Genomic DNA, 108,189 nt, shown 5'->3' with positions numbered 1-108,189 from the left:
TGGGCAAGGACGGAGCAGCTGGAGGCGCTGAGGACTGCTGGGGGTTTAGCTGACTTTGACAAAATATGTGAGATCTAGGAGAAGAATTAGGCAGTGTTTGTACGCAGCCCGGTCTGGGTGCTGCGGTGCTCCCCAGGAAGGGGATAGCCGCACGGGATGCATGTGAAATACGTGTGTTGGTGAGAGCTGCGGGGTGAAGCTGCAAGACGTTCTCCGTGGCTGTTTTTATAGCCGTCGTTCTTGGTGGAGAGCTGCTGTTAGCTGTTCTTCGTGTGAAAAGTCCAGGTGTTTTGCAAAGAAACATCTCTGTCCAAATAGTTTTACTCACATAAAATTTTGTACTTAAAATAATCTGTGAAGGTTTGGTTGGTTTCCTTTTTCTCCCCATGCCAGGGCATGTGTTCTTCATTTCAGGATGTTTTTTCACGTCACAGACACAATTATACTCGATTAATGAGCTCTGAAAAGGTTGACATAAGGGTTGCACTACTACATGGGACCCTGGGGAATCTTAGCAGAGGAGGACGTATACAGGCTTGTGGGACTTTGTGGTTGCATAAACAGGCAGGTAGAGGGGTCCTGGGCTTTTGGTAGCTTATGAAATTACGCTTATGAAGGAAGGCCTGCTGACTGGCAGACACAGGAGATGCTAGATTGTCACCAAGTAGTCCAGGACTTCTTCTGAGCACATAGCTGCTTTGCTTTGATGCTACAGGCTTGCTTGTGTGTGTGTGTTGTGCCCCAGCTACATGCCGCAGAGCACTTGAATGTGTTTGTCCATTTCTGTTTCCTGTCTGGGAGAGGTTCCTTTGTGTGTTCCTCTCCCCTTACTCCTGTCTGCCTTGCTCTCTGCTTGAAGGTGTGTTGTTATGTGTAACCTGGGACCTGCTGAAATACAGTTCACCTTGGCATTAAAGTGAAAGCTGGATAACACGCTGACTCACGCAAGATGTTGATTCCCTTTGGCACCTGGAGTAAACAAATTCCATCTCAGCATCTGATTGTGTGAGATGGGGATGGAAACAGAATGTTTGGAGAGGTGGAAAGAACTTTAATTAAATGCTTGCACTGGTTGTTTTGACAGCAGGTGAGGATAGTTATTGGCAGGTTCATGTTAGCACTGAAGATTCTCCTGAGATTTCCAGTATATCAGACTGTACATTATTTGGAGTTGATGTACCAGTCCTCAGTTTGTTGCCGTTAGTGTTTGTAAAAAGTTGAGGCCAAAATAATTGTCTTGTGGACAGAAAGACTCTCTGTGAAGGTCTACAAACTCAAATTACCCCTCAGTGTCAAGAAAAACACTTTTCTTATGGTGGGAGTGTTGACAAATTGTGAAAATATTTTTAGCTTAATTTTTGTGGTTGTTGTTTGGTTCTTCAGCTTCTCACCTTTGTGGTGGGGAAGAAAATAGTCCATACAAGCTGATGTGGACTTGTTGAATGCCCTACTTGCGTGTGGTTTTTATCAAGCAGAGTCAAGGAGATAGGACAAGGCTGGCCCTCCTCATTCATGTTGTTGAGGGCAGTGGGCATAGTAGTGAGATTAGCAAGTTTGGAAAAGCTGTTGGTAGACAAAAAATACTCCTAAGTATTTTCCAGAAACCCAATGATAGTAGTGGAGGAGTGGAATTGGCACATGCACGCATGGTTGCATGGACCTGGAGTGAGCAGAACCTAGAGAGGTCATCTGGTTCAACCCTGCTGTCTCCGGACAGGATGGTACATTGTGCAGCAGCGATAGTAAGCTTAGGAAGCAGGTTTTCTTCCACTGCTCAGCAACCAAGAATTAGGAAATATTCACAAGGGGCTTTAACACTTACAGTAAAAGAATACTCTGAGCCTGTGCTTCAGGGTTTTTGGTTGATTTTTAACTAGTGGAGCTCACAGTGAAACCTTGTGTATGTGAGGGGCTGTTGCTGTGACTGGGTGTGTAGGATTCTTCCATGTGCTTGGAAATGCTGGGCTTGGAAGTGGGACAGAACAAGTCTGGTACAGTGTTTCTAGTGGCTTCCTCTGCTTTGTATCACCTGGTCTGTACCTTGCAAGTAGGGACTGGATGCTTGCAAGAATCCTTCCAGTTCAGAAGCCATCTGGGTTTTATCATACTAATTTGCTTGGGTAGCACAGTTCTGCCCAATACTGCTGGTCTGATCTGTTGGTCCCTTTCTTCTCACTCCCATCCCATGCTTTGAAGTACAGAATAACCATAGCATCTCGGCACTTCTTGTTTCTTCTTCCCAGTGTAAAAGGTTTCAGTTCCACATGGTCTCAGGGAGAGATGAGACTGGCAGTCTTCTCCACATCAAAAGGACTGAGGTAGAAGTTTGTTTTTCAGGTGGGAACTAAGAGTTATTGTGAACTGCCCCTGAAGCTATTAAAAAACAACAGTTTTTTTCTGCTGAAAGCAAATAAGAGAAGAGAAGGTCCCTTGCTTGATTTGAAGTGTGTATATTGTATGAAATGTTCTTTTAATCCTGTTCAGGCTGGAGGGTGTCCTAGGAGAGCACTGTTCTCTCTGAGTCTGGACAGTACCTGGCAGTGTGAGAACGGTCCTGAAGTGAGGTTTGTGAAGCTAGGCTTTGCTCAAAATCCTTAAAAACATTGTGTTGTTTACAAGCATGCATGCTTTTGAATGGCTTGTTCATCTGTGTAGATAAAGTGTCGTCTTAGCTTTTGATGTCTTTATGCTGAAGTCCAGGATAACCACTGGTTATCTGCCTAGAAACCATCTGACAGACAGCCTGCTGATCTGATAATGTTAAAAATTAAGAGGTGGGTATAGCTGTTAAAAGTTGAAGGGAAGCTGTTCTTAGAAGGTAGTCTGAAGCCTTTCTGAGCCCCTCAGCCTTCAAACCTGCCACTGATACTGTCACTATTGGTCAGTTGTCTGTCAGGTGTGATAGTACACTAATGTCTGGTGTCCACTGAGTATACATCCTGACAATAACTGGTGTTGTGTGTACTGAGCAGGGCCAGAAAACCTGATACATCCATGGCTTTTTTGCGGAAGTAACTTCTTTAAAGCTCAAGTATGTCTGGTGGGGAAGCCTCTCTTTGCCAGCCTTGTCCAGCCGAGAGCTGCGTTGGCATGTCATTGCAAGGCTAACGGCAGCATCTGACTGGTATTGGCTGGAGCTGTGTGGAGTAGTGCTTGCTTTGACAAAGCCTACCAGGATCTCTGCTGTAAGTTTCTCTCTGCTAATACAAAGTCTGATAGGGGTGTGTTGCAGAACTGATAAGCATTTCGTCTGCAATCTGCACGTTGGCCAGCTCTGTCATATGTGACACCCTGCCCCTCACATTGGATGAAGTGATGTAGAGTTAAGAAGGTGGGCAGTCATTCCCTCCTCTTTCCAGCCTGTTTGGATAACCATTGCGGAGTCAAGCAAGCTGTCTTGACTCTGCCTGACCTCTACAAACATGTGTTATGCGAACTGCTGTGTACTAATGTAGACCTAAGGAAAGGCTTAGCACAGGACTTGACGAGAGGGAGTTGCTGTGGACAGATGGACAGGATGGCATACAAGCCCTGATTAAACATTGGCAGGTTGTAGGATGAGATGAGGCCTAGTGTTGCAAGACACATTACTCTGCATGTTTTGATACTGTGGCACAATTCTGTACATATTCATCATGGAAGGGAAGAAAGGCTGGTAACCGACACCTGGTCACATTCACATGACACCTTTCCATGAGAATGGGATGGTCTGTTCTGATCCCCATTTCCTATCTTGGATACTGTTGGCTCTTGGCTTCCATCCCAAAAATGCCTGCTTCTTCAAATTAGTATAAACTAATTTACAAGGGGCTTTGTTTACTCCTGATGCTTAGTATCATGTCTTCCCTATCAACATGATGCAAGCTCAGCTGTGGAAACTCTGTTCTGCTTAGTTTCTATCTGTTATCCAGCTTGCCTTGTCACAATCTTTCTGCACTCACAGAAAGGGCTCTCTTTGTTAGCTGCTTGGTGGCATGTTGGTTTCAGATAAAATCAATTCCCAGCATTGTAGCAATGCATGGTGGGATGAGGCCTGAAATTCATTATTTTTGGGAGACTTATATTTGGCAAGTAGCTATCTTGGCTGATAGGGTTGGTATTTGATGTATTAACTTCCAACTAGACAATTTTTCCCAGTCTGTTGTTGTGCATTGTTGTGATCATGGAATCATAGAATGGTTTGGGTTGGAAGGGACCTTAAAGATCATCTAGTTCCAACCCCCCTGCCATGAACAGGGACACCTTCCACTAGACCAGGTTGCTCAAAGCCTCATCCAGCCTGGCCTTGAACATTCACAGCTTCTGTGGGCGACCTGTTCCAGTGCCTCACCATCCTCACAGTAAAAAACTTGCTCCTAGTAGCCAATCTAAATCTGCCCTCTTTCAGCTTAAAGCTGTTACCCCTCATCCTGTCGCTACACTCCCTCATAAAGAGTGCCTCCCCATTTTCCCTGTAGGCCCCCTTTAAGGTGATGATTGGTGTTGGTTTGTTTTCTCAAAGTTTTTTTTGTCAGGAAGGTTTCCTAACATATAATTCTCATTACACAGGTAGATATTAAAGGGAGAAAGAGATGAAGGGACCCTTGCACAGTGAGGATGCTGCAGAGAAGAATTAAAATGCTCTTTGAAATAGGAAAGGGGGAGTCAGCACTGGAGCCTCACTACATGCTCTCCCTATGATTTATAAGGCAGTGTTTTGTGTTGTTAGTTGAACTCTTGCAATCCTTAGTATTTTTCATAAAATTACATGTGCTTAGCATGATGCAGTGGGGTTTTATCTTAAATTCTGCTGGTACATGAAACCCTCCTGAGTCTGTGTCTCTAGCATACACCAAGCACTGACTGGCATATGATGGCAAACTGATAGATGACAGTGTTGGATCACACGTTGTTCCCATACACTGATGCAGGCAGTTTCTGTTCCTAGCACAAAAATGGAAGTAGAATAAAAGTGCTCTTGCAAACATGGCACCAGTACGACTTTTCCTAAGAAAAAGCACCTGTCAAAGTGCAGCAGCTTGAGAGGAGCTTTGCTACAGGCTCTTGAGACTTTGGCTCACTTTCTGAAAGCAGCATCTGGAGTGTAGTATTTCAGTTTCCCAGTTGTCAGCCCACATGAAAAATGGGAAATCTTTCCAGAGAAAATGGGCTAATGGTTCTTAGAGCTCATTCTGAAGCATTGTGGCCAGGCTGGTTCCTCGCAGATGTTTGCAAGGCTGTGGGACCTCAGGCTGGTAGCTCTAGATGTCACGACTACAGCCAATCTAAGGATTTTGCTTAGCCACATCCTGCAGTGATGCTGTTAGTTTTCTATCTGAAATGTGAAATCTACACTTTCCCTGGAGGTGTAAACTTTACAGAAGATTTGAAGATATAGAAAATTCGTTTCTATACAGCTTTTTTTGTAACGTTAGAAAAGAAAAACAGAAAAGAAAAAATTAGACAATCTACTGGATACTTAATTTTCAAAACTGAACTGTAATTTTTAGTCAGTGGACAGTATGAGTGCTCAGGATGCTTATAAAATCCTCATTTTTATTTTTGGAAAATACTGGCTATGTCATCCTAGGAAAGTTTTGCTATGTGTTAAAATCTTTGTTTTCTCTTATGCATCCCTAAAATGTGTAAAAACATAAAAATAGAAGCAAGAGTAACTAAGAAGCAAAAAGAAAGGTTATACCTGTAGGGCTTAGAAATAATATGTTAATTTAACATTAGGTCTCTAGTGCAGATACACAAGAAACTCATCTTTCTAGAAGGAAAAAGCTTCTGAACTGAAAATGGCATCCCTATGTTTATTCATTGTAATGTAGCCCAGGGGTTACACAGATGTGTGTTTTGTAAATGCCTACAGTACATGAGATTTGTAATATTGCAATACTATGGGTTCTGAAATAGAACTATTTCAGATAGTACTGCTTTTAGTTATACAGCCGGTTTTGATGTACTGTGGTGTCATCTATGGTGGTAGTCTAAAGATTACCTCCCTGAATACTTCAGTTCATTGGGGTTGTGTCCTGTGCCCTCCTTGTCCCATGTCAGACTTTTGGTGCTGAGGTACAGGACCATTTTTATTACCACTCCAGGCCAGGGAGAAACTCCACCAGTGATTCAGCACAGGCTCTTGAATGGCTGTGGCGAGGGATACAGCCACTGTAGCTAGAGGATGTCCTGTCAGGACATGGCAGCATGTTCTGGCTGGCACTGTCTCTGCAGGCATGCTATTCCTTTTTCTCCTATTCTTTGTACAAGCTCTGGTATGTAGCTGTTCTGTCAGTCATATTAGGAAATCTCTTCTTGAGTGAAGAAAGCTGTTTAAAAAGGGTCACTGAATTCTATGAAGAATTAAACCTGCACAGTTGCCTCTTGGGATTCTTCCATAACTCCCAGGAGCTTGTCATCTGTAGCTTGATATTACTGTCTATTCAGGCATCAATTTCTGCTACTGATACAGACATATACTCTCTTTGCCAGCAGGTAGTGGCGGGTCCATTAGGAGTTGGACAACATGAGCAAAATTCCAGGGTGAGAGACGAGAACAACACATGCCTTTAGTTCTGCAAGCCTTAATTCAAGGAAATTCTGGAGTCTTCTTCTCTGGAGATATTCAAAGCCCGCCTGGATGCGTTCCTGTGTGATCTGATCTAGGTGTTCCTGCTCTGGCAGGGGGATTGGACTAGATGATCTTTTGAGGTCCCTTCCAATCTCTAGCATTCTGTGATTCTGTGAAAACTCTTAAGTGTACCAACAGGGCTGTAGGGCATATGTGGCCTGTCAGAGTTATATCTTCCTTGCTGTGAAATTGAAGACTGAACTTGATAAGAACAGAGGAGGAGACCCCATCACTGGTTTGATCTGTGGGGTAGGAAGGATTAAGAGTGGAGCTGGCTGATGGCAGGGTTGGGAGTCAGTCAGTCATGATGGTGTGCATGTTTTTTTCCAGACATTTTAAGACCTTGTCTAGAGTAGTTGTCTTTTGTCTTCTACACAGAACAATTATCTGTTACTTTCCACCAGCAGTCTGTAGAAATGCGTCTATGCTTTCCCCTCACTCTTGCCATGCATCTTTGGTGAAGTCTTGTGCCATTTTAAAAAATAAGGTCCCTCTGTGGTTATTCTGTGTCTGTCGCTATAAAATTGACGTCATAGTCGTGCAGCCACTTGCAACTAGTAAATCCATCAGTTCCAGCTTGAACCCTGTGTAGTCTCCCTTACTGATATTCTTTCAGAGGTTTGAAGTGTAATCTTGTGCAATGGATGTGTCCATTTTGTAGTATGCAATAGAAAGCAAGCATTTGCTTCACTAGCTTGAGGATAGTAAGTTGGAGTGAATGAAATTGTTGGTGGAAATTTTCTTTATTTTGAAGAGTACCTGCTAGGGAATCTGCTTGGCTTTTGGACGCATCCATCACCAAGTCATAGGATAGCAAGGTTTGTCACTTTGGGAAACTTCTTTGGGAATAAATGCTCTCTTAAATACACGCAGAGTTTACTGGCTGTATCCCATCTGCTTTGACTGAGTTGCAGACTCATCTTAGTTGTGGACTGAGAAAAGTTTGTTATTTTCAGTAGTAAATCTGAAGGTACCACACGCTGCTTTTGTTGAGAAGAGCATTGGCTCTCTAAAGATGGGTAAGACCTTGTTTCCTACATAGAAGAGAAAAGGGAGTCTATCACTTGTAACTTAGTAAAAAGCTATTCCAGCTGTACTGGCAGGCTGTCTAGTGGAGATGCGGCTTCTGCCTGTGAACAAGTTATTTTGCTACAGTGTATTTAAATTGCTCCTCAGTTTAGTAAGTTCTACTGCACAGCTGCAGCTTTATTACAGGTATTGGCAAGTTGTCTGTCTGGAGTTAGTGGAGAAAACATGTCAACAAAGTTGTAGATTCAGGTCAGGCTATCATATAACTAGCCACCAGGTAACTCCTGTAACCCAGTGCCATCTGCTTGCCAGAGTACATTGTTTAGACTCCATGTGCAGTGCTGAAGCAGGTAGCACTAACCTCATCAGGGGTCTGCAATCTCTTTCCCCACACGCTTCTCAAAGCTTGCTTCCAGAACAGACTGTTAGAGCTCTTCTGGCAAGCTTCCCTTTCTTTCAGTGTCCAAGACCCTCAGACATGAGTCCTTCCTCCTTGGGCTTGGTACAGTGTCTTGCCCTCATGTTTGTTTGACACTGTTTTTCTCAGTTTCTTTTCAGTGTCCTCCCTGAACTAAGATCCATTAGTATGAGCAGCTGACCTTTTGGGCTTTGCAGCATTCAGTCTAATAAATTCTGTAGACAGTCCCTTTTCCTAAGCCAAGCATAACAGCGGTATTCTAATGATAATCGTTTCTCTCCATCTTGTGTGTTTTACTGATTGCATGGGAAGGTAAGTTAGTGATTTAGTACACCCATATTCAAATTAACTCATTATTCAGGTTATGTCGTGTTTTAGGTTTTTGTTTGTACCTGGCCCCAGGTGAAAACAAATCTTGGTTCCTGTCTGTGTCAGAGAAGCTTATGCTGACCTTATTATTGTTTTTCCCCCTAACCCCCAGTGAATTTGGGGTGTGGTGGTGTCTGTCTGTTCCCTAAGTTTGCCACAGGCATTGATAGAGCTTTTGAGCTGGGATGAGATAGCCTGCTTTGGTGGTGGCCTCTCCTGCTACTTGTGTTCAAACAGATCTCTTATGGTTGTCCAGTAGAGGATATTTTTTCCTGGTGCACCAAGTATATTTAGCTTCCCTAAATGTGATTATTTTAGTGTCTTCATTAGTTCTTCGTTTCACTCCTCTACACAGCTGTGTAAGGTAACCTGAGATTTTTTTTTTATGCTTCTGTGTGCACCTCCGTGATTGAATTCTCAGACTTAATGTAGCATGGTTTCCTTTTTTTTCCCCTCAAGGTGAGAAAGTGCTGCAGTCCTTGCAGAAAAGCACAGTGCATTGCAGTATTTAAAAGGACTTATTGGTTAGACCCATGTTTCTAAGATCAGAAGGGATTAATTTATGGTTGCCTAAGCTTGTTTGTTAGTATTTCTTAAATTATGTCCCCAGACAGTGAACTGTGTTGGTTTGACTCTTTGGCTGATGTACCAGCCTTACAGCAGGCTAGTGATAGGACAAGGGAAGCAGATGAGACTTCCCATGTTTTGAGCCAAGCTAGTTGTAGGAAAGCAATTTCTTAGAGCATGTGAGAGCATGCAGGTCTGATATCTGTTAGAGATGAGGAGGTAGGGGGTTTCAAAACCACTCTTGCTTGGGTTCCCAGTTGTGCTGAATTGCTGGTCGAGTTCCTGACTGAAATGATTATTGCTGTCTTGCTCTGCCGTGGTGTGAGATGTTCTTTAAGGTGGCTATATCTTAAAAATAAATAAATATATATATATGTCACTGAGAGAGGTACCAGAGTCCAGTAAATGTCTGATCCTTGAAGTGTTCTTTATATTGAGAGACTGTCAAACAAACAAATACATAGGAACCATAGTGGTGATGCTCATTTATTCAGAAAACATTTGTTTTCTGTATGAGTAGAGCAGTTCCATAAATCAAATCCTAATGTTTGTGGCTATGGTTAGAAATCTCTGATTTCACTGCAGGTGAAAAAGGCTTTCACCTGCAGTGGCTAATGCAGTAGAGGAATATACTTACTACTTAAGTACTCGTGGGGTTTCTCTTCATTGGTAGTGACTTGATTGTGGAGCTTAATTTTTAATCTGAAACTTGTTTTGTGGTCAATTGTTGCAAGTAGCTTGAAGCGTGGTAAAAGACAAATTTCAAAATTTCTGAAGTCTGCAGAAACTGAACATTTAAGGAGCTGTTTGAGCAGACTGACCTTCTGAGAAATAGGAGAGGTAGGGAGAGAGATCTGCATTGCATGGGGTGCATGTTGTTAATTGAAAAGAAGAAACAAATCAGAATGTTCCTGGCCAGAGGTGAAACTTGTAAAGTTTTATCTGGCAGGATTTTGTGACTGGTGCTTCTGAAAACAATACACTTCTTTGTATGAAAGCATGATCTTCTTCCCAACCACAAGCATGTGATGCAAGTGGAAAATACATTGTCTCTGATGGCCAGAGCAGATCTTCCAGTTGAATGCCACATAGACATTCTGCAGGCACTGCTTTGTCAGTTGAGGCGTGGAAAGGGGCGACCACACTGATGGAACAAAACTAGTGAAGGTTCACCCTTCCAGACTTGGCTTGTGTAGTTTGGAATAGGGAGTCTCAGCTGTACAGAGAGCAGTGCAGTGCTGCAGTGTCCATACAGTGACCAGTTCTGTTGGCATAGCCTCCCCTATGCAGCAACACTTCCAGTCCCATGCTTCTGTGGGACACCTTTGTTCCAGGGGTAGAATAGATTTAGGGTAAGTACAGCCTCCGTCATCAAAATGCTGTAGTGTCTTTTTAGTTGTAATATTGAACCCTAATGGTTGCAAATGTGCATTTATTTTGAAAGCACAAAAGAAGGCACAAGCACCTTGGTTCTCATAGCATCTGGCTGTGGAATACATGTGGAGTAAGAGAAAGCTGAGCACAATATCCCTTGAGACAAGCGATGGGGTGTGTGAACAGGATGGAGATGTATAGCAGGGCTTTCACAGGATCCATGTGATATGAAAGTAGCAGGAAAAGCTTTTTTTATGAACTTAAGATTCCTAAACTTCAAAGAATCTTGCAGCAAAATTGTGATGTTGTCCAGGGAAAGACTTAACTGTTCCTCTTTCCCCCTAGCAACCGCTTTCGGGTCTGTGGGCCTATCTGGATCTCTGTAATCTTACTTTCCCTTTAGATAAGAAAAAAACTTTGTGACTAGCAGTGCTGAGAATAGTTGTAGGAACAGCATGTTCACAGGCCTTGAAGGTGGAGGTCACCTAGCCAACTGGAGCGTGTAAAAGCTGCACTTCACATTGGGTCGTTGGCAGTTGATAAGCCTAGGAGAAGCTGCTAGCGACTCAATTTCTGTAAAACTTTGTGTCAAAAGTTGGATTTAGGTTCTGGTTTTGATCAGTGTGCTAGGATTAAAAGGAATGGGTATGGTAAAGGAGTTAGAGAAAATCTATCTCTTCTTGAAAATGTGTTGTGACACGTCTGTACTGAGGTTTAACTGACAGGAATTGCCACTTCAGGATGTTAATGCAAAGCCTAAAGATATAGGCAGGAATTCTGCAAAGCACTAGTGATTCCTCTGCTGCTCCAATGGAGTAAAAAGTCATACTCTCCTTGTCTTCCTCTGTTCTAGCAGTGCCAAACCCTTTGGTGGGTGTACTTGTGGTAGCATCTCACAAAAGCACTTCTCTGTGAAAATAATTTATTGTACCTCTTGCAAAAGTTAGGGCAAAATGATTGTGAAAATAACTGAGATGATCCATGCTGTGCATGTAAGAAAAGAGATTATCTGGTTATGGGAGAATGCTTCATTTCGATTATGTAGGTGCATAGATTACAAATTCTATGCTTTCTGCAAGAGAAAGTTTCCTTGTGCTGCAGAGAAATGTCAAATATGAGCTTTTATTAACTCTGAGGTTCTGTATTTGCAACATTGAATTCTTCAAGATTAATCTCTGAATTTGGGGGTTGAAATTTCTTCAAGTAGAGAACAACCTGGCAAAAGAAGTTTGTCCTGTGAGGTTAACTGGTAGCATACGTTAAATCTAGAGGAGCTTCTGTGCTGATTTTCAGAGGTGTGAAGTTTGCAGTGTGTGTTGTTTGTTTGTGGCCATAGGCTGAGCTCAGTTTGACAAATGGAGGTGCATGAATTAGGCACCCTAACCTCTTTTCAGTGACTGGGACTCTGGTTGTTGTTCAGTCTGGGAGATGATGTATGGAAAAAGTGTGTGTGTGTGCTGCCAAGACAATAGCTCTCTTTTTGACTCCTATCTGGAAACTAGTAGTCCATGTTATAGATTCTGATAGTCCCAAAGTTTTTCCTTGCTTGTCCAAATGATTAACCACTGAAACAATATTTAGTACTGTGTGCCTATATAGCAGTGCTGATTTGAGGACCTGGTGGCTAATATCCTAGCACCTGGCTGGAGAGGCATGAGGTGCTTCTGCTGTCATTAAGAGGTGTGTGTGTGATGCTGTTCTACTTGATTTCCTCATCTTGCTCATAACACAGAATCAAACTAGAAGTTCTACTTTTTCTTAGTAAGCCATGACAGTTTGGCAGTGGCTCTGATGCTGAATGACGGTTGATAATTCTGTAAAATATTGAAAAATTAAATGTTAAATTGCCAGACTTCTCAACTTCCAAGTCCCCATTTCTCTGTGAGGTTATTCTAGTGTTGTAGATTCACTTGATTGCACAAGGTCCTGACAGCTCTTGGAAATTCTAGTTGATTTGAGGATCAAACCCTTCATTTTGGTTTCTGACTTGTCTTTTATAGAAGATTAGTCAGAATTATAGGAACATGTTGTGAGCGTTTTTAATAGATATGTATGGACTCATATCTATTTTGTTGTTTCCTTCTTTTCAGGCCTGCTGAGTTTTGGTTTTCAAGAGATTTTCAAACAGCCACTGAAGTTTGGCTTGCTGTGTTAATTAATAAGTGGGAGAAAGCTAGATGCTTTTACCACAGGTATCCTCCATTGGTGTGGTGGTTGGTAGATACTGTGGAAGAACCTGCCAGGAGACTTTGCATAAATTCAAAACTCATTAACATCACAGGGAATTGTCAGCAGTCGGTTGCAATGGTGATAACGTTTTCATGCTGAGACACAGAGAGCCAGGAGGCATGGTTGAGACAGGCCTATTAAATACCACTCCAAGCTTGACCTTCTGAAGTGTATTAGACCCTTGCTGAGATTTTATTCCCTTGATATTGCAACCTTGTTCTTTTGGTTTAGCGGGCCTGGAGAACTTGCTCTTAATAGTCTGAAGCTGTACTTCAGGCTGTGATCTTAATTGATAAACTTGACAAATCCTTTACTTTTTCAAGATTGAAGTCAGTTCATCCTTTTTATTATGCAAAGATTTAACTGTTCTTCCTTGGTCATTACTAGGGCAGGGGATTTAATTCTGTTTATTGCCACTGATGATTAAAAAAACTTTCAGCTTAACTGGTGAATCGTACCAAATCTAAAGAGGATCACTTCCAAATGAGTATTTTGGTAATTGCAGTAGTACTCATTCTGCCTTTTCTTTTGGAATAACTACCACAATATGCCTAAATAGTGGTTTTTAGATGGATGTATACCTGCTCTTCAAAGACAAGGCTGATTCCCTGGCAGGTTGTTGTGCTACACATCCTGTATTGCAGTGAATAGCGAATGACATTGTGAATCTGCCACTGCCACCAGAATCCTCTCAAACTTCAAAATAGCATTCCACATGTGGAAATACCATCCTTTCCACAAACAGTATGCCGATAGCTGTGTCAATTGCCATTTTGTATTGCTGGGTCAGGTTTTTCAAAAGCTGGCTGTTGTCTTTCCTTTAATTTCCAGAGAGGTTTTGCTGTGTTTGCCAGCATGTCCTTCAGTTAATACCTCAAGTGCCTGACCACAAGACAAAGTCTATTGTAATCAAACACTGTCTGAACTGAAGTTTCACTCTACATCAACTACTGCAAGCAGTGCTTGGGTGGTGAGCATGTATAGTGCTCTAAACCAGAGCTACGGGGTTAGTTTCGGTAAGGTCCTCCACATATGTGCTCCGGCCAAGTCCTCTGTACATCTGTTACTGTTTGGAAGAGGGGATTGTGCTGTGGTCGCTTTTGAGTGCTGATGGGGTGTACAGTCCCCTTCACAGGGCAAAAGGCACCTAACAGACATGGCTAAGATAGGGTAAAAATTATTTATGGTTAGGATTCAGATTAACCCTCTCCTAAGTCATGTCAACAGTTCAAGTTACAGGCTTCTTAAAGGCTGGTGTGACCAGTTGGATGTCTTCTGAACTTATTTTAAAACTACTTACTTTTGTCTTGCAGAAACTATTTTTAAACTTGGAAATATAAAATCTTAAGAAGAGAAATTGTTCCTGTATTTTACCAGTTTATTTAGCAGTTCAGTCTGAATTTGCCCTGTTTCTACCTGCTAGTATTTACAGGTGTCATGGTAATTCCTCTACAGCAGGATGGAGAAAGGGCTAATAAACCACTGGGGTGTATTAAAAATTATTTTACTGCTTGCTAAAATGTAGTAAGTGGTTCTGTAAATCTGTCCTTCTTTCAACTTGTCAGAGCACCTGGAAAACTACCAACCATGTCCAGTAAATGTTTCAGCCTAGTTACTGTTTCCTGACTTGGGTTGCTTCTCTGAAGCTCACCTGGGTTTGTACTAGGAACGAGCAAAAACTTTACTTAGGGCAGTGCGGTTTGCTGACAAATGAGTGTGTGTCAAAAAGCTCTAAATTGAAAGCAAACATACCTTCTGGGATGGAAGAATTGATCCCTGCAATCTCAGCACTAAGGATGGGGGAAGAGAGCAAGTAACATCTTAAGGATTCTTAAGGAGCTGTTACTCCATGGTGTGCCTCCAGGTCAATGGATGCCTCGGTATTGCTCTGCTGTGGGTGTTGGGCCATCTTCAGACCCAGCTGAAAGGCAGCATGGTTTTCAATTGCACAAAGCTAGTGGACTCTTGATAGAGCCTGTGTTTCCCCCAGCATATAGAAGATCTATATCAGTCTCCTTATACACCTTAAAAAACCCAAATCAAACAAAACAAAAAAACCCAATCCATTTAAAAGGGCTGCATGCTTGAGGACATCATACTTCTGAGTCAGTAGGTGGGAAGCATTTTACTTGTTACTGAGATTTGTCTCTGTCCTGTCTTGCATCAGTAAGTTGTGCTCTGTGTAGCTGGTAGAAATCTCCCTTCAAATCACATAGGAGGACCCTACAAATATATGTGGCAAATTTTTTCAGGGTCCTAAGTAGGATGGCATAAGCATAATGAGACTGGGGCAAGGGAATGCTCCAGGCAAGTTAAGAAACTGAAAGGAGGTGTAAGGGGAGAGTGAATTGGAATAAGAATGCAGGTGCATTCCACCTGGAAGAAGACTGCTGCAGCATCCCATCCTAAGTCCTGTTTGCAGCCTTTAACAAGAGCCGTTAAAAAGTCATGCACCTTCAGTGTTGTACTGATGCCACCTTTTCCTTTAGGAACAGACTAGTGGAAGTAAATCAAGTACTCTAGCTGTCATTTCAGCCATACTTTCTTAAAGGAAGCAAATTAGTATCACCATGCATAGTTACCTTCAATAATGGCAACTAGACACTTTTTGATAATGGACAAACTTGTATCTTTGAGATTTGAGTGGGGAGTGGGGAGTGCTGGTTAAATGCAACAACTCTCTATACCACCTGTAAGAGAATCTTACTGAAATACAGCAAAGGAAATGGCAGCTTAGGTCTGTTTGCCAGGAGCTCTGTAGGAATGGTGGGTCAAAATCAGATTTTATTTTTAAAATGAGTGTGGTGATTCTCATCAAATTGCTATGATAGTGTAAATGCTGCTGCACAATTAAAATTAATATGTATCCATATTAGTCTTATTGTCTTACTTTCTCATAGGTATAGCTTCAGAGATAATTGTGTTTCGTTAGTAGGCAGAGTCTATATAAATAAAACATGGTACAGTTGGATGCTGCAACACCTCCAAGGGCTCTAATGAAATTTGGTGAACTCTGTGGCAAAGTTACTGGGTGCGTGCAAGGTAATATATTGAGCCAATCTTAGATACTTGCCATTGCAGGGAACTTCTTACGACCTATACAGTGTTGTGATTGTGAACTGTTGAGGATAGTTTGCTGTTGCAAGACATGATGTGTCAGTACTTTCACCGACTATCCTAGCTTTGGTATTGTTTTGTGCTATTCTGAAGCACCCTTTTGCTTTTATCCCTTCTTTTCCTAGAGGTCTCTCCTCTTTGGTGTTGATACAATTCTACGACTAGCTCTCATGAATTGCTGTTGAATGGAAGTTTTTCTTTCAGCTTCTCTCTCTGGCTCCCTCCCCTCCTGCCCCTGAAGTCAAACTGAAAAATAAGAAATAAAGGAGAAGCCTTTACCTTTTGGTTTTGTTCCAGACCTCAGTTGGTAGGTTTATGGGATGAGCAGAATCTTTCCTTGAAATCTACATTCTTACCAGATTGATATGAAGGAATGACTGAGATTTTTACAGCTGCCAGTGGAGAGAAAATTGATCTTACATGTTGTTTTGGGTTGTTGAAGCCCAGTAACTTATGGTAAGAAGGGTGTGATTAGTGCCATTAGTTCTACTTGAGATGCTGAGCATCATTGCAGTTTTTACTCAGTCTCAGATACCAAAGGCTGGCTTTGGTACTGCACCAAGCTTTCATTGGCTACTAGGTGTTTCCCTTCCAGCAGTAACTTTAGTGGGTGAAATATTAAAACTGTGTCAATACAAGTATCTTAAAAAAAATATTGCACAACATTGCTCTGATAAAGCAGAAGGGGTTTCATAGTACGTTGGCTAGCAGTATCAGTGCGCACACTTCACTTTAAGGAAAACCAGGTTCTGTACTTAGAGCAGCGCAGTGGCCAGTCTTCAGTAGCATCCTCATCATGTGGTTAAGCTCTGTTTACACAGATGTGTACACTTAGCTGCCTTGCATCTGATGTGGCATTGCTGCATGCTTCTGTCACTTGTTCCACAGCAAGTGGTATGGTCACAGTCTTGAATGTTGTAGCCCGAGATGAGTTTGTGGCCATCACAAGACACTGACCAGCCCTAGTGCCAGGCTGTGGCTCATGCAGCATATTGAGTGACTCTTCTGTTAAAGCTTTTGAAAACAAATCCAGAATGCTTAGGTAAGTAAAGCAACTAGAAGGGATTCTTTCGTCTCCAGATGGGCTGCTCTTTGAAGGCCGTATCTCTTTCTCGTAGCTCAGAGAAGGGTTTCTACAGATTTAGCAACATTTGTGGTCCTGGTTTATGGTCAGGACTTTCCTCACTGGAATTCAACCACAGGGTAGCCTTCTCTGTGCTAAATGCCACTTGAATTCAAAGGCCAGTTAGTAGCAACAAAAAAAGCTGGTGTTATTTAGAGTACTTTCTTAAAAAGCTTTTCACCAGTTTTTATAGAACATGCCGATGGCTTAATGTGATGCATTCTGTTTTTAATGCAGACAGGTCCCTTCTGGAATCCTAATGTTATCTAGAAAATGGGCAAGATAAATAGCAGCTTTCAGGGCTTGGTATTTAGATAGGAGAAATTAAGCTGCATTACAAGGTCCGGTGAACAGGAATATGGACTGTTTCATGGTGCATGCTTTGTTGCAGGCTTGCCATCTGGCTAATTATCCAGCGGATGTGGGGAGGTATATGTGGTGGGTTCTTTTGGTACCTGCAGGCTGTGACAAGTTTGGGTAAGCTGGAGTACTTCAGGGCTTGCAAGGTGAAGCCTTCCTGTAAACTATTGTTTTGCTGTAGCAGGTACACACTTAGCTGTACACAGAAATCAAAAGATTGTGGGCAACTTCAAAAGCACATGTATAGGCCTTGGAGTGTAGGCAGTGTGTGTCTGATCTATGGCCACCAGCTGAAATTATCATACTTGTGTCATCTGCTATAACCCCTCTGCCTGCATTGCTGTTTACAGATGGCAAGTTGTTTCTACCTACCTGGGCTAGCCCTGAGGAAAGGTTGTTCTTAAAGGTAAGAATTGCACTCAAACTCCATCCACTGTTGTCTGCTGAAGAGAGAAGTTTTAAAAACAAAATGAAATCTTTCTTCTCTTCTCCAAATTGTTTCAATCTATCCTATATGTGAAATTGTCTCTGCCAAAGAACTACGGAAAAAGAACAAGCCTGGACAACTGATGGTGGAGGGTTTTAGTTCTGTCCCAAAATATGTGGAAGGTGGGTTAGAGAGACAGAAACCTCCTGAAGAGCCAAAATCAGTAAAATTTTCTGGTCAGTGGAAGAGGCTTTTTGCCCAAACTCCCAGGAAAGCGTCTCATGGTCCACTTGGGTTCATGGGCCCTGTTATTGTGAAAACTGTCATTTTGTTGATATATTGGTAGCCTTCTTTGATGGCACACTGGACTTCCGTGGGCCTTTTTGTCTCTCAAAAGAGCTAAAAGTAAGAAACCAGGTAGTGACTTGTGCTTTCCAGAAGAAGAGGTGGGAGACAGTAAAACCTCGAGTTGAAAGTCTTTTCTCTAGAATAAATGATTATTCTTTGTGAGGTTTAAATTTTCTATATACAGTGTTGATTAAGAACATGATAATTTTGTGTTACTGTGCCACTGTATCTTTAAGTATTCTCGTGTAAATAACCAGGTCTGGGTGTTAGAAAAATAGCTCCTGAACCAGATAGTTGTGCTTACATGTCAGCTCTTTGTCAAGACAAAACCTTTGATTGGATATGCACTTAGTTAATATTGATTAAAATTGCCACCTCAGTTAAGTAGAGTCTGGTGATAGTACCCTTGTGTTGCTATAGGCAACCAACACGTTGTAAACTTACTGAATATTGGATTTATATTTAATGTTTCCATGGTCTTTATGTTAGAAACAAGGTTTCTTCCCGTAGATGAAGAGAAACACATTGGAATCACACAATGCTCACCCCTATTTCTAAGGTTAAAAAAATGAATTTTGAGTTTACACTTCAGCAATGCCTCTGAGATTCTGGCAGGTCTCCCTGTGGAGGTACCAGCCACCTTCCTGAGAAATTAACAAGGCAGGTGAGAGTGAAACAAGACTAAATGAATTGACTGTTTGCATTAACTTTCCTTTCAAGCTCAGCGGCTCATGGCTCTCCTGCAAGTGGTGGGAGTTCTCCAATGAAAACAACCCAAAGAAAAATTAATCTTATCCTAGCAGTGAAACAGTGTAGGGACCCTTACAGCTCCTGAGTGCTAGACACTTGAGTTCCACAGACTATCTCTGAGCTGTGATCTTGCAGCACAGATTTTTGTCTTCATACCCTCTGGTTGTTATCCCTGAAGTCAGATGGTAGTCAGCAGCGATTGTAGGCTAAAAACATCCTTTTGGGATATGAGTGACATCCACATCCCCTGTTCTCCCTGAATAGCCACCACTCCTCTTGTTCCTAAAGACAGGATGTTACAAGCTGGCTTAGTACAGGACCTGCAATTCTGAAACGGTTTCACTTTTATGTAGACAAGTATACGAATGTGCCTTTAACAGAAATCAAAAATATTTCTATAAAAATTTTTGTCTCTTACAATTTAATTATTTGGCTGTGTCTTTCAGCTAACAGGCATGGGCTATAATGATCTCTTTCAGTATGAACTAGGTATCTTTTTCTTCTAATAGGTTTCTTGAGTCTGTTTCATGGAAGCAGTCTCTTGTCCGGTATGGGATAAGATGTTATATAGGTCATCCTTGGCTTTGTGGTGGTGATGGCTGTTACAACCACATGGGAAAATGAATTGGCATGCGGTACTGTTCTCCATTTCCAGGAACATCTGAGGGTACATCTGTGCTGTTACAGCATTAACAACTCCAGCATAGCGTAGAGATAACTGAATTCACCAAGTGTCTCTGTCCAGCAGGACTGCAAGATCTGTCCCAAAAGGCAGGTAATTTAGCCTTCAGTGAACTTTGTGTTTTTCTGATGAAAGTATACCTCAGGTAACTTGTTTAAAGCTAAGTTGAGTTGTCTTTCAGCTGCAGTGCAGTAACGTGGATAGTAGCACGTCCCTCAGAGCACTGAAATTTTTTTAGCGACACAGAAAAGGTTTTCCTCTAAGCTATGCAAGAGTCTGTGCTGGTCGCGCAGAGGTTGTATTGCCTGTTGGTTACATGTCTTCAGTTACTAACATACTGGAGCTGCTTCCAGTGAGGTTATTTGTGGAGAGAGGGCCTGGAGGGAGGTTGATTTTTTTTTTTTTTTTTTTTTGTTCAGTTATTTGACTTTGATTTTTAATGGTCCTAAAGGATGTGTTTTCTAGGTAACTCTGCAGGGAAGGCAGTGTGAAAAGCTGAGCACAAGTGTCTTTGCTTGAAAGATAGGGAAGAGAACTTGATTTATTTTAATAGTCACTTGCTGAACTAAACTGTAATTAAATTTTCAAGCAACCTCTGTGTGCTACAGAATATTGCATAGAGTTGCATAACTTTCTGGTTTGTGCAAGGCAGTGATTACCAGCGGCAGTCTCTAGAGCTTTTGCAGAGTAACAGGAGATTGCCAGCAATGCTGCCGTGTTCCATCCTAAAAAACTGTCTGGAAGGTGTTCTAGGTGGAGGATTTTTTTGCATCTGTTGGGCAATTGTTTTAGAACAGGCAAGCTGTGTGGATTGGCCTCTGGTGTCTGTTCCGTTCTTGCTTGAAATAATTTTACTCAGTAAACCTTTTTCAAATAGTTTTGGTGTTTTCTGTAGGTGACTCCTATTCTGCTGTAGTGCATTAGGCTCTGGAGGCAACTGGAAACCAATGGAAGACCTCTACAATGCTCCTGTGAAAGCCATCAGATAAGAATTTTAAATTACCTGTATGCCTTGGCTGTGCCTGTAAAACAAGTAAATGAATGGGTGGACAAACGGAGACTTACGTGAGGAATCCTCCAGATTCTTTTGGAGGACTATGTTTAAAGGAGCAACTACACAGAACTTTTTTTCTAGTAAGTATTTGTTTCAGGACGGTCACATCAAATATAGTATATGTGTGAGCTAATATAGGAGCTTCTGCTAGACCACTGCTGGGTCAGTGTGTTGTGTGGAAAAAAAATATGTAAAGAGTTGGTGCCAATTGGTTGTAATATTGCTGTGCCTTGGTTCTGGCTTGGAGCTGCTACGCAGGGTTTTGTCTCTCAAGGGAAAGTAGCTCCAAAGTACTGAATGCGCAATCTTATTTCCTGGCCAGTCTGTAAGGTGCTCAGCTCTGTGACACAGCCCTTTTATTCACAAACATCCATGCAGTTGTGCTTAGCAGAGATTTGAGGCTTTCCTGCACATGGAATTGTTTTGATTGAGGCTTTTTCTTGACTAAGATGTCAGTATTTTGCATGACACAGTTCTGGAAATAATTAGTTTGCTTTCAAAGATATCACTAAACATGAGTTTCTGAAGCAGTCTTCCTTGCTGCCAGCCCTCCTGTTGCCATCCCCCCCATGTTACTTCAAATTGCTGTGGGGTCGGATCCTATAAATACTGGGGCAGAGCCAAGTGTGTTTGTGTGCAGTTGCAGTTTTGTGTTCTTGGTGTGAAAGCCATGAAGCTTTGTGTGTGCCTGCAAGAGACTACAGATGAGGCAGCTGAGGAAAGATGGCTTGCAATTTCCCAGCAGACGTTTGTACGGTTTTTTTTTGTGTTGGCAAGGGAGTGACAGCAGGCACTAGCATACAGGTCATGGGACCTCCTGAGACATGTCACAGGCTGTTGCATCTGTGATAAGTTGTAGCACAGCAGAGGAAAAGAGCCCCTGGACAACTTTAAAGCAACAACCCATCCATCAGCCCCATACACAGAAGAGGGAGCAGTGGGCTTGTCTGATACTCAGTGGGATTGCCTTTCTGGTGCAAAAGCAGCAATTAAGCTGTAATTAGGCAGCAACAGGGCTGGTGAAGTAATGCCAGAGGCCAGTGACCTCTAACAAGGCTTTTGATGGGAAGGCATGGCCCTTGAAAGTCAAATATTTTCGAAGGTCAGAATTTCTGAAACCTTGGTAGACACAAACCTGCCACCAAAACCTGATGGGATGGAGGGAGCTTTTCCAGCAAATATTAAATATAGGACTTTGGTATATGCATGGGGGGTGCACTTTTAGCTGTGGTTGTTGACTACAGTGGTCCTCTCAGCACCAGTCTCTCTTTCTAAACAAATCAGCATGAATTTACCTCCCTTTTCAGAATTTACAGGGGGAGAGGCCTCTGCCTTCTGCTAGACTCCACTTCTTTTCCTACTCCTGTAAAGTCAGTTGCATCGCCAAGGCCAGCCCCTTCCCAGCACAGAGACAGGAATCAACACATCAGAGAGTAAAAGGAATTGCAGCATAAAAAGTACTTCTGAGCTTGAGCAACATCCAGCTTTTTTGGCCACTTTATTTTAAATGGCACTTTGAGAAGTTCTTGTCAATACATTCATGGGGAAATAAGTCACTCAGTTAATCACTTAAAGCATTAATGACTCTGGTTTTGGGATACCTGCTTATTTTGCAGTGCAGTTCTAATTCCTGCTTGTCAGCAGAACAGAATTCGGAAGTGGAGAGGGTTGCTTTTCCTTCAAGTAATCAAGGCTGCACATTGTTTTTGTCACCTCTGTGAATAAGCAGTGCTGCTTCCTGCTACTGCATGACAGCAGCATCTGGTTAGGTGTGTCCTGTAGCAATCTGACCAAGCCATGGTTCTGCACCCTAGAGAAAAGTAGCAGGGCTTCAGAGATGTCTGGTTAGTCCGTCAGCCTATTCTCTGGTACTCTTCAACTTTTCTCCTTTCAAACAAGTACTTATAGAGGTCCTGGGTGAAAGAGACAGTAAGAAGAGAAACACTCATATCCAAGTTTAAAGAGTTTCTTGGAATATTACTGCAAAATAGGGAATGCAGTGGTTACTACATGCGCTTTTAAAGTTTTAGCTGCTTTCCTGGAAGTCACAGACTACAAGACCTATAAAGCTCTGAGCAGCTGCGGAATATCTATGGCAGGTATCAGGTAGGAGGAGATAAAATGTTTGGTGACTTCACAATACACAGTGAAAAGACAAAGCGATAGAGGGAGATGCTTGGGGGTGTAGTAGAAGGGGAATTGTGCAGCAACATGCAGAGACGTGCAGAAACTGTGCCTTGCTGGAGAAATTTGGGTTATGATCCTGGCCAGAGACATTTGGATGCCCCATCCCTGGAGGTGTTCAAGGCCAGGCTGGATGAGGCTTTGAGAAACCTGGTCTAGTGGAAATTAGCCCTGCCCAGGGGAGGGGGCTTAGAACTAGATGATCTTTAAGGTCCCTTCCAACCCAAACCATTCTCTGATTCTATGATATTATTGCGCATTGTTACAGTCTCAACCCTGTGATGTCTTTATCAGGTGGTAGTGGTAATCATATGGAACTTGACTGGCATTTCATTGGCTAACATAACTGATTACATATTTAAAATAAAATTCAGTTATTTTAAATATCCAAACAAATATTTATTTCAGAACCAACCTGTGTGAAAGAAACTTGCTGCTCCGTAAATAAAACATTCAGAAGAACACATCATATCAACACTTCATAGTCAAACTAGCTATCTGAACACTTGGTGCCTGGGTTTTGACGTGCAAAACCCCAGCTTCTTTGGTAATTGTCTCTTCAGGGGCGTGAGAAAGATTTTTCAGGTTATTAAGCTGAACTAGCTGAATACTAATTTCACAGTGGAGAAGTTGGAAAAAGGGAAGAAAGCTTTTCCTCAACCTGTGAAAGAGGTTTGAGGCAGAGACCTGTTTGTTCTGAAACCTTGCTGAACCTGTGGTCAGAAATTTGATCAATTTTGCAACACATTGATTCAAAGTGTGCATTTATAATCTTAGATGTGGAGTGCTTTAAAGACTTTTCATTGCTTTTTAAAAGTTGGATATGTGCACTTGACCTCCAATTTCTATTCAAATGTAGTTTCAGGAGAAGAGATAAATTTGGGAGGAGGGAAAACAGACTAATTTCTCATGACACCAGAGACTGGATAAATGTTATTACAGTGGTTACTTTTGTATGCAGACTGTTACCAGTAGCAAAAATAGTAACTATGATGTAAGATTAGATTTAGTGACAAATTGAAAGTTAACCTTTTCTGAAAAATTAAGGGAGACCAGTTCTTGGAGTAAAAACTAATGCATAAATGGAAAGTTAGTCAATGACTTAAATTTATGTTCCATGCTTACTGATTTTATTTTTAAGTCACTGATGTTAATAAGGGTATAAATCATTTTAACACATCCTGCTATCTTTACTTTGCAATTCAAGGCAATGAAGACAACCAGTGCTGCAAAGGATATACTGCCAGGAACAAAGATGTGTTTTCCCATGCTGGTTCTACGTACCAGGTCATTCTAACTTGTTGAAGCCATGTGCCTTAATCGTCTTGTGATCGGTACAGCACAGCTGGGTCTCCACTCTAATGTTCTGTAAAAGTTTGTGGAGCTTGTGTTTCACCATGTTCTCATTTTTTCTTTTGTTCTCATTAATAAATGCTTATTTGTGTTCTTTTGTTCTCATTAATAAATCTTTATTTGCATTACTTGCTGTTTGGTAAAGCTTATTGCTAAAGACTCACCTGTTCAAATATAGTTGTATTTTCTCTCGATGTAGAAGAATGTCTGCTCATGAAATTACTGCATAAAGGAAAATAACCTTTCCTCCTAGAAACAGCTGCCCATGGACTAACAATCATTGTATTATACAGTGTCTTCATTCAGTAGTGTTGGTCCCAATCTTGAGGCATAAAGTTCATCAGTCTTGGCTTACTGCAGTGCTGGGAGGATAGGCTGGATTGTCTGGGGAATGTGAGGCCTGAAATTCCTTCTGTTAGCATCACCATGGGCACAATACAGCGAGCTATGTAGAACTGGGAGGAAAGGGCCGCAGTTGTGCATGTGGTGGGCACGTTCTTCCACGAAGCCTCCCACTTCTACCTCGCCCTTCATGAGTCAATAAATTTTTACCAGCAACAGTTCTATGATTCAACGGCTGTTTTACTTGAGGAGGGAGGTCTTGCTGGGTTTTGTTCTCTGTAAGACTGAAAAACTTTAAAGCGGGTAGCGTACAGAGCAAATAAGGAAAATACTTGAGCATAAGGAGGAGGAATGCTAAACTAGAAAGGGTGACTTTAGCTTCCCAAAGCATCAACCAAAGGGCGGTCCTGACTTGCGGTGGTGTTATTCTTCAATGTTTGCTGGCTGGGCTAACTCTCACCTGCCTTGGTAGGAAGATGGTCTTTTTATAAGAACAGCTCAGTCCAGAATTGCATGGTCACATAGGACCATCATGCTGCTTTATGCAGCATCACTTGCGGTGGAAATGGTGCAGACCAAATCATGCAGTCTCTGACACTACCAATTTTCTATTTGTCAGAATATGGTTGTAAGTCCTCAAAAGCATTCAACACTTCAGTTCTAGGTGATGGAAGGGATCCTGCCACATGGTTACATTGCACACTGCTCACCAGGAAAATGTTCCTAGAAAATTTAAGTGACGCTAGTCTGCTCTGGGCCATTGAGACTTGCTAACTTTGAATTCTGCAATTATATTTTTAGAATTGGTTTCCAAATGTGGAGCCATGCTTTAATTGCTATGCAGGACTGGAATACCATGTTGTCTGACTGTTACAAATGCTTGAATGGATTTGGAAAAAGCACATCTGTGCCTAATGAGTCTAATTAGAAATTAACCTGCATTTTTATAGCTTTGGGTGAGTAGAAGAGGATTTTAATACAGAGGCTGTGTCTTGATGTATGCATGATGGGAGGTGTGAAAAAAGCTGACCCTGGGAAACCTCTCACTGATTTATTCCAGTTTTTGAGGCATGTGGACAAAAGCCCGCTATGTTTCAGTCTTTATATATTGTTCAGAGTGGTAGACATAAATGCAATTATGCATTTCATGGTCTATGTTAAAATGAAAGTAGATGCCCAGAATGCCATTGGTTTGCCACACTTCTTAGCTGTGGAAAGTGCTGCTTTGAAGCATCTCTGTGGCACACAGGAAAATTACAGCATATTTTCAGCAGCATGTGGAAAGATGATGGTGTGTCATGAGATATTTACTGAAGTATAGAACCTTCCTCCATAACATAGTTGTGTTGCAGAAGGGCAGGAAGCTTATGTGACAGTGAGTATGTCCATTTTCCCCGACATATGTTTCAAGTTCTTTTCCAAAGATAATTAGGATGCTATTTCAGGTTCACTGAAAAGCAGCAATTAGGGTAGAAGAGACCCAAATGAATGCCTCACTGTGGGAAGGAGAGACAGAATTCAGGCAAGCTGGGGTCTGTGTGGCAGCTCTCTGCAAGCTAGGCCATGCACTCCTGGCTCTCACATGGTCCAAGTGATGCTTTCTGCTTCCTGACAGCAGTAGTCTAGGAGGATGTTGCAGTGAGCCGGGGAGAGGATGGTTAAATGGCAAAATAAACACATCTGTGTGTAACCAGGATTCAGTATTTTGCCTGATCGGGGAACAGCCTGTTACTTTATCAGAAGGATTAATTTTCAGAGAAAAAAATATGGCTATGGATCAATGTAATCTAACAACCAGCAAAGCAGCAACTTGTACAAAGCATGTGAACAGAGGGTGAACTTTGACTGCGTGGTAGTATGGCACTTGGGGTCAGCTCTGTTCTGGGGCAAAGCGCAATAACTGTGCCATGGCATGAAGTCATCTGTCACATGGCTTTGCTAGAATGTGCATGTCCCGTGGGAGCATGGTGCCTTGGCAGCCTGGCTTTGGGAGCAGTGCCTCCTCAAGCCCCTCACCTGGCACAGGCAAGGATGGGTATGACTAGCAACCTATCAGCCAGATTTGGTGCAAACCATCTGCTTCTCACAGCAGTGCTGGGTAATTATCTCAGTGTGTTTCACGCCCTGGGAACTTTGTGCAAACACATTCTCATCTGGCGGATAACAAGGAAGTCCTAAATATTTCCAGCCTGCTGAATGTCTGTGAAAGCAGTAGCCGAAGCTGGGGTGGGTGGTCAGCAGAGATGGTGATACTGTGGATTAAAAAGAGTCACTCCACCACATATGACGCTGATAGACTGAGCCCTGGCCTACTGAGCTTGGCTTGCTCCTGCAGGGAAGACCGTTCATTGCTCTGTGCTTTTCCCTGTGGAGGCAAGCTGTTCTCTCTGTACAGCCCAGGGCGCCTCTACCAGCCCTCTCTTGTCTCTGCCGCCAGGCTGCAGCTCTAGGGATTGTTTTCCTAACCACTAATTGCTTGTTTCATTCACACAGGGAAGGATGGGTCTTGGTGGATGTGGCTTTTTACACATTATCTTAGATTTCAGAGATGCTTTCTGTAATGCTAAAGTGCAGGGGAAGCTCATCTTATTCTGTTCAGATAGAGCTATGAAATTTAAGTTGTTGTGATCTGTAAACCTTCATTTTTCTGGGGTCCTTCTTGCTGGATGTGTGTAGCTAGAGAGAGGCAGCATCATCCTGACTCACTGAGGCTGGTGGGAAAGGGGCAGGAGAGAGGACACAGTGCTTGAGACAACAGAGCAGGTTCATTCTTGCAGAAACCTATTTCCGCCTTCTCCAAGATTGTCTGACCTTCGAAAAAGGGCACATGTTTTGGGAAACCTGGACACAAGTTTTCCATGTGTCAGACTGCTGAGTAGGTGGCATAGCACAGCAGTTTTGGAGCTTATATAGGGCTCAAGAAACATACTTATGCACCTGGATATCTGAGAGCTGGGACAAAAGACTCGGGGAAGAGACATTGCATTGTCTACCATGGCTGCTAGAGTTAAAAGATGTCAGGATTCCTGCTAAAATGTTCCTGCTCTTTGGTATGGTGGATCCCCATTTAGTCAGTACCTGCAGAAAATAAAGTTTCTGAGTTGGATCTTCCAGTTGGTTTCATTGCTGGAAAGGGGGAGCATTATGTGTTTGAAGCCATCTTGTTTGGGTTGTGAACAAGAGAGATTTTCCATTGTCTTTTCCTCCCATCTTTTTTTTTTTTTTTTTTTTATCTGTCTTTTTCAATAACTGATAGCTGCTAATCAGACTGTTCCAAAATCTAGCTAGTTTTGTTGAGTTTTACTACTCACAATCCCTTTCTCCACTCTAACAGAAGTACCCGGAATATCTGTTCTCACTGTGCTGCTGGTCGTCAGAGCACAAGCAGCTGCAGAAGTCCTATCCACCTGCAGATGGAGGACAGTGTTGCATTGCCTGACATGTGGACACAAAAGAGTCAGGGCTTCACTACTTTCACATGGGAAGTTTGTTTTCCCAGCAGGTGTGCTCATCAGTCTGTTGGGACTGAGTCCTGGGCTAGTGTTTCTTTTTGTATTGGCCTACATAAGTGACTGCCAATAAAATCTACAATTTAAACTAGGGCATCGAGGTGAAAAAGTTCTGTCATCCTTCATCAGTGCCTTACAACATTGAGGTACCAGGGTTACTCTTATGAAAGGAATTGGCAAATTGACAAGTCATGTTTTTTTTTTTAATCTAATTGCCCTTGCATTTTGATGATCAGTTGGAGCCACTGGCCCTTAAGTGATTCGAAACCTTCAAATCGTTGTCTTGGAAAGTAAACACCTTGACATAGTTTCCAAAACGAATTATAAACTACAGCTTTAAAAGCTGTTTTAATTATTAAAAAAACCTCTGAGATAAATACACCTTCAGCAGGTTAGATGCTTCCTTCTGAAACTTGCTATGTATGAGCTGAGATGAATATGAAAGGAAAAGGAGTCAAATGTAAAAGAGGTAAATCTGCTGGGCACCTTCTAGTCTGGCAACTCCTGTGTGCTATTTCAGGCTATTTTCTGCATGGCAAGCTGAGTATACTGGTCCTAAAAATGTTAATAAGCCTTTTGTAAATGAGTTTTAACTTGTTAATTAAGAACTTCTAACTATAGTTATGACCTGCAGGGAAATGTTTAATTGGCTGTTTTCCCTAAGAAGAAGAGGGTATGCTTATGGGATTTTGATGCCTCAGACCTAGCATAAGCCAGGATTTCTGTGTTTAACACTGCTGTAGAAATATTCACAGGTGACTTCTGCAAGGCAACTCTCCACTTCAGCGCAACAGAGCAAGCACTCACTGGCCTGCCTCTGTTTGCTCTTCTCTCAGAAGTGAGTGCAGGCAGTGGGAGGCAGCAGAAACATATTCTTCTCTGATGGAGCATGGGCACAGGTTCTAGAGAGGTGGAGTCTCCATCCTTGGGAATAATCTCGTCATGGTCCTGGGTGACTGGCTTTACGTGGCCTTGCTTGAGCAGGGAGGGTTGGACCAGCTGACCTCCAGAGGTCCTGCAAACCTCAGCCAGCCTCTGATTCTTCTCAGCCAGAAAAAGAGGGTACTGCCTACTGTAGGCTGGACTGGCTTTCCAGCATCCAAACAATGTCTCCCACTGTCTGCTAGAAAGCCCATTGAATTACTGGATACTGTGCTAAATTCCACTTGTTTGTATTTAAGTACCCATAAAACTTTGGTTAGATAGTCTGGGGAAACTGTAAACTCATTCAGTGCTGCTTACAGTGACACCCACTGTCCCATCTGCAGAAATGTATCTATTACTGGAGACAGCAGTATGCCTTGGGTTTGTGTGGCAAAGCAGGGAGAAGGCCCTGTGTGGGCAGGATCATTGCCATTGCTTTCAGTTAGTTGGGACAAGGCTTTCCTACACAAGTAGAGAACATTTCAGTACCTTGCACAGACACGCTTCCTGTAGTATGGAAGAAGACCAGAAGAATATTTCTGTAAAAGTAATTTAGAACATTTGTCCAATTACATTTTGAAGACAGTGATTTGTTGCTGCACTGTAGCTTCCTTTTTAAATGCTTGGTTGTGGCTGAAAACAATCTGAAGCTTGAATTCATATTTCAGCATGTTGCAGCCAAAATCTGGAAATCCAGTCACGTCTATGTACAACCATTATGGAGTTTAATGAGAACTGTACGGCTGCAACAAATGGCACCCCATTTGTCTTCGTCTAATCGTCCATGAAATCCTCCACTGCTAAAATAATCTTGGAAAATTTGGGGTGAATCCCTGTTTGAAAGTAACTGTGTTGTAGCAGTGGCTGTCTGGAAATGCCTGTTGCAGCATAGCTGTGAAGAAGCCCTTTTTCTCCACTACTGTATAAAACTCTTCAGAGTGTTTCATTTGAGAGAGCTGTCTTGTTACCACGGTTGCAAACCACTGTTCTGATTCAGATGCATTGAGATGAGCAGACAGTGTGAAAAAGCGGGTAGAAAATGACTGATGACTGCGTGTGCAAGCAAACCTTTAAAACAAGCACTGTTGGAAGAGTGAACAATATTCTGCTTATTAGTGTAGACTGGAATTTCCTGCTAGCTGAGAATAATGCAAAGGTCACTCACCAGCTGCAAGCAAACAGCATGTGATTGATTCTAAAATTAGTTAATCTCTAGCATTTCCATTTCTCTTCCCTGCATTTCTTGTTTTCTGCGTTAGGCCTGGTAATCCTGTTAAAGATACCTCAGGCCTCAAAGAAAATTAATTGGTTTTTTTTTTTCTTCTCTGTAAACTTCTGTAGACTGCTGCAGTTGAGATCACTAGGTGTCTGTTGCCTATCATTTTGGCCAGGGTGTTATTATGGCCCTAAAGCACTTTCCATAGGCTCAGTGACATGATTTTAACTCTCAAATGGCTTTAGAGTTATCCTTTCCTCCTCATCAGCTGGAGTCTGCTAGTGCAACCATTTTATACGGAAATTTTTTAAAGTCTTCTCTTTTATCTCTTGGGCTCAGAGATAAGCTCAGGGAGAACTTGAATAGCGGCCTCAGAAACCCTCAATTTCTTTCTGCTGATGACCCAGCAGCCACTGGTATGGTGATGCAGCACCATGGCCAGTCTGGAGGCAGGAAAATTGTTGGGGTTTGATGGAAAAGAGGACAGCAGTGCTGCAGGCATAAAGCTGCCCCTGGGTTAGCTGACATGCAAGGCAATACTAACTACTGAAGAAAATTACTCCAGAGGGCACCTGCTCCTGCTTTAGGGCATCTTGCAGAAAGGTTTTAACCTGACAGCTGTAGAAAACTACTTCAGAGCAGAAACACCTATCTTGGGACACGTGGCTGATCCTTTGCCTGAAGAGGTTATTTATGTGACAGAGACGTGGTGATCATTAGAAAGACTGTGGTTGGCCAGTAACACAGGAGGAACTTTTCACTGGAGTGAGCCAGTTGTGCTGTCTGGATATAATAAACCAAGTCCTTCTCTCTGAAGAATATTACTGGGGAGATGGTAGTTAGTCTGAAAACACATCACAAGTAATGAATGGATGGCTGCTCAGTTGCTGTTCTGAGTGTGTGAGTATTGTGTATCTAAGTCTAAGGTGAGAACTAGGCACCTCAGTTCTGTGGATGGATCTTACCGTTCTGCGCACACTACCAGTACCTGCTGGAGTTAGAGCTGTGTTAAAGCAGATATGAACGCAGCAACGTATATGGGACATAATTTCATCATACAGGTAGTCATATTATACCAAGAGAGTATTTTATAATCGATAGAAAGTCTCGATTTTTAAAGCCCTTGTAGTTGGGACAATGTAATCTGGAATGCCCTACATCCAGGGAGTCCTGCAGGTGTGAATGCTGCAGGAGGAAGAGCTAACAACACCCCTCTGTGCAAAAGCCCCAGGCATCTTTTCTTTTTCTCCAGCTTGTCCATCTACTGTGGCCTGTTTAGTTGGACAGGCAGTAGTATGTTTGATAGCTTCTCATCCGTTTGTTTATGTTGAAAGTTGTAAGGATTTTAATTTTAATCTCTTAAATATTCCTAATCAACAGCATTACAGAATTTATCAAATCATCTTATTCCTAGTATGCTTTCTTAGGGTAGACCAAATGTTTCCTCAGGTTGCAAAGTCAGAATTTTCCTTTCTTCCCTGTCATAAATGTAAATACAGTTTTAGAATTCAGAATTTCTCACTTTTAGGCATAAGAGCCAAGATAACCGGCTCCTGTTATCTTTTTAATATTTTGCACATTTAAACACATCACCTGGCTAGGTAGCCTAATGGGAATTTCATACAAAAAAATATTAAATGCAAACATACCTTTTAAATGTTGATTGTATAGAGACATTCATGTTCTTATATACTGAAAGAAGAGAACTTCATCTTAGATGTTTCATTCTCTTCTCTCTTGTAATTTTGTTTTGATGATGATAAGAGTGCTTAACAAGACAGTGGGGGCTGTGGAAGCGTGCTGTTACACTAATGTAAAACTCAAGCAATGCCACTAAAAGAAAAAGTTTTTCTTCAAGTTTCCTTGGTGGACTTGGAGCAGAGTGTGGTCTGTAGTCTTGTGTTGCATCTTAAGTATGGAAATCTCTCTACTGATAAAAGCTATGAAACACAAAAAATAGCAATCAGCAATGTGTCCACTTATACAGAACACAAGAAAAATAGCAAAAGGACATAAAACCCTCCAAGCCATGTCCTTATGCTCACTGAACTTTTGTGCAGCCTGAGCGGCGTGACTCGTGTACTGCTGGCATCCAGGGCTGTGCTCCCAGCACTGTCTGTGTGCACGGGGTGGATAGGAGGATGCTGTTTGTTCGTATGGCTTGGATAGGATTCAACAGCCACATAGAACTTCTCAGAAAAAGTGGTATCTGATCTCGTATTTATGTCCAGCTCTGCTTTCTTTTTTCAGCAGATACCTGACCTCCTTTCTGTGACTATTTACAAGATATTTATGACACATGACCTTCAGGAGGATTTGTCTGTATCAGCCATGTAATTCAGGGTGCTTGTAGCAACATCCAAACCATGCTAAGAAGGGAAGAGGGAGAGAGAGCCTTCAGAAGAGTTGATATATGGTGCTTGCTTGAATAGTCTGGAATGGCAGTCATAGCCTTGTACATTTTAAAGAAAAAAATGAATTGCATTGATACAGGGCAGAAGATACAGAAATCTGAAATACTTGCTGCTTAGCATTGCTCCTTAACATCCAGTGTAGGGACAACAGTAGAAAAGGTTTAAGTCTTAAATTCCATAAGGTTAGAGAAAAGTCATGTTTTCATTCAACCACGTATTTATGACCCTTCCACTAATCTTGGAACAACTAACTCTGGGCCTTTTAAATTTAAGCTTCTATTTTCTGTATCTTCCCTAGCATGGTTTTCATAGTCCTCCTCAAGAAGGCAAATTATGGAGTTGGAGAACTGATGAGATAGTAGAAAATGTTTCACATTTGAACTGCCAGTTCCAGTCCAGCAATAACCAAGAGTCATTACAATGCAATTGCTGTTTGGACAGAAGAACACAGATTTTTGCAAAGACAAAATTCTGCTGTACCAGATCCCATATATAAACTTATTTATGAAACACACTTTGTACTAATCCCACTCTTGATCTCACCAAACTAGCTGCAAGAGAAAGCAGTGTTGGCTGTCCCCCAGGATGGTGAACTTGCTGTTCCTTACTAGCAAGAGGTCTGTTTTCATATGTTAATGTTTAACTTGGAGGGACTGCATGCCTCTTGAGGATGGCCTGCCTTGTCCCCATCACTACAGGCTGCTGTCAGTCACTTCTGTAGGAGAGTCTGTGTTGCTGCCAGCAGCACTGAAGGATCTGGAGTGTTAGGATTAACTGGGGCCATGGAGTGGTTGGAGAAGCATCTCTAGCTGTTCCGGCAGGTAGTAGCTGCCAGGTTACACTGAGATGGTCGCTACCAATGCACAGAATTTGCATGTGCCTCTGAAATCTACTGATAAACCTATTCACATCTCATACCTGGGGAAATGGGGACCAATTTCCATTGTCACCTAGTGTTTAATGGGCCTCCTGGGAATCAAACGCAGACACTCCTCATCTATCCTCACTCCTGTGGGAAAACACTTTGCTTGTGAACACCCAGATACTCTCCCATCTCAGTTTTATCCAGACTTCTCTGTAGTTCCTCTCTTCCCTGTTTTTTGTTGTATCTGTGGATCACTCTGCAGTTTTCCATGATTTATTTTTACAACATGCTGAAAGGTGTAATAGGGAACTTATAAACATGCTAGGGAGAAGCCACCTAAAATAGCAAATGTTTCTAATTATAAACTTAAAGCTGCCTTTCTAAGCTATTTGGTTCTTTATTATACCTTGAACAACCTGAAATGTACTTGGCTACAGTTAAACTTCCAGATACAATAAATGAATTGTAAATGAAAACCATCTAGTGGAAAATTACACTATTAGCCTGGAGCAGTTGCCCTGATCTTTACAGTTTATGGTGCTGCACAGCCTACACATCCAGTAATGTTCTGTGAGTCCATGAAGTTGAGAGGACAGTCCCTTAAAAACAGAACATCTTAGTTTTTTTAAGAAATTAAAGTAATGGAAAAGTAATTTGCCTTACCAAGATATATTAGGCAATGTTTCCGAAAGGGCTACCTTTAGTTAGTTTCAGTCATAGTTTTGGTACCTGCAGGGTAAAAAAAAAAAAAACACCAAAAAACACCAAAAAAACCACAAAAAACCAAACAAACAAACAAACCAAAAAAACCAAAAAAACACACATATATATATATATAGAGAGAGAGAGAGGTAGATAGGTAGATTTCTGTCCAGGGAAGAATAATAGTAGTTGTAATCTAGAGTTTGTATGTTCCACAGTTGTGCTTGGATTTTAATCCTTTTCTGTATGCAGAGTTGCATCCTGATGGTCCAGGTTTGCTGCTTTATGAAAATGCTTTGCTGACTGTACTAATTAAAGGCTGTGGTGCGCACCTTCAGCTATCACTCATTCATCACAGGTTCGCAGAGAAACCAGAGTGGCAATGTCACAGCTGGCACAGAAAGAAGTGAGCTAAAGCTACACAGGAGTGGGTAGAGATTGGGACAAGATGGTTCTTATGTTCAAGAGAGCAGTAAACAATTCATGGTACTCACTGTCTCAAGCTGTCATGTCCTGGCTCCTGAAAAGAAGTCATCATACTGTCTGAGATTGACATGTGGAGCCAGCAGTCTGAATGCAGCCCTTCTTCATCTGTTCAATGAACCTAGGAGCCGAAGGCATTTCAGATGCTGTCAGCGATGGTTTGAGCAGGGTCTTCAGTAATTACCTTTGTTGGCTGGACACAGGACATTAAAACTGACATCTTATACTCCTACAGGATTTGAATAGGTGTCAGTTTTCATGAGACTTGCCCTAGCTGTTAAAAAAAGCAAAAACGGGAGAAGAGCTTTCACTTGACTAAAAAGAGGAGCTCTAGATAAGCAGTTCTTTTGCTAGGGAAGAAGCTGGAGATCCTTATGCTTTTTTCACTTACATCCACCTCTGTTTGCAGGTAACACATAATATTCAGGGTCTTCAGTTCTGAATGTGTCTGTAGTTTATTTGGGAGGTATACTTAGCAGACAGGGATCAATACCTTAATACAGTTCTCAAATAATCTGTTGCAGGATATAATATGTGTTTAATGAAATTCATTGGCTTATAAGACGTAGAAGACCATTAGGGGGTTTGAGATTACATTGATGTGCTTTCCTGTTTTCTCCTGAGAACTAGGAGTTTGCCAGTGGCATCTCCCTTCTCGTATTTTTTTGAAATGCAGCAAAAAGAAATAGAGCCTCTTTAACCATCTTGTGAAACACACACAATTCTTATAGATTTGTACTTTCTTTTTAACTCATGGACAACAGCTGTGGAATTGTTACTCCAACAACATAAGCGAATCTCTTAACAGATGGCTCTTGCACTGGTTGGGATGAAAGCAGCCTCTTCCATCCCGGTGTGGTTTGTTTGTTGTTCTTAAATCCTGATATCTTGGCAGGGCACATGTAAGACTTTGCTGTTTTCATTGAAGGGTAAGTGTAGTGTCTCTCCAGTGATTCTGCATTGAAGTCTTGCCCCTCTCCCCTTTAAAATTTTTCTTTTAAAACAAGCGAACAAAAGTATTAACTTTTTTCCTTAAATCTCAGCACTGGTGCAACACTTGCAGCTAAAGAGATCTGAATAGAAGTGTAGGGTTCCTCCAGCTGGAAATGGTTTTACAAGGGAGGTACTGAGTGCAGTTATGTTGAGGACATTTGTTTTGGACCTTGAAACTTTCTTCCCTCCATTGCCTCAACTGAGGAGAGTTTATTAAAAAGAAGAGAAGGTGTTTGGACCATGCAATAGTTTGCGTATAAAATACCATGCTTGCTCAGGTAACATTTAATCTCCTGTTTCTGAAGCAGGGATGAGTCTTCACATTGAAGAGACAAATGGACACTTACCCACCTCACAGACTTAAACAGATGTAGGAGTCTCATGCTAAGAGAGTCTACTTTTTTCACCTGCAGTGTTTTTGTGGCAGTCGTCTTGAATATGACACGAGAGGTAGCAACCTCCTCCCTTTGCTGCACCAGCAGAATCCATGAATCAGTGCAGCCCAGCTGCAGTGGCTTCATGGAGCTGGATCCTGCTTTTGAGGGACAGTTGATGTGGTCGTGGCTCCAGCAGTAAGCACTGGGCTGCATGCATATGCAAGGAGTGGTGTGATCCCAGCCTCACTCTGTCCTTCCAGGGATTGCAGCAGCTACTCAGGCTCTCTGGGCTGGTGAGCACCACAGCTTTAAGGAGACAATCAGATGATAAGGCAGCCTGTGCTGCCAGAAGAGCCATACCACTGTTCTTTCAAGGAAAAAAGCAGCATGCAAGCCTAGGCTGCCAGCTGAACTGCGGCATTGTAAGTGGTGGAAGATATACAAAAAAACACTGCAAGTAAATGTCACAATTTGTGTGTGAATGACTTCTCATCCTGGAATTTGATTGTGGTTGAAGGGAGAATGCATTACATTTGTAGTAAAAGGCTCATCTGAACAGCTGAGGTCTTGATTCAAGTAATTATTGTAGACTGTTTTGTGTTCACCTGCTTCTGTTAGGTCATGCTCTCTATGGGGATGTGACTGAAAAGTGGTTTTCCAAACTCTTCTTTGTATTGATCATCTGTAGGTAGAAGTCTCAAGAAGTCACGCTGACAGAAGGAGCAGGAGTTCTGCCTTCCAGGGTCTCAGTAAGAAGCCCTGTTTTCTGGTTGTTAGTGGGCTGGATTCTTCTCCCATAAAAGAACACCTTCACTGTGATAATTAGCTCCTGTAAACTATGTTGATGGCACGAGGTCTAGGCTACTTCTGAAGGCCTTTGTGAAGTGGTGTCCTTCAGGAGAAGCCATATAGTACAGTTGTTGCTGGATGCAGCAGAAGCGGAGATAGTGAGGAGTTAAACTGAAGTGGGGGGAGAGTGCAGCTTCATCATCTGTGTTCTCTACACGGCCATGCTTTGGTGAGATATGTCTTGGCTCTGTATGAACCACAGTACTAGCTCCTGCTCTACTTGGTGCACTTTTAATTTCTGGATTCAAAACAGGGCACATTAATGCTATTGGATACCCTTTGGTGCAATGGAAACATAATTACCAAAGTGTTTATGCAGGCTGAGCAGGAGTGTCTGATGTCAAGGTGCTGGGCATGGGTGTAAATGAAAATCTGTTTGGCATAGCTCCTGTATAATTAAGATGCCACATGTTTTCTCTGTGCATGGGTCACTGTGAGCACCTCAAGATTATTGTGGACATGATGACAGGAGGCAGATACCTCCATCATTTGCGTGATGTCAGAGCTGGACCTGAGGACTAGCAGCTCAAACTGGAATTCATCCATACAGGTGGCTTTGGAATTCACAAATTCCCTGAGCCCTGGTCTATTATAGCTGAGGGAGTAGTTATATCTGAAAAATCCTTGGAGCAGTTGGAATAAATGGCCCTAAACTGTAGTGTTTGTGCAATTTAATATATTTTTCTGCTCAAAGCAATTCTGCAGGGATTTTGCATAGTGTAAGAGTAGAATAATTTAATTTTACTATGTTAAAGTCTATTAGATCTCCTGCAAACAGTAAATAGTTCACAGCTTCATGATAACTCTGAAATGGCTGAGGTGGGAAATTCAAGTGAATTACGTTTCCCTGTGTAAGCACAGGTGTGTGCTCAGTGGTGACTATCGCTCTGCATCAAATGTTTGCAAATACTGCAGAAGTGAAAGCATAAAAACTGGATAGAGACAGGGTAGATGTACACCAGCTATCCCGTGATTAAACATAACACAGTCTTGATGTAATTCTTCACATATGGTATTTATACTACTGGCTGTGCAAACTGGGTGAAACACAGATTACAGTTAAGTTGTTGATCTCTCTGGAATCGATGGATCACTTGAGTTGTTTTGTGTGTTTTTGAGCTGTGACCCTATTTCTGATTCTGTGACCCTGTTCTGTTGGGCTCAGACCACCTCTTTGTGCTGTCTCAGGGTCACTCCACACCCCTCAATTAAAAGCAATAGTTCTGCACTTTACACAGGCTCTTGTGGTGGTGACAGATTTCCAGATATGATAGATGGTCCAGTAACTTAGATTGAAAATATTGCTTTGGAGGTAAAGTAGGTACAAGATGGATTTTTACTTCAACAATTGTAGAGACAGAGAAGAGTTTAAATGGAAATGCAATCAGTTTAAAGTAAGTTGAAAGCCTCCAGGTTTTGTCAGGTTAGAGCACAGGTTACAGGTAGGGTAGAGGGTAGCAGGGTGGCTACTTCATGGGAAGTGAGATGTCTCACCTAGGAATTACTATCTCAACAGGAGACCCTCTTCAAGACTAATGGGTTCCCATTAGTGAGTGAAAATTAAAAGGTCTGGGCATAAGGAGAGGAAGACAGTAAGAGCAAAAGGATGTATACGAAAAACCAGTAAAGAGTAAGTGAACCTAAAATCATGTCCTGAGGTAGCTGCTCTTAGCTTATAGGCTAGTTGTTATGATTTGTGTCAGTGGTACATTATGTGATTATACGTCGTAATGGGCCAGGACTCTGCTGCCTCTTTTGAAGGTCATTACAATGCACTTAGGTGTCTTGTGTTTGTACAACATGAGTGTCAGTTTAGATAGATCTGTATGCCGTGAATTATGCTAAAGATATTCTCAGGGGTTAGGCTGTGTGTAGGTGAGCTTTTTAAAACACTAATTTCATCTAAAGCATCAGAAGCTCTCTCTGAGCTGTGATGCTGGGAGCAAGGACCTAATGAGACTGCTTTAATACAGCTCTAATATACGTATTAGGTAGCAGTTGGAAAGATGGTCTATCTTTCAAGGTTTAAGCAGCACTTTCTGAAAGTGCCTTCAATTAACAGCTAATGACAAGCTTTGTTTGGTGATTCTCTCATTATCTTGCATAGCCAAATAATGAGAATGATCACCCAGAGAGACTTCAATTTGTTTACCGTTTTTTATTTCATTGGGAGGCTTCTGGATATTTGAGCCAGTAGCGTTCCTGATTTGTGCCTCCGTAAGTCAAGTGTCTGAGTTCAGCTTCAATCTGTCATTGCTCTGAAGATTTACATTTCAGATAGCTCTTTTTTCCAGCAGTGCAGATGTTGCAAACCTTAAGTTAGCTCACAAAGCTGCTTTTACCCTGCAGAAGATGGAACTAACAGGAAAGGAAAACTGTGTCTCTTTCCCATGCCTGTCTTCTTAGTGATAATGGAATTTAATTTAAAAGTTCTACAAAGGGCTGTTTCAGCTAAATATCTCATGTCCACCAGTATTTGAAAAGAGAATAATGAGCTGATAGTGTTTCTGTGCCCACCCGCAGTGTTAATTGAAAGCTATGAAGACAAAGGCAGAACCAGGCTCAAGAGACCTTTCATACAGAAACTTTATGTGAACCATCTCTCCTGTATCTGAAGGTATTGTCTAAGCAATCCTCATTAAGCTAAAAGGCTTCAGTGGTAATGAGAGGTCTTCTTAACGCCTTCGTTTGTATTAATTCCATAGGCAACCTACAAACCAAATTGAAACCCTTGCAGAAAATCCTGTTCTTATGTTTGGTTGCTTCTCTAGTCTCTGCTTTTCCATACACACTGCGCACAGCAAAAGAAACAGACACAAATGTGGAGTGAGCCAAATTTACAGCTGAGAAGGTACCTTAGAAGGAAAGTTGTGCATTTTTAATTTGCTTTTTAAGATCATATGTTGCTCTTCCTTTCCTAATTGCAAGCTTGCTATAAAAATGAGACAGGGAGAAGAAGTTGTCAGATGTGACAGATTGGTAGAGAGGTGACTCTTTACATTGATCAGGGATGTGTGACATAATTGAAACATTGGGGAGCTCTGTCTGAATTGCAGTAGTTTGGATGATAATGAGAAAGGAGTAAGTTCCTGAGAAAATTAACTGAGCAAAGAGTGTGGAGCTGTTCACAAGGCAATTCTGGCAAAATATTTTGCTGGAAAAGGAAGATGATAGGATGAAGATACAAGCCTGTATACTGAAACCAACCTTTAAAATGTCTGGGGGACTGTCTGGCCTGTGAGACTTGTGATTTGTTTATGTAATTTTCTGCTTAATGTCAGATGCTTGTAGGAAGGGACCACTTTTCAGGACTGTGATATAGTCCTGGGACTCCAGCTCCTGACCACTTTTTTTCCCCTGCAGTGTAGTTTGAAGTGTAATATTGGTACTTACTGCTTTCTAGTGTATGCTATGAAATGTGATCAGTAGAAATGCGTTTATGAAAATGCTCTTATTGCAGGGCATAGAACCCTGGAGGAGGACTCAGCTCTTCTGCACTTGTGTTGAGCAGCTTCACTTCTCTGGATCTCAGTTTTCCCAAGTATAAAATGGGGGATAATGATTCAGACCTCACCTGAAAAGCACTTTGAAAAATGAAAAAGAGGGTAGACAAGCTGAGATACAGGTAGAAGAGCTTGGCATCACCGCAGGGAACATGAATTAAGCAATCTGTGCAGTGTGGCAACAGAGCAAAAAGGCAACCAAAAATTCAAGGAGATTCAAATGCAGACAGAAAACTGTGAAGCCATTCTAGATCAGTAGTGTGTTGCCGGGGACATGGTGTGTGTTTCTGACCACTTGTGCTGAAATGGATGCTGTGGAATCAGGAAGAGTTTGGGGGTCTGTAACAAGAAAGAAAGAGACAGTGAAAATGCTGAAAGTTTTTCTTCTTGAAGAAGCGAATAGTAGGAGGCACACTAGGAGGAGGAAAATAATCAAGGAGGTAGGAAAAGAAGAGTTAAGGGGTTAGTAGATACCCAAACTCCTACTCCAAAACACAGGATATTAAGAACTTAATAGGACTGAAAGACACTGATCCCAAAGCTGAGTCACTAGGGGGAGGGGGAGAAGTGGGGATGCGAATCCATTCCTACAGCTTATGGACCTGTTGGCACAAGATACCAGTTAATGGATAAGGATGATGCAGGGATCTACACCGAAGTAAAAACAAACAGTCTGACAAGGAACAGATGTTCTTTTTTTTCAGCACCTCTGGCAGCCCTCTGATTACTGGGGCTTGAAAGGGAAGGTTCCCAAGCTCCAGGTCATCCTGAAAGAGATTTCTTATCTTGTTTAGGGTGAATGAGCACGGGCCTTTGATAAGATTGAGCTAAAGATCAGGGGTGCTGCTCTGATTATTATAATAGTTCCCTTGCTCTTACTTCATAGAGTGCTCCCACTCTCTCAGCTCTCAGTAGAGAATGGCTGTATAGGCAGCAGGGTGATGCTGGCAAGGAAACTGGCAGGGTTGCAAATAGGGTCGCAAGACACATCAGTGTGTCAAGGGGAAGGATTGGTCTACCAGGTACAGAAAGATGTGGGAGAGCCACGCATGCACTAAATGAAGAAAGGAGTAAAACCCAAATTCCCCTAATAGCCAAGTAAGTAATTTTGTGGGATGTTCTTTGTCATTTGTCGTGACAGGTAGTGTCTGAGCACTTCACAAAGTGGTTTGTCTCTGCAGCCCTCCTGCTAGGTGAGGGAATGGATTAGAAAGCCCTACCAGATCCCCCTAGTCCTTTCAGAATCCCCTCCCTCTGTCTCATGATCTTGTGGGTGGATGGATAAGGGCTTGAGACAGAGATCGATAAAGGCCAGAAGATCATTTGAGGGTTTTGGTGTAACATGCCTATCGCCTGATGATTTTTCCCCCTCTTGATTCGTGTCTTTTCAGCTACTCAAAGTGCAACTCCCGCTCACTTGAGTAGCATTTGTAAGCATTCAGCATACCACACTCCAGGGCTGTGATCCAGGAGCCCAGCAGAGGAGCGAGACCTTATTAGTGACCCTTTGTGGGAAATCTGTTTTTAGAGACTTGGCATATTTCGTGTAAGAGCATAAATGTAAAACCACTAACATGGACTTCCGAAGGGCAGACTTTAGGCTGTTTAGGATGCTGGTTGGGAGAGTCCCTTGGGAGACTGTCCTGAAGGGCAAGGGGGCCCAGGAAGGCTGGACATTCCTCCAGAGGGTGGTTTTAAAAGCACAGGAACAGGCTGTCCCCATCTGTAGAAAGACAAAGTGTCAGAGAAGATGGCCAGGCTGGCTAAACAAAGAGCTTTTCCTGGGACTCAGGGGAAAAAGGAGAGTCTACCACCTCTGGAAGAAGGGTTAGGCAACCCAAAAAGAGTACAGGTTGGACTTGATGATCCTTGAGGTCTTTTCCAACCTTAATGATTCTATGATTCTATAAAGGTCCAGATCTCTAGGACAGCCCTACATTGTGTAACCACGAGATCATCTTTCCTGCTGTGTGCTCTGCTCCTCTGTTCCCTACATGACTTGCAACTTCTACAAGAAATCACGTACTCGGCCTCTGTTCCTTCCTTGTGTAACCCTGATTCATCTCCAGTGTAGGTCCCTGCTGGCGCCCCTTTTTTTTTGAGTATGTCATTAAAGACTGTTTTGTAGCAAATATGTTGCTGGGACTCCAGTTAGGCTGCAGTAGCTCTATTTGGGAGCCTGGCAAACCAGCCCTGCTGCCTTTTTCTAATGTCAGTTCCCTGCAGCTTTTACAGAGGAAAATGGACTATAAGGAAACCCCAGTGTGGCCTGCCGCAGCAGCACCAGCACGGCTCTGGGCCATCTGAGCACATTGCTCTGATCCACCAGCCTTAGCTGAGTTCAGGCGACAGAGCCAGTTAGGTTCCTAAATCCCTTCATTGCAAGAATGCTTCTAGAGCTTCACTCAAAGGTAGTCTGGAAGCAGCTGGGGAAGTAACAGCAATGGTCGGTTGTTGTCCTTCATGTGCATGCACCCTGTCAGAGCACATATTGCAGATGTCCGACAGCGATGTCCTCTAGTGCTTTTAATCCTGACTGCCTTTCACTGTCTGTCTCCTGTCTCTTCCTTGTCTTTTCGGACCTGTTATTCAGCCACTCCTATTCTCCCTCCTGGTGACCCCTCCGGTCTGTTTACCCCATCCCATCTCCAGTCAGCTGTAGTCCTGGCGGACCATGCCTTCCCTCCGTGTTTGTCCCGTGACCTCATCAGCCTCAGCCTTAGACTGCGATTGCTGAGAGGGATATCACTTAGAGGTCAGGCGCAAAGTGACAAAATGTGTTCCCAGCACCCCACCTCAAAAAAAAATATTTTATATGTATATATATATGTATATACGCCTATATAAATGTGTATAAATATGTGTGTGTTTTTAAAATCAGGCTGAGAGAAATGCCTGGAGTACAAAATTTCACCCCAAAGAGTAGACATTTGGCGAATGAAAAAAACTGTCAAAATGCAAATCTTTGGACAGTCACGCTCAGCAAGCAACGCACACAAAACCCTCCATGACTCACAGCAGTCTGCCTTCCAGCAAGGCCTTTGGGAGCCTGGTCTTTGGGCTGGTCTGTGGCTCTGCAGCAGAAGGAACAGCAGCCCAGAGGGAGCTGAATAAAAAGCAGGAGCCAGCATGCACGAGCCTGAGCCTGACTCACAGAGCACTGATGTTGTGGTCACCCTTTCATCTCCCTTCCCAGCACAACCAGGGATCTGGTTTAGTCTTTTATGTGTGCAATGAGCTCCCTCAGCCTCCTGTCCCCTCCTTGTGCCATGCTTCCTCCCGTGCTCCGCAGTCTGCTGTGGCTCCTCAAAGGGGGCCAGGAACAGATGGCTTGATTTCATCTGATAAAGGGACTGCCTTCAAAGGAGAAGTGAGGTGGAAGCTGTCTGGCCCGAATACCTCTTTCTGGTGCTGTCAATGGGAGACCGAGGACACCAGCTGGAGCCGGATGGAGACCAGCTCCGTTACAAAGAGCATGGAAACAAATTCTCCTTTAAAATTATTCTCCTTGTGCTGCTGAATGGTGTCTGCTTGCTTTTATTTCAGACAGCTCCTGCCAAGCCCAGTTTACATCAGTATTTAAGGTATCCTCTGGTCTGTGCTCAGACCACTGTCCTATGTGAAAGATAACAGTGCTAAGTATCTTCAAACTCTCTTAAGGGATAACTGGGAATGTGGCTGGCATTTTATGTGCCACCAACTTTTAAGCTCAACGTGGTAAAATGCTAACCACGCTTGTCACTTCCTATCCACAGCGTCTGGCAGTGCTGGGGCGGTTGGACACCTTGCTGAGCCCAACCCCAGCAGCGGGCTCTCCAGGCCTTTGCAGTACATGAACTGCAACCCTGCGATAACTGAGGGGATTGAGAGTGAGTTTAAGAAATAGGGAAGACAGTGGGAGACCTTCTGCTTCTGGGGATGAAAATATTTTTTTTTCAGAGACCTCAGTTTTGCACTTTCTTTTCAGGATCAGGAGAGGAAGAAGCAGAGAGAGAATAATTTATAAGCCAAGTTTATAAAAATATGTGATTTCACTTTAAGTCAGCTCCTGTGCCTTCATCTCAGCTTCCCTGATAAGTCACATAATGAGGATATTTCTAATACAAACGTCAGGGGAGAAGGAAGCCAAACTGCTTTGTCAGAGGAGAATCTGTATCCCCCCAGATGCTAATTAGTCACGGAGACACAGGCGTGGAGGATGGGGGTGAGGCAAGCTCTTATTTTAGAAGCCGAAATGGTTTGTACCCTCACAATTTCTCGTACAGGGCTGGAAAGCCATGCCAAGGTAGAGAGTGACTTGGGATCTCTCTTGGCTTTCGCATCCCTACACCTCAGACATGTTTTCCATGCTGCTTCTCCTGCTGCTATTTGCAGGGTTATTTCTGTCACAAGCGTGGCTAAACAGAAACTCTCTCCTTATAAATATGGATATCTGGTGATTGAGCTCTCCATCCCTTGGGACAGGTTGAAAGCGTTGTGCTAAAGGGAAAGGAGCTGCTGAGCACTCAGCTTGGTGGCTTTGTTTTGTCCACTAGTGGACAGAAACTAGTAGGGGTTTATTGCTGGGATCCACCTTTGCAGGATGGGCAGGTGGCCTCTCAGGCTGTGCTCACACCAATGTGCTGAAGACTTTGAACTGGTAGCCATGCTGGCATGGCGAGGTGAGGACCAGAGCAGTTCTGCCTGCCCACTGCTGCCCTCTCAAAGCTGGTAGTGTTACCCACCAAAACCGTGGCTGAACCCATCAGCCTGTGTTGTGGAGACTGGAGGCAGCTCTGGGTAGGTATGAAAGCATGGGCTGTGGCAGAGTATCCTTCTCCATTCAGGCTAAGCTGGTGTCTATTGCTGAGATACCCACTTGTCTGCAATGTGACAGATTTGCTTGGTGCATGAGCCTTGGGCAGCTGGTCATTTTTGGTTTGTGTTGGAAGAGTCAATGTTTTTAGATTTGTTAAAGGGCTCTGAATGCTGCTGGTCATCCATTTTGATTCATGAGAAATCTCTTGAAACCTCCATCCCAGAGTGGTGGGCCCACACAGTGCTTCTTCAGGGCTTTGTTCGGATCCTGCTTACAGCCTGTCTCCTTTCCGTGCTTTTCTCAGCATCCCTCCTTCCTCAGGCCAGAGGTAGCTTTGGTCTTGGACAACTGCGCAGGTATTTGCTCTTCTCTCAACATCCTGACTGTGTTTGCTATGCAGCATTTCCAGATTTTCAACTTCCCGAGAAAGCAGGCTGCTGAGTCCTTGAGATTTCCATGCTCATGACTTACAACTCTTTCCTGAGAGTTTTTGCAGAGTACCTGAAGGGGGTTGCAGCGATTCCCTGCTGAAAGCACTTGCAAGATCCATCATGCCCTTGTTTCTGAGTACAGGCTGAGTCAAGTACAGGTGTACAAACTTCAGCTTGTATAGGCAGCAAACACCCTGCCCAGGGTGCCTTGAGTTGAAGGCAATAGACCTGGCAAACGTGAAGTAGATGTGCGATGGAGAGGGCATCCTGTGGTTTAAACATGAAGCCAGAGGCTGAAAAAAGTTCTGCAGTCTGCACACCTCTCATTTTCATTCCAGAAATATCTGATATCAAGCTGACACTTGGCGGGTGGCATTGTCCGTTGTGTGGGTCTCATCGTTGGCTTGAGACCTCGGTCAGGGAGCCTACAGAACTGGACACTCCTGCCCTCTGGGAGAAGGGGGATTTACTAGGTGCAGGAGAAAGGCACGGTGAAAGATGGTTGTTGGAGAAAGAGTGAACAAGAGAAGCAATCAAACAGCTCAGAAAAGGATCTGAGAGATTGGATTAAGGGTGCCAGGGGTATTCCAGGACCAAAAAGGAAGACCTCATTCATCTTATGCATAGAGGAGTTGAACATGTAAAAATCAGCCTTAAAAAAAGGTCCTGACTGCTAAGTGGAAAAGAACAAGTGGCCCCAGAGGTATGCTAGTAATAGCTGTGACATTGAACCACTGACTGGAGCCGTTGGTCTGTTGAAGGGTATGGATGTGAAGCCATCACAGCTTTTCCTGCTATTGTTCTTACAGCCAGAGGCCCTGAAAGCTTAGTAACATCGTATTTGCCACACTGGATCCAGTCCATGGCCTATAAAAGTGATTATCCAGTCTCCAGGATGTTGGAGGGAACTTACATCACTGGAACAGGACTCTACTATTGTCTTTTGTATTGTGCCGGGACATTTTTTGTCAGCATATATAATCTCTGCAGTATCTGCCAGAACCAGCTAACATTTTTAGTGTTTGCTTCAGGCAAACTTTGATCTCATCTTTCTTGTACAGCTGGAACAGCCTAGCTGTATGTGAAGAGGATCTGTAAACTGTTCTGTATATGCCCACAACCATGGCATTTCAGCAGTGGTGGCACTGCTTCTCTTGTACTTTCTCAGGCAGTTTCTCTGGGTGTTGGGGGTTGTCCATGGAAAGGAAGCTCAGTTCATCTCTCATGAGCTGAGGTTTAAAGAGTAGTTATAAAGTTGTTTGGGGGTTTTTGAGATCCTAGTTTGGCCAGATGCTGGTTGCTAGCCTGACTCTTACAACAGCTACCGAGGAATTTGTGATGCTTTATTGCCTTAAATACTCACGTCTCATATTGCACCTCACAGCTGTGGCTGTATAATCAGAAGTACAAAAGGAAAGGTATATTGTCCTCATGTATATATCCTTTACAAGGAAGGAAATGTTTTGGTATTGAAGCATCTTGAAAACATACCTCAGTTAATAGCTGGTTTTAAACAGTTATTGCATGCCAGCCTCTTGGCAATAACTGGAGGCAGTGGGGAGTGCAGTGTCGCATTTCTCTAATTTGCTATGTTAATGATCCAATTTAAATCATTTAAAGTTAGCACAAGATACCAAACCTATAAATGCTTGTAGTAATAGTGATGGCTTATGTGTGTGAGAAGAGCCTGGAGGGAAATACAATGTTAAATATATTCTATCATGATTGAAAGGAAAGGACCGGGGGTGCTGCTTGTGCTGCTGGTTTCTTGGAGGGAAACCTAACAGAAAACATGTAATTACTCCCATTTTTCTTCCTTGTCCTTCAGTTGCTTTCCCAAAGTGTTTGGTCTACTTACTGAGTTGGCACTTCCTCTGTTACCTTAGACTCCCAGGATTACATTATCATCTAAAAAAAGGGATTTTCTTTCCTGTGCTGCAAATGTCATTTTTGATTAGGAAAACAAACCTCTGAAACATCTTGTTCCCTTTCCACAGCTTACTCCTTTCTGTTTGCTGCATTTTGTTCAGCTTGAAAGTGGCAGTCGGGCAGACACTTCACGGGGCAGACACTTCACGGACAGGGCTCCAAGTGAGCGTTTCAGCACAAGCACTGCAGCAAACACAGGCAGACTGGCAGACTCTCTTCTGCCCCTGTTTGAAACAAGCAAAGATCCAAACTCCTCATTACCTGCCAGTGAGTTGAGCTACCCCAACTGCAAGTGTACACAGTAAAAAGTCATGTCAGTGATGTTCTGGTCCAATTTAATCAGTATGACTTGAGGTTTTAATCGTGCAGCAATATTAACACTGCTGGCTTTTCAATTGCTGAAAAAATGGTTTCGAATACCAGTTTGTCTTGCAATTATAAATTAATAAGGTTGAAAATCTGGATCTTTTAGTGGATATTGCAGGCCTAATTTGTTATTGTTAAATAAGATCTGTTCAGCAATTGTTCAGAAAAGAAAAACAGCAATGTTGTAAGTGGTGCATTGGCAAAGCTAGTAGAAAGTCAATAAACAGTTGTGTATTGCTTTGTTGAAACTGAGTCAGTAGCTCTCAGAATGTATTCAAGGGCATCAGTTGCTGTGTCACCAAAATGCCATTTATTTTCACTTTGTTATGGGGTGGTGATGCTGAGATGAGCGGTTATTGCTCTGGATCCAGCAGCATGCACATGTTGATGAAAAGTGAGAACCACATCTTCCTGGGAGTCTTCTGCTCTGGTCACTCTGTGATTCTGGAGTTCCTTCAACGTGTGGGACTTAGAAAAAAAGGTGGTTTTCTTCAGGTCACCCAGAGAGAAGGTGAGCCATGGTTCTTGGCAGTGGGTAGGAGAGTTTGGAGAACCTCTCATTCCCAGGATAAACTGGTGGTCTGCTTAAATGAGTCTGGCTTAGAAGAAGGCTCCTATCCTCTTAAGACAGAAAGGGAACAAAAAAGATCATGGATCTTATCAGCTTGCACCAAATCCAGATCAGGCTGCCCCCAAACCAGATCAGTTCTGTTGACTTTCTGTGTGACAAGTTGCTTTCTAACCTGGACTTGCAACAGCAATTCCACAACTTCATCAGGCAAATGTGTAATTCCTTAGCCTTACCTCTACAGTTTTCTCTGATATTTCATTGAAACGCTGCTGGAATCTAAGATAATAATTTCTTATTCTGGTGATCAGAAACATTAAAAAAAAAACAGTCCCTTTTTTTCTGTGGCAACCCGTTCTGCACCTGAAGACAGCTATTGTATCCCTCCTTAGTCTTCCTCTTCTCCTAACAATCCCATTCTTAGGGTGTTCCTGGATGGCTGTAGCTTCTAGCTTCCACTGATGAGGCAATTGCATCTTCTTTGAAATGATGGGCTCCAAAACTGTATGTTTAGGCTGAAGCCTGAGAGATGTGGAAGAGAGCATGAGAGTCTTTTGTGAGGTTTGCAGATTCCATTCCTGACGTACATCCCCCTCTGACACTTTCATTTCCTTGCTGAACATGCTATTACTGACCATAGTTCATCTGTATGGTGGATTCATCTTGATCCGCTATAAATCTCACAGCTTTCGCGCCTCCGCCTTTATGCAGTTTCTCACATAGACAGACTAAGCTCATCTTGGTTCCCAGTGGTTTTGTTCCCAGTGGGTTTTTAGGCACTTTACATTCATAGATATTTCATGGCTATATTGTAGTGATACCTGGAAGCTGCAGAGGTCTGTTGCCCAGAACACTTGTGAGATTGTGCTTTTACTGTGCATACGCTGGAGAGTCCCCTCTCCAGAAGCCTGCTGCCTACAGCTGCATTTCTCAGGATAACCTAGTGCAGTACAGCTTGAGGCAGAGTGAATCTGCAAACACATAGGATTTTTGGTTCCCAGGGCAGAGAGACTGAAGACATAAATATTTATTAGCGGGGGCAATGCTCTAGCCTGAGAGCCTGGGATGACAACACGGGAATGACAGAAACTTCTCGCTGACCCAAATGTACCCCCTGCACTTTGGGTGCATGCAGTTTCTCACTTCTTTTTCTGCTCACTAAGTCAGTCTCACACACAGAACATCTATCAAATTTTCCAGACTCAGTGTTTGATGTGGAAAAGAAGCAAAACACTTGGGCTTGTCCTTTCTTGTTAGCATTTGTTTGCATGCAGTGTGTGATCCACATGGGCAGCCTCAGAAAGCAGGTGTCTGCTGAGCTGCAGTCGCTCACTCTAGGCTGTCACACGTGTGTTGATACCGAGATTTCCGGCATCTTTAAGTTGGACAGAAGACAGCAAGCACATAATCAGTGGATATTGGAGGGAGACAAAGGTAGCTGGATGATATTGCTAAGCATCCAGCTCATACTGATTCAGCTGATGATGATCAGACCAAAGCCTCTGAACTGTGGAGAGAAGTGGTGGATGAAGCCCTATGTGTTGGGTCTTTCCCTGAGATTAGAGAGTAAGGATAATCATGCCCCTCTGCTTCTACCAAAAAGTAGAGCTGCTTTAATGATCATAGAACTTCCCACAGAGAGCAGAGTGGAGAACATTTTATTAGGGCTGTAAAAATTACTGATTTTTAGGATTAGGAAGGGTGGGCAGTTAGAGACATCTTGGTTTCCAGCTACGTTTTTAAGATGCAGCTGAAGGCCACAGAAATTGTGTGCCCATTCCCTTCCATATTCACTGGGGTCCCAGAAGATTTGCAGGATAGAAAGCAGAGGCTTGTTAAGGTTGCAAGATGTCAGAAATGTTTACTGTGAAGGATGGCAAAGGAAGCTGGATTTTCCAAGGTGCTAAAGGGTATGTTTATACCCAGTACCCAGCTCTATTGCTGAGGGTTTAACTGCACAATTTGCTGTCTGTTTGAGGCTATTTTTGCCCCGTAGCTGGAGTGGGCTACTGAAACAGGCAGACAATAAGAGTAAAAAGGCTATTGACCTGGTGCAATATGGGAGATGTTGTGTTTCTTGCTAAGTACTGCAAAAAGGAAAAAAGGGATTTAAAAAAAACAGGGAAAGAATAAAAACCCTGCTGAGCATGCTGCATTCCTTAAACCCCTGATTTCAGTTTAAAGTGGTTTCACCTTTTCTCTGTGCCCCTTCTTACCATGGATTCACAGCACTCCCGCTCCTTGAAGGTTCATTGAAACTAATTTCTGATGTTTAGAAGTGGCATATGGTACACACACTAAGGACCTGGCTGTACCTAGCAGGTGGGCAGAGTTTTCAAGGTCCACTGTGTGTTGAGCCTATAGAAAAAAATGAACTAGTAAGGGACCACCCCACCATTCAAATGCTGTGGTTGTGCATGCCCAATTAAGCTGTGAGCATGTGGGGAGAAAACTTTGATTAAATTCTGGGCCCAGACAACCGTTCATGCAGTGGCCTGACTGAATGTATCTTTTCCCTAGGAATAAAGACTTAAGGAGGTCACAGGGGAAAAAAAAAACCAAAACAAAACTTGAATGTATTAAATTCCTGTAGCCATTTAGAGCTCCTGCAGACACATCTCATCACCTGCCTTTTGATTGGGAGTGTTGTGTTCCCCCCAGCAAGCAGAGAGAAATCACATCATCCAGCCTGGGACTGGTCATACCAGGTAGATGAGATTTTGATCAGGGTCAGAGCTGAATGCATTGACTTAAGGAGGCTTGTGAAAAAGGACAAAATCGACAAGTTAATGCCAATGGTGAAAGCCCATGGTGAGCCTCAGCATATTCATAGGCATTCACAAGCAAAAGGCTTATTTGTCAAGTAAATGTTTCTCTGGATAGGTGAGCTATAGGGAGAGAAATGGGCCCATTCAGTGTTAGTGCAAAAAGGCAGCTCCAGCTGAGCTGCCATGGGAATTATGTTGTTCTCACAGCCAGGGTTGTTGCTGTGGATTGCTGTAGATCATATATGAAGTGATGGATGGGAAATATGACAGTGCCTTGGCACCCCTGGGCCAGGGATACTGGCACTGGGAGATGCTGTCTCTTGCCCAGGTTGGTTTCCTTTTGGATACATTTTATGCCCTGGAGGGAGTGGGCCTGGCCTGTGCATGCAGCAGCGGTCATACGGAGTCTGCTGGTGCTTTGTGATCCCTCTGTGCAAGTTGTGAGTCTGTTGTGTGGCTGTAACATGTTCCCCCGCAGATCTGCTGTAGAGGTGCCATGCTGCTGGGGCAGAAAAGTGTCGTTCCAAAACTTGGAAATGAATTCCTGGTGTGGACTGGCATAATTATGGACTCTGCTGCTGTCGTTCCCACCTCCCGTGTCAGAGGCAGGGATGCAGTCTCCAGCAGTTGCCAGGCCTCCTCTGTAGTCAGTGGGGAGAGGGAGACATGTCTTCAGGGATGGATTCGTCTCCTTTTAAGACAAGTGTCTTAAGACAGGATGGAATGAATCACTCTTTGAAAATCATCTTTGATTTCTCTGAAGGTCTAGGAAGCCTTTTCTGTTTCTTTGGTCTAGAGTCCAGCTTTAAAATTGCTCCAGCTGAGTCCTCTGGTCCAGGACTAGAGTCCAAATCCTCAGAGGCACCCCAGAACATTTCTCCATTCCCTCTGTTCATGCAGATGTCACTGGCAGGTTACCCACAAGGAGAAGGTACTGTCAACACGTCAGCTTCTGAGAAAAGTCAGGGCTGGTTTTGATTTAAAGAGTTTAAGGGTAATTTTAACATTGTGAACCTGAGCTAGTCCACATAGCCAGGCCCTTTCTCTGCCATGTGAGCTTCTGGCTATGAGCTCATGTGGCTCTATGCTGGACTGCACCAGCACAGATGGCAGTGTGTGGCCATCACACCGTGTCCTTTACTGTAATATGTCTACTCCCATGCCTTCCTGCAGCTAGCAGATTGGGCCCCCAAGGACTTATGTTCAGTAGCCCTAGAAAGTGTCAGCTCTTGGAGCCATGCTCCTTAAAAATGGCTGTGTCCTGCCTTTTCCCAGACTGTCAGAGAAAAGATTCTCATCTGGAAAGCCTGGACTCAGGTGGTGCCACTTACCCCCTCTTGGAGAGGTTCTGGCATGTCTGGGAGGCAGGTATGTCCTTTCTATTATCTGGCAGTTCCCATAAATATTTTTTCCTATAGCCTTGATTCTGGTCTAGCCCCTTCAACTGGGCGTGTTGGAGATCAATCCCATGTTACAATGATAGCACAAGAACTGGTCTTTGCTTGCGATGATAGAATAGGTTCTGATACAGAAAATAAAGATGACTATTTCAAGTCACATTAAAGGTCTCTCCTGCCTAGTGTCATGTCCCCAAGAGGACAAGAACAAGGTGAGCCCACAGTAATGCCTCCCTGGTTGCCCGGCTCCAACAATCTGTGGCTGGGGGCAGCCTGAGCCAGAAGCAGTGCTTTTGGATTTGATGGGTGCTCCTTCCACTCACCCTTTCCTGAGCCCCTGTTAGCATCCACAGCAGCACATCATCTGTTGTATGGAGAAGTACTGAGTTTGTTTCTAGCTGTTGCATGTTAACTGCCACTTAATAGCTCGTGCTTATAGAAAATAAGGGCTAGCTGATCCCTTTTCACCTACTGATGTTTCTTTTCCCTGTGCAGCTCTACCTATTATAAATCCAAATTTACACACACATATATGTGTGTGTATATATACATGCATATTCAATTTAATTTCTAGCTTCTAGGTGGGAAGAGTTGAACGTATTTGAAAACCAATTTTAATTTTCACTATGGTGCTAAGTAGTGTGCTGGGTTTGGCTGGTTAATTTTCTTCATAGTAGCGAGTATGAGGCTATGTTTTGGATTTATGCTGAGAATAATGTTAATAACACACTGATGTTTTAGTTGTTGCCAAGCAGTGCTTAAACTATGCCAAGGACTTTTTCAGCTTCTCATACTGCACCTGCCCTCCCAGCTTCTTCTCCACAAGAAGCTGGGAGGGGACACAGCTGGGACAGCTGACCCCAACTAACCAAAGGATATTCCATACCATATAACATCATGCTCAGCATATAAAGCTACAGGAAGAAGAAGAAAGGTGAGGACGTTTGAAGTAATGGTGTTTGTCTTCCCAAGTAATTGTTAGGTGTGATGGAGCCCAGCTTTCCTGGGGATGGCTGAACACCTGCCTGCCACCAGGAAGTAGTGAGTTAATTCATTTTGCTTTCTTTGTGCGCAGCTTATCTCATCCCACGAGTTTTCTCACTTTTACTGTTACAATTCTCTCCCCCATCCCACTGAGGAGAGGAGTGAGGGAGCAGCTGCGTGGGGCTTCTTGCTGGATGGTGTTAAACCATGACAGCAGAGATAGTTCCAGGTTTGAAGTTTGCTGTGAAAGGACTTTAAATATTTTTATCGGTGGTAGAACTGCCTGAATTGGTAGTTTTTCTCTCTCTGAATCCTTTGATGTGCTGTACCATAGAGTCCAACCCCACCTGGATCAGGTTGTCTGCAAGTAGGCATGATAGAGTGGACTCTGTGTTTGGGGAACTTTGGTTTTTGGGGGGATTTCAGTGACAATGAAAGGTGCTGTGCTGACAGATACTGAAATTAAATCTTTCTAGTTAGCCACAAAATATGTCCAGCATGGGAAGTACAGATTTCTTCATCCGTCTCCCAAGAGGAACTGGAGATTGAATTCTCCTGCTCATTCAATCCTTGTTACTTCTGAGCTGGACTTTCACACAGGTGGTAATGAGCTTTTTAGTTTTAATCCTGAGGTTGACTGGTCCACTTGGAACTTGGCTGAAACTGTGATTGCATTTCATACAAAACCCCAAAGTGTCATCACATGAAAATGCTTTGGGACTATTGCCAGCCCTGGCTGAATTTGAACTGATGACCCACCCTCCACATTATACTCCCGGTACCATCCATCATGTAAGTCTGATGTTGAAATCTGGCATTTACAGAGGTACCTTGGTACTAAATGTGCTTCCAAAGTTCTGTGTTTTGCCTCTGGGTTTCACTCGTTCAAAATATCAGCATGTTCTCTGCTCCCTCTGGATGTGGGTCAGGATGGACTTGCTTAACAGACAGTTAGAAAAGAGACTGCATGACTTTTAGCTAAACCATTCTGTTTTGTTTCCTTTTCTTTCTTAACAGGATCCAACAGCTGCATCTATTTCGGACAGAGATTGTGATACGAGGGAGGGAGAGACTGTAGCCATGAACTATAAGCCGTCCCCGCTTCAAGTGAAATTAGGTGAGTCTTTGCTGATGGAGAGTGAAAGGCTGAATCCAAGGTCTGAAATATGGTGCTGTGCTCATGGTATCATTTGCAATCTCCATGCCTGTGGCTGAGCATGCCACCTTGGCTCAGAGCAATTTTATCATTGTGATTCTGCTGCTGAGGGAACTGGCCTACAAACATGTAAGGAACCTGTATGTGGATGTGGTAGAGGAAGGCAGCTATGCCTTGAAAGGAAGGCATGGCTCTTTAAGCCTACAGATTTTTATCAAGCTAAAATCAAGGTTTGTCCAGATAAAGGATGAAGATAATGTAGAGAGGCTGTAAAAAGAAGAGAAGACAGAATAACTGCAAACAAAAGGGAAAGGATTAGAGACTTGGGCCACTACCAGGCTTGTAGGTCTGTAAAGGTTCACATACAAATATTCATGCTATTTCTGAACAACATTTTTTAACTTCTGGAAGAAGAATCATCCAGTTAGCACAATAAACTGCTTCCTTGCAAGGCTAGCAATTACAAGAGGACAGCAATCCACACATGGCTGTCCTGCCTCCGAAACCTGATCCGCTACTGTGCCACAGAGCCCCAAGAACCTGATGAAGGACAAGTCAAAGGAGCAGTGTGCTTTTCACTCAGAGCATGAATAAGAAATGGGAATCTAAGTCTGGAAAATTTCCCAGTAGGAGCAGGAAGCAGTCCCCTGGTTGTCCTTCACATCAGAACAAATGACATTGAGAGGATGCTGCTGGAGTTGATTGAGGGTGACTATGCCATGATGGGGAAGACTCTGAAAGGTGTGGGTGCCTACATGTTCAGTGAAATAGCTCTGGGCCCTACCAAACAGGTGATAGGGAAGGTCATCAGACAGCTAAGATTTGAAGAAAATTAGTGAAAGTTTGGGCATCGGTGTGTGTTTCTGAAGAGGTTATCTCAATAGGTAATTTCTGCCCAAGGACTTGCAGTACTACTGCAAACAGTGGTGTTGGCCTAATTTTTTAAGAGGAGCCTTAAAGAAATACCAGGAGAAGGCTGGAGAGCACTTGTGAAGTCTCAAGGCTCTGCCTGAGTACATGGTAAATTGAGTAACCAGACAAATCTGGTCGTGTAGTGCAGAAGGGAATGTTACAAAGTAGACCCATGGATGGCAAAGGGAAAAAGTAGGTGAACAGGCAAGATTTCACTGAAAGCATGAGTAGGAAGGAGAAGACAGAAAGTTGGATATGCAAACGCATCAAGATTATGCAGCAAAGTGAAGGACCTTGAGCTACTGATACAGGATATGAGCCAGTGCATTGGGACAGTAGATCTGTCCTGCAGTTGCGGTCATGAATAGTCTAAAACCAGTGGCAGCTTTTCAGGAAAAGGCAGGGAGCAGCCGTATGTGTTAATGACAGCACAGCTCACAGTTTGGTAAAAGATTATCACTGCCAGCATGCCATATGCCACAAGGATCCTTTTTCACTGCCAAGAGAATTTTGTAATGTTATTAGAGAGATAATTACTACTACAATAATTGTTTTGGGTAATTTAACACCAGGAATCAGGTTGGAGAGCAATTGATACTGTTATTGGTAAGTCTGAGATATTCTTGCATTTCTAGGCAGTAAAAATATCCTTCAGAAGAGATTCAGTAGTGTGACAGGAAATGGTGTGATTTTAGGCTTGGCTTTGGTAAGTCATGAGGACATTAAAGGACATCTGATCACAGGAAACAGATTTGGATTCAGGGGTAACAAGTTCAATTTGTGCAAATTAAATGAAAAAGTAATTTGAGGTTGATCTGTAACAAACCTCGGTTTTATAAACCAAGTACTTAAGCAAAGCCAGTAGATTGAGAAACCCAGATGGTGTTGAAAGAGCAAGTATCAGAAGAAAGGACATTGCTAATGGAGTTCTCCAACAGTCATTTGATTTATTTATTCATTAATGACTTTGACACAAAAAGCAGGAGTCAGCTTAGAAAATTTAGTCAGAGCATATTTAGGAGGCATCAGTACACCAAAGACTCAGAAATACCATAGAGAAAAAACATAAAAACTGGAATAGTAGAAATGAGAAAAATATTACAGGAGGAACTCATCTGCTGTAAATTGGAATTTACCAACTGGAGGTGACTGAGGAAGATGAAGCCTGTTACACTAGTTGATTGCAAGGTACCTAATTATTAAAATGAACTAATACATGAAAATACGCCATAGTCACACTTCTGCAAGCTTACCAGCTTTTTTCCAAGGATCAGATACAACAGAATGATTACTCTTTCTGCCAGAACTTCTGCTTTTCAGCATAGGGAAAATTTTATTTCATTTAGCAACTGCTGAGTGCTACTGTCTATCAGTAAAGAGGCAAAGGGAGGTGTTGGAAGAGTGTGAACAGGTTTTGTGGTAAATAGAGGTGTACCATTACCAGGACCTCCTTTCAGCAAGTGCTTGCGCCTAGTGAATACTCAGTGCTGACCACAATATGCTTATGAAGGTAATAGCTTATGAAGGTAATAGTGGGTGAAAACTACCTGCTTAATAGGAATTGTCTTGAAAGTCTGACGAGCATCTTCCTGCCTTGTCTCCAGTGAGAAGTCTGCTCAAACACATCTCTCTCTGCCTGTGGAAACAACATGCCTCTTTAATTAGGTGAACACAAATCTAGTGGTATTTGGATTGACTCTCTCCTCTTAGCCTTACCCAGATAAATTGTAGGTTACCTGGGGCAAAACAAGACTAATGGTATTGTGTGTAGCCAGTGTAATATGCCTTTAATCCACATAAGCTCCTGCTGCTGTTCTTAAAATCTGCCCAGCCTTTACAATTTTCGAGCAGTTTAATGTCCCGCATCTTCCAGCTCTGGCCTCTGTTCCCCCAACTAGATTTTTGTGTCTCTGCTGCATTAAACTTGTCAAGATCTTGATTAGTTTTTTTATTGTCTAGAGAAAGTTAAGGTAGTACATAAATGTTTAATAGCTTAGCTGGCAGAGCCATTGTTGGGGATGGTAGCGACTAGGGTTTTAATCCTGTTGCAGGTTTTCCATACCGAATAGCGGCATTTTTCACTGTTAAATCAGAATCAATTGTTCAAATGTCAAGTGCTCTGATGGAAGGTTGATAAATGTCATTTTTCACTCTGTGAAGATTCATATATAAATCTGTCATATGTGCTTGCTGGAAGTTTGGTTCCAGTGAGCTCAATTAAATACCAACCCAGCATGAATACAGCTTTTGCTTCCAGAGGCTGCGGTGACTGAAGTGTGACAGAAGGAGTGTGCTGTGCTGCACATGCTGAACACAGATTTATCCTGCTGCTTGGATGGTCTTTTCCTTGGTTGTTTCTCCCCATACGTTTGGTGGTGTGTTTGCTTGGGGGGTCAGTTAGACACAAGAAAAACTTCACAGGTGGCTTGTATTTCTAGTGACTTCATAAAGGTTACACCTGGTTTGTAAGCGGAGCAGTAAAACATTTAGCTTTCCTGTGGGGCCACATCAAAAAAAGAGGCTAACCTCACACAAAGGGGAATAACATCTCCCATAATCTTAAACCTTTATTGATATTATAGTCATATTAATTACGTATTTCTTACTTTTCCAACACTCCCACTTTATCTTTGTGTCTGGAACTTCAAGGCTCAGCCATGCTTCTTTCATTCTTTCAAATCACTTGGTAAGGAGGCTCCCGACAGCACTGGATGGGGCTGGGTGTTCATTAGTGCTTAGGGGATGTCTCCAGCACATCATTATTAGGATGCGTATTCAAATGGAACACACACTGCAAGTCTTTTGAAAACAGAAGAGAGCTGTGATAAGGAGAGAGGGAGGAACAGAATAATCCCCAAGTGTAAATCCCAGGGGCTGTGTATCCACTGAAAGGCAACAGATCCTCATGGGATCCCTGGAAGACAAGGTATTATGCTAATGAAGCTCATGCCATCTGTTTTTCTGGTTTGCATTTTTTATTTCCCTTCCCCATCCAAACAGTCTGTCTGTCTTACCTAGCAGCCAATGATGTTACAGTTTGTGTTAAAACAGAATGGGCAAAGTGGCAGTTGGTTGAAGTGCTTCAGAACAAGCTACAGTTGCAATGAGGGGTTGTGGCAGTGGCATCTTCATCAGCACATCCAGCCCACTGGGAGCTTGGTGGTACATCTCCTGCATCCCTGTCTGCAGATGAACATATGGGAGAGAGGCAAACAGAGACACTCGTGGCAGCCTCTGTGATACCTGTTGCCTTAGATGTAAGCATGTCCTCTCCTTGGACTAGGTAGAGAGTAAGGCACTGTTTCTGGAAGATTGCTCAGTGGGGCGCCTAAAAGTGTGTGAAAAATAGGTGTCTAAGCTAGGCAAGCTGAGTCTTACCTTAAGACTGAGTGAGCTACATGCATGTGAGGTCTCCTGCCATATGACCAAGAGGAAGCCTAGTTCGTATTGATGAAGGCTTCGAAGTGTTGTTTATGGGGTTTGTTTTAGATTTTCTTTGGAAAGCTTCTTATAAAAAAATTTATCTGAATTGCAAATGTAGCCAATAATCTTCCTGCTTTCCTAGCTACTGTTTTATTCCCCTCCCAGTTTAGATCTCATGCTTGAATTTATCTTAGTACCAGAAAGCGCAGTGTCTGATACTAGTGAGCCCCATAGGGAGGAGCAGGTGTCACAAAGTTGCCTTTTGTATAAACTGATGTAGCTCAAGTATATAATGTACAGCCTAATCAGAAACTTTTCTTGCTTCAAGGGGCAGGAAGATGCTGTAACACCAACAGAGCAGAGGTATTTCATTAATTAATAGGATACTAACACTTTGCTCCTGTCAGCTGCTTTGCAAGATGTTGGTTTTTTTCTCTAGGAGACAGTGCAGATCTCTCTTAGAACAGGTCAGCCACAGCCCAGCTACTGCTGAGAAGGAACTTCTCACTGGGAGCCTGGACCTCTTGGTAGGGTAAGCATAAAAGCCTCCTGAGTCACCCCAGTGCGGCCTTTTGGCTTTCTGTATGACAAGAAGGAGATGAGAGCAATAGTGGAGCCTGAGACAAGCAGATGGCTCAGAGAGAGGTGAAGGAAGTCTTGGTAGAAAAAGTTGTTCTCTGACAAATAACCATTAGTGCTTATCCTCCAAGAAGAGATCTCAGATGAGACCACCAAGGCTTCTAATCTACTTCTGCTTCTTCCTGTGATGGTCCCATTTCTCCATCTGAGGATCTATAAACATCCTAAGATTTTACTTGGTGTCAGCAGAGGAGTTCGTATCTCTGTCTTTCACAGTCTCTAGCTGGGGATGGGGATTCTGTGTGGAGACACCAATTAGGTGCATCCACTTCCAAGCACTGAGCTATTTCACTTGTGCTACTAGATTACTTCTTGCTTGTTAACAAAAAAAATTCTCAAAAACCTCAGGCAAGTAACTGGAGTGATGTTTGCTTAGGGCAAGCAACTCTGATAGGGGTAAAACAGCAACAGAAACCCCAACACAAGCAATTAGAGCATGTTATTCCCAGGTGCGCTTGGCTTGGATGAAACTGAGGACCTAATGTATGACTGGACCCTGTCTTGGTGGAGACTGAAGTGAACAGAGGAGATAATCCATTTGGGGACAGAGGCTGATGACACATCTGTGGTGTTATCTCCTGCCTTCCAGCCTGCTGCTGTGTATTCATGGCAGATATTGAATTGCTGTGCGATCAGGGAGGATTAGTACTGGGAATATCAGTCAATGATCTGAAAACTACAAAGCTCTCAGGTTTCAGCATAACAAAATTGGTGCATTTTGGGTTGAAACTTTATAGATGTTCTCCAATCTCAGTAAAGGACAGACTGCCTTTATCTCCCCATGTGGCTCCTGAGACTGATCTTTCAATTGCTGTAGTTATTTAGCCCCCTGTCCCAGGGTTGGGTGTGGGTTCAGAGCTTATTTTAAAGCATCTCCATCGAAGAGCCACAAAGCACACACCAGAGCATCCTATCCCAGTACTGTTCAAAAGGATGCCTTGCTCAGCGATCCCTTTCCAGGGCTGCTCTTGCCCCGGGTCAACCTGAAAAACTGGTGCTGAGAGATGCAGTCCCAAACGGAACAGGCAGCAAGTGTCTTGCATAGGCTGAATGGCTCAGTATCTGCCCGCATCCATGGCTCCTTTTCTGTGTCGTCTCTTCCCAGTCTACTTTACAGCTTGTGACTTCCAAGCTTTACATACAGAAAACAGAATAAGGGGAGGTTGCAGTAGACTGGACAAATCAATGCCATTAGTGTATCCTTTCGTCAGTACCTCAAGTACTCTACCATTCCCAGTTGCTCTTCTATAACAAGGTGATTAATACTAATTAGGTACAGCAGCTGTTGTTTCTGGGAAGAAGCTCTGTAGGTAAATTAGGGAAACATTTTATAAAAAAGCTCTAACTCTTAAGCTAGGTCTCCAGGTTCCAGCTCTATTGATAAAACTGCAGATTTCCATATCCATATCCATAAGTGTTTGCATGGCGACCTCAACTGACATCATTACCTTAAGTGCACAAAACCATTTTCCTCCCCTGGGAGCACCCATTTCCTTGAACGCAGTCTGTACTTTGTACAGGGGGTGTGAGTAATGTGGAAGCCAGAGTGCAGCAGCAGTGTAGCATTGCTATTGATTTTCTTCATGAAGACAGAAGTGTAGCCTACCACTCAGAGGTCTCTTGGGGCTTGGGAAGAGTTTATTTAAACATTATTTCATGTGCTATTACTCTTCCCTTTTATAAGAGAAATTGCGTACACAGATTTATTGTAACATCCTTCCTGTAAGATATCTCCAGGCTCTTTTTAGAGGGGATGAGAACATGAACATCTAGCTGCATCATGTTAAAGGGCAGTAGGGCTGTCTGCAGACAGAGTAGCAAAGATGAGGGCAGAAAAACTGTTGTGACAGGCATATTATTGCAAATTAGTTAGAGAAGAAACAGAGGGACAGAAAGGAAGAGATGCATGAGACACTGTAGCGGACAAAGGCTTAGTTAAACAGTAAAGCCATTAAGAGAAACTGAAACAGAGCAATTCACTGGAGTTCGGCAGAGAGCTCTGTGCAGGAGGGAGTCTGTAAGTAGGTGAGATGGAGGAAAGGGAGGTAACCATCAGCAAATCCCAGGAGGAAAGCATGAGCACATGAATATGAGCATGATGTGGCATAATGTTCACCAAACAAGCCTAATATTTCTGTCGCTGCAATTTGCTTGATTTGTTATGCCATCCCACCAGAGCTTTACAGGCCTTTCCCAGCCTTCCACCATCATGCATGCACATCTCCCGTGACAGGTTACTGGGTACCCACGCATCTCACAAGCTGATAGACACACGCCCACTCACATCTTGTGTTGCACCATTCTTGGCTAGTATACCTTCAGGTAAGGAGTCATGAAGGAGGAGGCTGTAAGGCAGCTGAATCATTTTGTTGGGCGTTATCTGTACATCCTTTAGCCACTGCAATTTTTTACAGTACCTACAAGTCTGATAGTCTAGGCGAGAGAGCTAATCCTGCAGATCTGCTTCTGCAAATTATTTTTCTTTGTAATGAGAGTGGGACAAAGCATCTGGAGTCTGAATGGCAGGGTTTTGTGCCTGAAGCAAAAGATCAGAGCTGCAAATGACAGGTTCTTTTTCTTTGCCCTAACCCACCGTAATCTGTCAGCTCAAATATGAGAAGCAGCTCAGAAGGCTGTGAGGCAAAGCAAATCAAGCAAAATATTGAGATTCTCTGATAGAAGGAAGGAAAATTCAGTAGTTGAAGTAGTGATGAGAATAAAAACTACCTGATCTAGCAAAGCCTAACCCCAGCAGGCAGCACCACAGCAGTGATAGGCTGGTGGTCTGTTCAGAGATCTCCTTACACAGTATTACTCTCATCGCTGTTTTCTATAAAGTATGTAGAGAGCTGGTTTAAAAGAGAGTGGTGTCCCCAGTGGTGATTTACACCTTGTTCTTGACATTAAAAAGACTGACACCAGCTGAGTTACAAGGGTGCCTGCTCTGGTGTTGGCATCTTTCACAAAATAAACACAGAAAAGGGCAATAGTACTGTTTTCTGGCTTCTCAGAGCCTTGTGTCCTTAAATGTAAGTTCCACCCAATCCTCTAGCCCATTGCTGGGGAACATTTTCCCAGTTCTGAATTACCCAGGTGTTACTATTTCTGTAGTTCCTTCTGATGTCTCCATAGGTAGGTGAGTTTCTGTGTGGCCCTCAAGGGAAGCAAACAGAACCCAGGGTAATTAAAGTAAACTGGCTCCAGAACAGACTACAGCATCCATGGACAGTATTAGATGATGCATTTTTTGATGTGTTTGATTTGTTAATGATGACCCTTAAGCAGTATCTGGTGGTTGACTGAATTAATTTTGACTATTCAGTGATGTGGGCTCCCCCCTTGTCTTCTTTGTGCCGCACACTCAGCTCTTAACCAGGAAAGGTTACTGTCTGCTTATTGAGTGTTGGGGCTAAAATGCTGTCAGCAGATCAGGCTCTATTAAGTAGAAATAACACACACTTCTCAAAGGGAGGGGCTGTGTGCTGGTATAGAAAGTTCAATGCAATTCTTGTTTTTTAACTGCTATTCTTATGCAGAGGGGATGCTCACAGCACTGTGAAAACTTTGTGTTGCTTCTCTCAGATCTTAAAGGATTCTTTGGAGACTCAGAGCTCAGAAAAACACACAAACCTTGGTGTGCCAGAGCAGGAGGGCAGAACAGATGAAGATGTCACCTATATCGTGTGGCTTCCAGTAGCAGGGTCCTTGTTAGGTGAGGGTACCATGGTGGTCTTAGATGAAAACCTTGACTGAGCATGAACAGAGAAACATCCAAGGAGCGCTTTTGCTCTGAAGCTGGGGACGATCTTGGCTCCAAGTATAGCAGCCAGCATTACACCCAGCTGTGCACAGCAGAGCCTCAGTGTGACAGGCACAGCAAGTGATGCAGCTACAGCACCGCCTGCATGACCAAGCTCTTAATGTGGCAGTTAGGGAGAAGTATCACGTGAAATGGTGGAGAAGAGGTAGGACAGAAGCAGCATCAAACTAAGCACAATTTTTGTCCATTTAGCAACAGTCAGACCTCATTATGTCCATCAGTTTTGGTTCAGAGGTCTGGGGAGCAGCAATTACGAAAAGCAGGGAGCAGTACAGAAAAAACCACAGAGGTGGTTCTTCATGGAGGAAGGGCTGATTGAAGCAGTCATTTGGCAATATGGGCCTATGCTGAGCACATGTGAAAGAGGCTGTTGCCTGGGTTAGCAGACTGGTAGGAGCAACTGTCCTGCAGCTTCAGCTCTTCTCAGCATCTCAGCTTGGGGTCAGAGATACCACCAGCCTCTTACACCAACCAATGCCACTGCTTTACAGAGAAGTTTTGGGAACAGGAATTAAGCTACCGTGGAGATGGTGGGACCAGTTGTGCAAAGAGGCTTCTGCATCTTGTGAGTCCTGGCTGGGACTGAGAGGGAGCTTTGCCTGTTCCCTGACAGTTGCTTCACCCCTGGCAGTGATGAAGGCAGCAGCCTCTCCAGGAAGAACCACAGGCTGTACCAGTTGCAGCCTTCCAGCTCTGCTGTGTGCAGAAAGCCTTCTGGCACCTCTCTCCTCCTTTTCTTTCAAACCTCAAGCTTTTGGCACAGCTCTTTACATGTTCTGCTTGGCAGTCATTCTCCATAAAGCGTGTCTCACTGAAGGAAAATAAAGCCTTTTTTATAGATGCCATGTATTTACCAAGATAAAATTTTATTGAAGAAGTTGTAAAGTCACAGCAGTAATTGGACAGTCTGATCCCATTTCTCCAGTTGCTAAACACAGCTATCATTCAAAAAACTTTAATTACTGCCTGAATCATGGCTGAATAGCTTGTGTTGAGAGCAGGCATTTGTTCCATCATTCATGGAAAGGAGACGTCGCAGTCTAGTATTGTGCAAAATAACTGTAGTCCCTTTTTTGAAGCTTTTTCCAGAAGGAAAACGAGGACTTGTTCATCAGATTTTAAAACATTTGAGCAGTCCCCAAAACTTCTTTCTAAACTAATCTATATAAAAAGCTTGCCCCATAGACAACATTTGGATCCTTCCTCCAGGCCCAGTTACAAGGAGGAACAGGGGTAACAAGTATGTTCTTGGCAGATAGACCCAAGTCTTCATGTATTTGCTCAAAAAATCATCTCCAGCTTCTCCTGGGTAACCACCGTGATCTGTTTGTCTCTGCCTCCGGCCTCAGCACAGTACTACTAGTGGACTCCTGTTCTCCCCACTCTGCTTTGCAAACTGCTCCTCTCGCAGGCTTCCTCCCACTTACCACATCAGTGAAATCATCCATCCTCACTTTTTAAGACTGCACAGGTGAGCCATTACCTCTCACTGACTCTTGCCTTCCTCTTCATGTCCTTTTCACCTGTGAACTCTGCCCCAGTCTTTTTCTTTCTTCTTTTGCCTTTTTTTCCCCCTCTCCTTGCTTACCTTGAGAAGAGCTTGAATTGATTCAGTTTAAGCCTCTGTGAATGGGGAACTATTTCAACTCTCTGTCTTGTAAAGTGCCACTGTTTGTAGCACAATAAAATAAATCCTCTGCAGGGTTTATAAGGTGATTCTGCTATAAACACAAAACAATCACATTATGTTTGCAGTAACTTTGAATTTTTCTACCTTCTGCTCTAAATGCAAGACAATCTCAACTTTTTCCAAACAACCTATATATCCTCTTTTTTGCTCACTGCTGGGAAATTGGTACAATCAAGTCAGTGGGTTTTGATGTCTCTTGGAGAAATGAGGCAGTTCTCCTCTCCAGCTCAGTAGTCTGAGGTTCACAAGCTTAAAGGTGCTTTCTCCCATGAGTAAACAGTGAGCTGGCTATAAGAATGAAGCTTAATCACCAGGTGTTTCAGCTGCAGACTGCTGGTAGCGACTTCACCTCAATACAGCTCACAAGTAACACCAGCCGCTCCATGCTAGAAAACAGTCCCTCTCTGTCTCCCATCACTACCCAGCCTGAAAGTAAGGGCAGATTTTCAAAAAAGAAGGATGTGCCATGATTTATTTTAAATACTAGTTGTAGGCTAGGAATCTGAGAGGAGAAATTAATACTACAAGTGAGACAACTGTACTTTGTCTAAGTTGATCTGAGAAACCATGTCTGAAATATTAAATGACACTGCTAAAAATATGTCTTGAACAAGGCTAGGATATTTAATATTTAAAGTGATGCTGTCAGGCATGGGTGGTTTGAGTCCAGAATGGAGGTTACTTTTAAAATGAAGACTTTCAGGTTTTGCTTACAATTTTAAAGAAAAAAAAAACTGGTGTCTTGGACTTAAAGTCCCTAGTAAACTCTAGCTCCTTTTTTTTTTTTTTTTTTTTTTTGTAATTTCATTAAAAAAATATGTAGTTGGTAGTTCCAAAACTGTTCACAGATTTATGTCTGATTTACAAGGTGGTTTTGGCTATAAAAACTTTGGTAGGCTCAAATCACAAAACAGCTGTACCTTTTTCAGCTGCAGATTTGCAGCCAGAACTTGGAAGACTCAAGTTCAATTCCTTTTTCTGCCTGAATGCTTTAGCTACTGGCCTGAAACGTGACTTTACGCAGCCTCTGATCTGTGGAGCAGGACATGAAGCAAAATGTAAATGCAAAACTTTGTCGTAGTTATTTCTGTGCAGGCAGATGTTACATTTTTAGTGCCTCCTAGCTCACCTAACCAACTCACTTCCGGCTGCGCGCAGAGCTGTGATACACAACAGTCTATGTATTTGGCTTTGGGTCCTTTAGGCAGTCCTTTGGGTTTTGCTATCCTTCATCGAAAGGGGGAGGTAGATCAGTAACACAAAGAGGTGATCTTAGCTCCTTTGCTGCTAATGGTCTTCTTTCAATGTGCAATTAAACGTTGATGGGTACCCAGGAGTTTCCACCTCCCTAGAAAGTGGTGTTGCGCTTGTATTAGAAAAGGCTATGGCTGCTTTTGGTCTCATTGAGTAGGTGAATTGAAGCATCTCCAAAGGGTCTACAGGATATTCATCTGACCTAGAACCAGGCTGTAATCTCTTCTACTTCAAGGCAGGGCAGAAAGCGAAAAGTCAGGAGTAAAGAGGGGAAAGACAGTGCTAGCTGTCTGCATTTATCTGGTAATGACCATCAGGTTGGTGATGACCAGAATAATCTGGAGAGTTGTAAGAAGATTGGAAAGGCTTCATGTGAAACTTTGTGATAGTGAGGAATGATATCAACATGACTGAGTTGGCATTAAAAGGACGTGTGGTGTTCCTCAGGGATCGGTACTGGGACCAGTGTTGTTTAACATCTTTGTTGGCAACGTGGACAGTGGGTTCAAGTGCACCATCAGCAAGCTTGCAGACAACACCAAGCTGTGTGGTGCGGTCGACGTGCTGGAGGGAAGGGATGCCATCCAGAGGGACCCTGACAGCCTTGAGAGGTGGGCCCACGCAAACCTCATGAAGTTCAACAAGGCCAAGTGCAAGGTCTTGCCCATGGGTCAAGGCAATCCCAAGCACAAATACAGGCTGGGAGGAGAATGGATGGAGAGCAGCCCTGAGGAGGACTTGGGGGTATCGGTAGATGAAAAACAGAACATGAACCAGCAATGTGAGATCGCAGCCCAGAAGGCCAGCTGGATCCTGGGCTGCATCAAGAGAAGTGTGACCAGCAGGTTGAGGGAGGTGGTTCTGCCCCTCTACTCTGCTCTCTTGAGGCCCTGCCTGGAGTACTGTGTTCAGCTCTGGGCCCCCCAATGCACTGGTATGTCCACCAGTAAACAAGAGAAACTCAATTGCTGGTTGATTTTCACTCCATTACAAATGTTCTTTTAAAATTTTAATCATTACTCTCTGTTCTTTCTCTTTAATTCATCAAACCTCCTCAATTGTAGAGTGATTGAATTTAAGAACATATTAAAACTAATTTTCTCCTTTGCCTGCATCTCTTACTGACTCCAGTGCAGACAGGGAAATTTGTTCTTTTACAGATGTGTTTCCTGAGTTTTATCCATGGTTCTCAATGCTGAGTGATCTTTTAATACCAACAAGCAGCTGATTTCTTATACCCACTCTGTCCTAGAAAAACAAGAGCATTCACAGAGTGTAGCGATGGAATATTACAAAGCAGAACCAAATTCAAGGCGATTGTGCACGTTTTCATGTGAGGTGTAACACAGATGACAATCAAGCAGCTGCCAAAGGTGGCTGTACACTATCTCCATTTTGTAGACGAGTTTGAGCTCTTCTTGGCATTGGTGATATCTCAGGCAGCCATTGGAAAAGTCACTTAAATCTTAGATTGGCAGAGGGATTTTTTTCTGCTGTAATGTGGATTTTTAAGTGGAGTATACAGGAGAAGATCACGACCCAGAGCCTGGCTGTCACACACAGTTCCCTGCCTGCTGCATGCCACCAATAATTATAAGAAAGAACAGAAGAAAAAAAGTTCATGAATCTTCCCATCCCATGTTTTTCCCATTTGCATCCAGTGTATTTTTTCTGTAGGATGGGGGAATGGATTTTAAGCAAAGAATGTTAAAATCCATCCTGGATAGTGACATTAACTATTTTAATAACTTGAAAAACACTGTTTTGATCTTTTGAGGAATTTAGGGCAGGAATGGAGGCAGTGGACGGATGTTCAAGACTGTTAAAGGTGTGGAGGTTGTCTTGGAGAAAAGTGAATGCTGGTGTGGATCAAACTGATAACACATCAGTGTCTGTAGCCATGGTCTTGGAGTTTGGAACAAAAAGATGTTTATGAAAAGCTGATTGTTACATCTAACATGGTTACAGAACAATACTAAAACTTTTCTAAGGCGTGATACAAGAAAAAAGTAACTTGTCAGACCACATAAACCAGCTCCATAATCCAGAGGCAGAATCACAGAATTGTGAAAAATTAAACAGAGAATATTTGAGTTTCTAAAAATTAATACTTGTGAGTACATTTCTTCCAGTCCTTCACCTCAACAAATTATTTACTCTTGCTTCCTGAGTATTTTAGTTGGCACGCAAGAGGGCCCTTAGCAGTGGTTAACAAACAGGGCTGTTGAAAGGCTGAGTACTCTGAGCTGTACTCTCTGGAGGAAATGGGGTCATGTTAGGTGGAGGGAAGGGTAAGCAATGGCATGTCATGATTTGTAAATGGCCACCACTGTAAAACCTATTCTTTGAGGCGGTCCTTGAAAGCCTTTAGGGTTTGCTACATACTGATTCCTCTGCCAGTCCAGCAGTGTTGAAGTCACTTCCAGTGGTGGCCTTGGTCCTCGGAGATTTCCAGAGGGAGAGTGCCCCATGGGCACCATCTGCCAAGGCACTGATTTTTGGTTTGGTCCTTTGGCCCAACAATGTTTTGAGAAGTTTTGGGTACCAAAACCCTGTATGAGACAGCAAGTTAGAGAGATAATGTTAGCTGGCTTATTCTAGTTGCAAATGGTGGCTTCACTTCGAGACTGTCAGATGTACCTGATAAACACAAACTCTCTAAGAGTGATGCTTTGCCAGGTCCCCAGCACCTTGCACTGTCATCAGTAGATGTTGGTTGACCTTCCTGAGGTCTGTGCAGATGACCAGATTATGGAGCTAGCGGTGAATCGTAAATATGATTTTTCACAAGGTCAACCAAAGTAAGCAGAGTGCATTTAACATTGCAAGTAAAGTAAAAAAAGCATATGGTCACTGTCCCAGCCACCAAGTCCTATCTCTTGTGTGAAGAGAACAAATTTAACCACCAAATTTACCTCTCTGTTTTACTGGAATTTGCTGTTGCAAAGCACCTTCACCAGCACTAAAACAGCAGAGGCAGCTCGTTGAGGTTCCCGTTTATTCCAGTTCACTGCCTTTAAGCATCAATTGATGCAATTTACAGAAGAAAAGACTTTCTGCCACTCGTTTCCAATACCATCCTCTGCTGAGGGATGTGGAGGAGCAATGGCTTTCTGTGCCTTTCCCACCAGACACTGCTGCAGAGGTGAGGCTCTCTGAGCTGCTCTGACAGTTTTGTCACAGTGTGGTCAGAAGAGGGGATGCAGCTTGCTCTCCCTTATATGTTACTGGACCCTGGAGACCTGGCAGGAAACAACCTTGTTCCTTTCATTGGACTGAGACAGTGTGACTTAAGGCGCCTGGGGAACAGCTAGAGGAGACAGAAAAATGGCAGCTTGAGTTGTTTTTCTGTCTCTCCTCATTTTTTGTCCCTGTGGGCTCCAAGTCAGGACACATCTTCTCAATCAGATGGCTTTGCAGAATTGTATATTAGGTGAAAAGTAAATGATGCTTCTTCTTCTTGTTCCCCCAATGCCCATGCTGCCAGAGGAGAGACTCTGTTGAAGACAGCTTAGCAGATGATATAGCCCCCAAATTTTGGCTTAAGTGCCATCCCTGGAAAGGACAAAGCTGTCAGTCCCTGGGCTTCCTCCACATCTCTACTGGTGCTGACCTGGAAAGAAGTTAAAGCATTTTTATTCCCTGAAGCTTGGTGTTGCCCTTCCATTCACCTCGCAAGTGCGGCTGTTAGCAGCCACAAACGCCTGTAGAAAGCAGAGACTATTTTCTGACACCCTTTTCACTCTGCTCACAGCTTTTCCTGGTCCTTTCTGAGCACTGCATGTGCCAGCATCAGTGGGGTAGAGAGACTGTCAGGAAATCCAAGTGTTAAAGATATTTCTGTTCAGGTCTTGTCAAAAACCAGGCTCTTTCCCACATATTGTGCATGAGAAAGAGATTTCAGGCTCGAGAGAGTTACTGAACATGTGCGTGTGTGTGTGTCTGTGTGTTTGTGTGTGTCTCTGTGTGTGTGTCTGTGTGTGTGTGTGTATGGCTCCTTGATCCTCCCTGGAATTGCTTTAACTTCTTGCCTTGGGGGAATCGGTACCTCAACTCCCCATCTCTTGCAAATGCCCCAGCCCATGCGTTCAGAGAGTTTCTGATGTAGCTTCACACTGAAGTTGTCTCCAGGACAGATAATCCCATCAGCCTTATTTCCTATCCCTGGAGTAATTTGAGTTACAGTATGACTTAAAGTTGCTGATGCGTGTATGGAGAGAAATAATGAGGCAAAAAAGACACCAGTTTTTGTGCAGCATGTGCACGGTTGGCACTGGAAATCTGTGTTCTTGATTCAAAACAAATTATGAACAGGCAAATCAGTTTCTTTACATAAATGCATAACAAAAGGAAAAACAAAGCAAGCTTGTATCTCTGCAAAGGCCCTCTGAAATGCCACCATGCCTTAACATAACAACCTCTTCAAGTCTTTTGCTCTAATTTAGTCTGTAGTGTTTTGTTCCTCGCACATCCTGCTGCTCGCTCTGTTGGCAGATGTGCAGTACCCAGCCAGCATCTCCCAGTTGCCAGCTCCCCTTCCCTATCGTTCACTTGTGCCTGCCCCAGACTGAACACAGTATTTGAGGCACTGGTGATGCTGCACCTCAAATACCATGTTCTCTTTTGGGCCCCTCACTACAAGAAGGACATTGAGGTGCTGGAGCAGGTCCAGAGAAGGGCAACGAAGCTGGTGAAGTGCCTGGAGCACAAGTCTTACAAGGAGCGGCTGAGGGAGCTGGGGGTGTTGAGCCTGGAGAAAAGGAGGCTGAAAGGAGTCCTTATCGCTCTCCACAACTACCTGACAGGGGGTTGTAGTGAGGTGGGTGTCAGTCTCTTCTCTCAAGCAGCAAGTGAAAGGCTGAGAGGAGAAGGCCTCAGGTTGCACCAGGGGAGGTTTAGATTGGATATTAGGAAAAATTTCTTCACCAAAAGGGTTGTCAAGCATTGGAGCAGACTGCCAGGGAAGTGGTTGAGACACCATCCTTGGAGCTGTTTAAAAGACATGTAGATGTGGTGCTTAGGGACATGGTTTTGTGTGTGAGGTTAATATTTGGATTCAATGATCTTAAAGGTCTTTTACAACCTAAATGATTCTATGATTCTGTCCACCTGGCAGCACCACCTGTCTGAAGGGCAGGCAAGTCATTTCTTATAAAGTCCTTTAAAGGGGATTGAAATTGGCACAGACTCTGGAAAAGTTTTTGTCAGGGGAAAAAAGCTGACCCTCCTTGCTCCACTTCTTCATCATTAAATTCAGCCCTCTTTTGCTGTGCTTAAGTATCTCTGTATACAAGTTAAAACCTGTTGTAAATCTTAATTATTGAAAGATAATTCAAACTGAAGTTGGAACCAAGAGGAACCATACATCACTGAAACACCTACTGGTTTAGCTGCCTGTACTCCTTATGCACAGTTTGTTTTCTGTCTTAATTTCCTCAGGCAAGGAACTACGTGTCTTCTATACACACTCACTAGTCCCTTAGTGCTACTGCAATAAAGCCTTACTTGCTGAGACCCTCAGGCTGTTTCTCTCCTCTTTTCTTCTACTCTTACAACTCTTCTGTTCCTCTCATCTCACCTCCAGCTCCAGTCAGGCAGCCAAACAGGTAATTATACAACAATAAACCTTATGTCTATATGCAGTTGGCAATTTTAGCTCACAGATGTGTATGTGCCAAGTGAAGCTGAACGTGCATGCACTGTGACCCTACACAAACCTGACCCAGGAATGCAAGGGCCACTGAAATTATCATTATTCTTGTATTGTATTTGCTTGTCTCCTTTTAGAAATGCTGTAGAAAATCCACAGCTAATGGTCTTTTGGTAAGCAGATCCAAACTGGGATTTTTTCTTACTTCAGTGCATATAGCTGGCCATCGGGGGGTAGGAGTAAAAATATCAGTCTGCCAGAATTCTGCCTCACTGTGTCATTTAGAAGAGTGGGTCAGATAGCAGGGACTTGGCAGCTGCAGCACTGCCAGTGATCCCATTTAGTGCTATGCTGCTGAGAGCATGCAGCTGTGAGGCAGAGTCAGAAACCTCCCCTGTCTGCTGTTTGGGGGAGCTGGGCTCATTTGCCGATCAGTGTGATCTCATTAGGCCTTTAGCTGCAGCAAGACAGAAAAGCATGAGTCTTTGCAAGATTAGTAACATGTAGAGTGAGATGCAGGGTCTGACATTCAGAGTCTTCAGAGTCTAGGTTATACCTGTCTCCTTCTTGCCCAGACTCCCTTTTACAGTCCCCCCAAAAGCAGTGTTAAACCTTGCTCAGGCAAGCAGTGCTTTAGCACCCATCTTCTCTTCTTTGCGGCTGCCTGTGGTCCGGCAGTGAGCGGCACTGCAATGGCAGTGCCATATCTGTAGCCCTGAATAGACACACTGTCCCCTGACAGCTGAGCATCACTTCCCTGCAAACTGTCCCGACAAAGGGTAAGAAAGATGTGAAATACATCAGCATTAAAATACTAAACCATGTTTTATTGACATCAGAGTTCTATATTAAGAACTGTCATCATCTTTACCTGTACATTACTGCTATCTTCAGTGAGTCAGGCTTTCTGTGAGTCTCTTTGAGCCCTCCCTTCCACCAGCACTGCGCCTCCTTTGACAGAGGCTTCAGCTCAGCAGTGCACATGTCCAATTTCCAGCTGCGAGGCTCAGTGGTTTGGGATGACATCTCTCATCCCTCAGCCCTGCTTCCCCTCCTGCTGCACTCAAAGCATTTGCAGCCAGCAACCTGGGGCCCAGAAAGCCCCTTTCATCTTGTCTTTCAAGCTCCTTTCTCAGCGGTTTCAGAGGGGACATAGGCTTTCTCTGGCCAGTCCTGTTTCTTTCTGCCATTTGAGGCATGGCTGTGTTTTGCCACCAGTCCCTTTGAGAGGTGGAAGGATAAAGGCAGCTTCCAAGCCCTGAACCCTGCACCGCATCCCTTAAAGGAGGAGAACATTAAGGAACATAAAATATCTGTCAATGGCAACCTCCCATCCACCAACCTCCACCATCCTCTACTGCCTAATGCTGCCAGATAGCACTTCTACCTCAGAAAGGAGACAGAGGATCCCTGGAGTATGGGAAGAGGTTTAATCATTTACGATATTTTGGGACTAATCCCTGAGCCCGGTTCTGATTTCTCCACCAAAGCAGGGTCCAGGCTGGAGGAGGAAGGTGGCAGCATCCTACCCCCTCTGCCAAGGCACTCTGCAAGGAACAGATTGCAGCTCCTGGTGAACCCTGTCCTTCAGAGGATGCAGCAAAGGACAAAGCCAGAGATGAAGCCATGAGCTTTCGCTAAGGTCTTTGCCAAGAGAAAGAGGAAGGCAGTTCCCGCTCATCCGTGAGATGGGCCACCCACCCAAATCCAGATGAGAGCAGCATGGATATCAAAATGATTGGCTAGGCTCTTTGAAACTGTACTTCTGAGGTCTTGCAACTGCCCTAGATAAACCCTGCCTGCCTCACTCCGCACTGTCTGGAGAGACTTCAGAAAAGAAGAGCAAGAGTCTTTTAGCTACACCAGGTATAACAACCAAGCTGAAATGCTGAGCTGTCCCCAGGGGTCACCATGCACCCGTGATCTGGCAGCAACCCCATTTGCCACCCAAACAGCTTTTGCAGGTACTTCTGCAGCAGGAGAGAGAAGTGTTGGGGCATGCTGCACACAAGGGCTCACACAGAGATCCTTTTACCCCACTCCAAGAGAAAATGTAGTAAATCAGGGACCAATATCTCTCTGAAATGGAATTGCTGTGAACCTAATTATTGAAAGCTTAATCAGCAGATTGTCTAATCATAAAATTATTAAATAACTAATTGAGCTCTAAGGCTGTTTGTCAAATTTCCAGACAGTGGCAATGTTGCTGAAGGAGTGATCAGGTCGGTAATCCTGCTAAGGGAGCAGGTTTGCTGTGCGGGGCAGCTCCCTGGCTGAGCCACTACTGATCCAAGTACCCAGGACTGGGGCTGATAAACTGAATAGCAGGAAGAGGCACCCTGGGCTGTACGTATCCTGTTCTCCCATAGAGACTCATAGTAAACAGGCAGTTCATCTAGTGAAACTATGCCTGAAAGTCCTCCTCCAGGGAGCAAAATATTTGGAGTGAGGCATGCTGAGCTAATAACACCCTTCCTTTCCCTTTCCTGGGTGTGCTGGTTTTGTCTGGGGTAGAGTTAATTTTCTTCATAGTAGCTAGCATGGGGCTATGTTTTGTATTTGTGATGGAAACAATGTTGATAACACAGAGATGTTTTAGTTACTGTTGAGCAGTGCCTACACAGCATCAAGGCCTTTTTTGCTTCTCACACCACCCCACCAGCAAGCAGGCTGGGGGTGCACAAGAAGTTGGGAGGGGACACAGCTGGGACAGCTGACCCCAGCTAACCAAAGGGTTATTCCATACCATATCAGAGAATCATGGAATGGTTCAGGTTAGAAGGGACCTTAAAGATTGTCTAGTTCCAACCCCCCTCCCATGGACAGGGACACCCTCCACTAGCCCAGGTTGCTCAAAGCCTCATCCAGCCTGGCCTTGAACACCTCCAGGGATGGGGCATCCACAGCTTCCTTGGGCAACCTGTTCCAGTGCCTCACCACCCTCACAGTAAAAAACCTCCTGCTAGTGTCCAATCGAAATATACCGTCTCAGCTTTAAACTGTTACTCTTCATCCTGTCACTACACTCCCTGATAAAGAATCCCTCCCCATCTCTCCTGTAGGCCACCCTTTAAGTACCGGAAGGCCACAGTAAGGTCTCCCCAGAGCCTTCTCTTCTCCAGGCTGAACAACCCCAACTCTGCCTGTCCTCATACAGGAGGTGCTCCATCGCTCTGACTATCTTCATGACCCTCCTCTGGACTCGCTCCAGCAGGTCCGTGCCCTTCTTATCTTGGGGGCCCCCAGAGCTGAACACAGTACTCCAGGTGGGGTCTCACGAGAGCAGAGTAGAGGGGGGAATCACCTCCCTCCACCTGCTGGTCACGCTTCTTTTGATGCAGCCCAGGATGCAGTTGGCTTTCTGGGCTGCAAGTGCACATTGCTGGCTCATGTTCAGCTTCTCATCTACCAGCACCCCCAAGTCCTTCTCCTCAGGGCTTCTCTCAATCCATTCTCCTCCCAGCCTGTATTTGTGCTTGGGATTGCACCAACCCATATGCAGGACCTTGCACTTGACCTTCTTAAACTTCATGAGGTTCACATGAGCCCATCTCTCAAGCCTGTCAAAGTCCCTCTGGACCCTATGACATCATGCTCAGCATATAAAGCTGAGCCTCATTGATGGAGGAAGGGTGGGACATTTGGAGCAATGGTGTTCATCTTCCCAAGTAACCATTATGCATGATGGAGTCCTGCTTTCATGGAGATGGCTGAACACCCGCCTGTCAATGAGAAATAGGGAATTAATTCCTTGTTTTGCTCTGCTTGTGTGCATGGGTTTTGCTTTACTTATTAAACTGTCTTTATCTCAACCCACAAGTTTTCTCACTTTTACCCTTCTGATTCTTTCCCCCATCCCACAAGGAGGGAGGGAACGAACGGCTGTGTGGGGCTTATTGCCAGCTGGGGTTAAACCATGACAATGGGGAAGAAAACAGTAGGTATTATACTGCAGAGCTCAAAGAGGGATTTCTCAAAGCATGGTAAGGTGAAGAGTATTGATATATTCAGCATGTTAACCAGCCTCGTTGCCTTTCTTCATCTGCTTTCATTTTAATAGATAGAAAATCTGGAATTTTGTTTTAAATGCATAGGGTTTTAGAAACCCCGTCCAGCAAATGACAAAACAAAACGGATAAAATACATGACATTTTGCTGCTAAATCAAAGCCAGAAACAAGGCTGGGACTGTCAGCTTCAGTCCAGTCCTGGGAACAGGAAAAGTTGAAGGATCCTTTCCAAGCAAGAGGCTGGAGTCAGCGAGCTGTAATTCCTTTCCAAGCTTGCGTGCTGCCTGTGGCATTAACGCTTTTGTTCTTATTTGTTTTGGCTGCTAGATGGGAACTCAAGAAGTCATTTTAAGCAGTAGTATCTGCCAGCCAGTGAAAGCTTTCCCAGTTACAAGATCTTAAAAATAAATTAAATATGTAGTTTATATAGGCTGTAAAACATGTGCTCTCTGACATAGACGAGTCATTTAGTGCGTATTTTAGACTCATGCAAGCACAGACATTTGATTAAGTGTGTATGCAGTTCAAGCCCACTTATATCAGACTCAAGTGTTTTTAATAAAAATATGCACTATATTATGATCTCCTGTGTAACCAAAGGCTGTGAGTTAAGCAAGTTTGTACTGTTATTCTCCTCACTCTTACTACATGCATCAGTAACCTTAATGCTTCTTCACAGAACATCAGGACCCATAACAAATGTGATATGGGCACTATATTAACTCTCTTTATTTGGTAGATTATGCCTTTAGCATAAGTGATGTTTTAAATGAAGAGAGCTATTTAAATTAAGAGAGTTAAATTGCACTTAATAGACTCCTTTCTTTTTTTTTGTTTGGTTTTTTTTGTTTTGGTTTTTGGTTTTTGTCTGCTACACTGTACAGCAGGGTCAAGCAGGTGGCTTTACCTTAAACCTGTGTTCAGGTAACTATAAATGATGAGAGAGCATTTGCAGAAGTCCTTTCCAGGTAAAATAACTTCATTCTCTCTGTTCCTTAAAACATGTTAAGGGAGAGAGTAGCTCAATTTTATAGGTTATAGAGTTCAGTTTATAAACGGAAGCATTTTATCTGGGCCTGTCAGAATGTAAACACTTCCCCAGATATCTAACCTTGTTCTTTGGGCTGTCAAGAAAATATTATTTGAAAAGTACATGAAAATACCAAGCCATTTCCTTTCTGAAGGTAAATGTGAAAGATGAAAAAAAAAAATTTAAATAAAACTGATTCTGTTCGTATATTCCATTTTTGACAGTGATTAATGAAAATTTTATGTGCTGTATTTTGCATGCATTAGGAATAAAAGTCTCAATCCTTAAAAATCAAGTGAAAAAGAACAGGCTGAATCACAACAAAATGCCCTTGTGAGCTGGGAACTGCAACAACAGATGCGTTTGAAATCAGTACAGAAAGATGTTCAAAGTTGAAGAGAGATGAATTGCTGCCTGCTGCTACATAGTCTCAACATGTCTTAGTAAAATGGCTGCAGAGACAGCTTGAGCAGAGGACGGAGAATCCTGATTCTCTGGGCCTCTGCTGCCACAGATGCTCCATGTGGCTTTAAGGTAAACCAGCTATATAGTTTCTCCCAGCAGTAAAATACAGCTTACTGTCTTACAAAGATGATTTGTGATTATGTCGTGCCATGAAGAGGTAAAATGCTTTGTGTACAAAGTAGTAAATTTTTTCCCTAAAGTATACAGCTGTAAGGTTTTCTTTGCTAGATGGCTAACCGCACTGGATGCCCTGCTCTCTTACATGTCGAAGCCCAATAGTGGTTCCTTCCTGTAATCACCTGAAGGTCCGATAAATGAGATTCGGGGCTGGGATAGAGTGTCTGGGAAACAGGGATATGCTGCTGGAACGTAACGCCACTTTTGGAGATGCTTGTGGTGTGAGTAGATGATAGCTTTGGTCAGGACTGGAGCACTCACCTGTCCTCCTCTGTGCTAAGGAATAGTGTGGTGCTTTGGTTTGTTGTGTGTTTTCTGAAGGGAAAGGCGAGAAGTACCACCAGCTAGGCCATCAGAAACCTCTCTGTAGCTTGTGCAGGCAGCGCTGTAGGTGAGCATTACCCCAGAATGAACCCTGACTTGCTGTGTGTGCAATGCACTGACTGCTTGTTACAGTAGCTCCTATACGAGAAGTTAAGAGGTGCAGCCTTGGATAAGAGAGGCAAACATCATCTTGGTACTCCCTAGGTCATTTACCAATTCTTCATTTGGTCAGGCCTTCCTGGGAGCTATTGGTGTTTGTGCCAGCCCTCAGCCATGCCGAAGGGACAGAGCAGCAGCCAGATCAGGAAAACATAAGGAAACACAGCTACTTGGATGCTTAAAACCTGGTCCTAGAGGGACCTTGGAAGACAGATTTATACACCTGCTCTTGCTAGACAGTTCTCACAATTAGATGGAGTTCACTAATTTCCTCAAGTTTGTCTGGGTCAGCAAAAATAACATACTTCAGCTAAAAATACCGTGTCTTGCACAATTTGCCCAAGTTGCTAGTTGGATGACGTAGCTATCTGACCTTTGCTTATCTGAACAGTCTTTTCTGAAGCTGGGTGAAACAATCCTGATTCAGATGGCCTGTCCTGAATAATCAATGCTGACGCCCAGTGCCTATCAGATTGAAACCATATTCCCTGTATTCAGAGCAGGGAGCTGGCTGCAGACAGCTCCTTTTTGTTTCTGCTACTCTTGTTTAGTAAAAATCACTTTCTTTTGCCTTTCTTTGCAATGCAGGGAGGCACAGCCATCAGCTGCACTAATGCTACCCATATGGTCACACTTACACTCTCTAAATCTCCCCAGGGAGCACAGCCCTCACCAGGATCAGCATGGCACCAGCACATGGCTTTCTTATACCTCCTTTTCTATACATCCTGCAGGCAAAGCCCCTGTTGATGTACATACCCTGAAATCTCTCCAAGAACTGACACAGTCCTCGCTGACAAATACTGTCAGAGGTAAAAGGTATTGAAGGTTTCAGCGTTAACTACATTCATGCTAATGTCCTCAAGCTAAATGACACAAGTGAGCTGAAATCGGGACTTGGGCTTGAAGTGGAAGTTGTAGTCAGCACTTCATTTTTTCTCCCACTGTTTGCTCATGACTCTGTTTTTTTAACAGACAGATTAATTTTGTTTACTGTGTAATTTAAATTCTCTACTTTCTTGAGAAGGTAGAATTCATCAGGGAATCACTGCCTGTCCTCAGCCTCTGAAATGGTCTCAGCTGGCAGTGGGGGACAGAGAGTCAAATACATCCCAAAATCTCATCTCTTAGACCTTGAAGATGGAAAAGTACACCAGATTAATTTCTCTTTTTGTTCTGCAGCAAATCCTGTGCACCCACACTGCACTGTTCCCATACCGCACTGTCCCCATAGCAGGAAGCTCCATCTCCTCCTAGGCAGGCAGGTTTACAAGCAATTGAGTTAGCAAGGTTCAGCCAGCAGCTCTCAGCAAAGAGACAGGAGTACTCAGCATCTGCGTGCTTCCAGCCCACAGTGCAAAGGAAGCAAATCAGCCCCATCTGCCACTGAATGGTGTTTGTACCAATCAGGCTACCTCAGCTGAGGGGGATGCACACAGTCAGGCACCATGGCAGTGAGAGGTGATGGCTTCCTAAACCACTCTCTACCCACCACTGTCCAACCACAGCCAGAGTTACTCACTATCTTGGAACAAATGAGAAGCATGCATATGGTGGGGTCTGACAGTCCAAATAGCTCTTCAGCATAGCAGAACATTATCTTCACCAAATTCTTGGGTTGTCTGCTTTGTCTAATATCACAAAAGGAGTAGTTTTTCAGGAGACCAAAGCACACATCTACTTTTGCCATTTCTGGTTTGGGGCAGACTGTAGGCAAAACCAATGACCCCCTACATAGCAACAGATACCAAAGAAGCTGTTCAGCATTTCAGTTTTAAAAAACAGTTTTATTAAAACTGGTTATGATTTTGTTTAAAGACCAAAACCAGGGGAATAATTGTAAGGATTTATTCAAGTCTGATTTTTAACGTCAGCACATTTGTGTTAAGTCCGCACTGCTTCACATGCTCCATTACTATCCTCCCTCATCATAAAGCAGCTAGATTCATCCAGACAGCTAAACAGGTAGCCATTTTAAATTGCACTGAGTAACACAGCAGTGCTTGAAATCATTCATTAGGGCTGTAGCTGTTCCCAATGGTAAGGAGGGAATTCAGCCCCTCTTATCTTAGACACGACTTTCTCAGATTGAGGTTCTCTGTGGGAGTGCTCCATTTGTCAGCAATGCAGTTATTTGCCCATCCTCTGACACATCCTAAATCAGGTAGGTGACAGCACAGCAGGGTAGGGACAGTTTGCTGAGTGCTTAGCAGCTGGGGCACCATCTTATTGAGGACCTTTGCATGGAGCTGTATTACAAGACCATTGCCAGACAGGATGCAAGGCTGCGCCAGTTATGGTCCTGATTGTGTCTGCAGCATGCATTTCCTTTGCCTCTTTATATTTAGGTGTTATTCCTGCCATACTGAATGCTCTGTGGGCTCCTTTGGCTGTTGTCTTGTCACCAGTAGAGCTTACCTTGAAGTAGTACTTGGAGCAGATGCTGAATGTCTTACATGGGGTCAGTGAGGAGGGCACGCTAGTGTGAGGCTAGCACAAACATAACAGCTTGCTCGTTGAACAGATTCATCTTCTTTCTTTAAATGATTTTAATGTCATAAGGGGACAAAATCTCTTAAAAATGAAGTGACAAGGTGGACAAGAAAGGAGGGTGAGATGTGACATGGTGGTTGACAGGTCCAGACGAAAGGCTATCCCACATGCTGTTCAGAGCAGTATAGTGGTGTCAAAAGGATCCTGGACCCCCTCTTCACATACACACACAGGCATGAACACACACATGTGCTGCTCCATGTGTTCCTCTTCTGACACAGTGTCCAGGATTAGCTTGAGTGGAACTGGTGCAGCCAAATTCCCCAGTGTGCCAGGCTGACAGCACAGCTGTCTGTGTTCTCCAAGCTCTCCACTGAAACAGAAGCTAATGCTGCTTGGCTCCACTCAAGCATGGAGCCAGCTAGATTACCCGACACAGCAACCCTGCTAATGATCAGACAGGATCTTCAGACTCTTAATATAGCATACTTCTTAATGTCAAAGGCACACACAGGCTGCTTCATGCCCTCACATCTTCTGTTCTATCTTCCTTTTTCAAGGGGGTGTCTGTCTGGAAAATTAGTGAAAAACCAGCAGGAACCTGAATTTGGGTAAAGCCATCTCTCCCCTAACTGTACCAGGTGCAAGCCATTGCACCTGTACTCACACTGTGCTCAGTCACCCATAACTGCTTCATGTGAAGTGGGGTGACAAACCGTGAATGTGAGTATTTCACTAGGTACAGTGGTAGAAAGTAGAACAGTCAAGTGAAACGAAAGCTAAACAACCTACTTCAAATACTTGCGAATGCCATGTAAAGAGCATTGTTGGAGCTCTGCTGTTACGCCACTCTTTTACTGCCAGCAGTGAGTGATTTCTCTGAAGTAGCTGGAGAGCAGCCTTGTTTCATTCTGCCTTCCCCATCTCCAAGTCTGTCCTCTACCTTGTATCTCTGCTGTATTAGCGTTTCACTGATCATCAAACAGTAAATGCACCAGACATGAAATAACCAGTGGCTGGAAATCACAGTCTTCCATTTTTTCATTTGTTCTTGCATGTCTCACTTTCTTTATATTTGGCAGGAGTGCCTGTTACCCTTCCTCATACTTCTGGTCCCCAAGAGTTGCCCAAAATCAGGCACTTTTGTAGGGTCACCAGTAGAGCTATCATCCATAGCTCTACTACAATAGGTCTAGACAAGTCACCATCAAGCCTAGTTGCCTTCCTGGAAGTTCATTGCAGGTAGTGGAAGTGCAGTGCAGGCATCACAGGCAGTCCTGGACATGGAGAACCATTTCATAGCCAGTGCCAGAAACTGCCAAGTGCTGAAGACAAGCTATGCCTATCCCCTCTGGTGTGACCATGCCCTCAATGTCTCAAGCTAAGCAGCAGCCTTGGGGCTGAGGGAGACATGCAGAAACACATGTAGAAACACAGGTCTTATCTAAGTCCAATGGGGAATACTTGACTACCATACTGGAGAGTCCAGGATGACTCAGAAGGAAAGAGCATCTTAGCTTTTAATTCCCTGAGAATTGCCCAGGTTCATAGTTCCACGGTTTCACACAAAAGTTAGCACAGTTGAGTCAGTGAAGAATTGTGATCTTAGGATTCATGCTCATGTGGGTGTAGCATCAGCCGATATGGGGCAGACTTCAAAGAAAAATGCCATTTACTTATCACGACTAGATTGTGGTTCCTTCTCTCACCTTCTCATTACTGTGCTCATTTATGTGTTTGATTGCAACTTCTATGAGAACTGCTTTGATTTGTGAAATTACTTTTTTTTGTTAAAATATTGGACCCTGAAAATAACATCTTCAGTAGTACCTAAATCAATCACATTTCTAGAATGAACCTAGTTACTTAAAGGCTGGGGTGCTGGCCTTCAAATAAATGTCTGGGTGCCAAAAACAAAAGAACTGGAAGCCTGGGAAAGAGCTCACTACCTGGAAATGGGGTTCACAAACTCCACGTGCTACACCAAGACGAAGAACTGAGCAGAAAATGGACAGTGAAAACCTCCATCCCCTATTCTCAGGGACCTGAGGGTTGGTGTGTGAGGCTGGAATTTATAGCCCAGAATTACTTCATGAGATTGGCACCCAAACAGCTCCTTAGCATGATGGTGGAGGTAGCAGTTGTTCATCCTTGTAAAGCTCACGTAGTAGGTTTCCTTGCTTCAAAGCCTAACATGTCTCATACACATCTCTGCCACCTTCTAGGAGCTTGTCCTAACACACTGGGCCTGGGCTGACTTCCCATTGCCCCTGCTAGCCGTTGCTTTTTGGCCCTCAGGGTCTCAGAATTCATAGTATCTAAAAGGGAGATGAACTGTTCATTCATGCTTAAGAATTTGGCTGAGGACACAGGCATGGATGTTCCTACTGCACTTACATTGCTTTGGGAAGGTTCCCTCCAAGCTACTAAATAAGTGAAATAACAGGTTAAATAGGAAATCTCATATTGTTCAGACCCACATGTTGCAATAGCATTCAATAGTAGCATAGAAATAGTCGTGGAGAGACCTGATGGAGGAAAGAGACTCTTAGCAAAAGTCCAGATTCATCATCTGAATGAGTAATCTGAGTCAGAGAAAAGCATTAGTGCTTGTACTGAGCAATCAACAGAAAGCAGAGAGCGCTGCTCCATTTAAAAGGCTCAGGCACGCCTTAACTGCCTTGACAGAAAATGAGATTTGTAACCTGTTTCTGAGTCAGGTGCCTTTTGTGAATTATACAGCCTCTTAAAGTATTGGCGGCTTGTCTTAGTGCTGTGTATTTGTGGTCAGCACTAGAGCTTCTGGTGTAGATGGGTGTAAGTCGGTTTGTATTTATGGTTGTAAACATGTACCTCCATAAAACCCCACTTTATCCCTCTGTGTCTGAATAGAAAAATTCATGTGGCCTGCAAAATACCTGAGAAATTACTCTGATATAAGGTTTTGACTTCAATCCTGTATCAGTCTCTTTGTTGCTTATGCCAGAGTGAGTTATTAATCTGATCCTTTTCCTGACAAGTTCAATGAGCATTTGTTCACCTCAGCTGTCAGCAGGCGGAGGGCTGGGCATGGTTTGTACATACGCTTCTCTTCAGGTTCCTCAGCCATGCTCATCATCACGATCTCTAGGCATCTCTGCTGCCTATACGTCCCTCAAAAAAGGCAGCCTTGGACATGTGTCCCCCTGCTCCTAGCTGTGTGGAAAGATCAGAATTGGCTTACCTTGCACTTGCACACCCTGGTGGCCACACCACTTTCCTACGACGAGTGGGAGAAGGTGCTTTTCTCTCAAAGGGGAATAAAATCGGCAAGAGAAAAAGTATATCGGCACATTTCACACACTGCAGAGGAAGCAGAAGCAAAACAAATATACTATTCAGGTTCTCCAGCCAACAGTCTGGTAAACTCCTATTATCCAGGCATGACACAAAAATAGTTCCCAATATTTTCTTACACTCTGGAGGATGTTTTTAACTGAGCCCTTTCCTGCCCTACTGGCCCCATGCTCGGCTTTTCCTTACAAGCCTTGCCTGGCATCGCAGGATGAGATTGGGGCAGTTAGCCCAACTCAACGGGTCTCTTTAGCTCGGAAAAGAGGAGACTGAGGGGTGGCCTAATCAATGTTTATAAATATGTAAAGGGTGAGTGTCAGGAGGATGGAGCCAGGCTCCTTCTCTGTGACATCCAGTGATAGGACAAGGGGCAATGGGTTCAAGCTGGAACATAGGAGGTTCCACTTGAATATGAGAAAAAACTTCTTTACAGTGGGGGTGACAGAGCACTGGAACAGGCTGCCCAGAGAGGTTGTGGAGTCTCCTTCTCTGGAGACATTCAAAGCCCGCCTGGATGCGTTCCTGTGTGATCTGATCTAGGTGTTCCTGCTCTGGCAGGGGGATTGGACTAGATGATCTTTCGAGGTCCCTTCCAATCTCTAACATTCTGTGATTCTGTGATTTCCCACAGGAAACAAGGAAGGACTTTGAATCAGAAAATTTAATAATCAGTTTATGTGGTAATCTATCATGCATGGGCTCCTATCCCTTCTGGAGGCAGGGCTGTATTAATGCAGCAGACACATTGCATACCTGCAGAAGCCATAGCTTTTGGACTCAAATTCTAGTTGTGATCCTGTGGTGAGACGTTGTTAAGAAATAAACTCTCATAAAGGAGAAGCTAATTTAAATCTCCTCTTGCACTGCATACATAAAGAAAACGTGATGCCCTGTCCATGCTCTAAGGTACATTTCAGCAGCAAGTAGAACATGGTCTGAAAATCTAAGCAAACAATATGCTGTTTAAAAATACAGCTCCAAAATGTTTCACTTTTTTTTTTTTTTTTTTTTTAAATAGAGCAGGCTCCCAAGAATCAATGTGAGATAAAAGAAAAAGACACATGGGGAACATCACAGGCTGCCAGGAGGAGAATCAGGGAAGGCAGCAACACTTCTGCTGTAGGGTGTGTTAGTCTGGTGAGTTGCTGTCTAGGGAAGCAGTAATAACTCAGGCCTGGTGTCCAGCTAGGCTGGACTAACACTAAATGGTGGTGCTGCTTTGATGAAGACACTTTTCTAGCCCCATTGGGCCTCTCAGCAGCAGCCTCAGTAGGAGAAAAGGCGAAAGGATAGATTCCCTGCCCAGCACAAGTCACGGTCTTAGGGTCCGTGCAGCAGCCAGGTGCACATGGAGACAAGGTCTCTGCCCTTTCTCTGCCCCAGCTGGGTCTCATCCAGAAGCTCTGTGACCGTCTTAGTGTGGTGTTGTCAACAAGCTGCTGTAAGTCAAGGTATATTAGTTTTAGCCCCTGGTGATCTTGGAGGCAAAGGGACACAGCTGAGAGGGCCATTGCAGCATCCCTCCTTGGGAGATTGAGAGTTCATGTCCTTTGCTATTAATTCTGCTGTGACTTCTGCTGCTATCAGATCTGGGTTTCTGCAGCTGTACGGTGACCTGCCAGGCTGTTTCCCTAATTTTGCTTTTCCCCTTTGTATCCCCTATGCAGAGAAGCAGAGGGAGCTGGCCCGGAAGGGGTCCCTGAAGAATGGCAACATGGGAAGCCCAGTTAATCAGCAGCCCAAGAAGAACAACGTGATGGCACGAACAAGGTAAAGGACTGGAAGAGCACTCAGCTGTGCTCTAAACTGCAATCCCTAAATGGCCTCAGGGATGCATCCCATCCCCTGGAGAGATACAGGGACAGCTGAACCCAGGACCATTGACGGTGCAGCCTGCAGGAGACAGAGGCAGCCCAGCCTAGTTGAAGACAGGGGTCTGATGCAGCTGTCTTGCATGTTCTAGGTAGCCTCATGTAACACATAATCCTGCCAGTGGGAGAGATACAAGCTACTTCATGTAATGCAAACTGTTTTAGAGCTTAGTTTGCATTGTCTGCTTTTATCGCAGTAATTCCCCTGCTTCTTGTTGATGATGGCCCCTTCCCCATACTGATTGACTTAATGAAGGCTTGTACCTAATCCATCTCTGTGTACTTTGCCATACACCTCCTCCACACTTTGAACAGCATGGTCCTACTTTGCTGGAGCTGCCTTGGCACATCTATGTATGACAGTATTAGATGGTACTATAAACCCCTGTAAACGAAGACGTTCCTACCTGAATACTTTCTTTTAGAGTATTTCTATTTTTTCGATGCAAGCTTCAGTACCGCAGCATTTTACTTACCTGCATTCAGGAGGAAGGAACCTCCCTGAGCCCACAAGATTGCATGCTTTGCATCCTACTAGAAAGGTGGTGGTTTTTAGTGGAGGACCTCACTTAAAATGACGGAAGGATCTGTGTGAATGCTGGGTGTTTACTGATGAATGAGAAAGTTTCACAGATTACCATATATTAAGTAGAACAGGAGCTGCAGGTCAGAGCCTTTCTGTATGCAACGCATCCACCAGACGAGGTTCCTTGTTAACATTAATTCACAAAACCCAAAATAGTAGTCATAACTCATGCCAGGACTTCGTCAAGTTTTATTTGTAAGCCCCTGCAAAGTTGGTGGAATACGCTGCATTGCTCCCTGCCCTGTGTTCTGTTGTTGAGACCATAAAAAAGATCCAAGCCCTTCAGGGCAGCAAGAATTTCAGCAAATGCTCCCAGCTGCATTTTTCACACCCACCGTTTCTCCTTGTCTTCCAAATACAAGCTGGAAAGTCTTGCTTTCTTTTACCTATAGGCTGCATGTTAGCTTCCCGAGAGGAACAGTAGCAGATTTGCTGTTTGAGAGATTTAGAAACATTGAAATTAGTGGAGGAAGATGGTATAGGAGAGAAGATGGGATATGTGCCTACCTGTAAAATTCTGAAACATCAACCACACTTCTGCTTAGCGTGGTTGATGTTTCCAAGCTGCCAATGGAAAGATGATTGATTTGAGTGGAGAACAGCAGAGCAGTGACACCTATTGACAAAAGCTTTTGAGCAGCCAGCTCAGTTTTATTCCATTTGTGCACACCTGACCACTGTCCAGAGGACATACGGACCCCTCCACAGCCAAGCGAAGCCTGCTGACGGTAGACTTGCTTTTCTTAGTTACTTTTCGCACAACTTTTAAGAAGCATCCTTTGGGGTCTGTAAAACAGAGGTTTGCAGCCATTGCTTTAGTAGCAGATGTAGCCAAGCTCCATTGTTCCCATATGGCTGGGAGGTGTCTGACACAGGGTCTTGCTGGACCAAGTCCCTTCATCCCCTAACTACCTTGGCTTTCTGGGAACCAAACAACACCACAAGCACAGCCCTCTGAATGGTTCAGTCTGTCTGTGGTGGGTTAACCTTGACTGGATGCCAGGTGCCCAGCAAGCTGCTCTATCACTCCCCTCCTCAGCAGGACAAGGGCAGGGGGAAAATGAGATGGAAAAACTTGTGGTCAAGATAAAGGCAGATTAATAAAGAAAAAGCAAAGGCCACACACGGAAACAGAGGAAGACAAAAGATTTATTCTCTGCTTCCCATCAGTAGGTGATGTCCAGCCAGTTCCTGGAAAGCAGGTCTTCAATATGTGTAGTGGTTGCTCCAGAAGACAAATGTTGTAATAACAAATGCCACCCCACCACCACCACCCCCCTTCTCTTAGCTTCTGTTGCTGAGCAGATGTCATACGGTGTGGAATATCCATTTGGTCAGTTTGGGTCAGCTGTCCTGGCTGTGTCCTCTCCCAAGATCTTGCCCACCACCAGCCTGCTAGTGGGAGGGGGTGTAATGTTGGAGAGACAGCCTTGATGCTGTGTGAGCACTGCTCAGCAGTAGCCAGAACACCGGTGTGTTATCAACTCCTTTCTAGCTACCAGTACAAAGCACAGCACTATGAGGGCTGCTATGGGGAAAATTAGCTCCATCTCAGCCAGACCCAGTACACTGTCTTGCCACAGACAGGGCAACCCCAGGAAGACAGAAATGCCACAAGCTTGTTCAAGCAGCATTTTTTCACAGCAGCTTTTTTTCACAGTATAATGTTTGCAGTATAATGGGAGGTACTCCAGTGGGATACATTGCAAAACGTCCAGATTATGATTGTTCTTTGAGTCCAAACTGTTGGCTTCCTCCAGTCTTTGCAGGAGGAGAATGTGCTAAAGCTATTTCCCCCTTTTTAATAGTCCTACTGTTCTCATCAAATATGTTTTGCTTCATTTAGGCAAACAACATTGCATCTCCTAGTCTCTGATCCACCTCCTTGTCCTTCCCCAAGGCTTCTGTTCTTCTTCATTATCTATATGAATTTCTGACATCCAGCCTCTAGTAACAGGTTGCTTTCACCATTCAGCCTTCTCCTGGAGCAGGGGCACGGGCAGCCTTCAAGGTGAAAGGATCTGGATCTATGACACACTCAGACTCCGTAAGACCAAATAAAATGTGAACAAGGTTGAGGTGACACTGGCACACTTGCTATGAGCACAGGCAGAGACCACAACAACATCCTTACCACTTGGGCACAGTCAGATATTGCAGTTCATTCTGAGGATAACCTAAATTTAGATTTATGTCGTAACATATTTCGTATTAAGTGAGCAAAAACATCAAGACAAGAAGCTCACACTGGGATACCTGTGGATGAAAGCAGGTGCAGCTGCAACCTGGCTTTGTTCCAAGGAGAGTGGGAAGCAAAAATAACAACAATCAGGATGCAAGGGAAAGACTTAGATCAGGGACAAAGACGTTATCACAGTTTTTGTCTGATGCAGAAAAATTGAAGTTCTGTATTATTAAGAAAAAAGACATTTCTCAAGAAGAAGATGTAGCGAGTGTTTTTAATCAAGTAAATAGCACCACAAAGGGTTCTTCCCCTACATCCCCTGGTGGTGCTTTGTTCACTCATGATATAGTAACAACTGTCAGTGAGAATATATGGAGCAGTGACTTGAAAACTGGAGAGCGAGAATGGACATCAGTTCTTGTGATATCTGTATGGGCAAGCTGCTGATGCCAGGTCACAGCTTCAGTTCCAGAGATCTTGCATCTTGATTTCATTCCTGCATGCTCTAGGAGCAGCATCTCAGTGCTATGAGAAGGGGTATTGAATTTTGCCAGTGGATCCCATTTTCTCCAGTGCCCTGGTGCAGCAGTTTGGAAATTCTGCATCAGTTTTAAAATTAATTTATTTTATCTTGAAGACAGTAAGAAAATAGAACTAGTCATGAGGCTATACTTCTGCTTTGTGGTAACATTTGATATATTTTACTCTGCCTTCCCCTAGCCTCCTTCTCCTATTTACTTACTGCTAGTGTCATGTACTCACTCCTAGGAGAAAAAAGCAATACAAAAATGAGCAGTCTGATACAACAAGCAGTGCTAGCCAAACAGGTTCAACAGAATGCAGCATGGAGTGTCCCAACTGTTTTTTTCTTTTAGGGAGGAGCATGTTCCCAAGGCAGGTCAAGCATTCATCCCTGTGAAACTGCTCTAAGCTACCCTGAGACACAGCCCGCTTGCTCTGAATTGCATCCATTTAAACCTCTTCACCAATAAGGGGGGACTTGCAAGGAAGTGAAACAGGGAAAGCCTAACCATCATATAGCTTTTCCCTAGACTATGTGTGGTACTGACCTTTACCGTGTGGTTAACAGACATTTAATTATTTCAGGCTCGTCGTTCCCAATAAGGGCTATTCATCATTAGACCAGAGTCCAGATGAAAAGCCACTGGTAGCCCTGGATACAGACAGGTATGCAAAGTGTTAATAAGATATACATTACGCTGGAACCAAGTTGTCATGCCAGATTGCCCCACTGAAGCTAACTCCCGCTGAAACTGCCCTTGCAGGCCATTTGTACTCTTCCTTGCTGTGCCCTTTGGCACATGCTGTAACTGGTCTGTGTGTGTAAACAAGTAGCAAGAAACATGAGTAAAGAGCATTTTGATGGAAAGCTCAGAAGGTCACAGATGAACTGTGAACAGTGCTGTCCACACTCCCTTGATGTAACTTCTCTGTGCCTAAAGGACAGCTTCATGGCACAAGATAGGGCTAACCAGGGAATACAGGTCTCTCTGTTTACTTCTTTGCTGTATCTTGTCCTTCCCTGCAGTGATGATGACTTTGACATGTCCAGGTATTCCTCCTCGGGATACTCATCGGCTGAGGTGAGTTATACTCCTTCCTGCCATCCTTGCCATGAATGCTAATAGTAGAGCAATGAGAAATGGCTTAGAGTGGCCTTGTGCTGCCAAAAACGGCTACACAAGGAATTTACCAGTGACGTAGACTCTCTGAGCCTGGAAGAGGCCATGGCAGAAACTGTATCATGTTTCTTTCTTCCCCAGTAATCCAGTTAGCTCCATCCCCACACTGCCCTGGCACAGGTACCAATCTGCCCGTTGGCTGTTTTCACAGCTACCTTTGGCTTCACTCAAGCTTTTCCCAGTTCTGCTTAGTCCTGCAGTGTTGGCCCATGTGGTGCAAAAGCATCAGTTTGTCTGCCACACCAGCTTAGCGACTATATGCTTGCCAAGGACACAAATAAAGGATCTGAGAATGTGCTGTGATTGGAGGGGTCAGGGTCACCCAGTACAAGTTTACTTGGAGCAGGCAGAAATCTCAGGGAAGACTTGCAGATGCGAACTCTTGCCCTTTCAAAAAGAAAAGGCAGGAAGTTCAGGCTTGTTAATCCCTCTGCATTGTTGCTGAACATCCTCCCAAGCTCTCTTGTGAATTCATTGCTCAGCCTCTGGCAACTGCTTCTGCAGGATCAGATTTTACATCCAGGGTGCTGAGCAGCCATTTGGCACACAAACTGCTGGGAAGTCTTCCCCCTTGTATCACTTCCTTGGGCAAAATACCTCCAAAACACAGAAAAACAGCCAAGAGCACAGACCAGATCAAATGCTCTGGGCCATCTCTCAGCCCTGATGAAGTCTTATTCACCCAGATTTGGCTAGACAGGACTTGAATCTGACATTACAAGGAGCCAAGAGGCTTTACCACGTTTCAACTGCTATAGTGTGCCCCAGACTGAGAGGAGGGAATACCCAGCTGCCAGTTGGTTTATTAGCATTATTATTATTACATTACTTTTAATGAGGGCTTGTCTTCATGGAAAGATTATTGCGGAATAAAATAGTGTATCGACTTGCTACTCTGCAATATCTCACTCTAGATATTCCTATTCTGGAAAAAGGTAGAACAACGGAAGGCAGCCCTCACCTGTTGTCAAGAACTGGGACTCTTTCATTGGTGGGGCAGCTACTAATGGTGGGAAAATATATTCCGGAATGAGAGACCTCCTTCATCTTCTGACCATCAGAAGGAAGAGGTCTCAAGTGTTTGACTGTTTGTCTCTTTGTCTGTAGCAGATCAACCAAGACTTGAACATCCAGCTGCTAAAGGATGGGTACCGGTTAGATGAGATCCCAGATGACGAGGACCTCGACCTAATCCCACCTAAATCAGTCAACCCTACCTGCATGTGTTGCCAAGCCACCTCCTCCACCGCCTGTCACATCCAGTAGTGAGGCCGGCAGGCTGTGATCAGTGCTTTCCACTATAACTGTAAAACTTAACAGCCATTGCTTCCTCCTATGGTAGGACGTGCACCTCTTTGTGTTCATGGAGCCAGGAGAAACCAAAAAATTCATTTTATGATTGGTTGATAAGTTATTTTAAACTATGATTAAACGAAAGAGAAGTTGCTTAAATTGCTGGGAAGTGCCTGGCAGAACTGACTGGTCTGGAGAGAGAAGGCAGAGATACCTCCTTCCTTTGTGTAGGCACTGGGGATATTTTACAAAGTGTCTGTTACAAAATGGGAAGGGCCAGGGGGGGCTGCAGGTAATCCTGCCTGCCAAAACCAATCTGTCTGTGAGATCAGGAGTGAGTTTGAGGTGTCAGGGGTTTTTACCAGTAAGAGGAGGTCAGTTCTTAATTCATTCGCTAAACCTGTTTCATTTGCAGAACCAAACTGATACTGTAACTGGGGCACAGGAATGGGAATGGAGCAGGGCATCCTTTCATATGACAAGGCTAGCCAGGACTAGCGTGGCACAATTCATTCACTTGTGAAGAGGACAAAGCTGGCATCTCAGTGTGGGTCAGTACTAGCTAGAGCTGTTGTGTCACATATCAAATGCAATCTACCCTTAGCTCCACATTAAATTATCACCAAACACGTCAGATTTGATTTGTAATTCATCTGTGCTCTTCAGGAATTCAGTCCTTCTCTGAGAATACCATACTCCTGATTTCAGTCCAGTCACGTATACTGTCTTCAGCCTATACTTAATTCCCATGAGACCCATCTGCTTCCAAAAATCTTAAACTTAGTTCAACTAAGAAAAAATGAGTCCTGGACGAGACAAGACTAGAGATGTACAGTCTGAAGGTCAGTGCCAGAAAAGCTAGTTGAAGAAAGCACATTTTTACAGTGCTCGACTGTCGATATTCTCTTGACACTGCATCTCTTAGTGCCTGTGGGAGAGACTTGTTAATGCTGAAGGCATCTGTGTGGTGGTGTCAGACTTTAGGGAAGTTTTCAGCAACAGCAGGATTACAAACAGCTTCAGCTGAAAAAAAACCCATGAGAGGAAACTACTGTTTATCCCATCTCTGCCCACTTGGTCTGTGTTACAGCTGTCCCATGTCTGGAGCAATTGTGTTTATTTGATGCTGGAGTAGTCAGGAAACCTGGCGTTACATTGGGTGGCTGGACTGAATTGCCAGTTGACCAGCAGATTGTTTTGAATGCAGAATCGTTTCTGGAATTAGGAAATGTGTCCCCTCCCTGGCTGGTCTTACGCTGCTGGCTTCAGCATATGCGGGGCTCAGGTGAGGAATGGGCTGGCATTTTTCTCAGTATTGAAATCTTTTGCCACAGGCACGACTGTGTGTTTTCCTGCCTGCCAGGAGGAAGGACTGCCTGCCTTGGGTCATCACTTGCTTTGCAGCCTGGGAAAGGGAAAAAGCGAGAGGAATTCTGAGCTTCCCATCAGAATTCCTGAGTCACAAGACAGAGCCTGAGCTCTGCCCTGACAGACAGTTTCCCCATCAGAAATATGCATGAAGTGAGCTGAATCTTTAAGAAGTCCTCTTCATGATCACAACATTTATTTAACATCCTGGGGTTTCATTCTGTGCAGTGCAAAGCACGATACCATCCACAGCATGAGCAAAAGAGCAGGGAAACAAGATTCCTGGGCTTTATGGGCAACTGTTAAAGTTATGATTGCCCCCCCCCTCCCTAAAACAGTGCACTGCCCCCCTGGCTCCAGGCCATAGAAAGAAGACTGAGTGGTGCTGTTTGCTGAGCATCCCTGCCTCCTCATGCAGAAGTGCTGGTTAACTTGCCAGCTCTTCTGGGAAGAGTGTTCCTCAACTGAATGCTCCCTTTCTCACCACCTGAAAATGCTGAGAGGGAATATTTCCAAAATGTTTTTAAAGAAGCAAAAAGTATCAGGTCTCCAGTTCTTCACTTCTTTCTTTATGTGCTTGCTTTCCTCTCCAGTGCTAGCTCAGGTTGAGGTTAGCAAGTCGTCTGGAGGTAGGGGAAAGAGCTCTACCAACATTGTGTAAAGAGAAAAGATAACACGGAAAAATTGTTCCTTGATGAGTCTTTTTTTTTCAGTGGGGAATGTAGTCAAAACCTAACAGAAACCCTATGGTCAAACCAAATCCTATAGGACATGACGGAGTCTCTTTAAATGTTCGCTCTTCTAAAGTGGGACTTTGCAGTTCAGCATTGATACCATGCAACATCTTCATTGCATTTATCCCCCTGGGTCAGTCTCTGTGCCTTCCAGCCGGGCTGCACACGCTCAGCCTTTCCAACAGTCCCTGCTCAGGACCTCAGAGCATTTCAGTGTGCCTGCTAGAGCAATGAGGTGTCTGTTTACATGGGTCAGCCATGCAGAACTGCAGGTCCCACAGGTCTGTGTCCTGCTGCCATCATAGAATCATAGAATTATAGAATGGTTTGGGTTGGAAGGGACCTTTAAGATAATCTAGTTACAACCACTCTGCCATGGACAGGGATGCCTTCCACTAGCCCATGTTGCGAAAAAGCCTCATCCAGCCTGGCCTTGAACATCTCCAGGGATGGGGCATTCACAACTTCCCTGGGCAACCTCTTCCAGAGCCTCACCACCCTCACAGTAAAAAATTTCTTCCTAATAGCTAATCTAAATCTACCCTCTTTCAGCTTAGAACCATTACTCCTTCTGTTGCTACACTCCCTTGTAGAGAGTGCCTCCCCATCTCTTCTGTAGGCCCCCTTTAAATACAGGAAGGCCACAATAAGGTCTCCCAAGAACCTTCTCCTCTCCAGGCTGAACAACCCCAACTCTCTCAGCCTGTCCTCGTACAGGAGGTGCTCCAGCCCTCTGACCGTCTTTGTGGCCCTTCTCTGGACTCACTCCAACAGGTCCATGTCCTTCTTATGCTGGGCCCCCCCAGAGCTGAACACAGTACTCCAGGTGGGGTCTCACCACAGCAGAGTAGAGGGGGAGAATCACCTCCCTCCACCTGTTGGTCACACTTCATTTCATGCAGCCCAGGACATGGTTGGCTTTCTGGGCTGCAAGCTCACATTGCTCGGCTCGTGTTCAGCTTCTCATCAGCCAGCACCCCCAAGTCCTTCTCTTCAGGGCTGCTCTCAATCCATTCTCCTCCCAGCCTGTATTTGTGCTTGCAATTGCCTCGACCCACGTGCAGGACCTTGCACTTGGCCTTCTTGATCTTCATGAGGTTCACATGAGCCCACCTCTCAAGTCTGTCCAGGTCCCTCTGTATGGAATCCCTTCCCTCCAGTATGTCGACCGCACCACACAGCTTGGTGTCGTTGGCAAACTTGCTGAAGGTGCGCTCAATCCTACTGTCCATGTTGCCGACAAAGATGTTAAACAACACCGGTCCCAATACCAACTCCTGCATAACACCACTTGTCACCGAGGACAATGTCTCCACTTGGACATTTAGCCATTGACCACAACTCATTGAATGCCACCATCCAGCCAGGTCCTTATCCACCGAATGGGCCTTCTGTCAAATCCATGTCTCTCCGATTTAGAGACAAGGATGTCATGCAAGTCAGTGTCAAACGCTTTGTACAGGTCAAGGTAGATGATGTCAGTTGTTTGGTCTAAGATAGAATGAGGCTTGCTGAGACTGTTTCTCCCAGGGTTAATGCTTCCCCTCTGAAGGACAGCCTGGTAATGACTGCTCCATGGCACTACGACCAAGTCCGTTTATTGCCCCTGTTGCTGGTTTTTGCCTGCCATGTGCCCTGAGACATTCCTCAACCCTGCAACTGCACTCAGCACTTTGCATTGTGTGATGTGCACCTGCTTCCAGCACAACCTTTTAGAGTCCCTGGGAGAGAGGGAGATTAATTTAAATGTTAACCATGCCCCATGCTTCCTCCAAACACAGAGAGAAGCACAAGCCAAGTGTTTTTCCTTGAACACAGAAGGAGTTGGTTGCACAAATAGCTGGTTTGGCATGACAGTACAGGACCATAAAATGGCAATTTTTTGGCTTCTCCTCTCTATGCTTTGTGTTCATATATTTTATTAGGGGAATAAAGTAGAAAGGGTGGGGAAAAGTAGTTACTTGTTCAGGGTCATTATCTGGAAGGCCGAATGGATTAACGCAATGCACCTGTGGCTATCATAGAAAATTGAATGCTAACCCTTCTGAACCACAGCCCCTTAAGCAGGTTATGACCACAGAGCCTGTTTGTTGGCTCAGTATGGAATACAGTGGACGGCCCATCACTATGTATTAACCACAGATTGGGCTGGCTCTCCCTGTCTGGTCTCATGTTCAGACCTTTGCTTCAGCCAAAAGGTTTTCCTTTTGCCCTTGGTGGAGGTTACACTGTGGTGATTTCCTGGGAAGGTGTATAGATACGTGGCCATTCTGACACTGCTCTCCTTGGGCCACCATGGCCTGGAAAAGGCAAAAGCAAAGAGCATGGACCCTGACTCTCTGTTGCAGCATTATAAAGCCCTAAAATCTGCAGAGCTGCTGGGCACTCTCCTGAATGCAGATTGCATGCACAAAAGCAAATCGCTCCTTGTTCCAGTCTTTGCACCAAACCAGATTGTCTTCTCAGGCCCCATTTTCAGTCCAGACTTGTACAGAATACCAAGGGGAGGGGCACCTTGGAGTATGAAAAGCTGCATTGCTGTCCATCTAAATTACCATGCAAAGAGGATAGCTTCCTTATGTTGATTCTGGTGCATTCACAAAGAAATTTGCTTTTGAAGCCTCCTAAAGACAGACTGTCTTTTTGTTAGGATTTTGTGTAATTTTAGTTACCAAATTACCTGAGCTTAAGCAAGTAATTTCCTCTTACCAGATGTTAATTTTGCCCTTTAACATGAGCTGGCTTTGAACACCAGGGTCTCAGCACTCAGCTCTCTCTCTCCGGTCTGCAAATGCTCCATTTCCAGATGTCTGTGTGAGAAGGAGCATGCTCCAGTGTTGAGGAAGGTCTTTAGATATCGTGGTCTTGTCTGCTTTTATGGTGGTTGCATAATAATGTACTTTGGCTGAAAAGAGGCTGATGTCCAGGCAACCATCCTGAAGGCTCATTTGATGTCTTATCAGACATATCTTGAAGCCAACACTTCTAAGAGCCACTGGATCATATCTGATGTTGCTTCATGTCTACCCCTAACGTGTATGCTTAGCCGTTAGGTCTGCTGTGCTGTTCTGGCTGTCTTGCCTGCAGATGCCTTGCGATTGCAAAAGCAGGCAGCCAAGCCTGCTACATGGGCTTCGAAAGGGACTTCAGGATGCTCCCCCATGGACAGGATGGACTCAGTGGCTTGTGGTTTGTTTCTCCGGCTCCTTTCCCAAAAGGAGGCACCTGCTCTGCTCAGCTGTATGCTGGCTGACACATTGGTCTGCAATCCTGAGCAGAATCCTTTCCTCTCCATGCAGAGTTTGTCCTTGGGCTGGCCTGCAAGTTGTACAACGGCATGGCTTGAAAAGTACAGTGCCCTGTATGTGACTCAACAGAAGCATGAAGATGCTTTTGAAGAAAGGAAGGACCCAGCTGGGCACCAGATGGAAGGACAGGAAAAGGAAAACAAGCAGTAACTAGAAAGGTTGCCAAGTGCTGTCTTGGCCTAGGGCAGATCCCAGTTATCCGAGTTAATCTATCTCAGTGCAGTGCTGGTAACCACAGAGAGCAAAGCTTGCTTTCAGATGCATACATCACAAACACCGTGTCCCCGAGATGGCACTGCAGCCAAATACTACTGCGGAGAGTCTGTTGGACTGTTAGAGCACAGAAATGAGATCTGGGGTCCCTTGCTTCTGTTGGCATGTGGTACACATTTGATCTAACCTCAGTCAAGTCACATGCCTTCTTGACGTCCATTCTGTTCTGCATCACAGGGGAAACCTGCCTTCCCAAATGCTACCACCACCCTGCGTGGATGTTGCCAAGTGTGTGACGGGCACCATTGATAGGACAGCTCTGCAAGCAAGAGGCAAAAAGCATGCTACGGAAATTTTACGCATATTTTCAAAGTACGGCTCTGCCTTCCCTCTGTTTGCCAGCTTTTGATGTTGCCTCCATGCACCAGAAGGCTCCAGGGTGTAGGTTAGTTAGCTTCTTTGGAGGAAGATGTTTGGCAAGGATATGTTTCCCACTTATTTGGCAGCTGGCTTTTGTACAACTGGCTGCTCAATCTGCATGCTGCCACAGGGAACATGTAAGATTTGTTGGCCCAACAGCACCATCCCTGGCTAGTGGAATTAAGGAATTTAGGAGTGCAAGTGGGATAGCAAGCGCTGATGGGAGGGGAGGGAAGAGAGCATTGAAAGGCTTATTTGGAATATTCCCAGAGCAGTTTCATGCTCTTACTTTTGGCATCCATGTAGTCATCTGAAGGTGTAAACTGGCAGCTTTGCCTGGCCTCTTCCTTTAGTTTTCCAGTCTCCTTTCAAGCTCACAGGGAGTATGGCCACTCTTACCTAGAATGAAATAGGCTTTGTCACCTAGCTTCTGCTTGGCTTAAGCAAGCGCAGGCTGCATGTTCAAAAGAAACATCCACATAGATGGGCAGTGCCACAGGGCAAGCTGGGCTAGGTTTAACCTAAGGGTAAGGCATGGGAAGGTCTTCGTTTTAAGGTGCTTTTCACTTCTAGGAGAATATTGGAATATTGCATCCTTGTTGCTTCCTTTCAAGACTTTCCTGTGAAAGGGATGGCTCCAAACCTTGAACAGCAACTCATCAGACAAACCCGCCTCTGTTACAGAGCCGTACAAGCCCTGAAGCAGACAGGCCAGCAATTTAGTATAGAGAAAGAGGCTATGACCTGGCATTACCTGCAGCAGATCAATGCAGGTTTTTCACAGGAGCTGTCATCCTTATTTTAACTCCCTGTATCATGCATCTGAGATGCTGCATTGCTTCCAGAAAATTACTGCTACATCCCCTGCTTTCCCCTCCTTGACATTGGTGGCAATCCCAGGATCACAGCAGCTAAGTGCTGGCTGGCTGAGCACTGCTTTGACAGCTTGCTGGGGAGGCAAATGTTGGGGACTAATTGAGATTTCATGGAGCAGAGCACAATGGCCCACACAGCCATACAGCAAGCCACGTTGCAGAGCAACACAGACACTGGTAGGACAGGTTGCAGCTTTCGCCAGTGCCTGTGGAGAGCAGCTCTTTCCGCTGCTTCCCAGACCATCTGCCACTGGTGGTGGCTCTGAACCTTTCTCTTTCTCTAAAAAGCTGCTCCAGCAAAAGACAGATTTGCTCCTGCAAATAGCCCACCTTGTTGTTTGGCTATGGAGCCATTTCCATAGTAACAAATGGCAATACAGGTGGTGGGATTGCATCAGGGAGTAAAAGGTACAAAAAGCCTCATTTAAATGTGACTGTCTCAAATGTGTCACTGGAAGCCAGCACAGTAGGCACTGGGAAAAGAAGAGGCCACTGAAAGGCCATGCTGAGATAGCTCCCATTACCTGCCAAGATGCTTACACTCCCAGAGCAGTATTTCTTCTCTAGTTGTTCAGCCAGCTGCCCCAGGTGAGCTCACTGGGAAGCACTTCTCTCGGCTGAGGCTTTCTTCATGCTTCTGCAACCCAAAAAAGCTGCACTCCATTTGTTACCCACCTTCCTCAAGCCTGCATGATCAGGGAGACACGAAGTTTGTTGGGAGAGGTAATAGGGATGCATGGAGAGAGCTGAAAAACTTGGACAAGCTCTCTTCACAACAGCCCTGGTTTTTATCACCTTCATCTCCACACCCAGCTCACAGATTTCTTTGCTCTGTTTCCTTGCACAGAAAAGCTGAGGTAGCAGCTGTGTTTGGCTTGTAGCTGCTTCTCTCCTCAGACAAACCCATAACAAATATCAGACCAGGGGGAGATCCACCTAAGGCTGTGGAGCTTGTGGGTTCACCAGGCTAGTGTAAAATTTTGGTGTGCTTCAGCAAGCCAAGCCGGCTGCCTTTACCCTCCTGGTCTCATTGCTGTGGGAGGTCTGGGACCCAAGCGCCAGGTCCCAGCCCCCGCCCTGCCAGCCCATGTACTCCTGGTGCGGGCTGGAGACCTGCAGCAGAGGCACAGGTGGGATGCCTGTCGGATGTACTCTTGCTGTGCTGGGTCAGGGTGCAGTGAGACTCTGCTAGGGCTGTAGTTCTGCAGGGAAAAAGACTCTTGCAGAGGATGAAGTCTTTGCAGACTCTTTGCAAATTCACAAAGGGCCCCCCCCCCCCCCACCCTTTTGCACATTTTTAACCATTTTTACTCCTTCCACAGAAGTTATTGAACCTTCAGTTTAATAAAGGAAATGAGCCACCATTAAATAGCTTTCTGAAGGGTCTGAAAGCAGGCACTACTTGCATGCAGAGCTGGTCTAAGCCTAATGTGCGACTTCCAGACCTCATTGTACATCCCGTAGCTGAGTCACCCCATGCGCTGCATGGGGACTGGGGTGGGAGAGTGAGCGCTGGCTATCACACCAAACAGCCACAGCTTCCCCAACTAAAGAAGAATCAGACCAAAAAGTGGGGAAAGGAGCAGCAAAAGTAGGATAGCTAGTTGTCACAGGTAATCTTCGGTACACGTGCCCAGTGGTTAGTCCTAGAATTGCAAGCATCATTATATTGCACACATCTCCTTGCGCTCCTCTTTTCTCAAACGAGTCATCGCTGTTCCTCCCCGCCTATCCCATGCACCAGTGATGAGCATAAGAGGCAGTTGCACCAAAGCGACTCTCAGTCCAGTCCGCATCCAGCTCTCCCACCTGACCCCAAGGCAGCCCAGACAGTTGTTGGCCATCAGAAGTCTATTAACTTCGCTTGTATTTCTTTCCTCATGTACCATAGCTTCCTCCACACGCACTCTAGCAGGTCAGTACAGGAGGCTCTGACCATGTCCCAAGAAGCTGTTTTGCTCCCTGACAGCACCTTGGAGGCATGCAACTTATGGGGAATGTACTGGGTCAATGCTGGTGAGATCTGGCTCTGCTGATCCTGCATAGGTGCCAGCTGATGGGGATCCCCTGGGGGAAGCTGCCAGCAAGTGGCTACTGTCCCTTTTCTTTGCTTTTTTTCAGGGAGAGGGGGATTTTTTTGGCATTATGATTATTGTCCACCTTCCAGTGGCCAAGTTCTGGGCTGCATTAATAGTTGAGGTTCATTGACTGTCTGGGCAGGTATGGAGCTTTGCACCAACCTTAGCAGAAAATGCTGTGGCTGTATCCAGAGCCTGGATACAGGATGGGGTTCTCCCATCCTGGCAAAGTGCTTTCAGCAGGCTCCAGATAGAACTTTCTGGCAGACAGGGAAACAGCACTCCTCCAAGTCCAGATCAAATCTGCACTTCCATTTCGTGTCTTCAGCTTGGAAAAAACTCAACCCAAGCAAATGCTTCTCAGGTCTCCTTTCTCCAAGTGGTGCCGGGCGCCTCAGGGGAGCGAGTGGCTTGAGGCATTTGGGGGTGATCGAAAGCAAGATCCTTTTTGGATGTATTTAATGGAAATATCTTTCAGGAGGAGAGACGTCCCAACCCTTGCATTAATCTCAAGAGCAGGAGATGACTTTCCGGCTGTCCTTGCATATAGTGAAACATAGCTGAAACACCCAAATGCAAAGTAGAGTTAAATGTAGGGTTTGACCTGAATAACCTTTTAATTAGGAAGATAAATTTGTTGTAGCTTGACCTTAGTCCATGTTAGGAACCTGCTAATCATTTGACATGCAGAGTGTATTAATGCTGCACTTAACTTGGCCATTGGTTTTATTATCTGGTTTTGGGAGTTTTTTCACTCCTGAAGCATCAATCTGCATCTTGTATGGGTTTTCTTCTCTTTCTTTTTTTCCCTTTCAGAACATGTAGCACACTGTTATACTTCTGTTCCCATCTGCGTAGAGTATTGCCTTAAACAGATCAGTTGTGTTGTGGTTTGTTTTGGGTTTTCTTGTTTCTACCATTGGTTTTATGCATTAATTTATTTCAAAATGTGGGTTTTTTTGAAAAACGTGAAACGTATAATATTTTTTTTAACATTTCCATTGCAGTATTTATCATTGTTACTGGTTGTGTGTAGTGTAACAGAGTTAATGATATTAAAAAGCATACATATGAAAACCAGCCTGCCAGCCTTTCTCATTGGAGCGAACCAAGGCAAGAGGGTATGAACTGCACCATCTCCTCTTAACTCCAAGCAACCACAGATACTGAAATACCAGTATTCAGAGCCCCATAGAAGTGGCTGTCGTGGACCTGTGCCGTATGGAACAAGTAAACCCACTGGGGCTGGCCAGCCTCCAGCCAACATTTGGGAAATGCTTCTCTCCAAGCCAGCAGGAAGATGCAGGGGCTGTATCCAGCTCCTGCATCCAGCCCCTGCATCTGGGCTGCAACAGAAGCAGAAAGAAGTACTGCATCTGTATGACACCAGTGGGTGAAGTAATCATTTCTGCAGCCTTGCAGCCATTTCTGACCCTTGAAGCTGTTGGCACAGGAGCCAAGCACTGATGTCAGAGTCCAACGCCGGCAGCTAGAAATCCCAGGGACTGCGGGGAAAAGGGGACGGCCACGGTGGGCAGTGGGGAGCCACTGTCTCATTTTCACAGGATGAGCCCCTTCCTAGCTGAGAGGCTTGGACTCCACCTCTCTGCAGAGCAGAGCTCCCCAGATCTGCATCATGGGGTGCTCTGAGGCCACTGCGAGTGAAAGGGTGCAGGTTATCGCTGGTACCCCCATGTCCGCCCTTCACTTCCAGCTTCCCACTGGCTCCCTGGAGGCGATGAGGCTTGATGGAGAGCCTAAGCCTGGCTCAACACAGACCTTTAGAGTGTGAAAATCCAGGGCAGCTTGTTTTCTTCATTTCACCTCTTAACAGCATATTAATCACATTTGCCTGGAGGCATTTGGGTCCCCCAAGCTGCTCAGCCCCAGCATCACCCACAGCTAAAAGAACGGGGCTCTGCAGCCCTTCTCAGGGGAGCCGCCTGACATCCATCCTGCCAAGGTGGATGTGGGTCTTCACTGGTCGTCCCCAAAAACGTGGCAGCAAGGGGGCTGGAGCCAGGAGCAGAGCAGGGCTCTGAGTCGGCACTGTGTGACAAGGCAGGCCAGAGTGGGGTTTCTGCAAGGGCAAGGGTTTCTGCTCAACTCTCTGGCTTGAGGGAAAAACAAACACAGTTTATGCAAGTCCTTCCCTAGCATAACCCAGCTGCCTCTGCGCTGGATAAGGATCGCTCACTCTGACTGCAGAGCCCATCACTCAGGACAGAAGAGTAAACAAGCCACAGAGGATCACCTAAACCCAGGTTTTTAATTAAAAAGGGGAAACAGAGCAGGGGATAATTCTCTGGGCTCCCCCAGCAGGCTGGGACAGCCGTGCCTGGTGCTGGGCCCTGGGCACTGGCTGCACTGATGTAGTGCTGTGTGCTTGCAGCTGGAGTGAGATTTCCAAGGAAATATGAGAGAGAAGGGCTAGAAAATACAGTCTCTGCTCCTGCATTGCCTAAAATAAAATTGTCTTTACTAGGACCAGATGAAACTTACCTACCATAGCTAAGGTAATTGCTTGCAGGAGAGGAGGAAGCCCAAATCCTGGATGGAGGCAGAAGGGTGCAGCAGCAGCTGGACACTGGGAGGGATGCAGGCAGTAATTGCTCTGCCCTCAACCAGGACCTGCTATCCTCAGAAGCACAGCCACAGGACTGACAGCCACCAAATCCCCCTTTTCCCACACTATGACATCACTGATGGCATAAGCACCACGCTGGGCTGGCAGAATTGTGGCACCATTCCCTTTCCTGTGTGGGCTGGGAGTTGGCAGCCTCATGCAGTGCTGCTGATCTGGTGGGGCATCCCTGGGATTCTCCAGGACACCAAGCACTCCCATCCCCAGCAGTGGGCTGCTGCGCCATGCTTCTCTTCTCCAAAAAACACAAGACTCCCATCAGCACTTACACCGACTCCTACCGCCCGCCATGCTCTGTCAAGAAGACCGTCCACGAGAAACCTCCACAGCTGTCCTGGGTAGAAAACAAGTTTGTGACACAGGTAAATGCCATGGGAGGAGGAAACCTTGGGATTTCTAGTGTACAGCGGGCAGGATCCACTGAGGAAAGGGAAACTGAGGCAGTGGCAGGGCTCAGCTCAGGGCTGCTGTTTGGCGTCATGATAACAGGGGAGGGAAGATGGGATGCCTGTAAGAGGTGCTCCAACACATAGCCCCCAGGCTCAGCTCAGCTCTGACTGGGAGAGCCCTCTATGCCAGCAGGGCCTCGGAGAGGCCTAAGGACAGATCTGATCGCCACAAAACCTCCTCCAGCCCTGGTCCTGGACAAGGAGGGATCCCTGAGCCCTGGCCTCACTGCAGGGAGTGTCTATGGGACATCACATGTGTGCTGTGAACACGCAGCTTTCCCCACACAGGCTAACAAGCATGCAGGCTCTGATGCAAAGCATGCCACCAACTGGCTCATCTCTTGCAGCCTCATTAGCATGTGCATTATAATGAGGGAGCCAGTAGAGGGCATAGAGAGGGATGTCACTGCTGTGCAGGGACAGAAATGTCTCATGCAACCAGGGCACCCCTCTGCCCTGCAAGACCCCAGCCCTCGTGGGCTTTGCCAGCTGTAGGAGATTGGTTTGGTCCTTTAACTGCCTTCGCAAGCTCTGCTGGCCCCACATCTGGCAGTCCCAGTGCACCCACCCCATCTCCCACTCTGCAAAACCCCCGGATGCCTATGGACACCCTAGGGAGAGGAGCTGCTGATGCCCAGACATCCTCCATCCCCTGGTCCTGGGCGAGCGGGAAGCCTTAGGGGGGATCATGGTGCTGCTATGACCCCTGTGCCCACCCACTGCAAAGAGAGGTATGGTGCTTGAATCTCCAGCTGCATCTCCAGCATTATGCCCTGCCTGATAATCAGCTTCACCGTGTGCCCCGACAGCCACAAAGGCAGACACTGCCACATGGCCTGGCTATCTCTCTCCACTCCACCCCATCTGTAGGGATTAACGATGCCCCCAGTGCAAAATCCAGCGAACCAAGGTCAACCTGAGGAGCTAATTAAAGCAGCGATGCAGGACTACTACAGGAACACCATCAACCCTGCTGCCTACTGGCCCGAGAAGTACTGGCTGTCCAGGTCTGAAGGTACTGCCAGGGTCCCAGCCATCCCCCTGCGTCATACAGGGCACATCCCCACGATGTCAGGGGGCTGAGGGTGCCACCAGTGGCTCTGTTCATCCTGCCTTCTGCATCCTGTGTCCCCCCTCACAGCAGCAAAGGGACCCTCCCTCGGCATTTGTGCTTGTGGCTTTGCCATGACTGCCCATCCCCATTCCTGCACTGAGACTGTCGCAGTCCCAGGAATGTCTACAGGTCCCCAGGACATCTCTCCCCCAGTGGCCACCACAGTAACACATGGTGGTAGGTGCTGCCTGAAGGACACCCTCCTGGCACCCCATTGCCCCCAGGAACCAAGGCTGTGTGGGCAACGACAAGTGACCAACGAGCGGGAAGTGGTGGGTGCCACCTCCATCATGGATCCTTAACAAGGACCTGGAAGCAGGATCTCTGATATGCCCTCTGGCCCCATGCTGTTGCATCTTGGGGAGAAGGGGAACAGTTGGGATGCTCTGGCTGTCCCATTGCATCCCCGGCACCACAGGACAACCCTGCCTGTCGCCGTTGCAGAGAAGTACAACCCAGTTTTTGTCAACAAGGACAAATACATCACCTGGAGAACAGGTCCCTACAACAGTGCAGCCTGGAATAAGTACTCCACCTACCTCCCCCTCCCGCTCAAGGTAGGGTCTGTCTCCCCCCGCTCCCTGAAACTGGAGCCACTTTGGGTGCCATCAGTACCTTGGGCTCTGCAGCAAAAGAGTGGCAAAACTGCAAGGGCTCCCATTGCCCGTTGTAGGAGGCGAGGATGGAGACCTTCCTGTGCAGCATACCCATGCCATACCCCCTGAAACCCGTCTGCCTCAGTCAATACGGTACCTGCCCTCAACCTGCCCCTGTGCTGCAGTTGTAGCTGTGCCTGTGCTTGCTGCCTGTGCTGTGCCAACAGCTTCTGGGTGAAGGGCTGGCTGCTCCTCCTCACCTTACTCTACCATCCCTCTGTTCACAGAGAGGGAGACGGTTGCTGACATGCTGCGCCAGCTGTCACGGTGCTCGCCACCATCCCTGCAGCCCGTGTACACCGTGACAGGGAGGGGACCCTTCCAGGGCTACTACAGTCCCTGCTCTGGCCGCCACTACTGCCTGCGAGGGATGGACTACTACGTTGATGGGGCCCCTGACATCAGAAGGCATCTCAATGCAACAGAAGAGAGGGCTGTAAGGTTGAGATGACTTTGGTTGGGTGGGGATGGGTTGCCCTGGGTTGGGTGGGGATGGCCTCCCTTGTCCCTGGGGCCACCACTCAACCTACCTCCTCTGTCTCTTGCAGGAGTATCCGGTGCTGTGGTCTCAGCCCCAGAGCAATAATCTGTGCATCTACGCATTTACCCCAGCGATCCTCTCACTACAGGAGCCCTAGGTGCAGACAGGTTCAGGGAGGTGGGGGGGGCACTCCAACCAGGTTGCCCTGGGGGAAAAGTTTTTTCCTAACAACAGCCAGCCACTAGGTCTCTTTTCATTAGAGTTTCATTGCTCAGAGGGTTATTCTGGGGATGATGGTGCAGACTGCAGACGCCAAGGGGTGGCAGGTCCCATCATGCTGCCCATGCTGGCAGTGATGCAGCTGCTGCACTTCCATCTCGCAGGCTCAGTGGACATGACCACTGAGGCCAGGACTCCATTGAGGTGCTGGGCTGTGGAGCGTGTTGTTGCCACCTGTGGAGATGCAGTTGCCAAATTTACTCCCATGACAGGTGTTTCTATACTTGGTCTCATCCTGCAGTCCTTGGGGATATACAGCATGTGAAATCTTGCTGGCACCCCCAAGCCCATCCGCACGTAGCTGAGCATCTCCCAGCTTCTGGGGCCACATCAGTGATTCTTGTGCTGCTCTTGTATTTGGTGTTGTCATTGTTTGCTCTTCTTATACAAGAACCTGTGCCCTGGTCACACTGTTTGTCAGGCAGTAATCAGCCACGTCCTTCACCTGCTGCAGGTCTGGCAGCACCTTTTAATTCCCATGTGTTTACCTTTAGGATGTCTCCATTGCCAAGGCACCTTTTTTCAGCCTTGGGGAAGCAGCAAAGGGAGAGGGGAGGCTGTTCAACCAGCTTAATCATCACTCTGCTACTGCATTAACCCCCTCTTTGATGGGGCCAAAAATAGGCTCAGGCTTTGCAGAAAATGTGTGATTGGCTTTAAATTCCTGAGTCCAGAGACTAAAACTAAACAACAAGGACAAGCAAGGAGTTCTGGGTTCCCCATAGATGTCCTTAAGCCCAGGCCTCAGTGAGATGTTTCTCAATCTTCTCCACCAAGAAACAGGTAGATTTTCCTGGACTGGCATGACTACGGGAATGAAGGTTTTATGAAAATGACAGTGCAAAGGAGAGTGGGTGTTTGGAGGTTGGGAGACCCACTGGAAGCAGCTCACTGAGATGGCAATGCCAGGGAGCTTCAGCTCTTCTGCTGGGACTTCACTTTGGCCTCAGCACCCAAAGGCACACACCAAAGTGAATGGGGGCAGCTGCATGTCTGCTGCTGGGCCCTAAGCAATGCTGGCACACAGAAGTATGTTTTCTGCTCTCCTTCCTGAACGGATTTTCATCATCCCATGGCTGATAACCTTATCTGCTCTCCTAGGTGGGACGCAAGCCACTTCAAGATGACAGGAGGAGCCCGGAGAAGCAGCTACACGGTCCACCCTGAGTTTACCTCAGAGGCTTACTCTACTCTGTGACATTGGTGAAAAACAAAGATGGGCTTTCATTAAAAGTGGCTTGGTCAACCATTCACCTCAGACCCTTTCCTACAGGCTGGGGAAGTTTCCAGGGAGGGGGGCAGAAACTTTAGGGACTGCTGGCTTGGTGGACACTTTAACAGCCCTCAGAAGCTGTTACCCTGCCACTGCGCACAAGCTGGAGACCAAGAAAACACACAAGTAAAAGCTCTCAGAGCATACTAACACAGCCAGAAATAGAAGCAATCATTGATACCCATGTTTGTCGACTTTGCACTGGGCTGCTTAGGACGTGCTAGCTTTTGCCAAGTTATCCAGAAGGAGCTGCTGTCCATCCAGGATGCCGAGCACAGACAGGGGTTAAATAAGGAGGAGGATGTGAAAGTACTAAATAATTAACAAAGGCATGAAATGCCCTTCTGTGACTAGGATCTGGAAGCACAGTGTCAGTGGGGAACACCACCAGAGCACACGGCAGACCATAAACCCACAGGGCTGTAGTCCCTGCGGAAGGAATTCCCCAGCACAGACCCATCTGTGCCTCCGCGTCCCCGTGGGGCAGCACCGCTGCTACACCATCCCCACACCAACCAGCACCGCAGACCTGCTTGGGGCAGGGAAAACCCCACGAAAACCCCATCCCGGACAAAAAACATCCCGGCACAGCCCCACCACTGCCAAACCCCGAGCGCCCACAGCACAGCCCCAGCGCTACCCCCACTCCCAAGTGTCCCCGGGAGCTCCCAGCGGTACCAACCCCCCGGAATTCCCCGGAGCGTCCCCAC

The 108,189-nt window shown here is 44.6% G+C and overlaps 2 protein-coding genes across 2 annotated transcripts; both read left to right on the top strand.

Annotated features, from left to right (window-relative positions):
• Positions 1 to 54,432: 54,432 nt before the first annotated feature.
• On the top strand, positions 54,433 to 91,675 carry FAM219A (family with sequence similarity 219, member A; the record flags this gene model as incomplete). The annotated part of the gene is made up of 5 exons (XM_010073294.1): positions 54,433 to 54,532; positions 85,617 to 85,719; positions 89,699 to 89,779; positions 90,141 to 90,195; positions 91,402 to 91,675. Coding segments are annotated over 5 exons (498 nt in total), but the record flags the coding sequence as incomplete, so codon positions are not given.
• Positions 91,676 to 103,451: 11,776 nt separating this feature from the next.
• Positions 103,452 to 106,084, top strand: LOC104457455 (chromosome unknown open reading frame, human C9orf24). The gene is made up of 6 exons (XM_010073293.1): positions 103,452 to 103,589; positions 104,547 to 104,691; positions 105,235 to 105,347; positions 105,464 to 105,539; positions 105,674 to 105,882; positions 105,995 to 106,084. The coding sequence occupies exons 1-6, from the start codon at positions 103,452 to 103,454 to the stop codon at positions 106,082 to 106,084; spliced, it is 771 nt and encodes a 256-aa protein (XP_010071595.1).
• Positions 106,085 to 108,189: the final 2,105 nt, after the last annotated feature.

Source organism: Pterocles gutturalis, unplaced genomic scaffold, assembly GCF_000699245.1.
Source record: "Pterocles gutturalis isolate BGI_N339 unplaced genomic scaffold, ASM69924v1 scaffold10032, whole genome shotgun sequence".
In the NCBI taxonomy this organism is placed as follows: domain Eukaryota; kingdom Metazoa; phylum Chordata; class Aves; order Pterocliformes; family Pteroclidae; genus Pterocles; species Pterocles gutturalis.
Note: the sequence above shows the minus strand (reverse complement) of the source record. Positions and strands in the feature narration are given on the sequence as shown.

What these genes read in the sequence shown, in the direction of transcription:
- LOC104457455 (XM_010073293.1), top strand. Translation starts at nt 103,452, where the DNA reads ATGCTTCTCTTCTCCAAAAAACACAAGACTCCCATCAGCACTTACACC. An exon ending in AAAACAAGTTTGTGACACAG is followed by an intron (nt 103,590 to 104,546) that starts GTAAATGCCATG and finishes CCCCATCTGTAG; the next exon opens with GGATTAACGATGCCCCCAGT. An exon ending in CGTCTGCCTCAGTCAATACG is followed by an intron (nt 105,540 to 105,673) that starts GTACCTGCCCTC and finishes CTCTGTTCACAG; the next exon opens with AGAGGGAGACGGTTGCTGAC.